At 40.2% G+C, this 144,179-nt stretch overlaps 2 protein-coding genes across 6 annotated transcripts; one reads left to right on the plus strand and one right to left on the minus strand.

The window, feature by feature from the left end:
* Window positions 1–426: 426 nt before the first annotated feature.
* Window positions 427–8,222, plus strand: chrna9a (cholinergic receptor, nicotinic, alpha 9a). The gene is made up of 7 exons (XM_033970263.2): window positions 427–521; window positions 797–942; window positions 3,350–3,504; window positions 3,620–3,803; window positions 4,582–4,933; window positions 5,894–6,435; window positions 7,705–8,222. Exons 1-7 carry the CDS (start codon window positions 476–478, stop codon window positions 7,873–7,875), a joined length of 1,596 nt encoding a protein of 531 aa, XP_033826154.1. The 5' UTR covers window positions 427–475; the 3' UTR covers window positions 7,876–8,222.
* Window positions 8,223–10,978: 2,756 nt separating this feature from the next.
* On the minus strand, window positions 10,979–109,497 carry slit2 (slit homolog 2 (Drosophila)). Of its 5 annotated transcripts, XM_055221427.1 has the most exons (39): window positions 108,690–109,497; window positions 108,000–108,071; window positions 104,924–104,995; window positions 98,906–98,977; window positions 47,403–47,474; window positions 46,532–46,603; window positions 45,651–45,722; window positions 45,331–45,494; window positions 44,442–44,580; window positions 41,835–41,906; window positions 41,654–41,725; window positions 37,726–37,797; window positions 37,433–37,576; window positions 36,056–36,219; window positions 35,433–35,456; window positions 31,109–31,259; window positions 30,894–30,968; window positions 30,611–30,754; window positions 29,452–29,595; window positions 29,201–29,367; window positions 28,958–29,090; window positions 27,397–27,465; window positions 26,343–26,414; window positions 25,285–25,356; window positions 25,111–25,182; window positions 24,361–24,524; window positions 22,839–22,963; window positions 22,027–22,124; window positions 20,123–20,262; window positions 18,468–18,491; window positions 16,597–16,690; window positions 16,315–16,452; window positions 15,061–15,301; window positions 14,845–14,975; window positions 14,026–14,180; window positions 13,432–13,789; window positions 13,143–13,357; window positions 12,959–13,002; window positions 12,378–12,597 (listed from the first exon to the last, which is right to left on the minus strand). In XM_055221427.1, exons 1-39 carry the CDS (start codon window positions 108,875–108,877, stop codon window positions 12,505–12,507), a joined length of 4,590 nt encoding a protein of 1,529 aa, XP_055077402.1. In that variant the 5' UTR covers window positions 108,878–109,497; the 3' UTR covers window positions 12,378–12,504. The 5 variants fall into 5 exon arrangements, with proteins under 5 accessions (XP_055077390.1, XP_033822906.1, XP_055077394.1 ...); XM_055221415.1 differs by lacking the exon at window positions 12,959–13,002 and having other exon boundaries at window positions 10,979–12,597; XM_033967015.2 differs by lacking the exons at window positions 12,959–13,002; window positions 35,433–35,456 and having other exon boundaries at window positions 10,979–12,597.
* Between the last annotated feature and the right edge of the window lie 34,682 nt (window positions 109,498–144,179).

Here is a 144,179-nt window from a genome sequence, read left to right on the forward strand (position 1 = left end):
ATCTCTCGCGCAGAGGTGTCTTGTGCAGAGGAGGTACACAGCCTCAGACACACACCCCTCACTCACTGCGTTATGACTACACACGTGTGATTGACACCTGTCATCGTGGGCCTTGTAACGCTCGGTGTGGATGTGCGTCCCGCTGATCCTACCCGTGTACACAAGCGGATCAGACCACGGGGATCACGTTACAGCCGCGCGCCACCTGACACCTGCAGACCCGTGTGTGCATGTGTCAGTGCGAGCGATAGCCCCAGCTCCTCTTCCACCGCGGCCTTCCACCCAGTGACGACGAACAAACAGCCCAGCAGACGCGCTTTCTGACAGGATGTGACTATTCTGGGCTTTCTGCAGTGATCATCCAGGCTCACAGGAGACACCATGGAGGGCAGGAGGAACTGATGCGCGCGTGCTGGCTCTGTGACCCCCGTGTGAGGCCTACATTACTGATCCAGCAGCTCGAGACTGGTTCAAAATGAGGAGAGCAGCAGTGGTAGTTTGGATAAGCCTTTTGATGCAAGGTCAGTGTCTCATGACTAACCAACAGTTTGTCTATGAAGTGCTTCCTTTTATATGAAATTCTGATGACTTTCACCATTCAAAATATATCCTGAGTTTTAAATTGTGCAAAAGTCAGTCGTCCCTCCTTTTCATGATTTTAAACCCATGGATGTTTAAATAACTGGCCTATAGTATTTCATTGACTCCATGTAATGCTATATTTGTATGTAGTAGTGTAGGAGATGAGTGGACAGGACAGGTCAGCTGACCTGTCCTGTCCACTCCTCTCCTTCAGTGTCCCATGGTGCTCAGGGTCACTACGCCCGAAAACTGCTCAACGACCTGATGGAGAATTACTCCAACGCCCTCAGACCAGTGGAGGACACAGACAGCGCCCTGAATGTGTCTCTGCAGATCACCCTGTCACAGATCAAAGACATGGTGAGTTCACAAGACATCAGTCAACTTTTAAACCAAATGAACTTGTGCCTTTTCATTCTCTCAAATGTGTGTGTGTGTGTGTATGTATGTATATCTATATCTATCTATCTATCTATCTATCTATCCTTCTGCTTGACCTAAGCTCGGCCTTTGACACCATTTCTCATTCCATCCTCCTGAACAGACTCTCTTCTATTGGCATCACTGGCACAGCCCTCACCTGGTTTCACTCCTATCTTTCTGACCGCACTCACACACACCCGCACAGTTTATTCAGCTCAAATCTTTCACTTGTCATCCAGTCTCTATCTCCACAGGTGTTCCCCAGGGTTCTGTCCTCGGTCCCCTCCTCTTCATCATCTATCTCCTCCCCCTTGGTCACATTTTCCAGAAACACCACATCCACTTCCACTGCTATGCAGATGACACCCAGCTCTACCTCTCTGGCAAACCAAACTCATCACTTCCACCATCAACCCTTCTTATCTATATCAATGAAGTCAAATCCTGGTTCACCTCTAATTTTCTCAAACTCAATAGCAATAAAACTGAACTTCTCCTTGTCGGCACCAAATCCACCTAAAACAAGATCAACAATTCCTCTATACCCATTGACTGCTCCTCCATCTCTCCTTCCCCTCAGGTTAAGAGTCTGGGTGTCATCCTCGATAGCACACTCTCCTTCACTTCTCACATTAATAACATCACCCGCTCCGCCTATTTTCACCTACGCAACATTAATCGTCTCCGGCCCTCCCTCACACCACAGTCCACAGACGTACTTGTACACAGCCTCGTCACTTCTTGCCTGGACTACTGCAATTCTCTTCTCTTTGGTCTCCCACAAAAAAACACTCCATAAACTTCAGCTGGTTCAGAATTCAGCAGCTCGCATCATCACATGCACCCCTTCCATCACCCACATCACACCCATCCTACAGCAACTTCATTGGCTCCCCATCTCACACCACATCCAATATAAAATCCTGCTCCACACATTCAAAGCCATCCATAACCTTGCACCTCCATACCTCTCAGACCTCCTCCATATTGCTACACCCGCTCGCTCTCTCCGCTCCTCTTCCTCTCTCCATCTCTCTGTTCCCTCAGCCCGGCTGGTCACCGTGAGGAGCGGGGCCTTCAGCCGCTCTGCTCCCCAGCTCTGGAACTCTCTCCTCCCTGACCTCCGCAATATTGACACACTCTCACACTTCAAATCCAAACACAAAACCCACTTGTTCAGACTGGCAAATTCTTTATAATCCACAACTGCACTGTCCTTTTCAATGTTTGTTTTTATCTGAATGCTTTTAACTGTATGTTCATAAATGTTGACTTTAACTGTCTGTAAATTGTATATTATATTGTATGTATGTATGTATGTATGTATATATATATATATATATATATATATATATATATATATATATATATATATATATACACACATACATATACATACACACACACGCACCACACACCTGTATGAGCCTGTTTGAATAAAAGATAATGATCAAACATTATTACTAAAGTCTTTTAAATGGGTTAGGCTGCAGTTACTAAGGCTAATTTTGCGATGTATTTATTATTATGTATTAAGTGTTCATTAAGTGCACTATACATTATTACTGATTACAACTGAAATACTAAAATGATGGTTATTAATTTGATGATTTTATTTTGAAAAGCATTTTCTTTCTGCATCTGCTTTACTGTTTCAAACAGTAATTGATGTACTAGACTATACAGTCACCTGACAAATATTTTCTGTAGGCGAGTTGTACCAGTTTTGGAGCAGGCGGAGCAGGCCTAAGGCTGTTGTTAAAGCAGTAAAAAGCCCATAGCAGTAGTTACTTTCTCCCCTGGTGCTATGTTATTAGCCTGCTGTCAATTGATGAGCCAACTGTAGATCTACTTTTATAAACACCAGTAGGCTACACTTACAAGATGAAAAAGCATAAAGTCACTGAAAAAAATAAAAAATAAATAACAACACTGATATTATTTCTATGTAGCCTAGATCTACACCATGGAAGTATAATAAAAGATTAAGTTAATACTCAATAATAATATTAATAATAACAATAAAAATCTTTAGTTAAACAAAAAAAACCAAACAACAAACAACATAAAAAGTCCTCAGTATAAATCCCTGGTGTACACACAGTGAAACACACAGTGAAACACACAGTGAAACACAGTGAAACACAGTGAAACACACAGGGGATGGTCCATTTCTTGGGCTTTGGGTCAAACACAGCTCGTGTCCAGTGCTGACGTAGCCTTTGAAATACGGCAGTATCCCACCCTCACCACTAGGGGTCGGCATTGTATAGTTTCGGATTTCTGAGAATTCTTCAGCGCAGCTTTTCCCTTTGATTAACCTGCCTGTGTTTGTGTGATGCAGGATGAGAGGAATCAGGTGTTAACCACATACTTGTGGATTCGCCAAGTCTGGCACGATGCCTACCTAAAGTGGAACAAGGAGGACTACGATGACCTAGAGATGATCAATATTCCCAGTGATCTGGTCTGGAAGCCTGACATCGTCCTCTACAACAAGTTAGTCGCCTTACTCTGACAATGGAGTCAATACAATCAGTACAGTCATTACAATAAAATGTACCATGGTATAACTGACTGACATTATACCTGATATTATTCTGTGTGTGTGCAGAGCTGATGAGGAGGAGGACTCTGGCACATCTAACACCAACGTAAAGCTTCGTTACAACGGAGAGATCATCTGGGACTCTCCTGCCATCACAAAAAGCACATGTGTGGTGAATGTCGCCTATTTCCCCTTTGACAAGCAAGAATGCAACCTCACCTTTGGGTCCTGGACCTACAACGGAAACCAGGTCTAAAAACATACACAACTTAAGATGTGTGTCATGTTTAAAGATGGCATTTATCATGTTTTTAAAAAGTAAAATGAACATAATTTGACCTACGACAAAACAACATGTGGTGTTGTTTAGTTTCACTCAGATGTCTAAGAGGTAATGAGGGGACACAGGTGGAGATGTGGATCCTTCCCACATCTCCACCTGTGTCCCTCATTCTGCAGGGAGTTGGGCTGTGTGATTGTTGAGACTGCATCAGGAAGAGGAGAGAGAGTGAGTTTATATGAACAGCAAGAGGGGTGAAACAAACGAAATATAGGGACACAACAAGAATGGAGCTACTGAAGCAAATATGCTTCAATTTCAGTTTTTTATATGTCAGAGAACCATCCAAGTTAGTTAAAGCTACAGTATGTCATTTTCTGGAGATGTCACGTCATCTGCTTCCACGAAACTAGAACGTTAAAATCATACTTCGGAACATTCTCCATGGAGATACATATGTTTTATGCTATACTGTGGAAAACTGTAGCTAAAGGAACATTTCCATGGAAACAAGAAGAAGCCCAAGTAAGAGACAGGTTTGTGGAGATACAAGCCTGCTCTGAGTGAGGGAGCATGTTTTTCAGGGGAATAAATACAACAAAATTGAAAAAACAAAAGCTCATTTCAATTTTAGTTTTAGTTAAACCATTTTTGGCTAAAAAGTTACATACAGTGGCTTTAAGTAGGCTTCTTGAATGTGGTAGGACAGTCTTCCTGAATGTGTTAATGTGTTTGTGTCTCTGCTCAGGTGGACATCAGCTTAGGCATGGACGGCGGTGATCTGTCTGACTTTGTGGAGAACGTGGAGTGGGAATGCCTCGGCATGCCAGCGTATAGAAATGTGATGATGTACGGCTGCTGCTCTGATCCCTACACAGAAATCACCTACATCCTACGGCTAAAGCGGCGCTCCTCCTTCTACATCTTCAACCTGCTCCTGCCTTGTTTTCTCATCTCATTCCTGGCACCGCTGGGCTTCTACCTACCGGCCGACTCAGGGGAGAAGGTGTCCCTGGGTGTCACTGTGCTGCTGGCCCTCACTGTGTTCCAGTTACTAGTGGCTGAGAGCATGCCTCCAGCAGAAAGCATGCCCTACATTGGTAAGATATCCCACTCAAATTAATTGCTATATTGGTGGTTTTCAGATTCTTGAATGCGATAATGTCAGACTGGGGGCAAGAGCCAAAATTACCTATTGACTATATTACACTTTGTCATGAAATATCCAAAAGGGTTGAACTTAATCATTTCTATTATTGATTAGAGCCAAGAACTCATTGTATCGCAACAAAAATCTGCATTTGAACAATATTCATTTTACCTGCCCCCATATGTATTAAATATTGTTATCATTATACTATGTTATGTTATTATATGTTGATTCTGTATTTAAGCACTAAAAAGCATCAAGAGCAAAAGCAGAAGTGGTTTAACTAATAATAAAATACAAAACAAGAAACCAAATAAGAAAACAGGATAAATATTTTCCAGGCATGTGATATAAGCAGTGTGGGAAGTAACTAGATGTACTGAGAATACGTTTTCAGAATACTCATTTTGAGTAACTGAATTATGGCACAGTTGCTTTTCTAAAACCAAAGAAATACATGGTGGTACTTGATCACACAATTTAGGCTTCAAACTGTGTAAAATTTGTGAGAAAAATATAAAACTCAGCTCTTGTGGTGAGAGAATGTGTGATTTTGCTTCTACATTTAGTGATAGGAAATGCAGAACAATTAAACAATTACAATTATATTGCAACTCAGACTAGAAGACAGTACACTGAGTGGAATATGCATCAGAATAGGTTACAAAATACATTTTAATGTAGGTATTCAGTATACGGTAGCTAAATACATTTTCAAAGTATTGTGAAGTGTGTAGTAGTAGTATGAAGTTATTTGATTGATAAATATTTAAGTAATAAATATAGTGTTAATGTGTTTGCTATGCTATACTTGGCTAATTGTTGACGTGTGTGTGTGTAATCTTTATTAAACTAGCACTCTTATTGCACGAGTTGTCTCATTAGTTCTCTCCTGTCTACGCTTCCTCAGGAAAATACTACATAGCCACCATGACAATGATCACAGCCTCAACGTCTCTCACCATTTTCATCATGAACATTCACTTTTGCGGAGCTGAAGCCAAACCAGTCCCTCACTGGGCCAAGGTCCTCATCATTGATTACATGTCCAAAATATTCTTTGTGTATGAGGTGGGCGAGAACTGCACCACACCAGAGAGCGAGAGAACTCCACTGTACTCTGAGGAGCCTATGAGTGAAAAAGGCCTTTATGTGGACGATTACTACGGTCAAGACGATACATACAAGTATTGCAAGAACCACAAGAGTCAGGTGAACGGTAACGCTAACCGCAACCACTACAACAACCGTGTGTCCCGGCTGGAGAAGGGAGAGGCCAAGCAGGAGCCTATTCAGAGGTACCACCACATCATGAGAGATGACCTCGACTATCAGGTCCCTTCAAACCTGCAGCATCTGAACGGAGGTCTGAAAGAGCAGCTTCTCTATAACCCAGAAAAACCACAACTCCAGGCCTGCCACTGCTGCTGCTCGTGCTACCAACATAAACAGGTTTGTTATTACCCAATGATTAGATACTATTTGTGTATAGAGGAACGCCGGTCTATGATTGGGATGTAAAGTATAAAGTGGTATACAGGGAAGCTGAATCCATTTTAAGATATTAAGATATTTGTTGGGCCCCCCTCTGATATAAATTAATAGGATGGTCCAATTTTGGGCATGTAAAACCCTGGGGCCCAGAACAATAGACCCCTTTGTCCTCCCTTATCTACTCCTCTGCAACTTGACTCCATCTACTGTCTCTTTACCATGGGCTTGTTTATAATATGCAGTGTCCAGCCTTTAGTTTAGTGTAAAGTGGGTAGTAACCTTCTTTCCTGTGTCTCTCAGTTCCTCTGAGTCAGCCAAGTAATTTTTTGTTTTTATTACGTAGTTTGGTTTGTTCTTATCTGCAATTCCCAAAACATACGTGGCAATGACAGTCCTGGTGCTCTGAACCTTGTGCCAGTCCCAGGTTGCAGTGGTCCAGCGAGGCAGCGGGATGTGATCCTCACTTGAAAGGGTCCCTCAAAAAAATCACCTGCATATTTACAAATTAAATTACTATCACAGTCCATATGCAGGGTTATATAATATCTAAAAAAAACCAAACATACGAGCTTGTATTTATCTCAAATCAACTGTTAGGATTCAAAATTACAATGGTCTCCAATTTGTGTTTATACAGTATTTAGCATGAGAGCTACCGTTATTTAGCGGATTAGCCCAACCAAAACACACAATTTAACTCTTGATCTTTGCAGAAAAATCTTGCTGCAGGGATTAATTGTATTACTTTACCACTGAGAATAGATTTTTTTTTAAATAAATAAATACTTAAAATATATTCTTTAATAATAATGTAGTTCACCTGCCACGTTTCCCTCTGTCCTTGACTTACTCGCATGTGCAACTTGTTCCCGTATGACGCGTCCTGCCATCTACTGGCGACTGACGGTAACTACACTTAATATATATGAGGGCAATTTATCAACATTTACTGTAGCAGTAACGATTAAATAAATGAAAACAAATAATGTATGTATAGATCCAAATTTAATAACAACAACAACAACAACAACAACAACAACAACAACAACAACAACAACAATAATAATAATAATAATAATAATAATAATAATAATAATAATAATAATAATAATAATAATAATAATAATAATGCAGTTTATTTGTGAAGTTTCATTGTCCCTAGGTTTTTACATGTCCTTTCAGGGGTTAAGCAGCTTGATCTCAAACGGATTTGTTTTATTTCTTCAGGTGGTCAAGAACATCCAGTACATTGCCAACTGTTTCAGGGAACAGAGATCGACTTGCATCAAAGTGGCAGAATGGAAGAAGGTCGCCAAGGTCATGGATAGGTTTTTCATGTGGATCTTCTTCATCATGGTCTTCCTCATGAGCATCCTTATCATTGCCAAGGCATCTTGACAGCTCTTTTTAATAATTGATGGACCTCAATAGGCAACTATCAGAAAGATTTGAGTACCAGACACCTTTACATGCCAGTATTGTGTCCTGTGTGCTTGTGTTGTTTAACGCATGGTTTGATATCACAAGAGCTGAGTCACTGTGTTCAAATCATCCATTTAACCTCACGCACACACACATTCACCCAGACTGTGTATGGTTAGTTACCCTCAGGTGTTCTCGCACGTGTCACAGAAGTAGAAAGGTAAGACAATCTAGAGCTTGTCCTGAACATGCATGGGCTTTGCATTATGGATGGGCAAAGAGCCAAACTGCTAGAGGCATTATCTTACATTACACGTCGGCAATGGAGCAATGTTTTTTGTGTTTAAAAGTAAAAATAAAAATAAAAAACAAAATGATTTGACATTATGTATCTAAGAAAGACATGTTACAACTTTAATCTGCTTTTAATGTATGGATCTAAGTCTACTTCTTGAACTAGAAGAAAGATACAGTATTTTATGACTGTTTACTGATTAAATAAATTGTTGAAATACGTTTAAGATTAATCCTTGTTTGAAAAAAATCAACTGGTGATTTACAGGTTTAATCTAATGGATCACATGTGCAACAATCTCCTTTTAAAATACAGACTGAAAGGTGCCAGTGATCACATACACAAACACTTCTTGTCTTGTTATCAGAATGTGACAAAATAGGTTGAGGAGTTTTTCAAATCACAAAACAACAAACCTTCTATTATTGATCTATGATAAGGCTTGCATATTGATTTCATCTGAGCAGATACAGAGAGCATTGGGTCCCTCTGAGGACATTTGCTCTAATGAAACTTTGCTTCCAGATAAGGTCAAAGTGTTTCAGAGACAGACTATCGGCTATAGTCTGGACCCTCCCCCTGAGCCCTGTTGCATATAGAGCGTCTCATTGGGCTCCAGTTTATGAAGATTTGTGTGAGCAGAAACATGTCAACCACCAGCAAGCCCACATCAACTACCAGCAGTACAGGTAAGATCAGGGTTTCAAACATATGGAAGTCTTTCTTAAGAGCTAAAACGAGCTGGATATTTCTCCCTTACAGTCTAAAAAACAGAGAGTTCCTGGTATTTTCTAGAAGTGCTCATTTCAATACTTGATGCCAGTACACTTTCATAGACCATTGAGCTTTATCTGGTCTTCTGATAGTTTAATTAGATTATTTTTCCTCCTTGTCCCGGTTTAAAGTCACGAGGTACTTTCATAAACATTTGCCTTTTGTACCTACATTCTTCTCAGTAAAATGTAATGTATAATAATAAGATTCATCTTCCAACAGGCCGGAAGATCTCTCCCTGTTCTGAAACCAGGATAGTGTTGCTGGGAAAGACTGGCAGTGGGAAAAGCTCCACGGCGAACACCATCTTGGGGCGAAGGGTGTTTGACTCGAGAGTCAGTGGCTCCTCCGTCACCCAGCGCAGTCGCAGGGCATGTGGGGAGTTCCGTGGACGTCACCTGACCATCCTGGACACCCCTGGCCTCATGGACACTCGCCAAAGCTCTGAAGAAGTCCACAAAGAGTTGAGGAAGAGCGTTAGTCTCCTCTACCCAGGACCTCATGTTTTTCTGCTGGTCATTCGGATTGGAAGGTTTACTGAGGAAGAAAAGGAAGCAGTGAGACACATGAAGCAAGCCATGGGTTCAAGCACACTAGCTTTCACTGTGATCATTTTTACCCATGGAGACCTGCTCGAGGAACAAGAGACAGTACAGCAGTGTTTGATAGACGGATGCCCAGATCTCCATGAGCTTGTGACCAGTTGTGGGGGCAGGTACTGTGTCTTTAACAATCACTTATTGAGAAGTAAAGAGCAGGTTTCAGAAATGTTAGCTCTAGTAGATGCAGTATTGCAAGCCAATGATTGGCAACATTACAGTGGTAGAATGCTTCTAAAAGCTGAGGATGAGTGTAGGCTGCAGTTTGAGGCACAGGAGATACTGAAGAGAAAGCAGGAGACTGAAATCAAAGAGTGGTATGAAAGAGAACTACAAGTGATGGAGGAGAGAAGTATGAAAGAGTTAGCTGAGATAAAGAGACATCTGGAAGAGGAAAAAGAAAAAGCAGAGAAATTAGTCATAGAGATGGAGGAGGCCTTTAGACAGGAGCTCAAAGAGGTCAAAGTGAAGAGTGAGGAGAGAAAAATCCATGACATGCTGCGACTGATGGAAGTGCAAAGAATGGAGGAGGCAAGGAGGGAAACACTTCAAGGAAAACTAGACCATGTGACCAAGATGTTGGAGAGTCAGGTCAAACGTGAAGAAAATCTCCAAAGAGGAATGGAGGAGATGGTCCGTAGGAACAGAGCAGAAAGTGAAAGGAAAGACAGAGACAAAGCAGCACTGCAGAAAGAGGTGGACAAACTCAGCATGAGCTTATTGGAGCAAAGCCGTCGGGACGAGCGCGAGAGACGGCAAATGGAGGCCATTGTGAGGAGACAGCAGGAGGAGAATGAGCTGGAGTGTCACCTGCTGGTGGAGAAACAGAGGGTAGAAAGAAAGAGAGCAGAATATCTGCAACAAGAGCTCAGAACAATCAAAACACAGGTTGGCCAGTTGAAAACAAAAAACATGCCAATAGAAAAAACCATATGTCCCATGAGGAGAGCGGAGACTCTAAAGACCTACAGCACAATGTCAACTTTGACAGGCTATATCCATGAGATGGGACTTATGGGCATCAACACAACACTTGAAGGGATTGGAGCCCCATGCTGTATACAGTGACAACTTACCTGTGTCTAAGAGAGTTCATACAGTTAATTCTGAATGTTTACAATGTTTAAGTGCAAATAAACACTGGAGGCAAGTGTTTTGCCCAAGGACACACAAACAGTACGCCCATGTTAGAGTTGGACTTGCTAAGCAATACCTGTGCACCAGGTTTGGTATATCAACTATAAGGCAACTGAACAATTGTTCAACATTGTGAACATTTCCACTTCTATTGTTATTAAAGCATTGCAAATGGTTGCAAAAGAAAAAAGAAGTGCCCTCAAAGCTGACTTCATTGTTTGATTTGAGTGTTTTAAAAGTTTCAGTATACTACTTGAAAAAGTCAAAAGTGGGATTTGTGAGATAAATATGGTGTTTAATAAAACAATATTCATGTACTGACATTAGTCTGAACCAAGGGGGAGATAAAGCACGATGCACATGTGTAGAGGTGGGGGACATATTTATCTGTTACACAAGTCGCCCCTGTACAGTAGGAGCAGGAAGTTATATAACATACAGATCAAGATCCAAGTCTATGGTACAAAAACTTAGCAGCAACATGTTAACATTGGAGATCAAGGGGCTAACAAAGTAGTTCATTTAGAAAATGTCACAGTATTCTTTAGCATAAATTTGTTAAAAAGGTAAAAACAGTTCTAAGCATCCTCTAGGGTCAATGCTACTCACAAGATCCGTGTGTAAAGTACATAGTACATAGGGAAATACATTAAACTCTAATATAAAAACCTTCTGGTAATGACACAGTACAAACTCTCAGGAATTGCGACAAAAATATACATGTCTTCACGTCACATTTGCAGAATAAAATGTAACTAAGATCTCTGGCAAGCACAAGAATAGATTCAGTGATCAAAATACATTGTGTTCAAAATAAAAGGACAAAATTTTGTTAGTTCAGCTATTTTGACATGAAATATGTCTTTTTAATACAAAAATAAGGACAAATATAAATTAATATATATTAAAAGAATCAGATTGATACATGGGAGGTCTACTGAAAAAGTACTATGTATTTATGATACAATAAATACTTGTCATCCAGGACGCTGAGTGGATAAACAAACCATAGGGTGAGTGCTCATGAGTTTTTCAGTAGCTGTATAAAATGTGCCCACAGTCTCTGTAGTTGTGTAGAGGAACACTGCTCACTACTGCGACCTCTCTACTGTGCCTCAGTGCAGCGCCTCTACAGGTGAGTCCATGCTACTACCGGTCTAGGTTACTCCTAAAACAGACAACACACAGATAGGAAGCAGGAAGTCTACAAGAGGCAGTCAGTGCGTCACTGACCGCTGAGTCTTCCAGGGAAAAGACAGTGGCACATCACTGTGGTCATCAGGACCAACCAAAAGGAAGTCTGTCACAGAGTCAACTCTTTGTCCTTTTTCTCCACTTCATAATAAAAAATAAGTCAGTTCTTGTACTTTACAATACGCTTTGACATCCCCACCGAGGAAGCTTTATACATCAGTCTGGCACAAAACAAACTTTTTTATTTTTCTTTTCTTTTTTTTTTCTTTTTAAGTATTTTACAAAACAGTTTTAGGAGAGTGTCCAGAGCAGGGGCTTTCCCAAGACAATTTAGGGCTTTGAGCGCAAAGGTGTGGGTCCGGTAAGGCGGGCAGGAACACCATAAACATCTAAGGAGAAGGGAATCTGCCAACGGTGCTGTGTCTTTTGTTGTTTTCTATTTCTATGAGGAACATTTTGTACAGCCACATTTCACCACCTTTTCCACTTCCTGAACAAAAGAGGATCCATCAGTGCACTGGAAGGTGTATTTCCTGCGCTTGCTCCGTAGGGGGGTGCAGCAGGTGCCCGGTCCATCTGTCCCCCCTGGGCAGCTGCCCCTGCACTCTAGGCGGGAGACCTTCTCCTGGGTTTGGCACGCCGCGTAGCCTTGCTGTCTCTGATAGACGTCTCGGACCCGTTCTCCTCGACAGGCCACCTCTGTGTGAATGAGAGATGTTAGGTCATGTTTGTAAATGAGTATAAACATGTCACCTGGTTAAACAGAAGTTATGAATAAATAAAATAATGGACAAAAATAATGGACAACTCATGTTACAACTCATTAGGGTGCACTGTACATTGTCCCTTCAAATAAAGACAAAACTGAAATAATGAGAATAACCAATGTCCAACTACTACGGCTGTAACGACTGTGATCAACAAAATGGCATCAAAAATCAAAAAAGAGGGTCAGGTGACAAAACAATACACAAATATAACAGAATGAAGACTGATGAATTAATGAAAAGCAAAACAAAGCAAAAATGTAGAGAGGTGAGATTTGAGCCCACAGTCTCACCTGAGTAACACCCCATGAGGGGATGTGAGGTGGCTCAGGAGATGCTGAGTTTTGGGTTAAAAGAATAGAAATGTTAAACACATACCCAGCAGCAAGAAAAAGAGTTTAGTAATCACACAAGAAGCTGAGAAATGTGCAGTTCATTCATACAAATGCACACACTCTTTACTTCACATGAGCTCACCTTTATCACAGGCCTCTCCTGTGTATCCACTGTTGCACTCACAGTATGCTTTGCCCAGGCCTGACACTCTACACTTGCCATGTTTGCATCGAGAAATACTGCAGGGGCTGTTTGCTTCTTGGTCTTGTTCGTCGCATAAGACCCCAGCATACCCAGGCTGACAGCGGCACGAGTATGAGTAAGAGTTAATAGGAACGCAGGCCCCGTGCACACACCTGGACAGAGAGGGTTGTATTGTTACTTTAGAACGTCACCTTCCGGCCTTGTTGCCTGTTGCTCCCACACTTACTTGTGTCCTTCACAAGGGTTGTTGACCTGCTGGTCACACAGAGTTCCCGTCCATCCTGGGTGACAGGTGCAGCTGAAGCCGCGGTGTCCTGTAGGGTGACAGTCTCCCTGCACACACGCCCCAGTCTGGCAGGGCTGACATCCGGGCTCTACTCCCTGTCCCGACCCCTTGTTGGTCCTCTGTGCACTCTCATAGTCCACTCCTACACTGCCTGGTCCCAGCCCAACTCCAAGGTCCTGCAACTTCCCATTGATGTAAAGGTTTCGCAAGCAGCCATGGAAACTGGAGCCATTTCTGCCCCCAGAGCTGTGCTGCAGCGCTGAGAGGCCACTGGAGAGAGAGGCGTGTTTTGGCATACCTGAAATAGAGTAATGGGATGCATTCACTGTTACACTGCTTTTTATTTTCTATACATGGTAAGGATTTATGTCACTGTCTGTGGGTATAGTACAATAAACATACACATTCTACATATGTTGAATTGTCAATTGTCAATTGTTCTTGCATCAGGTGTCAAAAACATTTCTATTTCTGTTCTCCCATCATGCACCTCTCTAAAATGTCAGCAGACCCTTCTTGTGTAAGCAGCCTTACCTCCTAAGTAAAGAGGAGAGTCCATGTTCAGTGTGGACTGTTTGCTGATCGAGCTGATGGTTTTGGGTGGACCACCATCAATGGACAGAGAAAGAGTGTCATCGGCGGTAACCAACTCCACAGCGTGGAAAGTTCCATCATTTACTGTTTCAACACTGTGAAGGACGCACACAATTTGATTATATACTCCATATGTAATGTTATTGCTAGTGCTTGGTACTGCCTGTACCTAGTTTAGTTTAGTTTATTGGTCTATTTTAACAGGGACCATCTGCAAACACATAAATCTCATAAAAGAAGAGATGCTTTACACCAGATTTAGCTAAAGCGAGTTTCTATCTGCAGTCCTGAGCAGGTTACACACAATTAAAATACATCTAAGTATCCATCCATTTACAATCAAACCACGTATTCTCACATTCTTTCATTTAAAAACATCACACTCCACATCTCCACATTTAAAATTACTCAAATATTATGTCAAAAATGACCATAATAGCTACAGAATGCCAATCAGTGTTGACAATGCTGACTCTCTAAAAGGACTTTCCATAAATTATAAGAGAAATCCCGCAGGTCAGAGGAGAGTTTTAGTCTGTCTGGAGCTTGTTTCTTCTTTAATCCCCCTGTACGAGAACGCTGTCTGTGCAAAGGCTGAGCTACATGTGGGGAGTCTACAGTCACTGTGACTTTGGACCTGGCTGGTCTCCTTAGAGCAAAGCTGGACTAATCTCTTAAGTGGTGGAGGTGCAGCATTGTTTAAAATTCTATGTATTAATCGCACATCTGAATACACAATCAAGTTCAGTCTAGTTGTACCTGTATATTGCAGAGGGGGCGTAGGACCCTGTATCATAGCTGACCCGTAGTCTCCCCCTGTACAGCTCCATGGCGATATGATCATTGTCACCTTTATACAGCAAAACGCCGCTATCTTCATCTGTCGCAATCTAAATCATCACATATTGTCTCTTTACAGTTTGTTGACACATACAATTGTTCAGATTATCTTGTTTTTTATGACAGAGGACAAACCTGCAGGCTGATGTTGGTGTGCGGCGTGAGCAGGTTCGATGGAAGCTGCAGATAGGACTCCCGGTTCACAAAGTTGACGCTCACTAATGTCTCACAGTGCTCGCCCTCGTATCCGTGGAGACACTGACAGCGAGGGTCCATCCCCATGACAACGCACTGCGCCCCGTTGAGACACTCGTAATTGTCGCATGGACTTGTGCGGGGCAGGACCATGGGTGGGGAAAACTCACAGAACAAACCACTGTAAAAGATACACAATAAGTCAAAGAATGCACGAAATCAGATATTAATCAATACTAAAACTAATATCAAAACTGGATACTCATTTGAGAAGGCATCAATGCTAAAAAAGTCACATTTACAGGACAGAAATGAATCTTTCCTGAACATCTTAAGCATGATCTTGAGCTGTATCAGAACAATATAAGACCACATAGACTAGTATACGCCCACGGACCTTCAGATCAGTAGACAATCAGATGTATGAATGGGTGAGTTGTTTGCGATATATAAAAATGTGACTTTTTATCATTTATCAACTGGATGACGTAGAGATTACACAGATACACTGCCTGGCAAATAAAAAAAGTCGCCACCTGAATTTACCTAAGCAAATATGTTGTGTTTGCCGCAGTTGGTGTGGTCTAGGTTCAGCAGAATGAGGTCAGCTGACACCTGAATATACTGAATGACCAGGTTATTCCATCAATGTATTTTCTCTTCCCTGATGTCACGGGCATATTCCAAGATGACAATGCAAGGATTCATCAGGCTTTTTTAAATTATCATCGTGCTATCGTTGTCAGTGTGGAGTATCAAATATATTGTTTACTACTGACATTGAGTTTGAAATGTTTGTATCGTGACACTAAAACACTAAAACATACTGTAATATCTTGTAGTATTTATAGGCCTCATCACTTGTACAGTAGGAATGGTAAATGGTAAATAGTCACATTTTTATATAGCTTTAACTAACTTTTCCATCTTCAAGGCACTCAAAGCACTTTACATTAAGGAAGCACTCACCCATTTACGCACAAATTCATACACCAGTGTACGCAGACATTGAGACGGAGGTGGGTTAAGCCTTTCCCAAGGACACGACAATAACATTCATCGAGGTCACTGGATCTGACTGCTCAACCATTGATGTTTTTAGGTCAAGAGTTGGATTTAAACCACTAACGTTCGGCTCATTGGACAAACAATCCACCAACTGAGCCACTGTCGTCTCAGTTTCACAAGTCTCACCTGTATCCCTCTGGACACACACAGGTATATCCATTGACAGCATCAATGCACTGCCCTCCATTTTGGCACTTGTTTTCTTCACAGTCGTTAAAATCCACGTCACAATGATCGCCCACGTATCCAGGAGTGCACTCGCATCTAAACACAGCCCAGCAAACACAGAGACGCATGTAGTAAAACCTTAAACTGCGGCACATTTTCATAGCAGGACGGAACAACGGGGGGGAAATTATCCACTGTCTAAAAACCCCAAGATGCAAAGTTTGTGTAAGATGTACTCACTTGTATCCCTGCGGGGTCAAAATACATTTAGAATCGTGCTGACAGGGGTTCAACTCTGGAGCGCAGAAGTCCAGTTTCTCTTCACAAAGCTCTCCTAGGAAAAACAAACACACAAACGCACACATCAGTTACATACAGCACCATTTTGTGTGTTTTGTATTGATCCAAACTAGAGGTAAGGAATGGTGCGATAGTGTGTATGTGTGTGTGTGTGTGCTGAGGGAGTGTGTGATGATGGATGACTCTTGGGGAGGGCACCAGCAGAGTGGCCTGATAAATGATCTCATCTGTGAATGTCATTTTCCTTGATATTCCCTGGAGTATCTGGAAGTTCCTCAAATTCCATAGTCTAAATGAATAACCGATGAGGCGTCACATTGCTCGCTCACTCGGGGGTAGTGAGCACAAAAAAAAACAAAAAAACGTGGAAGTGTTGTGCATAGTATAGTGTAATACAGTGTTACTTATTAAAGAGGAGTGTGTCGTGTGTGTAACGTGTGTTTTAGTACAAATATCGTTGTAAATTCAGCCCCAAAATCCCGCTACAACTGAACGCCATTATAAAAATATTTGTAAGAATTAAAAGGCCTGTATTACGCTTTTTCTGATCTATGTTATAATGTTGTTTCCTCATCACAAACCCACCTGGAGATGTTTAACACACAAACTGCAAACAGAAAACACTCTGTTCCACCTTGTGATGTCATGCGGTGATACAGGAAGTGCTCCACTGTGTTTTTAAACTCCATACACCTTCACTAGAATCATTTACAGTGGTCCCTCGTTTATCACGGGGGTTATGTTCTAAAAATAACCCACAACAGGCGAAATCTGCGAAGTATCAGCTTTATTTTTTACAATTATTCTATATATTTTGCAGCTATAAAACCCCTCACCACACACTTTATACACTTTTCTCACACAGGCGTTAACATTTTCTCACATTTCTCTCTTGTTTAAACACAAAGTTCAAACCTTCGTAGGCGTCTTTGTCGGTGCAGAACGTTTCATCGACATTGTGGGTTTTGTCGGGGAGAAATTTTGCAAACATACAGCACTTCAGAGTGACACTGCGAGCCAACATTTATGTAAATTTGTCTGAACACATTCTGTACTGTACAGGAGACACGGCACGGAGGAGACTGATGGACAATGGTCTACAGTCCCTCAGCCAATCAGGACGCACAACACAATGCACGTTCAGACGATGTAAAAAAAAAAGCATGCAAAATTTCACAAAAAATAAAATCCGCAAAACAGCGAGAACGCAAAAGGTGAACTGCGATATAGCGACGGACAACTGTAGATCATTTCAGCTCTGGAATTGCCAAATGATAGCTGTTAACTTCAAAACTACCACTTTATGACATCACACGGTGGAACAGAGCATTTTGAGCTTTCAAGATATAGACAAACTAATAATAAAGTGCTACTCAAACATGTGTGAATGAAACAAAACACAACTCCAGGTCTGTTTTTGAGGAGATAACAGCATTATAACATGGTTTACAGCTCCTGAGAGTCAATTTTGCGTAATATAGGACCTTTAAAGGGAAATGCAATGAGGAGGAGCAGGCTGTTGGAATATTAGTAAAAATATCATGCCTGGTTCCCTGGGGTTTGCATAATTAAAGCAGCAGTGGGTTCACACATGGGTCTGGGGATATGTATGTACGTCTAAGGCAATAACGACACATCTGACCAGGCAAATGCACCCAGCAGTCTCTTTGAACACTACATGCACTGCTTACATAAAACACACAGATCTTTGGGAGTACATTCCGATTGTGCCAGGAGCATGGAAAAAGAGTGGAAATGAAAAGAGGAAGAAGGGAGAGAGGGACCGGAAGGAGACAGAAAAGCAGACTAACCTCTCTCCACCTCATTGGTAGCAGCTGCGACACATGCACACACAATAAGAACAAAACAACATGACACAAAGCAGAGCCGCACTCAGAAGAAAGCAAATTAAACAGTAGAAATACAGAGATAAGGGAAGCAGTTAGCAGTCACAGCTCATCAGCACAGTGCAAAGCAGACGTACGGTACAGTTAGCGACACCAATCCGGCGCTGTTTGGTTAAAGGACTCATATTTCGCTATTTTCAGATGTTTTAATGTTGTTTCCTCGTCAAAAACAGACCTGGAGTTGTGTTTTGTTTCATTTACACATGTTTAACACACAGACCTTGTATATTTAGGCTGAGTTCATCTTTCATTTGGATGATTTCAGCCCTGGAATTGCCAATCTCTACTCAACAAAAGATAAAAAGTGGATGCTAACTTGAAAATGTCCACTTCATGACATCACAAGGTGGAACAGAGCATTTTGAGCTTTGGAGATGTAAACAGACTAATAATAAAGTGTTACTCAAACACGTGTGAATGAAACAAATCACAATTGCAGGTCTGTTTTTGATGAAGTAACAACATTATAACATGTCTAAAAGCTCGCAAGAGTCCAATCCAGATGGTTTTAAAAAATCCCATTAGCGGTTTCTTGTTTATGTTTCTACAATAATGTTGCCATGATATTAAAATTTCAGACTCGATTTTGATACAAAGGAATTCACTCAATACTCGATAACAATTACCAGTGCAATACCACAGTGAAGATAACAAAAATGCTCCTGTTTTAGTAATAGAATGTAATTTTCATACACAAAATACAGTAGTAGTATTTTCTTTACGTTAGTATGAGATATTGTTCCGATAAAGCTCAAAATCATTCTACAACTGATCAGGAAAGTTCGAATTTTGTGCCGTTAATGTGATTTTTTTGCAGCATTTATACTTGTTCCAATGAGTATCTAGTTTTGATATTGGTTTTAGTATCAGCTAATATCTAATTTTCAATACTTTCAAAAACCATAGCGGACAACACGTACAAATTAAATATACTTTTGCACTTATTAATAATAATTGTTTCAGTAACACTAAATTATCATTTCTTGTTGATCTGTTCATGGGTTTGACCTTCTATTTATACGCCACATTTTGAGAACTTTTCATTATTCAAAAAATTAGATATTTTGTTTTACATTTTTAATTGCTATGGCAACGGTGCTAATTTTTCCTCTCTGACTAAAATAGAGACTCTGGGAAACTTATCCAGATCATGAGCCTACGTTTGAGTTGTTTTTGTTAAGGGTTTTCTTGTAAAAATAGAGCCAAGAAGATGGGGTTTATTCTATCATAGTTTTTAATATTATTATTCTTCGTTTTATGATGCACAATAACCCCGACGCAAGTTCCTAGATTGTGATTTTTGACAATAAAACGCGTTCTGATTCTGAAATGCCTCCTTCACTCATATGCTGTGCACACATTATCCCATTGGATTGACAAATTAGTAAAAACAAAAACCAGCTCTGGACACAAATCAGACAAGAAACACATAATTACATCATTTGTTTGTATTTAAGATCTTCGTACCCCGTGAATGGAGGATTTGTTTTGTCTAAAAGGGAAATCCGTCTTGCTGAACCTCAAAACTCAAATATAAGTCACCATCTTTTCATTTTTACCTGTGTATTCGGGAGAGCACATGCAGGTGTAGTTGTTGATCCCGTCCACGCACGTTGAGTTGTTCTCGCAGTCGTTGTCTTCACAGTCGTCGATGTTGATCTCACACGCGTCGCCTTCGAAACCCTCCGGACACACACACCTGGGGTCAGATAGTACACATCAGTATTTAAAGGTCCTGTACTACGCAAAATTGACTTTAAGCTTTAAGTCATGTTATAAAAAACACACTCAAAAAACACACCTGGAGTACCTGGAGCTTTGTTTGATTCACACATGTTTGAGGAATCCTATTTTTGTTCAGTTAAAACTAGTAAAAATTGTTTGATCTTGTTGATTTGAGCACAGCCGTAATGATGTATAAGGCAAACTGTATAATCATAAGCTCTACTTGTTTACAGATGTTATTCGAACAAAGAGAGAGATCTTAGACGAACAGGTATGTTAAAAAAAATTAAGACTAAAACCAGTAAAAAACCATCATTGTACTGTACATCATTTCTGTAAGGGAACAACCTCGAGGATAAATAAAAAAAACTCCAACACAATAGCAACATTTAAAAAGAGGTACGAAACATTACTTTTTGATCATTACAGGACTCAGGAATGATTTATATGAACTGTCGTGGTCTGTAGTTTTTCTTTTGCTACATATTGAGTCATTTGTTGTAGAACTGATGCTGCTTTTCTTAGATTTCTTGTGCGTTATTAAATAGTATTAGGCATTATAAGTCTTTTTTTTACTTCAGCCTAAACCCTTTCGGTCATGATAGAAATGTTATGTACAATCTCAAAATGCTCTGTTCCACCTTGTGATGTCATGAAGTGCTAGTTTTCAAGCTACTTTTTACATTTTTTCAGTAATAATCAGCAATTCCAGGTCTGAAATCATCCAAATGATTCAGTTTGAGAGAAAAACTCAGCTTAAAGATACAGGTTTGTGCGTTAAACATGTGTGAATGAAACAAAACACAACTCCAGGTCTGTTTGTGATGAGAAAACAACATTAAAACATAGATATAGATCAGAAAATTGCGTTAACAGATCTAAGGAAAGTTCTAAGGAATGTCTAAGAATGATTATCCATAACTAGAGCTTAGAATAGTACACGCACACACAGTTGTTTGTATTGCGGATCTAATATAAAGCTCTCACGCGGCACGCACTCTGTAAAATTAATATCTCATTATACAGACAATGGCTTTAACCAATATTCCTATCCCCATGTAAACAAAACCAGTGACAGTTCAAATACGCTCACAGCAAACAAGTTAACCCAGTCTTTGTAAATACTCTCAATAAATAGGAAGCTGTGTTTGCAGAAGGTCTGTCCAACTCAGATTCATGGGAAGACAGAGCAGCTCCCCCATTGCCTTGTGTTAATTAAAAACCACTTATCATTACTGGTGCAGCACTACTGAAGGATTTGTCCCATCAAAATAATGAGCTAGGCCCCTTGTTTTAATTGTGTTGGGAGTGAACGGCTAAATGCACCAGATCCTTGCAGAAACAGTAAATATGCCATTATGGGACGTTTAGGGTCTTTTTCATCAATTAATTGGTCAATTGAAGCGGTAGTGAAAGAGATTTTCTGTGGTATTAGTGGGTTGATATCGTTTGGGAATTGAACAGTACGGGTAAAAGCGTTTGTGTTTTTTTTCTGCTCTGCGATAAGATTTGAACTGTAGGAGTTTGAATAAATTACTTCTATGACTTATTATAGATCCAAACTCATACTAAAGTGCACCGTTTTAATATTATTGTAGATTTAGAATAGTTTTTTTGAGGGATAATCACTTATGACTATATTTTCTTCTGCAATATTAACTTCAGGTCTAGTATTTCTTATAAATATTGAGCCCAAAATTAGTTCGTAACTTCCAAAATGCCTACTAAGACTGCTCACCAAAAGTTGCTTCCCTCTCCTTCCTTCAGATGGCATGTTCCTCCATTTTGGCACGGGTTACTGATGCAGGCGTGAATTGGCTCCTCGCAATTCTGGCCCTGGACATAAACAGTAAATGGTTTAGTAAGGATTTAAAAAACTAACTGGTGGCTAATTGTTGTGTTAAGTGCAGCTTGTAGTGATAATACTGCATGGTCTAATACCTGCAGCGGTGGAAAGTAAAGATGTAAAAGGAGTAAATGTCTGTGTAATCCCTCAGTCGTTCATGTCTGATTCATAATAAAAGCTGAAGTAAAATCTGGATGAGAAGCGAAACGTCTTCACTCGTACAACGTTTCGTACAGTTGACAGATTTAACTTCAGCTTTTACTATAAAAGTAGTAAAGTACTGTACTTAGTGCATTTTAATGTGTGTACTTTTTAATTTTACTTCACTATATTTGAGAGGAGGTATTTGTACTTTCTACTTCACTACATTTCCGAACAGAACTGAAAAGTAAAAGTTTGAGACCTGCAGAAAAGGCTGAAGGTTTATTTTTAACACGTTCACAAACAAAAATATATAAAAAACGAACAACTGATTCAGCTGTTTCTGTTGAACAAAATTCAGTACAAATCACTACATTTTGAAACTTTATTACATCTCAAAATATTTTTTACTCTTTAAGTACATTTTTAAACAGGTACTTTAATACTTTTACTTACGTAGCTTTTTTATGTGACACTTTTGCTTTTTACTATTATTTTTCTTGCTCTGGTATCTATACTTTTACTTAAATAACAAATTCAGTACTTCTTCCACCACTGAGTACCTTAAATCCGTACGGACAGTTGCAGCGGTAGTAGTTTACAGGGTCGTTGGTGCAGGTGCCATCGTTTTTACATGGATTGGACAGACAAGGGTCACACTTTGCCTGTATACTTATGTCCACAGGTCCTACAACAAGACACACAATTTAACAAAGGCCATAATAAACAATGTTACAAACTGTAAAATGCAGCACATATTTAAAGATGTACTATGCAGCTTTTCTGGAGGAGGGTCTGCCAGTCACTTGTGTTCATGGAGATATTATTGCTTTGAAATTAATGTTTTTAAATGGTAAAAGATCACATTTTATATAGCGCACTCAAAGCCAAAGAAACCACTCACCAATTCACACACACATTCACAGACACTGGGGGCGAAGTGGGTTAAGTTTCCCCGCATTCATCTGTAAGAGCTAGAATCGCACCGCCAACTTGTAAATCAGTAGATCTGATCTCTCTACCAATGATGTTTTATGTCCAGAGCGGGATTCGAACTCCCAACCTTCAGATCAGTGGACAAACACTGAGCTCACGTTACTTGAATACATCCAAAACAGACCAGTTTAATGTCCTACTGCGAAACATTCCAGGCGAAGCAATAACTTTAGTAGATGTTATGGTAGACCCTCACCCTAATAAAAAAGCTACAAAGTCCACCTTTAAATATACAATGCTGTGAGAGTTTTGTAGGAGCATGGCATGTACAAAAGGACTCTGGGTAAAAAACATGAGGAGTGAAAAGGGAAAGGCTCAGTTGGTTTTAGGCTCATTGGATTCAAAGCACTGGGACTGGTCTTCAGGAGGAACCACGACTCAACAGGTAGATTTGATAAACTACTTTACCTGGCACCAGAAAACCACAAGGCCCCGGGACTTCTACAGTGCATCACGTTAGGTTAAAAATAGGTTTCAGTCAAATGTCCATAATCATGTGTTAAAGGAGACCTATTATGCAAAATCGACTTTTCTATTTACTCACCTAAAGTTGTTTTTGGAGTGATTTGTGCATGTTTTTTAATCTTTAATCGCTAATTTTCAAGACGCCATATTGCTGATCAATCCCCATTTTCACACGCCCACTGCTCTCTACTTACTTTGTTACTCAAGCTTTATTTTCTTAATCAGTGATACACGCAGGATTTGGCAGGGTTGGGTAGTAATTTTGGTACAAATAACAAAAAAAAATCTGCTACTCGCTAGTGTGATGTGCAGCTATCCATCGGAGGTGCTGACTCTTTGTTGTGATGAAGTTCCCATTGGGCACCGCAGTTTTCTAAGTTAAGTTCTAAGTTATTTTAAATGAATATTGCAATTTTTTGAGATGTCAGATTATAACATGATTCACAGATGTCAGAGATTATATTATAGAGCGCGTACAAGCACAATAGGTCTTCTTTAACCTTATTTAGGTGCAATAGTCAAATGCAGAAAGCCAAAATAACACTACACATATTTAAAAATAATATATGGCAACTTGTGGTCTCCTCTAGGAGTCCTCAGCAGGTTGCTTCTGTGACTATGTACCTGTGCAGGTGAACTTCTTGGAGGGAGTGGTCAGGAGCAGTTTGTCGGTCATGTCTCCAGGTCCTGCACAGCGCGCGATGCCTGGCTCTTTGTAGCCGCTCTTCACCCAGTCAGACAACCACTGCAGGTGACAGTCACAGTGCAGAGGGTTGGCCCCCAGAGCCCTGACAACAACAAAGCAAACACACACTTAACATAAACACAAGCCACTTTTGTGTAACTGTATTTGTTGCACCGTTAATCTTAAGCTCCACAACAATGAACAATCTGTCAGAGAATGAATACAAGCGGACTGCATAGTAGATCACTGCCAAATTAAATATGAAGATGAGGGGAATTTTATTATGATTCATAGCAGGCAGTGTTCTCACTTTAAAAGCTGAAAAAGCAAAAGATAAGTGACGCATTGTGGCCCTATCCATGGTGCTGATCTGACTTCAAACACTGTCACAATCTTTGAAGCTTTTATTTAGCACAGTACAAATGGGGTTCAGTTTTGTTGCAAATTGTCATCTGTTTATAGAAATTACACTGCTGTACACTTCTGTGCATCCTCATGTGTAAGTCGTATGCATTTGTTGCTAAGCGACTATGGCACTTACACACTTATAGCACATACTTATTTCTGGAATTTCTCAGTAAATAGACCTTTATGATGGTAATGTGCTTTTTCGATCTAGCGCGTGACCTACAGGTTAAAAAGCAGGCACTTGAGTGACAGTGATAATATATACACATGTGTGCACTCACAGGTGAGAGAGTGATGAGAGGTCTTTGAAGGCTCCCTCTGGTATCAGTGATATGTCGTTGCCATGGAGAGACCTATGAAATCGCACCGGGAGCAGAGTAAAGAGCAGGAAATGTAGAAACAGTCGAATGTTGGAATCAGTGGCACAGCTCCCTCACTTATCGGCAGATACTCACAGCAGACGCAGAGACTTGAGTCCATCAAACGCTCTCACCGGGATGCACCGCAGCCGATTGTAGCTCAGGATGCTTCACACATACAAAATAAACATGTTAACATAAAGCACACCCCCAGCACATATCTTAAAATACAGGCATTGAAAGGATGTTTTAGTGTGTCACGGTGATTATTTTGCAAATTAGACAAACCAGCCACAGTATGTTGCACCAAACATAGAATGTATTTACGATAAGCCGTTTTTAGGTTCAACATAGAGGCTCCTTTCATTTTCAGATTTTCTCCAAACTTGAGCCTTCTAACTTCCACACACCCGCAGAAGCAATTAGCAGAGGGGAATAGCACTGGCTAATTCTGGTGCCTGTTTATTTGTACAGTAAAAAACCATAGACTGCAGAAAAGAAGTGGACTAAGTGAGCGTGACGTCACCCACAGCGTTCAGCTCCAGTTAAATGAAGCTCATCGAGGCTAGAGCAGTTATACGGACAAATTTGGAGCCATGACTATTAGAGAAACTAAAGAGCCAATCCGGAGCGAGGCTAAAGAGAGCGACGATGGGGAAATTTGTCTGATATATCTGTTATTAATGTTCATATCTCGATTTACTGACAAAATAACTCAATAATAACACCAGGATCATGTAGAGCGGGTTAATACGAACAGTTTAAGATCAAAATAATGAGTCTGACAGCAGCAGTTACAGAGAGAGGGGCAACGTTTTTTCAATAGAAAGTGAATTGGAGCCAGAGCCGATGGAGCCGGAAGTGCGCCTATGCTCTCTTCCTTTCTGGAACGCAGCGCCAAGCAGGTTAACTATGTCCATTTATATAAACAGTCTATGGTGACAACCCTTAATTATTTTTAGAGCAACTTTATGAGACCATTTAACTGCTGTTGAACCCAAATGTTGAACCCATTTAACTGCTGTTGAACCCAAAACACACCACTATTTATGCCAGCGACACGTACATACTGTATATTTAGCCGATCCATTAGTTGTATTTTGATAAACGTTAAAAACAAAAGGCAAAGTGGTCATTTCAGAGGCGTCACTCACAGCGTAAGCAGCTCGGACATGTTACTGAGGCTGTGGTTGGACAACGTGCTGATCTGGTTGTTACTCAAATCGCTGGAAAGAAAAACAAATATATCAAACACATGCATTAGCAAACACCACAGACAGTACAGTGCAGGTCTTCTAGCGCCGTATGTTCAAGTCACATTCTCCACGCGTTGCATACAAACCCAGCTCAGCCAGTCGAGACATGAAGTACAAGGTGCAGACGGGTTAGAACAGTGTTTCTCCACAGTCAAGCAAAACGATTCATTTGAACTGATTTAAAATTGATGTTCATATCGTTTAGCTCAGTATTCATTGACAGTAACAGTGAACCCGACACGACGAATACTTTGTGAATCAGAAAAGGCTACACAAAGGCTTGTTGACCTTCACACTGCGTTACCGCGTGTTGCATCAGACCACCTGTGTAATTTAGCGTGTAAATTTGTAAACATGAAGCTCTGTTGTTATTAGCAAACTGTATTTTCGTCAGATATTCCTCTTGATCAGTGATGGAGGAAGTATTCATTTTTGATACTTAGATACAGAGGTAGAAGTAAAAGTATCACATGCAAAAATCTACATAAGTAAAAGTATTTAAGTACCTGTTTAAAAATGCAGTTTAAGAGTAAAAAGTAAAAGTATTTCACACAAGTTGTTCATTTGTTAAAGTGTTAAATGTAGGGATATTGATTAAAATGATACATATTTTGGTCAACAGTAACAATACGAATCAATGTCTTAATTTTTCTTATGAATTCTGTGTATTTTTTTTTTGTTTCCTCGAAGCTGAAGCTTGAACTCGAAAACTTTAGTCAAGATGTTACCGCAAACATAACAAAAATAACCTCTCAAATCATATGAAAAGTGCTTTTTACTTTTCAATCCTGTTAAAAAATGTAGTAGAGTAGAAAGTACAGATCCTGCTCTCAAATGTAGTGAAGTAAAAGTAACAAGTATCCACTGTAAAATGTAGTTAAGTGAAGTATTTAATTGATAAAATACATGTGTGTCTCGTTTGTCATCACAGTTCTCTATCAGATATACTTACATTAGCGTTAGATGCTTGTAATTTGAGAGCTCTGCGGGCACCTGAGTGAAGTGGTTACCGTCCAGATATCTGAAAAAGATAAATAAAACAACAGGAAGCAAATGAGAGATGAGGAAAGAGGCAGAAAATTAAGTTACTGAGCCACAAGGGAGCAGCTCATCACTAACACATGAGCAATCAGTACTGCAAGAGCTATAATAAACTGTTGAGTTTAATATTTAATACCCTCACAGGAAAAACAACACAGTAACACGTGACTGGGACGGTTGCAGTGAATCTACTAAATAAATGAAGTCTCTGTTAATATTTGAGAAACGCATCATCTGGTGAATTAATAGGATTCCTCGTGGCTATATCTCATGTTCCATTCAAAGCGATCATTCGGCTCTGAAGTAATTGTTCCTGTGATGGGCTTCTCCAATAAAGGCACTCAATGAGTCACTCGAGTGTCTACCTGTCTGTGCAAATGTACGACGACTGAGTGAGCGCTCTTGTAAACTAATTAAGATCAAAGATTTATTTTCTCAGCTACAGACAAAACATAATACGGTGATGACTGCTACATGTCTCTGAAAGTGAGAGATTTTTAGAGGTCCTATATTACGCAAAATTGACTATTGTGAGTTTTTAGACATGTTTTAATGCTTTTACCTTCTCAAAAACATACCCGGAGTTGTGTTTTGTTTCATTCACACATTGAGTAATCCTTTATTACTAGTCTGTCTACATCTCCAAAGCTCAGAATGCTCCAATCCACCTAGTGATGTCATGAAGCGGTAGTTTTCAAGTTAACAGCGTAAAGATTGGCAATTCCAAGATGTATGCACTTCCTGTATTACTCCATAACATCGTGTTTTCTGTTTGAGAGAAGAACTCAGCCTAAATATGCAGGGTTTGAATGAAATAAAACACAGCTCCAGGTCTGTTTGTGATGAGGAAACAGCATTAGAACATAGATCAGAAAATAGCGTAATATGGCCACTTTAAGAATGGTACACTGCCTGGCCAAAAAAAAAAAAAACAACAAGTTGCCACCAGGATTTAACTAAACAAATATGTTGTAGTTGCTGCAGTTGGTCCGGTCTAGATTCAGCAGAATGAGGTCAGCTGACACCTGAATATACTGAATGACCAGGTTATTCCATCATTGGATTTGTTCTTCCCTGACGACACGGGCGTATTCCAAGATGACAATGCCAGGATTCATCGGGCTCAAATTGTGACAGAGTGGATCAGGAGCATGAGACGTCATTTTCACACATGGATTGTCCACCACAGAGTCCAGACCTTAACCCCATTGAGAATCTTTGGGATGAGCTGGAGAAGCTTTGTGCAGCGTCAGACTCGACCATCATCAGTGCAACAACTTGGTGAGAAATTAATGCAACACTGGATGGAAATAAATCTTGTGACGTTGCAAAAGCGAAATCGAAACAATGCCACATCAAAAAGGCCGTCCAACCAAATATTAAAGTGTGTGACCTTTTTTTTTTTTTTTTGGTGGCGACTATTTTTTTGGCCAGGCTGTGTATGTTGAGTATTATATTATCAAGGTCCTCACAGCTCCGTGGTCTCCTTGGGCAGTCCTTTTGGCAGCGTAGTGAGGCCTTTGTTGCTACAGCGCACCACAGTGTCCAAGCAGGAACACTCAGCGGGACACCTCAGCACAGGAGAGCAGCTGTTCTCATCATTACCTAAAGACGACAAGGAAAAAGCGATTCTTGATACGAACTTGGGACTAGCTTCGTGTAAATAAAATGAATGTTATATCTGATTATGATTAGACTTTAAGTGAGGGTCATACCATCTTCACATGCAAAGTCCTGGACTGCAACATCCTGAATTGGGATCTCCTTCAGGAAGTAGGGGTTCTGACAGCGTGGGTTCCCGGTGACGATGCGTTTCCGTCTCAGCCAATCACCAAGCCAGGCCAAGTGGCAGTTACAATTGAACGGATTGGCCAGAAGATTCCTGTAAAAAAAACGTTTATTAAAGCATTTTGCATTAGTTTAGCTAGCATATGTCCAGGTAACGAGCTTGAGCGCATTTACTCACAGGGTTGACAGTGAGTGGAGTGTGTCGAAGGCTCCCGGGTTCATAGAGGTGATCTGGTTGTCATATAAAGACAGCAGGCGCACCGAGCTTAACCCCACAAAACTGCTGTTACTGACACAGCTGATGCGGTTGCTCCTCAGCATCCTTGAAACAGAAACGCAAACTCAAAATGTACGGCACATTCACAGGTGTTGATTATGATAATGGTCAGAGTATGAATTATGCATGCTCGTATGTTTGAATGGGCGCTGGACGGACGGTCTCACAGTGTTTTATTCTGAATGCTGCACACGTATTTGATGAGCTATTTTTTTAATTTATTTATTTAATTATTTATTTATTTATTTGATTCATTATTTATTTAATTCATTATTTATTCATTTATGTATTTATTTGATTATATATTTGTGTATTTTTCTGTTTTCTTGAGGCTTTATTTTATTATTTATGTATTTAATTATTTATTTATTCATTTATTTAATTATATAATTATTTATTTGATTATATATTTATTCATTCATTTAATCATTTATGTATTTATTTATTTATTAAATTATGTATTCATTTATTTAATGATTTATCTTAATAGTAAAAGAAAATTCAAGTCTGTCAACTAGATAAAAAGTTGTAGGAGTGAAGATGTTGGACACTGCCTTTTAGCTATCTGAAGGGAGGAGCTAACTGCACTGAAACTTTTTTTTCTTTTATTATGGGTCAAACCTGGATGACTAAGGGATTACGTGTATTAAATTAAGTATATAAGTCAGTTTAAAACATTAAAAACAGGCGCAGGTGTGAGTATAAAAGTTGGTTGCCAGATTATTAAATTGTTTTTGTGGCACCAAAGCATCCAATTTTGCTTGTCCTTGAAATATATAAAATTTTAGTGAAGCAAAACAACCAAAAGCCCTTTTTCCCATCTCAGTTTTGGTCCTTAGACTTGTGATCTTGTGTTAAATGTTAAATTTTCCAGTATCAATGATTAACAAACAAGTCAGAAATGAAGTAGTCCCTAATTTCATACAGTGTTTTTCTCTCCTAACAGATGGCAATGGGCAACCTCCTTTTTCATAGACTGCACAGTGATGTGTTTTAAAGTCATCACCTGTTACCAAACAAAGCTCTCGTCTAAGTATATGCATGTGCGCGTGGTGCTTACAGCGTCCGCAGTCCGCCCAGTCCCTTCAGCATACGGTGGTGTATATTCTCCAGCCTGTTGGAGGTCAGGATGAGCTCATTGACCCCGGCGGCCCCTTCAAACGTCCCCTCCTCGATGTCTGTGATGCGGTTATTGCTCAGGTTACTGCAACAATGAAAAAAACAAACAAAAAAAAAACCCATGTACAAATATGCTATCAGTAAAAAACACACTATCTACAAAGCGCGACCGCAGAGTGACTTTGTAAGCGCCCTGCTATTTTCACAATACCAGTCTGACTCACATCTTTCGCAGGTGAGGCAACTTTTTGAAGATCCCCGTCGCCTCCAGCACAGAGAATTCATTGTTGTTCAGCCGCCTATAAGAATAGAAGAAGCCGGTTGGAGACAAAGAGAGAGGGTAACATAGAAGGCATAAGATAAAAGCCATCTGCTGTTTGTTCTATGTACCACACGCGGATTGGCTTTGTACTGCTAGACGGGCCGGTGCGTGACTCACAGTTCAGCGGTGTATTGAGGGATGTGGTCGGGTATTTTCGTGAGTTTTTGGTTGGAGCAGTCGACCGTCGTGCCCTCGCAGCGGCACTTTTCAGGGCAGGCCAAGTCGGCGAAGCAGTCTCCCCCGAGTTTACTGCGATAATCCTCTGTACCTAGAGTCAACGCACAGTCAGCAAAACATTCACAAAAGAATCTATACGTTCCTTTGTTTTGGAAATGTCGCTCTGAATCAGCGGAGAGAAAAATATGATACGATACAATACTTTGGAGATCTTGCACAAGTGTTGATTTGTTTGACTTAGGACTGACAACTGGAACATTTTATTCAAACCAGTTTTTATTGCTGAATTCCTCGTTTATGAACCTCACTTATGAAGCAGAGGTGGAAAAAGTACTCCCAGAGGTTTTAAAATTATAACCGCTAAATGTATAATTCAAGTACTGCTTTTTCAAGTACTCCCATAAACCAGATAATGTGCATTTTATTGGCATGAAAAAGTATTGTAAAAGTACTTGCTCTTTAAGTTTTACTACTATGATGTTCTACTCATCATATTAAGGCCATTATAACACCACCAACACAATTTTTACTGATGTTTTTCTCTCTAAAAGCTTGTATTTGTTGAAAAGGGTACAAAAGTGCACTGTATTTAAGCAGGCCACTAATTCAATTTCAACCTTAATTAAAACATTCACAGGGAAAAGTTTTCTAATTGTTAGCGAACACCACAAAACAAACTGCTTAGGAGACAGGCAAAAAAGACAAGACCAAAGCAAAGATCCACTACACACATAAGAGAAAGCTGGAGGGTTAGAGAAGAGGAGGAGGAGGAAGAGGAGGAGGAAGAAGAGGAGGAGGAGGCTGCTGTCTCTTGTGTCTTGGCCATGCTGCAGGCTTGGCAGGGCCGTTCCATGGTGCTTGACAGAACCATGTTCCACTATAGGACCCTGCAGCCACATGGTTAGATCAAGCACAAAGGAACAACCTGCTGACCGGCTGCTCCTCCGCTGGGACACAGGGGTGGGGCAGGGCGGAGGACAGGAGAAGAGCACACACTGAGAGGACAGAGGGGGGAGATTAGTGATGGAAGTCAGGAAAAAAACAGGAGACCAATGACCAAAGCTACTTCCAGTGTAAACTCAGGTCTTTAATGTTTGTAATGCCTCTTATATAGGTCGAGTTTCAATTAGGGATGCACCGATCCGATACTGAAATAATCCAAATATCGGTTCAGGTTAGAAAGGTTTGACTTTTTATTTACACAAAGCTGTTCTGTAGTTACTCAACAGATAATTAACAGCTACATAAGACCTTTATATCAGTTTGAGCTTATGTTATTTTAGTTTGAATGAAATAAATGCTGTTTTCTGCACTGGTATTGGTTAATATTGGGAATCGATAAAGCCATAGTGTCAGTATCGGTTTCGAAACTGAAAAAGCAGGATCGGTGCATCCCTAGTCTTAATACATATCCCATAAACACTATGTAATTTACTTTAGGATGCAGAACTGAGCTGTTTTTGTTGTGCTATAAGAATATATACTGTGTGCTATATGTGCGTAGTTATTCTTCCAACTAGTATGCACCTAAAGTGGAGTACACCTTCGAAGCTAGGTGTATTGGCTTAAAAAACAAGATTAAATTGGAGCTCAACTGTGGAATGAATCTTTCCCACAAATTAATTCAATATAAAAAGGATGACGGAGGTACATTTTTGCATTCAGTGTAATAATATCAGTCATGCTTTTAAACTTAAAGTGCTCATATTCGGCTATTTTCTGTTGTTTCCTCATCAAAAACAGACCTGGAGTTGCGTTTTGTTTCATGCACACATGTTTAACACACAAATCTTGCATATTTAGGCTTTTGAGTTCTACTTTTAAACTGAAAACACTCCGTTCCACCTTGTGATGTCATCATGTGGTAATACAGGAAGTGCTCAACTGTGTTTTAAAACTCCATACACTTTCATCAGAACAATTTGGATCATTTCAGTCCTGGAGCTGCCAATTTCTACGGAACTTAAGGTAAAAGGGAGCTGTTAACGTGAAAACTACCTCTTTGTGACATCACAAGGTGGAACGGAGCATTTTGAGCTTTGAAGAAATAGAGAGACTAATAATAAAGGATTAGTCAAACATGTGTGAATGAAACAAAACACAACTCCAGGTGTGTTTTTGATGAGGTAACAACATTATACCATGTCTTAAAGCTCACAAGAGTCAGTTTTGTGTAATATAGGACCTTTAAACAACATTTGAATTAGCCACGAATGGAGAATTCCTTATCCGCCGTTGAGCTCTACTGGGATGAAATGTATTGGGAAGATCAAAATAGCACTGGGAAAGGTTAAACAGATATGGATCCGGTATAGAGCAGAGGGAGCAAACCAGGTTGGAGCCGTAGGGAAAAACAGGTTATATGGAGCGATTGGGCTTGGAGTCTGGAGCAGAAACAGCAGTTAGTATAAAACGAGGGAGGAGAGCTACAGCGGCACTCAAGAGAAGCCAGGAATTATGGGAAACCGGTAAACAACTGAACACACACACCCATAGCGAAAACAGTACACAGAAAAAACTGAACTGTTGTGTAAGGCACTTTATCTGATCGTAAACAAGAGGAATGGTCAGACGAAGGGATCAACGTCGTAAAGGTCAAAGGGCAGGATCCAGGAAGTGAAGGATATGTCAGATTTCAGTGTGTGTGTGTTACTTACAGCCCACGTGTTGGTGTACTCCTGAGTGTGTGAGGCAGTAGGCAGTCAGAAAGAGAAGAAGGGAATTGCTGTGTTTATTATAAAAGCTGTTTTTTTTTTTTTTTTTTTTAAATAGCTGCTTTATCGGTGATTACTTCAGGAAGTAATGGTTTGTGAACAGTGAGATTTGACGTGACATAACATTTGTCAGATGGCTTCAATCAACGAGCACATAGCGGTGGATAGCGGGTTGATTTAGATTTGTGTTTGCGCTGACAGCCGAGCAGATAAAGGAATCATAAATAAAAGTGGTGTGTTTAGTGCAAAAATGTGATTTCGTTTGTTGCTCCCTTTGGCATCAATCAAAGAAGCGCTTGTCGAGATAAAACCAGAAATGAATCTCCCGCGAGTTGAGTTGTTCAAACTGAAATTGGATCTGGAATAAAACAGCGTGAAATAAGACTACACAATGCATATTAAACTGCTGGATTTGAGACGCATTGATCTTTAGGGGCAATACCAAGGTTGTACCGGGGAATGGATCGTGTTTATTCAACTTTTCAACCACAACTGTTCCTAAATTATTCAGCTTTGCCCTGTATGTGGTATGTGCGCTTTGAACGGCTGGTGCCCGGGGAGCGCTTCACAGTTAATGACTACACTGGTGCTACCGTGTGATGCTGTGGTAATGACTGCCGTTAGCCCTCCGCTCATCTCATATGCGTTTGTGATTTACATATTTCCCAGCACCCCCCTGGGCCACCAAACTGTGTGACCTTTTGATGTGGTGTGCACACAGATGCTCACGGACACACGCTCAAACATTAGCCATCATTACGTGAGCTAAAAGTGAAAATGACTGCAGGTTAAATGCAGCGGTGGAAAGTAATGAAGTACAAGTAGTAAAGTACAGTGCTTTTTAGGTATCTGTACTACATTTTACAGTGGATACTTTTTACTTTTACTTCACTACATTTGAGAGCTGTATCTGTACTTTATATTCCACTACTTCTTTGAACTGGATTGAAAAGTAAACAGTACTTTTCATATGATTTAACAGGTTATTTTTACTATATTCGTGGTAACATCCCGACTAAAGTTTTTGAGTTCGAGCTAACAAAATAAATACACAAAATTCAAGAGAAAAATTGAGAAATTGATTCGTACTGGCTGTTATTTTTGAATCAATATCACTAAATTTGAACAACAAATGAACAACACTTTCACTTTTTACTCTTAAAGTACATTTTTAAGTATTTTTTTTCATGTGATACGTTTACTCGAGTAACTTTTTACCTCTGTATCTGCACTTTTACTTAAGTAACAATTATCCACCACTGCTTAACGCACTTTGTCGCTGTAATATTTTCCCTGTTAGTGTCAGTGAGGTGTTGACAGTGACTGTGGTGATATAAGGTTCATAACAAACGCACAAAAGCTGTCAAAGTGTGTCCAGTACAGGTCCCACGAACAAGTTTATTTCAATTTACCCTGACAGCGTTTGTGCAAAAGTAAATATAGTTTCTGTGGTTGTGTTTGTAATCGCACCGTGTCTCTCTGTGTCAAGCGTGTGCAGCCAAGACCCATACACACACACGCACACACACATGCTGCTTTATGTACGGTACCTGGGATGAAATACTGTTCTCTCGCTAACAGAGACGGAGACAGACACAGAGACAGAGCACATCAATAAAAAGGGACTAAAGGTCTGAGCTTAAAGGGCCCGTATTAAACTGTTTTCTGATCTTTGTTGTAATGTTGTGGAGTTGTGTTTTGTTTTTGTCACACATATTGAACACACAACCTCTGCAGTGCTATTCTCAAACAGAAAACACTCTGTTGCACTTTGTGATGTCACGTGGTGATACAGGAAGTATATAATTTCAGCCATACAATTGCCAATCTCCACTGAACTAAAGGTAAAAGGAGCTGTTAACTTGAAACTTCATGACATCACAAGGTGGAACGGAGCATTTTGAGCTTTGGAAATAGACAGACCAACAATAAAGGGTTACCCAAACGTGTGCAAAAGCAACAAAACACAACTCTGGGTATGTTTTTGACGAGGTAACAACATTGTAATACAGCTAAAAGTTCACAAAACTCGATTTTGTGTAATACAGGACCTTTAAGAACAGTTTGAGTTCAGGTTACTGGATATTTAAGGGAAAATCCCACCAGGAACACACAGAAAGTGAAAGAGAATAGGACACTCTGTCATTTAAATATGGTACTTTTTTTTTCTTACCTGAGCAGCGGAATTTCTTGCTTTTGATCTGCCCAATGCGTTTGTTGGCGAGTCGGCGTGGGCTGGTGCAGCGCGCTCCACTGGTCTCTATGGGGTTGTCTTGGAGGTAGTCGGCCAGCCACTTCAGATGGCAGTCACAGATGAAGGGGTTCTGGGCTAAGTGGCTACGCGTTTTCAAAGGACAAACACACAGAGATAAGTGCTCGGACAAATGTGGTGAGAATAACAATAGCTTGGATACAAACTGTTAGGGCTGGAGCAATACAAAATGGCTGAATTGATTATTTTTTTGATAAAATGTTTCTTTGAAGGCCCTAAAACTCTATTTTGGGCTTGAAATTGATATAAAACAGACAATAGTGCATTTAAGGAAGACGTATTGTGCTTGTGTCTGCTATAGTTATAATTTATTATCTCTGTGTTATAATTTGACATTTTAAATTGCAATAATGATCTAAAACGACTTAATAAAAGAAACAAATTGAAGAATGAAGTTAGTACAGAGCAGTGGGCGTGTGCCGGTGATGGTGAAAATGGGTATTGATCATCAAAATGGCGTCTCAAAAACAAGCAATTAAACACTGAACAAACATGCACGAATCACTCCAAAAACAACTTTGAGAGGATAAACGAGAAATGGAAACTACTAAAAACAAGCTCTGAAAAGTCGATTTTGCAGAATAGGTCTGCTTTTACTAGTTTATTTGGATAAAATAATATGTTAGGAAAAAAAGTAAAGTCAATATTATGCCTCTTGTGCCGTCAAAACACTTACACGTGTGATAACGTGTCGTAATGAAAGGGCTCATTTTACACTATTTTCTTATCTGATAACGTCACCTGGAGTTTTGTTTTATGCTCCACTGTGTTTTTAAACTCCACACACCTTCACTAGAATCATTTGGATCATTTCAGCCCCGCAACTGCCAATCTCTACTGAACTAAAGGTAAAAAGAGCTGTTAAAAACTACCACTAGATGACATCACAAGGTGGAACTGAGCATTTTGAGCTTTGGTGATGCAGACTAATAATGCAGGATTATTCAAACATGTGTGAATGATACAAAACACAACTTTGGATATGTTTTTGATGAGGTAACAACATTATACCATGACTTAAAGCTCACAAGAGTCTATTTTGTGTAATATGGGACCGTTAATGTATTGATAATTTGATCATTTTAACTTTTACTATGATAAAATGCTGTGTATATTGTGTATCCAGAGTCTTGGATGCACAGCACATCTAAATTATTATCTGTCACGGGGGATAAACATCTCTATAGCGTAACCTGTTTAGTGAAATCGTCAGAACCCTCCTGTTCCCCCCTCAGCCTGGCAGTGGTGTGAGCTCAGTGTGAGTGTATGTGTGCGTACAGAGTTTGTATCGCCCGCAGTGATGAGAACGTTCCCTTGGCGATGGTCTGCAGCTTGTTGTCGTACAGTGAGAGCAGATTGAGGTTGTGGAGGTCCTGAAATGCATCTACTCTCAGACAAGCGATCTTATTAGCATTCAGTAACCTGCAAGACACGGAGAAATGAAGACACGCCTTATCCTCTTATCGTGATTAGACCAGCATTTCCAGTGTTACAGGTCAGCGGCGACGGCTCAGTCACAATCTCCCCACGCCAACATGAGTTTTAAGTGAATAATGATGAAATGGACTTACAACAGCTGCAGAGAGAACAGACCCTCAAACAGGCCTTTGGAGATCTCCGTGATCTTGTTCCCATACAGCACGCTACAAAACAGTTAAAGTTGGAATGTTACTTATGCGGAAAATCACATTTAATAAAAGCAGTTCCTGTTATTGTGTTTGAAACTGCCAAGACGTTTAATGGAACAGTTTTCGTGAAGATATGAGACAGGCCTCTGCTCTGACAATGTTTAAATCCAGGCTCAAAACGGATCTGTTTAGCTGTGCATATGACTGAAAGGGGTTTATTCTGCACTTTTCTCTTTTAATGTTAATTTTATGATGATTTATTTATGTTTTGATTTGTTTGTACAGTTGTCCCTCGCTATATCGCAGTTCACCTTTCGCGGTCTCGCTGTTTTGCGGATTTTTTTAGTGCAATTTTACATGCTTTTTTACAGAGTATGAACGTCTATTGCGTTCTGCATCCTGATTGGCTAAGGGACTTTACATAAATGTTCAATCGACACTACAGCGGAGAAGCACCAGGACGAAGAGGCACGGTCAGAGGAACTGTGAAATACACGAAAGTCACTATTAATTAATTAAACAAGAGAGAAATGTGAGAAAATGTGAATGCCTGTGTGAGAAAAGTGTATAAAGTGTGTGGTGAGGGGTTTTACAGCAAAAAACATGTATAATAATTGTAAAAAAATAAAGCTGATACTTTGCGTTTTTCGCCTACTTTTAGAACGTAACCCCCGCGATAAATGACGGACCACTGTACTGTGATTTAAATGTCTTTCTTATACTGTAAAGCACTTTGAATTACTTTGTGCACGACTTGTGTTATACAAATAAACCCTGCATAAAGATTTCAGTGAGTACTATGCCTAAAGAGCGTATGAAATACCATCATCTCAGTCATGACACACTTAAATCATATTCTGAGGAGCAAAGAAAGGATAACGGAATAACAGTTCAAAATGTTCTTATCAAAACACTTAATTAAAGTAATTAACATTTTCTTCACTTTAGGTTCCGGCCATAAAAAAATAAAACAGCTAAATTAATCGTTTGTTTTAACAGGATGTGGGTTTGAAAATGATAACTCCAAATGGTCAGAGCCGTTTTATCCCACTGCCCTTGAACGTAACATAAACTTAAGTCAAGTCCGAAAATATACAAAAAGCAAACATAAAACTGATATGTCTTTGATGCAGAACAACACTAGCCTCTTTTCCTTTTGGCTGTACTTTAAAGGCCCCAATAAAACATTACCAGAGAAAACATTGCCTCTGACTCGCTGCCAACATGCAGCACATAAAGCATAAATAGTTATGAACAAGTTTCATTTAAATGTCAAAGCCAAATAAAAACTTCATAAATCCGCCGTCAGAGGAATGCGCACTGTTTTTCTAGGGAACTACAAATACGTGGGTGACAGTAGCTCAGTTGGAAGTGTTTGTCTAATCTGAAGGTTGGCGGTTCGAATCTCGCTCTCTCGACATAAGCGTCATCGGTAGAGCGGTCAGATCCACTAATGTATAGGTTGGCGGTGCGATTCCAGCTCCCACAGATGAATACCGTCCTTGAGCAAGACACTTAACCCCCCTCACCCTTTGTCTGTGTGAAAAAGTGAATGATTCCTTGATGTGAAGCGCTTCGGGTGACTTAATCGTGGAAAAAAAAAACATAAAAACATGACCATTTACATCAGAATCCATGCACAAACAGGTTAGGGGCTGCGTTCGTGTCTGCTGCGGCGCTATCAGCCATCTTTACGCTTCACGCTGAGTCAACCGCTGTACTTAACACATATGTTTCCGATTGGCTTTCGATTCGATTATGCTGAGTCCCTCGGAGACATGGGGGTTAGCAAACACACAGCCCAAGCAGCGGACGCATCATTTAACCGTAACATTCACACACACACACACGTACGATCGATGGCCCATTTGCATCGCCCTAACACAGTGGGTCTTAATGTAAAAGCCATACGCGGAGGTGGTGTGTCAGCGCGAATGTGTGTGTCCTATTCTCTCCGTGCTGCATGTGTAATGAGGTGGCAGAAGACTCCATTCAGCAAGTCAGCGTTTATGAATTATTGACTTTGGACGGGACCGGAGCCTTAATATAACTCCGTTGTGAAATAACTTGACGATGCCCTATCCCTCCGAGACTTCTGCAGCCAACCACCTTCATACGCCGTTACACGCAGAGCAGCTTGACCTCAGTCCAAACAGTGACCTTTTAAAACTTCTTTCCCTCTTTACAGTGCTATAAATAATTGTTTATGTAAGTTGTTAGGGATTTTATATGATTTTATATGAAAGCTGTAAATATCTAGTTACGTATAAACCAAAAATAAAACGTTTAATGTTGCCAAAGGTTTGAAATGTGACATGGTTTTAAGGTTAAGATTTTAGCAGAGGTGGAAGGTAACAAAGTACAGTACAAGTAGTAAAGTATCGTATCTATTTATCTGTATCTGTACTTTACATAAGTACATTTTACAGTGGATACTTTTTACTTTTACTTCACTACATTTGACAGCAGATATCTGTACTTTCTACTCCACTACGTTTTTGAACAGGACTGAAAAGTAATAAATATTTTTCATATGTTTTTGTGGTAACATCCTGACTAAAGTTTTCAAGCTTCAGCTTCGAGCAAACAAAAATACACAAAATTCATCAGAAAAATTAAGAAACTGATTTGTATTGCTACTGTTGACCAAAATATCTGTCATTTTAATCAATATCACTGCATTTAACACTTTAATAAATTAACAACGCATGTGAAATACTTTTACTTTTCACTCTTTAAGCACATTTTAAAACAGATACTTAAATACTTTTACTTTAGTTGATTTTTTCGTGTGATACTTTTACTTTTAAATTGATTCATATTGTTACTGTTGACCTATAGGCTATAATTGTTTTAATCAATATCTCTACATTTGTGCGAAATACTTTCACTTTTTACGCTTAAAGTACATTTTTAAGTATTTTTTCATGTGATACGTTTACTCGACTAGCCTTTTACCTCTGTATCTGTACAAAACTGAGTACTTCATCCACCGCTGGGTTTTCCTAAGCAGATAAAAAGGTTAATTTAAACTTTAATTCACAGAAAATGGAGCTAATTCAAAACTTCAAACCGAGCCTACGTTTACAAATGAAACGGGATCAGACTATTATCCACTTAATTTGGCAAATTCTGTAAAAGCTTCAATCACTATAATATATTTGTACAGACGCAGAGCCATCTAGTTTATTTTCATCAGTTGTTAAATCGTTTTTTATCACTATAGCAATAAAAATATCAGTCGGCTCTACTTAGATGATTTGTAACGTATCTGTTTTCATGGGCAGTTTATTCATGGCACTAAAACAAGATGCAGAAGTGTTGACCATGTTGGGATGTGAGACCAGAGATGGAAGAAGTACTCTGTTATGTCACTAAAAGTACAGATACCGGAGCAAAAAATACTTAAGTAAACATAAAAGTAGAAAAAAATCTATCTAAATATCAAAGTACCCGTTTAAAAATGCACGGAAAGAGTAAAAAGTAAAGATAAAGCTTCAAATATAGTGATTTTCATAATGATTTGTGCTGAATTTTGTTTAACAGAAAGAATTCCTGCTGTTTTTATTTGTGTATTTTGTTGCTCAAGCTACGCATATGTTAAAAATAAACCCTCAGCCTTTTCTGCAGGTCTCCAACAATAATAACAAATACTTTTACTTTTTACTTTTGATTCCAGTTCAAAAACTTAATGGAGTAGAAAGTACAGATGCATATACTTAAGATGCATAATGAAGCACAGTACTTTACTTACTTTACTTCGTTACATTCCTCCACTGCATGGGACTGTGTATGTTTGTGTATTATTAGACCTTGACTCTCTCTTGTGACAGTGATGCAAATGCACAGCTCAAACAAAGCCAATACTCACAGAGAGTTGAGGGAGCGCAGTCCCTGGAAAGCATCTGAGGCCAACTCGGAAATCTGGTTGTTGCTCAAATCGCTACAAAAGACCAAAAAAAAAAAAAAAAAAAAGTTTCAGCGTGAAATTTGGGTGACAGTGTTGTAGGCGGGACACAAAGCATGCGCGTGTGCTGCTGTGCTGTACTCACATCCGACGCAGCTTCTTATAGGGAGAAAAGGCCCCGGCTGGGATCACCTTGATGGCGTTCTGCTCCAATCGTCTGGAACCAAACACACACACACACAGCGGGCATTGAGAGGCCAGCCACATTACCATTCCCCATATCACGGAGCTGTATCGCTGACTGCCGCATGCTCCCGGGGGTCTAGCTTTTCCCCGATAAGGCCCTTTGATGACCCACGCCAAGGTCTGCTACATTCCTCTGATCTTTCCGGCTTTTTAGCTCCGAGACGTGCCCCCCCCCCCCCTTCCCAACCCTCCAACCGCCCCCCAAACCCTCCATCCCACGGTCATAACTATCTACGCACTGTTCCGTTCAGTGCCAGTCTGGCTCGGGCAAACTGAGGCGGGCGATAGAACAGAGAGTGTGAAAACTCAAGAGAAAACAGACCCAAAACTAGTGTTGTTTAAACGGTTGAAATGAGCAGTGACGAGGAAAAGTGCAGGAACGTGATCCGCAAACCAAATACTCGCAACAAAACGTACTTAATATGATTTTTATGGCGCCTCCGCTGGTGTCGTACAGAGAGGCATTGTTGAACACGCTTTGTACATTGTAATTAAAGTAATCCGAGCCAATTCTTCGACGCCAGGCCTCAGTTTTCATTGCACAATTTTACAGGGCTTTCTATTCGGATGAGGCTATGGCGGTAAATGTACTACTGTTTTAGATTTGTGGACTTCTTTCATTTCCTTGGGAGCACTGTAGCGTACTACTGGGAAGTATTTCCTGACATTTGAAGTTGATTCACAAAACAACCTGGTCTCTTTCCTGTTATAGCGTAGTTGTAGCTTATATCATTATATCTGACTGCACATTTTGTATTTAAAGTGCAGTTTTATTGTGTCTGGGTAAGTTTAGGACCATTATGGCTAAAATTAGGTCATGATTGTAGACTATTGTGTCGAGGGGAAACACTTCTAATAAATGTAATAGCAGTGGTGGAACGTCACGAAGTAAAAGTACCGGTAGTAAAGTACTGTACTTAAGTAAAAAAAAGAGGTATCTGCATTTTACTGAAGTACATTTTAAACTAGACACTTTTTACTTTAAATTCACTACCTCTGACAGTAGGTATCTGTACTTTCTGCTCCACTACATCTTTGAACAGAACTAAAAAGTAAAAGTATTTTCTATTATAGTTTGAGACCTGCTGAAAAGGCTGAGAGGTTCATTTTTAACACGTTCATAATTTGAGCAAACAAAAATATACAAATTTACAACAGCTAGAAAAAACATTACATTTGAAGCTTTATAAGATCTCAAAATATGTTCGAAATACTTTTACTTTTTACCCTTAATGCGCATTTTAAACAGGTACTTTAATTCTTTTTTTCATTTTTTCATGTGATACTTCTATTTTTATTTGAGTGTTTGGTTTTTTTTTGCTCCAGTATTTGTACTTTTACTTCAGTAACAGTAACCGAGTACTCCTTCCACCACTGTACACGACTGACAGCTTATCAAAAGAATTCCCTGAAACACTCGTTCGTTGTTGTTCAAGCCCTGCATTCAAACACCAGTGTCTCATTCAAATGCCTCTTATCCTCATCTTTCCTTATCTTTATCTAGATGTCACTCACAGACAAAAGATACGATCTGTCATGTCCTTCAGGATCATCTCTCCGTGGCCCTCCCTTTCCTTATTTTCTTAAGCGGTGAACGGCGGCATAGCGGGACTTTCTGCTTTTGCTCAGGCGTTGACTCCTCTGCACCAAAAGAAATCTAACCCAAGTAGTGTCGTCATAAGGCAAAAATTTCAAACTGGATTTCGGTACTCAGGAAAAGACTTGATGCTCTGTACCAGTTTATAATAAAAAACGCACTTTTTTTAGACAAGAGAATGTGATTTTCAGCATTAAATCATAGGAATTTCTTTTATATTCCCATGGGCGTATACTAGTCTATGTGCGTATACTTGTTCTGATGCAGCTCAAGCTCATTCTACTCAGGAAAAGTTCATTTCTGTCCGGTGAATGTGACTTTTTTAGTTCTGTGTTGCTCAAATGAGTATCTAGTTTTGATACCAGTTTTAGCATCAATTAGTATCTGGTTTTCGATACTTTTGTCAACCCTAATCCTAGGTCAAAAGATGGATACTGTCAAGATTCGAGTCTGTCTTTCCCAGTTGCTTCTGTCTCTGTGCCGGGAGTTGGGCGGAGACTCTGGCACCACCCACCACACACCTGCAGGATCCGACACACGCCGCCAGATCCTCGGTGTATCCTCCGTGATACAGTTCCGCTTGGCTCAGTCTAGTTTTTGTGATTATGATCATAGTACTCAGCTGTTTTTTTTCTCATTTTTTGACAGATCCCGTTTCCTGGATCCATCCTGCACCTCCGCCTCCGACCCAGCTCTCCACGACTGGTACGAACACCTCAGCCTCCGACCCAGCTTCCTACGACCGGTTCTACAATGTCAGCCTTCGACCCCGCTCTCTACTACCTGCTCCGTCAACCAACATTCACATTTCATTGTTTGTAATAAACTCGAGTCTGTATCTTTGATCCCCCAGACGTTACGACAGATACAGAAACAGTACAGCGGAGACTGAGACTGTGCGCGTCTTACATCTCGGTGATGGTCTCCGGTAAGTTAGTGGGGATTTCCGTCAGGCCCTTTCCCCGACAGTCCACGATGTTGTTGCTGCAGGTGCACGACTCCGGGCACTGGATCACGCTGCAGGAGGCCGCTGACGACGACTGGTGACCTACACACAGATTACACATTAGACGCACAACGCGAGGGGCCGTAAGACAGAATGATGTCAAAAAGGAAACAAAACAAAATAATGAAATGGTGTGATGTCAAAGGGCCCATGTTACGCTGTTTTCTGATCTGTTATAATGTTGTTTCCTCATCACAAACTGACCGGGAGTTGAGTTTTGTTTCATTCACACAAGTTTAACACGTAAACCCTGCATATTTAGGCTGAGTTTCTCTCTCAAACTGAAAATCATTTGGATAATTTCAGCTCTGGAAATGCAAATCTCTGCTGAACAACATGTAAAAAGTAGGTGTGAACTTGAAAACTACCAGTTCATGTCATCGCATGGTGGAACGGAGCATTTAGAGCTTTGGAGATGTAGACAAACACAACTGCGGGTATGTTTTTGAAGAGGTAACAGCATTATAACATGGTTTAAAGTGTACAAGAGTCAGTTGTGTAATACAGGACCTTTAAACTGTGCTACTGTCAATTTGTAAGTGTATATGTGTAAAAATACTAACATAAATCACGTTTTTGTCGATCATAATTGTTGTATTGGACTGTTATATGTAAAATGCACTTGTGTCCGATACTAAAAATGGATTTCTAAAGTATAAAAGGTAGTTATGAAATCATGAATACTTGCCTTCATCCCATTCTTGGAGGACAGTACAATAACGAGATAAAGCACATATGTTTTATTGTCCAGAACACATACACACCACACGCACACTCTTACGACAGTCTTACCTGAGCACACAAACTCCTTCTTCTGCACCTCAGCCACATTGTGTCCTCTGAGATGCGGCGGAGACATGCACTGCGTATAAAGGCCCAAACGGGGGCGCTGTCGTAGCCACTCAGACAGCCAGGCCACATGACAGTCACACTGCAGGTTGTTGGAGTGCAGACGACTGCGGGGACAGGGTGACACGGGACAGCAGATAAGTGGCGGAGATGGCAGATACGAGGACAATGGGAGCGTGGGTGGGGGGGGACACACAAGGACATATTGATCAGACAGATGAGAGATGTCCTCTTTTTTTACTGCGATGACGGGAGACACTTACAAGGTGCGCAGTTTGGGCATGTGGTTGAAGCTGGCCACGGACAGGCGGCTGATGTTGTTATTGTTGAGCGTGCTGCGGCGAGATAAAGCACAAAATTTTACGAAACACACATAAAAAATTTGCTTAATTGCTACGAGATCAACTAGATTTTCGATACAACCCCTGGTAACAGCACATGGCTTTGAACTGGAAACTGGCAGTGAACTGGTTTGAACAGACACTGAAATAAAATCATTTTGAGTCAGCAGCCAATTAAGAAATCTGCCAGCCTTAACTAATGAAAAATGAAAATGAACAGTAACCCTGCGACAGAGGATGGTTCTGAAACATGGACTAACATCTTAAATGTCTCTGTATTAATGTGAATTTGTCATTTTTGTCTGTTGTTTTTAATCTGTGTGTTGTGCGTGCTTTTAGTTTGATCTAATTTGACTGAAATTTGGTGTCAGGATCATCTTTTATCAGTTTAAAAATGTTATGAGTATGAATAATTATGATTTAAATGCTATGAATAGGCTCCATATTTAAACAACTTTTATCTAATTGCATTCAGTAGGTGTTTTTCTGCACATTCTGGTGATATTATCTTATTATTTTCCCATTATAAGTACCAGTATGTCCTGTTTTCTGTCGCGTCATCATCCTGCCAATGGGATTATGGATGAAAACTGGCCTGTAGAGCTATTTCTGCAGATTTAGATGCTGTACTAACACATGTTGATTAATGCGCGTTTAATAAATAAACATCAGAGGATTTTCTTTAACAAAGATCTACAAAGTGGTGTTTCTTTGGTTCTGGATACACTGATGTAAACTATCAAACTTGCTTGTCTGTGGGTGTCTTTTATTATAAGGTAAACTAAACAAAAACAGTTACTCACAGAACTTCCAGGTCACGCAACGCTCGAAAAGCTCCATCTTCAATGCAGCTGATGTGGTTGTAGTCCAGCTGGCTGCAGTCACAAGTGAAAGGGGAAAAAAAGAGACTGAAATTTATCTGCAGATATAGTTCAAATCAAGCCAGAATCACAACTAGGCTGCATTAAACCCTTGTCACGCTCTGATCCTTTCTTTCTAGATTCTTGTAGATGTAGATATATTTCTGAGCATTTTAATATCTTGAACCATTTGCCTTCCTCTTCTCTTCTACAGTATCTGACGTCTAATTTGTATGCACTGCTTTTTACCTCTTTCTCCAGCTCTCCCTCTCTCTCTCTCTTCCTCTCTTCTCAATCGCTTTAGTGAAACAATTTAATTAAGACATAAGGACAGTAAATCATACGCTGTCACCCGAATGCTAATGTGCACACTCACACACACACGCACACACATACGCACACAAACGCACACACTGGCCTTGTCCTTTTACAATAATTGCAGACATTTCAAAAAAATATCTATAGGGGAAAAACAGGATGCAGCAGTTTGGAAATCCATATTTATAGAATTACCGTTGGGCAATTACTTTAGCTGCAAAATGACCAACGATTATCTTCAATCATTCAAGCTGCAACAGAAGCCAAACAAACAGAGAACAGAAATGCCAGAGGAGTGACATCTATGGACGCTAACACGCACACGCTAGGCTAACGAGCGGAGGTGCCAGTCAATATGGCAAGCAGGGAGGCACATGACATTTAGCACAATGAAATATTGATGCCCCGCTCACACAAGGGGGCAGTGCGCATTTGCAAACACGGTGGGGAAAAAGTGCACGCATGTAGAAGAAGATTTGTGCGAAGTGCTACTCACAGGTTCTTGATCTCCACGGCTCCTCTGAAGGCCTTCCTGGGAACTCCCTGGATTTGGTTCTCGCTCAGATCACTAGAAACAGGAAAAAAAAAGGTAAAAGCTGGTTAGAGCTGGGTCATTTTAGTTCAATAACGTGATGTAACAGCACAAATGAAGCAATAGGTCTGACATGTCCAAGTATAAAACTCAAGTTTCCTCTTCAGTTAGATCAATAGCCCGCTTCACTCCAAGTTTTTGTGCTTTGAACTTTATTTCATGGCAGGTGTCAAAGGTTTAGCTACTCGCACTGCCTGTAGGGGGCAGTAGTGTCCTCCTCTTTTCTCCTGTTCATCCTTTTCCCATAAGCCAGCATGTATTAAACAGGCACGAGTTGCACAGAAATACCACAACACAGTAACACAAAGTAATCAATGCAATCAAAATAGAAGTGGTGTTATTCGTTCATTCCAGTTTGATTAAGATTTCAGAAAGCAATGCACAGAGGTGGAGTGTACTGAAGTAAAAATAGCAAAGTACTGCACTTAAGTAAAAAAAATGTAGGTATCTGTGCTTTACTTAAGTCAGTTTTAAAGTGGAGATGTTTTACTTTCTACTTCACTACATTTTTGTACAGGACTGAAGAGTAAATGCATTTTTTATTACAGTTTGAGACCGGATGAAAAGTCTGAGGAGTTTAATTTTAACACCTTCAAACAAAAATATACAAATAAAAACAGCTGCAGTTCAATTGTTTCTGTTGAACAAAAATTCAGCACAAATCTTCATCAAAATCGACACATTTGAAGTTTTATTACATCTGAAAATCTGTGCAAAATACTTTTACTTTTTACTCTTTAAGTATATTTTCAAACAGGTACTTTAATACTTTTGCTTATTTTTTCATGTGATACATTTACTTTTACTTGATTTTTTTTTTTGCTCCAGTATTTGTACTTTTACTGAAGTAACAAAATGGAGTATTTCTTCCACCACTTGCAGTACATGTGTTGAATATTAAGTTAGTAACAAATAACCTGATCATTTTAGTGAGCTTATCAACATTCATTATTGACATTTTGATTTGATAATGTCACGGTCTGTGGAGTCCAGATAACGATTATAAAAATAAGTTTACGGTTATTTTAATAGCTGGGTAACTACTCGCAGTTTCTCCGATTTATTACCGCAGCCGTATTGTTTTTAGCGTGAAAGATAATGAAGCGTAACCCTGGTCTACGTCTGGAAGCGTCTCTGTGCGTCCACCTGTCTGACCGACCCACGGATCCAGACGGACAGCTTCGACCTTTCACTCTTGACCTTCCAGCTCTTGACCCCGACTTTAGCTCCATGACCCAGAGCATGCTAATCGGCTAGAAGCTAATACATTCCTGAAATTCCTCTGAAGACATAATTTCATGCTGTTTTACTGTTGGCTTCCACAAATCCCTTTTCACAATAATTAATACAGCCTAACGGGATTAACTTTCCAGATTAACATTTACGAGCGTGATGCAGCTAATTAAACAACATTATTATGGGAAGTGGACATGCTTTGCTACACTCGAGGGAAAATCTATTTGGTTTTGATTGATGATGACGTGGGAGGGACACCAGAATAAGAACGAGAATTCATCAGAAAATATGGCTTTTTAGAATAGAGCTTCAAGAATGTAGTTTTGTTCCTGATCTGAAAGTTGGCGGCTTGAATCCTGCTCTCGACGTAAACATTATTGGTTCAGCGGTTAGATCCATTCCAGTTCTCAAAGGCGGATGCTGCCGCTGTGTCCTTGGGCAACGCACTTAACCCACCTCGCCCCCAGTCTCTGCGCACACCAGTGTTCGACTGCGACTGCGTATGAGCGAGCGATTCGACTGCCTTAAAGGTGGAAACGCGCGATATAAAAACGTGACTATTTACCATTTTACGCAAAGTAACCATCAGAAAAACCAATTTGTCAACAGCCCCTAAAAGCAGGTTCACGCACACAAAATAAACATTGTAATCCGGCCTGTAAATGTTCCCCGTCTGTCCACTCACTCTTCACCTAACCCACAAAATCTCTACAATTCTGGGATCAATGCTTATGATCCGTCTAAAGCCTGTACAAACATGAGTCAGATGAAATGGACTTTACCTTTCACTGTTTTACGCTCATATACACAACCACGCTCACCCACACACCTCCCAGCGCCTGCTCCGAATCAAACAGACTGTATCCTGATACTGTTTTCATAAGGACGGAGGGGGTCTGGAAAACAGCCATGCTCCTTTAACCGCTGGAACTCCAAATCCAAATAAATATGATGAAAGTGCTCCCTACACACTCGCTTCCACCTAACATCTGCTTGTGTCGTGTAGGATCTGCCAATGGTTCATAAGAGAGGAGTTGACAGGTTGACAGTGCTATGTGCTTTGCTAACCTCGCGACGGCTAGTTACACGGCTAACTCGTTCCGTGCCAAGTTTGCGGACAGACGGTTTATTCAGTAGGGACCGTCCCGTGTGACATGCAGTAGGTCGAGTTAACGCAAGTCGCTTCAAATGTACGTGTATAACTAACATGCACTTTACTTACAATAAAACAGATATAAAGTCAGGAACTGATGATGGAATTTTTTTAACATTTTTATTAGGTGAAGAGTAGACTTGACCTCAAAGATACACTGTGTAATTTCCGCTTGTGATATGAAGATGTTATTGCTCTGCCTGAAATGTCCCACCTATTTTTAAAGGTCCCATATTAAGCAAAAATGACTCTTGTGAGTTTTAAGCCATGTTAAACATTGCTACTTCATCAAAAACATGCCTGGAGTTGTGTTTTGTTTCATTCACACCCTTTATTATTAGTCTGTCTCTCTCCAAAGTTCATCTCCAAAGTTCAAAATGCTCTGTTCCACCTTGTGATGTCATGAAGTGGTAGTTTTCAAGTTAACAGCTGCGTTCAGTGGAGATTGGTAATTCCAGGGCTGAAATGATCCAAATGATTCTAGTGAAGGTGTGTGGGCTTTAAAAACACAGTGGAGCACTTCCTGTATTATCACATGATGACATCACAAGGTGGAACAGAGTGTTTGAGAGAAGAAAACAGCCTAAATGTGCAGGTTTTGTGCTTTAAACATGTGTGAATGAAACAAAACACAACTCCAGGTCTGTTTGTGATGAGGAAACAACATTATAACAGATCAGAAAACAGAGTAATATGGGCCCTTTAATTTATCATTTAGAGACTTTTCTTTTTGTACTGTGAGCGAAATAGCCTCTCCACAGATATGACCTGTAACTTGACCTGATGGTGCCAGTTTAATGTCTCCATGAAGATAGATAGATTTTATGCCATAATGTGGAACATTCAAGGCAAAGCAATAATTTCTTCATGGACACAAGTTAACAAGTAAAAACCACAACCACAGAGTCTGCTGAAAACTGGAAAAATTATATATAGTTTTATGAGGAATGTTAATGCCATTAAAGTTGTGCTCTCTCCTACTGATGCTGCTTAAACTGGACCACGGCACCGATTAAAGACCCAGTAAACATACATTTGCACCTGATTAAAAGGCCTTCCTTTTGGGGGTAGAGTTCAACATCAATGGACCATCTCTTTCACGTAGAGGAAAAGAAAACATGCCACTTTGCCCTGTGTGTGATGGTGGACATGATAAGAGCACACATGTATGTACACAGAGCAGCGTGGTTCACACACTGGTGATTGGCAGGTTGGCTTAGTCGAGAGCTCTTGAGGAAGTTCAGGAGGCCTCTGTAAACCTTTCTCATCACCGCGACCACCTGAGACACACAGCCAGAGAGGGAAAATAAATCCAACTTTTAGCCCAACTAGGAAATTGACTTCTTAGGGACTTAGGAGTGGATTTAGTTCCTCGCTTTGCCGCCAAGACAGCTGATTCGATTTCATCTTTAGTTAAATCGTTTGTTGGAAGTTCCACAAAGCGTTTCCCTTTTTTTCTTTCTCTATTTTTACTCAGCCGTGTCCTCCTCTTCACCCAAATGGTCTTTGTTGGTGGACTTCCCTAAGATTTAACCCTTGACCTCTGAACCAGGAAGTGGCATTCATTAAAACAGACTCCAACTGAGCAATGTGCATTTGTGTATTGCTGTGTGTGTTTTCGTTTGAAGAGGCCGGAGGTACTGAAGCCACACATACAGGAACTGTGGGACTATATCACGCTGTTAGGTTGAGAGCCATCAGAGCTCAGTCTGACAGAGTTCAACACGAAACTGACAGCTGTCAGAGGTGACCAGCGAAAGTGGGAAAACAGACACACAACTAACTACTCACACGTGCTCCTGGCCGGGTGAGTCCTGCTGGTGCTACGGGAAAAAGTGTCCAGTCAATCGTTTAATACCAGATCAACCACATCAACAGTCATTCAGTTAAACTCCAAAACCACAGTTTAAAAACACTGGCAGCGAGAAGTGAAACAGCTTCAACTCAAAGCCTAGTCCAGGATTACTTTCTGAAACCTACTGGCAGAAGTTACTGTATTAAAGTGGAGAGCCACTCTAGAGAAAACATTCTCATCAATGTGATTGTGTCATCGTAACATTCTGAACAGTGACTGAACAAACTGCAGCTGACCCACAAATGGCTCATGAGGCTGTGATCCGCTCTCTGGACCTCGCCATAGTGTGTGTCAGGTCCTAATATAGTGTTTTGAATATAATGGTGCATATAGATGAAGTGAAAAGAACACTCCCTCTACATTTTGTTCCTTTTCCTCTCGCTGATGAGGGCATAGTTTTGGCTCTGAGTGCCCCATTGTGCGGGCGCCTCACCTCTGGTGGCCCGGGATGTGTGCATGACAAAGTCAGGTCTGCAGTGTGAAGAGCTTAGAGCTGCTTTTCTATGGAGCCTTTTCACAGTGAGAGGAGCTTTTGACGCCCTGCGTGTCTAAGACCTGGCCCTGAAAGAGCAGCTCTCCATTCTCCACATGCCCCCTGCCCCTCCCTCCTGTTCTCACACTGGACACACACGCTCTCACCTACTGTCCAGCCCAAAGCACAGAGACCATTGTGGCACAACCTCTGCAACAACATTCCTCTAAATCCTCCAAGTGGGGCTCCCCTCACTGTTTAGCCCGAGAAAAAGGGCTACGGGTCAGTGTTGGCAGAGCACTAAACTAATCATCTTGTTCAAATCCTTAATCCTATTAAGAATAAGCTGCGGAGACTGAAACAACAGGCACAAATATTAAATTAATTTACGTGAATGGAGACAAAGACGAGGTAGTTCCATGATAAAAACAGGTCCTTCATATAATTTAGGGAGCCAAGGGATCAAGTGGGCCCAAAAGATCACAGTTGTGAGATAATTAGGAGAAAAAACCCAAAGAAAAGGAGTAAAAGTGGAGGAATGAGCGGGGAGCAGAATGGCTTTTCAAGACAATGGATTACAGAGCCCCTAAGCAGTCCTCCACGTGGGAATATGTGTTTTACATCTTAAACGGAACATAGAAAAGCTGTCTGCTGCTCTGTGAGTATTTTATTGTAAAGACTAAACAGACTCGGAGAGCGTCCCACACAGCAGCCTCCTCTACGCTAATACTGACTGTGCTTGTGAATGACACCTCTGCAATGTCTCATTGTCTCTTTCATCTATTCATGGTCACGCCTCGCACACATACTTTAAATGCCAGGTGAGGCTGTTGCCATGGATACGGACCCTGGGTGGACACCTCTGTGGACATGATGGAGAGGAGGTCCCAGGGGTGTGTGACAGTGTAGCAATCATTCAGAGAGGTGGCTCGTAAACACCCACCCGTGTGCCCAGTTTACCCAACGATTTCCAACTTTAGCGGCTTGTCCAAAAGTGAAACTATAAATCAGGGGGAAAATTTCTCGTGTTTGCAAAGTTACTTCTTAGCGGAGTTGCCAAAAATATCGAAAATCAGATACGAACTGATACAAAAACTAGTGACGAAACTAGACATTGAGCAGGTATATAAGGCCACATCGTAATATAAAAGAAAGAACGATTTTTATTACTGTTTTTAATATCATCAGAATCAGTATCGAGTATTGAGTGTGTTCCTTCGAGCTTGAAATTCGACATCGCTACTTCTTCGTATGTGGTTTCTTTATATTCTCCACAAATTGTATTATACTGAGAGAGTCAAGAACATGTTTGGTGGTGGTACAACTTTCTGCCTACTGCCTCTCTAATATAAATAGCTCTATTCAGCTCTCATTGTCTTGTTGCGAGCGCAGAAACAAAACCTCTGTACGCCGCTCGCCAAACACGCAACACTAGCAAGCCGTCGCCGCGGAGACAACATATTCTAATCACGTCTATCCGAAGCGATCCAACGTAAAAACACATCGAAAAACACAGCTGCACGTTAAGGGCCAGGCTGATTGCAGTGGTCTCTAGCCTATAGCAACAGATTGGTCAGCGAACTGGGACCATGACTTCATCACAAAATGTTTACACGGGTAATTATAGACGAGTGATGAATGGGCTGCACACACACACACACACACACACACACACATACATGGATGGGAGCAGACAGTAATGCAGTAATTACATATGAGCAGAGCAGAGGAGCACTTAACAGCAGGACATGGCTTTACTCAAAACATGTGAAAGTGATACTTAGATTTACAGACACATTCGGCATTGACAAAGCCGTGCACCTGTGCCTCTCTGAGTTATGTTTGGACTCCTCCAGGTTACACGCTGTACAAAGTTGTTATTTTGAGAAGGAACACTTAGCCTGACTGTTTTGGCACAATTAATCATAGTGTAATCTTATACCGTTCAAGTGCTTAAAACGTTGCCTTTTTGGGCTGTGTAAATCTCCTCTGGACAGAAGTGCTTTAAGTGTTATAATTGTTTTGCTGTTTTCTTTTTCTTCTTCTGGGGAACAACAGCCATTCGAGCAACATTTAGCTTTAGGCGTTAGACTGTATAAAGAAACGGACTAAGTGTGTGTCAATGATTTGTCTGTTATTAATGCTCATATCTTGATTTATGGACAAAATAGTGAAATAAAAGTTAAAAAAAGCAGATTAATGCGAACATTTAAAAACCAAAATAACGAGCCTGACAGCAGCAGCTACGGAGAGTTTTCAATAGAAAGTGAATTGGAGCCAGAATCCATGGAGCCAGAAGCACGCCCATGCTCATTTCCTTTTATATTGTATTGGAAAGCGGTGGCTAGCAGGTTAGCTATGTCCATTTATATAAACAGTCTATGCTTTAGGCCAGGGGCGTCAAACACATTTTCACCGAGGGCCACATCAGCAAAATGGTCTCTCTCAAAGGGCCACATGTAAAATAAATGCAACTACTTTTTTTTAACTTGTTCATTAACTGTTTCTGTATTGATTTCTTATTCAAGTTACAAATATTACATATACATTTCCATAGATGTAAAAAAAATATCACTGTATAACTGTATCTCCTGATAAAATGACATTTGAAGACAGTTAAACCTTTTAATTTATCTTGTTGTGGACCACATAAAATGACATGGGGGGCCACATTTAGCTCGGGGACCTTGCGTTTGACACATGTGCTTTAGGTCGTGTTCTCAGCAAATAGTAGTAGGACTGATGGAGACACGAGCCACTGCAGAGTCACCTAATATAGCCACGCCTGCTGACAAAGATGTTATACTCAAAGAACTAACTGCAGAAAAGTGGTTAGCGCTTTTCCCTCACGTCAAGACACACTCGGATTTGCATAGGAATCTTGTATTGTTTTTGTGTAGCGTTTGCATGTTTTTTGATATTGCAGTTTCAACCAAAAAGACTAAAATAAAGGCTTATCCTGCAGGTAGATACACAGAAGAAAAGAAACACACTGAGAAAGGGCTAACTACTAACTACTACTGTACAAACCACACCTGCTCCAGCTAAGCACTCTTTTCATTTTCAACCACAACCACAGCTTCTTAACTTCCTCCTGCGTCATTCACAAAAAATTTGAGATGCTTTATTCATTTTCAATTGCCCAGAGTTGCCTGGTTGAGTTTTGGCACAGGGCCCATGCGGCAAACTCACCCACTACATCTGCATCCTATATTTAGCACGCTGTAATCAAACTTTAGGATGTACCTTCTTCCACTTCTCCCTCTCTCTCCGTCTCCTTCTCTCTCTCCTCTTTTTATTTCCTGCCCCGTTACACTGCGGCCCTGTGCCCTCCTCTGTGTAATGAGTCTAATCCATCAGGCAGACAGTATTAATCGTATTCCGTTCTCCGACTGCTCTCTGCTGTCTTTGTCTCTATACGAGTCAATAACCCCCAGCTACACCTGCATACAGGGTCTATGACAGATATAGGCCCGTGCGTATGTGTGCGAGCGCGTGTAGTCGTTTGAGTGTGTTCCTCCCGCTCAGCATTACAAGAGAAACCTCGTCGGCCTGGGAGGACCGTCCAAAACACACAGCTCGGGTAGACACCACAGCTAAAATGACCACTGAGCTGGACAAAATGCCAGACCACTCGCGAGCCACAAGTGACATCATTTCCACTTCCTGTTAGCCTAGCGTTACACTACAATAATAAATAGAACACAAAGATGGGAATTTGCATGTGTCTAGTCAGTGGCAGCTCGAACACTCCCACCTCTTTGACCTGCTGTAAACTCCATGACCCAGTAACGCAATTCATGACATGTCTTTTTTACTTCAGGCAAAAAACTTGAGACCTAAACGTAGAGTAGGGTATTCGATCATCAACAGACGTGCAACAGAGTACAACAACGATGAATATCATGTTTTGGTTTTTTTTTGCATTATCTCAACAACAATGTGCTAAAATGTGTCTGTAAATGTGTTGATTTAAGTTCATGTATCAGATAAAACGTGTATGGACCAAAACGTTATCACTTGTTCAGATGACTTTGCAAAAACTGATTAAAATCTAATTACTACTCGGATTACTTTATTTCAAAAGTAATTAGGTCGCTGATTACTAAAAGTGACCTTGATAAAGTTGTATGTTTCCTGTGTGTTGAAACCAACTTGAATTCTTCACACACTCCTCCATAAACCAATATTTTTTTATGTTTTTGTTCCGATCTGATCTGCGTCTGACACCAGAACATGACATACTGTGGTCTTGTTAATCTTTTTTATTGTTTTACGGCACATTTCTATGGATTACGCACATTTCTGGCTGGGAAAATGTTTTTAAAAGTTACTATGGCCAGTAACTGTAATCTAATCTACACAGTTTTCAATTGTAAGTACCGTTAGTTACTGTGTTACTAAAAAGTTATCTGATTACTTTGTGACTAGGCCCAACACTGACATTACATTTATTATACCCATGTCTAATCGAATCCACTAAACCAGGCACGTCCAAGGGCTAAATGCGGCCCTCAGACGAATCTTTCTTGGCCCTCAATCCTCCAGGTGAATTAGCCCATATTACCTTAAACAGTACTTTTTACTGTACATTTCTAAAAATCTACTTTAACAAGGCCATATCAAATATTTAATCTATACCATTGAGGATGTGAGCATGAATAAAAGTCTAGTGGTTCAGTCTAACTTGTAATAATAACACAGATTTGAAGTAGTCGCTGTATTTGTGACCAATCTATGGCCCTCAATCGGCCCTCAACTTTGTGTTTTTATATGTGGCCCTTAATGAGAAAAGTCTGGACACCCCTGCAATAAACGTTTCTTTTTCATTTTGAACAGTCTTAAGTATAGACGATATATTGTAATTTCGTTTATCTCCAAAACAACGATTGCTTTATATATTTGGAAATACCGTATCTCCAGCCTCGACGGCAAACACAAGCACGCCATATGTTTATTACGCATCCACTCAGAAAGTTCCATCTTTTCAACGCAAACACCCAAATAACAAACAAAACCGACAGCATTAGCGAATATGTAAATGTAACTGACATTAGCTCCGAGCAAACACACACAGCAGCCTCACTTAGAAAACAAACAGTGTCATTTATAACCCAACAAAGCAATTTGATCTGACTTTTTCTTCAATTTTCCCCCGTCCACATGTTTTACCCATCAGCCCTCAGCCGCTCTCTTATAGCTCAATCATTGCGTCACCCATCAATCACCTCTCGTCAGATTCACGCTCGTGACCGGAGACAATGAGAAAAAGATGTAAGTGCGGCAAAAATATGAAAGAAACTCATCCAGGAGGTGCCTCTATTAGACGCCGATAAATTCCTCCCATTAAACTCTAATAGGCCATCTGCTGCTCGGGCTTTCTTGATGCACAGACTAAACAAGCAGCCATGACACAGACATCAACAACAAGATGTGGTCATTAATAATTCAGCTTTTGAAAAACGGAGGTCGTTCATTTCTTTTGACAATGTTGTTTGTTGTGAGTGACGGCTGGAGCTTCAGATCTGTGCGGTTGGGAGGAATCGGGGTTATGTTGTATGTCAGTGGATGATGGCTTCCTCACCCTGGTGTCATTACTCACAGTTTACAAACCGTGACAACACTGACAAAGATCGTCGCGCACTTTCCACCCTCTCTCACATACACACACGCACAAAACTTTCTTCTGTGTTAAAAAAAAATGTCTGCGGGCGGTTTTGGTTTTCCCTGCCCATGTTTACCCAGCAGTTCGGAGTGACAAGCGGGAGTGGCTATCTCCGAGATGCTCAAAAAGACGTTAAAACAACTGTAATCTAATCGTGTGGAACCAATCGGGTTTGTTAACGTCAAATGCATTGTAAAAACTTTCTTACGGCGTAGACGGTGAAATCTGATGGGATTTAATTTATGCACAACTCAAGTCTGGACGTATCCGAGAAGGAACTTATATGAACTGCGCTGTAGCATCATCTCAATGCATCACGTGGTTCTTTACAGCATAGTTTTTGTCATAAAATAGTCGAAAAAAGGTTTGTACAGACGGTCAATATATTTGCATAGGACAAAAGTGTTTCTAAATATAAGACTTTTCAAATTCAACCCATATTATGCAGTTGTACGACGCTTTAAGTCATTTAGCCGCTTAAATGGGCTGTGGTATCTTAGCAACTGACTAATTATCTTAAAGGTTTAAACTGATTCTTCTTGACAGCAGTAGAAAGCAGAATGCATGGGGTGTTAGCTGGACTTTTGACTTATAAAGTTGCTGTACTACTGTTTTTGCACCAGCCTACTGACATTTTAGTTGTATACGCGTTCCAAACTTCACACTTTTGCGTTTTTTTTTGTATTGCAGCGGATTAAATGCACGTCTTTACGCTGTTGTAACTAGCGTGCAGTTTACTATAACCCCAACAGGAAAAACTGTGGTGTAAATTGGTACAGCTGAATAAGGCAGCATTGGATCTGATTTCTCCCTCCAGGCCACATTTGAGAGAGTGTGTGTGCGTTATGTGTGTGCGTTATGTGCGTGCGTCTGTGTGTGCGTGTGTGTGTGTGTGAGGGCTGCGCGGTACACTGCAGTGACAGTCTGTTTCCTCCCCTGAGGCCTCTCACTTGAACTCGTGGAGAATGAAGCTCTTGTCAATCGTCTCCTCGGGCTTGTTTAAGGAAGTATCCCTCTGTAACCACGGGGAACGGAGGAGCCGGGACAGAGGTTACGCTACAGCAGATGATCCCTAAAGGGGTGTGATTTATATTTTGATTTGGTCAGATGTCCTGGTCAGATGTTCGTAATGCAACGCTTAGGTTTGGGACTAAGACAAAGATAAGGAATCGCCCGGAGATGAAAAAAGTGATGGGATTATACACCCTCTTAGCCTTAAACATTGTTCCATATGCAAACGCTTTTCATATATTTAAAAGCAAGTCAGCGTTAATGCTAATCTCGGGTTTCAGCTCCATTTTGCATGTGATATTTTGAAGACTTTCCGTATTAAAAATATATAATGATATTGTTTTAAATTGTTACTATTGGAGCAGTGCCTACTGTTATCACAAAAATAAACTTCAAACTTTATTATTTTACTACGGAAAATACTCGATTCTCAATAACAAAACCACAAAATAGTTTAATATTTCTATGTGGTCTTGATGTAAGCCTTGATATTGACCTGTGATAACTTCAAAATTTAATGTGCAATGTGAAAAAAAAATAAATAAATAAAAAATAAAACTACGAACCCTCGATTTCTGTGACTCCAAATCTATTCAAAATGGCCGCCCCCTCGCCCTCCACCCGTCTGTTTGCCAGCTCTCCGGGCAATTGCGAGTAAGACGAAATATTCCTCTTCAAATAGTGTCTTTTCTGTCAGTGTTGTCTTTCTTTGCTTTCACCGCTGCAGAGACCGGGGTCACACACACTTGTCACTGTGAACCAGCTGTCCCACACCATCTGTCCCCCGTCCACTCCACTCTCTCACACCTAGACTCCAAGCCCGGGCGTATGGCGTTCCACTCACGGCCAACCACCCGCAGATTGAAAACCATTTATATTTATCGGACTGTGTCAAAATAAACATTTGAAAGTGAACAGGAACACAGCAAACTTTCACAAAACTAAAGATCTATTGCTTTAGTGAATACGAGAGGTCCGGCCTGATCCGCTCCACTTGTACCATGTTATGCCGAGTTGTTTGGGGACTTTTGTGTGTTTGCATTATCTAAATACCATATGTGTTGAAGTGAGTGAAAAGTGCTGTGTGCCAGGGTAATGTTCTGCATTCCTGTGAGCAGCGAGCTGGAAACACTGGCCATGAAAGCAAACAGTCGGCCACTGTGTGTCCTGGAGCGTGGCCAAAGACTCATACATGCAATAATATATATGTATACAAGAGCAGAATATCCTTTACATCACAGGGGCTGGCGGGATGTGAAGCCATTCATCAGCACGCTTTATTATGACAAATGGAACGGGCAGATTGAATTGTGCCGTGTTCGTATTTGCAAGTTGTGAATGAGTTTTGCCAGCGAAAAACTTGGCTTTAACTTTGAACAGCTCAAGGTAAATCGTGAGTCGGTCAATAGTCACATTTTTATATAGCGTCTTTCCACCTTTAAGAGCTTTACGACAACGAAACACTCAACCATTCACACACACATTCAGACACCGGTGTACGCACACACTGGGGGTGGGTTGAGTGTCTTGCCCAAGGACACAACGGGAGCATTCGTCTGTGAAAGCTGGAATCGCACCTCAACCAATGATGTTTATGTCGAGATAAAGATTTGAATCACAAAAACTCTACTAACTGTTGGAAGTGTTCGTCCATTTGTCGTTTTTCATTTTTACGTCTGAAGTTAAAAAAAAAACAAAGGAAAAAAAAAATAAAAAATTACGTTTCCCAAGATTAAAAATTTATTTAAACCACATCACCAAATAAATAAAAAGTATAATAAAAGGTAAACTATAAGTAATAACATTAAAACTAATCAAATATGTCTCAAAATATAGGCCTGTACAGGGATTTGCATATGTCCGCAACAACTTACAGTCTATTTAAAGCAGCACTGTGTAACTTTCTGGAGTGAGCACATTACCTGCATGATGGCATGGAAATAAAAAGTTAAAACCATACTTCGGGACATTCTGAATTTAGATATATTTTATGTCGTTTTGTGGAATATTATAGCCAAAAGAACAACCACTCCAGCCCAAATAAGAGTCAGGTTTGTGGAGCCGCTCATAGTTTTTCAAAATACTCCAAAAAAAAAAAAAAAAAGCTTTTGTTTTAGTCTATTTTTTGTCTAAAAAGTTATGCAGAGGGACTTTTTAATACAGACAGATGAATTTAGATGCGCTAATTAAGACTTCCAGTAGACGATCTAAGACGAAATCCTTTCAAATTATCCTTTCAAATTGAACTGTGAGTTGTTTACAAAATCCCACATAAATGACCCGGCAGACAAAACCACAAATTGTTGTTTTAGTGTGAGGAAGAGCAGCAGTGCATTGTGGGATTACAGTGAGTACAGTGTGGTGTGGGTGCTTCATGTCTATCGTCACCGGGATTAAGCTCCGGATTTATTACAGCCTCATTACATCAGGCCCGGCTTCTTCCATTACACCCTTTCTCAACATATAGACAGTGGCGGAAAAAGTACTTTATCTCAGTACTTAAGTAAAAGTACAGATACTGGAGCAAAGAAATACTCAAGTAAAAGTAAAAGTATAGTAAAAATGCACTTTAAGAGTAAAAAGTCAAAGTATTTCTCGCTTATTTTGAGGTCTTATAAGGCTTTAAATGTATTGATTTTGACACAGATTGTTTTTTTTTTACCTGTTTTTATTTGTACATTATGAACTTGATAAAAAAATAAACCTCCTAGCCTTTTCAGCGGGTCTCAAACAATAATAAAAAAACACTTTTAATAGCTCAAAGATGTCGCAGAGAAGCAAGAACAGATACCTGCTCTCAAATGTACTCAAGTAAAAGTAAAAAGTATCCATTTAAGTAAAGTACAGATACCTAAAACACGCACTTAAATACATTACTTTACTACTTGTACTTTGTTATGTTCCACCATAGTGTACAGAAGTGATGCATTTGATCACAACCGCCACGCCGATCTCCTTTGGGCGAAAACAGGAACATGCGAGAGTCTGCTAATGTTAAATGCTAGTTTGCTAAAGCTAATCAGTTTATATGTATGCTTTGGAATGCTTGTCTTTCCATGTCTCTACGCCACAGCTGTTAGGTGCATTACCAACTAATATGACACTCCTAGCATAGCCGCGAACACCCTCCCCGATAATCTAATTCAGCAGCAGTAGCGCCTCTATTGGGGATCGGCCGCTCACGTCACGGCACGCTACTTTTCTATGCGGAACTGTCAGAACTGGCCCCGAACTGGTTGTGTATTCGGGACATAAATGGACATAAGTGTGGATATTTCAGGTCTGTATTTCTGTCCGACAGCTCATGTTGTGCTGTGGTTGGCAAATGGAACAGTGGCATCATCGCAGCGGCTGAACTCGGAGCCCGGTCGTGTCCAGTGGAAATCTAATGTGCCGGAATTTGGGGATCAAGAAGGATAGACATTCTTGGATTATTGCTACTGTACTTTGGAAATAGAATCAACTCGGCGTAATAAAATCAACTTGAATGTGTGAAGTAGCGGCTAATAGTGTTTTCATTTGATTAGTGAAATTTCCATGCACGGCAGAGAGGTGCTTGTGGCTCTAAGTGAGGTTTGGAGAGACATATTTGAAACGCTTTCTATGTGAAACGGAGAAGTGTATGCATGCTCGGTTGGCTTTTATCGTCTCGTAGCTGTACCGTTCTTAACTTAAGTTCCTCAGCTCTCCGTCTGTTGATGCTGCTTTATATAAAACGTGTTAAACGCATTCACTCTCACTTCTCTCTTGCATGCCTCCTCCTATAGTGCTACCAGCCCTCCTCTACCTCTTCATCTCTCAGTGGTTTCCTTCCTGATCTTTGTATTATTCCAACTCTCTCCCACCCTTCCTCTTCCCTCAGTTCCTCCCCTTTCACTGTCTTGGGGGATAGAGTCATATATTTTACATGGAGCAGAGCAGTAAAATGCCAGCCAGTACAGCCCACAGCAAACAGTTCAGCCCGTCTGTTATTACGCTTATGAATCAATTATTAAATACATTTCATTGTCCGTTTTTTTTTTTCCGCTTATCCGGGGCCGGGTCGCGGGGACAGCGGTCGCAGGGACTCCCAGACTTCCCTCGCCCCAGACAGTTGCTCCAGCTCCTCCGGTGGGACCCCAAGGCGTTCCCAGGCCAGCCGAGAGACACAGACCCTCCAGCTTCTACATTTCATTGTAAAAACTTTGAAAAATGTTGTGCATCGTGATATCTGAAACATGTTTACATCTGTGCTAAGGCAGAACACATGCTTGGTAAATGGTTGTGTTTTTATGTAGCGCTTTTTGAAACGTTCTGCACCGACAAAGACGCCGACGAAGGTTTGAACTTTGTGTTTAAACGAGAGAGAAATGTGAGAAAATGTTAATGCCTGTGTGAGAAAAGTGTATAAAGTGTGTGGTGAGGGGTTTTACAGCAAAAAAACATATAGAATAATTGCAAAAAATAAAGCAAAGGGACCACTATACTTAAAATTTTCTAATAAAATAACAAAATACATATCTCTTCTGTAAACCGTATTGCAGTGTATATAAGATCTGTTTGTGTTGGGCCAAAGCCTGGATAAACGTAAAGATATCTGGAGTAAAAGCATCATTAAAACGAATCATTGGACTCTTATAGAAAGAAAATGGCGGAGGCAGAGGCCAAATGTGAACACGCTAAGTATAAGAAGTGTTGCTGTGTGCACTTTTCTATATCAACAAACCATTTTCTGTTCTGGTTAAAGTAACACAAGAAAAGTCTACTGTTGCCTGAAAGAGCTCCATTTCCCAAAATTCAGCACATTGACTTGGAAACAAACACCAAAACTATGCTAAACAAGAGACGGCCGTGTGGGGCTGGGAGGGTGAGCAGGTTCAGCTGTGGTTTTAGACTGGGCACAAGTCTGAGGTAAAAAGTTGAAGAGGATTATTTAACAGAAATCTTGGCGAAAATATGAAGTTTAGCTCGTACTTTGAATCGGAGTGACCATAGCTTCAGCTTATGAACGGTTGACCTTTGACTGACAGGTGATCTAAAAAACGTGTAGAGCCAAAACCGACGCTGGAGTAACCTAGCATTTAAAACCTCACTTGAACACAACACAGACCACTTTACAGTTACATTGTGCAATTCCTCCGTTCGGTTATTCTTACTCATTGTGTTGTTGCTGGCCGTCGTGGAGCATTTTGAATAGCGACAGGCAGTACTTGAGACAGAGTTCAGGGATCCTACTGCGCTATTGTATTAACAAAACAGGTGAACAAATGCCCTTTGACCTCACACAATGCACTTTTTCTATTTATAAATCTACCCTGGAATAAAAATCTTTAATGACATTTGATTCCTCTTGAACATTACTTTTCAGTTTCTCTTTATTCGCGCTATTCTACCTCCCATTTGAAGCTTACGGCTGGCCTACATTGTTCATACTCTCCAGCCCGTCTTTTATGTCCCCCGCCCTCTCTTACCGTCCCTCTCCCGAGCGTGTACAGCGATTCGTAAAGTCTAGGGTTATCGTTTCAAAGGGCTTTCAATTGGAGCCATCGCAGAGGAGCGGGTTTGAAGAAGGAGCAGCCCCCAAGGCACATTATGAACACGTGCCGATGTAGACTCACCTACAGCAGCGCAAATACAGCACATAAAACGGTTGTAAAGATGTAAAGAATCTAATGTCATCAGTTCAGTTCAAGTTTATTTACATAGCACGTTTAAAACAACTTCAGCTGCCCAAAGTGCTGCACATAAAACAAACACAAACAGAAGAACTCCAAATATATAGATAACAAGATATGTACAAAAAGTGCAATAAAACACCAAGATATTCTGTCTGTTTTAAATCAAATGTAATGCGGATGAACTCAATACATATTTTTGATGTATTGAAATTGTGACATCAGCCTGTTCAGGGACTGCAGCTGGAAACGAGCATTTTTCCTAAAATCTGACACATGACAAATGTTTTTTTTCTTTTTTATTTCTCTCTTTTTTTTTTGGGGGGGGGGGGGGGGGGTACATTGTCCCTGGTCAAATAATAAATAAACAAATAAATAAATAAATAAATAAAATGCTTGAATGACGATTTTAAAACCATTATACACTATTCTAAATTATTATTATTATTATTATTATTATTATTATTATTATTATTATTATTATTATTATTATTTATGTATTTATGTATTTTTTTTATTTTTTTAATGTAACCATGGACTCTTATACTCCTTCTAATCTAGACTAAGAAAATTACAAAACTATTCAGTAAAGGTCCAGTTCTGTCTTGTTCAAATCTCCCTATTTCATATCGGGTGCAATTCAAAATGTTATTGGTTTAAATCTGTGCACTCTATGGGTCCTCTTTATTTGAGGTACTTCCTGCAGCTCTATACTCCACCCAGAGCCCTGAGGTCAGAGGTCACGTCCTACTGCTGTTCCCAAAGTCAGACTCAAGACCAGATGTGCAGAGCCTTTTCTGTGGCAGCGCCCAGACTATGCAAGACCATGGACTATTATGTTATCTATATATTTGTTTTTTTTTTGTTGACTTTTATGTGAAGCACTTTGGGCAGCTGAAGTTGCTTTTAAATGTGCTATAAAAAAAAAAAAAAAAAATCAATACTAGTTTTAACATCTGTTTTTCAATGTTTTTTTTTTTTTAACAGCCCTCGATGTGACAGATTTGTTCAGTCCATATGAAAGTAAACAAACAAACAAACAAAAGCTAAATAATCCAAAAATACATTAATCACAGAACAGCTGACATTTATTGCCACATTTTTTTAGCACCACCCAAAAACTTCTGCACAGTTCTGCACACAACAAGTCAACACAGACTTCCACAGGCCTGGCACACGGACCAAAACTCCACACACTCGAGGAACATTATGTAGTAAAAGATAAAGCCATTCTCGTGAGGTAAATACGCCGATGCTAAGTGCTATCGGGACGACGCCAGTAATTGCACACCGCGAGTCAACAAGGGGATTCCCGAGGTAGGCTTAAATAATTCTGCGCCAGAAAAATGTGCTTTACAGCCTCTTCTTCATGCCCTCTCAGGGAACACCTCGCCCGGCTGCAATCCTGTCATCACTCTCGGTTGCTCCCGCTCTAAAATCTCTACTCTGCCCCCGGGGTCCGACTTATAATATTACAATATAGACTCTGCCTTTTTTCACGCACACATTCAGAGACTATGTACGTCTAATGGAAGAGCGGGTAAGTACAATGGCGTCGCGGTGTAACCAAGGGGCGCAAATAGCAGCTGGGGGTCAGGGTAAAGCGTCGGGACAGTAAGCCTCATAATGCATGCGAGAAGCGGCGTGCGCGACGACAGTGAATGCATATGAGGTAATTAGGAAGCCGTGGGATAACAAGATGCAGATTTAGTGCTGGGGTTGATTTGAGAAATATCTCCAGAAGACAACAGATCCATGGTAAAAGCGATTTAAAAGTCTACAAAAGAGCTGATTGAAAACAGCAAAACAGAAACTTTCAAATGAGGTTATAAAACGATATTTCTGCGCTTGGCAAGTTCATTTTCCATTCAATTATATGTGAAGTTCCAGCACATTCTGATGGATTCTTCTAATACTGTTTGGATATTTTCATTGGGATTGTAAAATAAAAATTGATCTCAGTTGGTTGAGTGTTCATCCACTGATCCGAAGGTTGGGGGTTCGAATCCCGCTCTCGACGTAAAAATCGCTGGTTGAGCGTTCAGGTTCACTGACCCACAAGTTGGTGGTGCAATTCCAGCTCCCACAGATGAATGCTGTTGCTTTGTTCTTGGGCAAGATACTTAACCCACCTTGCCCTAAAAAATTCTTCTGGCTTTTAGCAAATAGACATAAGTTTGGTCATCATAATTGACCTAAAACAGGAAACTGGACACTTTATAAAACCAGTCGCCTTAATAAGTTGTTCTGATGCTGCTGTTGTACATATTTCTTACCTCTACATATTTTATTTTTAAGCATATCTTTTTTAACTTTGTGCATGCCCTTATTTGTATTTATTCAGTGTTTTTATGTTGCACTTTATCACCAAGGCTGTGTTCACTGACGATGGCAATAAAAGTCTTCTGATTCTGAAAAGTTTAGTCAGATTTCATGAAAAAAGTGTATGCATCTTTTGTGTATTTAAACTTAAAACCCCCCAAAAAATGAGTTGCATTTGACAGAATCGCCTACCCCAATTAACAAAGCAGACATTAGAGTTGTCGTTTGCGTTTGAGTGAAGTGCCATAGACCGAACAATAACCATCGGAAATACCTGGCGCTGTCGTCAATGCGCTCCATGTTGTTGTGTGTCCTGATAATGTGTATCTGATGCAGAAGTGTGGCGGGGCGTTGGGGACTGCTCCATTGATGAGAGAATGAAGTCATTTTTCAATGTGGGGTTAAGCGCTGTATTATTGCCGCCTCATTTGGCTCCTGTGGGCCACCATAGCACCTCCCGTCTGGTTTCCATGGCACAGGAGAAGAACAGAGAGGGGAATGTCCCTGCTTACCAGACTGCAAGTTCATCCATCACACTCACACACATATACATTTACACACACGTACGCACACACCGGGCCAAGCAATAAGAGCTTATCCCACTCGCACACAACGTTCCCACAAAGTTGCAACAAATCAAGAGGAGCGGCGCTAAGTCTCCTAAAGCCAGCCAATATCACATTATACGCTGTAGTTGTTTCTTGGGTATACAGAGTGGTGTGTGGCTGTAAAAAAACCCAATTCTACTCAAACAGATAGAGTTTCTGCTGCTGTCCTACTTCAGAAGAGCAAACAGGTTCCGTTGAAATCTGAAATCTGCTCTGGAAAACTTGTTTGGATATTTGCAGCTGCAGTTGCAGTGCCTATGGCTGCAAGTAATATTTTTTAATCTTTATTTAAACAGGGACCCAATTAGAGCAGTTGCACTATTTTTCATGGGTGACCTGTTGAAATAGAGAAAAAACAAAAACAAACAAAACAAATAAGACTATAAGTTATTTAAAATATTAAAACCAGAGTGTAAAAGTTCATTACCAGATTATTAAATTGCGTTTGTGGCATTAAAGTATCAAATTTTGCTTGTCTTTCTGTATTAAATGTTCTCATATCAAAGTATTCCAGCAGTCTATGAAGTCGTCCTTTATAAATACATTTCATACTGTACCTACGTTTCATAGAGACTACAGTGATAAGTTTTAAATTCATCACCTGTTATGAAACAAAAGGCTGAGTGAAAGAGTGTGTCTAACGGTCGAGGCTGAAGTCTGCACGTATATTAAATCTCATAATCCAGACAGTTTGGTGTACGGACCGTGAATGAGACCTGACCATGTGCCAAACGTGTCAGCGGGTATTGAAACTGCCCATAAAAAATGACACTCCTGCCGTCATATCATACAGAGCATATAGAGACTGAAGATGAATGAAGTGTCCAGAACTATTACTTCAAACTTTGCCAAATTTCTTATGCTCAGACTCTCCCAGATCGGAGGTCCTGGCCGCTGTTTACTGTAAACATCTCCATGTATCACTGTCATATCAGTTTATTCATCCTCTGTAGTAGGCCGCGGTGCCCACTGCGAGCCTTTCACCAGCACAATGTCCATAAAAGCACACATCAGAGAGAGAGGCACCAACTTCTGCAGTCTAATAAAGCGCCACATCTACTTTTCTATTCACACAACCCATTCATCATCTTAACAGAATGTGTGCGTGAGCTTACACACCCAAGCTGTTTCATCAAGTCTATTACAGGCCCGTGCACTTAATCACCTCTGATATGTAATGTGGCTGATATCAAAGCAAACGAGCAAACTTAGACCTGTCACGATCACGCATTTTGAAGTACGATATGTTGCGGAAGTAAATATAGACGATAAACAATAATATTGAAATCATACACTGTGTAAAGAAGTGGGTTAAGTGAGTGCGACGTCGCCGACAGCGTTCAGCTCCAGTCAAATGAAGCTCATCGAGGCTAGCAGTCATAGCGGCGAATTTGGAGTCGACTTCCATGTTTGAAATTCTGACCGTGAGTATCATAGCAACCAAAGAGTCAATCCGGAGCGAGGCTGTTGCAAGTAACGCCCCTTCTCGTCCGCACCACTGGTTTAGCAGGAAGAAGACACTTAGTAACACTGTCAATCAAACCTGTTGCTAACGCTAGCGGGAGTGACCTCGGGGAAAGAAGGCGCCATTAATGTTCATATGTTGATTTACAGACAAAATAGCGAAGTAAAAATATCAGGATCATGTAGAGCGGGTTAATACGAACATTTTAAGACCAAAATGACGAGGATCAGTGCAGCAGTTACAGAGAGAGGTGTGACAATTACCATATTTTCTGGAGTATAAGTTGCACCAGCCAAAAAATGCATAATAATGAAGAAAAAAACATATACTTCACAGATAAATCGCATCTGAGTATAAACCCCACCCCTGAATCATGATCTTTTCCTATTTTTTTTTCCTATTCCATACTTTTTTTCTTTTCCTATTCCATTTATATATACAGTCTATGCAATCTATGAAAGCAAACCAACCATAAAGCAAAATTATCCCCCAAAAAATATTCAAAATTGCAACAAACACATGAGCAATAAATAAATAACAGAATGCAACACTTAAGTAGTTAGTTTGTCTATAATGAGTTATAAAAGTTCAGAATTTAAACTTCTACAGCTCAAATCTCTTTGTAGAACAGAAAAATAACCTCATATTTCCCATTAGCACAAAGAAAACATCCACAATATTAACTCCCCAAATGATTGTTCCATCTAATCCATATATTCAATGATAAGTCGATCCAACATTCATCACGACGGGCCTGGTCAAAATAAATCATTACTTTAACCACCATAAAATGAAGCTTCTGTTTATCCAGTGTGTACATTTCACAATAATCTAATAAATCCTATATGTTTTGTGTTTAAAGAAGACACAGCAACTCAAAGTATTTAGTATGAAATTATAAAACACATGGATAATTATCTCACATTTCCAACACTAAACCAGCTTCATAAACGACACAGGTCCATCGACTTCCTGTCTAAAACTCAGGGCCCCACCAAAGTGGCATTTCACAGAGCAGCAGATTTTCATTTACGTGTTTTCATAGTTGAAAATAGCTCAGTGACATTTTTTGAACCCTACATCTACGACCTGGAGTCTGCATTTGATGAATTCATAATAAGTAAATACAGAGCAGAGGGAAGGGCAGTGTTTGGGAAGAAATGTATTTAGTTACTGAATACCTAAATTAAAATGTATTTTTGTAACGCGTCAGAGTACTGGATTCTGAATACTTTTACACCGAGATGCATTACATTTTAGAGAAAAGTACTACCTAGAATCACAAACTTGCTTTATTTTTGTAGCCGTTTGTTATGTTCAAAGCCAAAATTACATCATGAAGTATCGTCATGTATTCATTTTAGTTTTGGAAAGTAACTGTATCCTGAATAACACTAAATGAAGAGTAACTGCACCGGAATAGTTACTCAACATGTATTTTTGCTGCATGTATTCAGTTACTACCCAACGCTGAGGCAAAACAGGACAAAACGCTCAAACCTCCAATGCAGAACAGAAGAGAATTGCTCAAATATTGCACGTGTTGTATTGTATTTTATGTAAAAATCCTCCTCTTCTCCCTGGCATTTAATTCTAGCTAGACAATTTCTGTATATCTGTTTTGTTGACTTTGTTGTGAAGCACTTAGGGGAGCTGAAGTTGCTTTTTAAAATGTACCATATAAATCAAATTGAATAGAAGTGAATTTTATCAGAGTCTACAGTGGTGGGAATAAGTGCATTGCAGCCTTAATATAAAGTTTTACATTAGAGACAGATTGAATGATGACAGTTGATACAATATTTGCGCGCCTTGACACGTTTACAGTGCGAACAGTGGGTTGAAAGAGGTTTTTTTTAGTTAAGATAAAAGAGTAAATCAGTAGCGGGCTCTGATATGAACCGATATAAATCCCTGCACAGACGGCGGTTGGTTTGAACTTTTAGGGAGATGTCTTTTGGCAGACGGTGAGGTAGTGTTGGTGGTGGTGGTAGGGGGGTTTGGAGGTGATCCCGTTGGCCTCCTCTCTACTTCCAGTGCTTCTATAAAAAGCCCGGTGTCACATAGTGCGGTGTACCTCTCCTGGGCAGACTCTATGATGAGGTGACAAGCCCTCTCAACTGCACCTGACACAAGAGCCACATAGCGAACGTCTTCACTGCTGTTTATCTGTATGCATGTTGTTTTTGTTAGCACCTCCTTATGTGGTTTTCAATGTTTGCTTTCGTGTTCGTGGCTAGCGTTGCCAAAAGTGTCGAAAACAGATGCTAAGCGATGGTAAAAATCTAAGCTGGATAGTCATTTGAGCAGGTATTGATACTAAAAACGCCACAGGACAGAAATGAACCCTTTCGTTTAGGATGATCTTGAAATGTAGGAGAACAAGTATAAGCGCATAGACGTGTATACGCACCTGGACGACTGAGGGATTACACAGATATAAGGCCACGTGGGGATAGAAAAGAGGTGAAAAGAGGGGGTTACGTTCTAAAAATAACCCGCAATAGACGAAATCCGCGAAGTATCAGCTTTATTTTTTACAATTATTATATGTTTTGCAGCACTTTATGCACTTTTCTCACACAGGCATTAACATTTTCTCACATTTCTCTCTTGTTTAAACACAAAGTTCAAACCTTCGTAGGCGCCTTTGTCGGTGCAGAACGTTTCATCGACATTGTGGGTTTTGTCGGTGAGAAAACAAATTGCAAACATACAGCACTTCAGAGTCACACTGCGATCCAACGTTTATGTAAATTTGTCTGAACACATTCTGTACTGTACAGGAAACACGGCACGGAGGAGACTGATGGACAATGGTTTACAGTCCCTCAGCCAATCAGGACGCACAACACAATGCACGTTCATACAATGTGAAAAAGCATAAAAAACTGCACTAAAAAGGTCAGTGAAACAGCAAAGTCACAACAACTGTACTGCCATTTAATGCTGAAAACCACATTCTGTTGCCTAAAGAAAGAGAGTTTTTATTTATTATTTTATCATTGTGGTATCGGAATCAGTATTAAGTATCGAGTCTATTCCTTAGCATCAAAATCGAGTTTAAAATTTCTGTATTGTGAGTATTCGAAGCGTTTGAACCAAAAAGGGACCGTATGTTTCTCAATCAGCGCTTTTTAATCCTACTGAGAAGCATTTGGTCCAAGTCTAAAGCAATGACAAAACCCCATGTTATGCCTCCACCACAACGCCAGCCCACCATCTGTACAGCCGCATTCAAAACACACAAAACTTTATTAACTCCCACTCAGCGTGACGTGTCTCTGGGCGCAGCAGGTCAGCTGTCATACTGATAACATAACTGTATTAGTCTGCTATTGACACAGACGCACACAGGCCCGAGCTCTACAGGTTCATTAAAGCCAAACAAAGGCCCGGCAAAATAATGTTATCACGAGCTCTGCCAGATATAGGCGTAGCAGACGTCCCACTTATGTCGGTAATTACAGTTAGCACATTATAGAAGGAGAGCGCTACAGTTATAACTTGGGTAAAACATTGCCTGATGCTGAAAAGATACAAACCCATCTCCAAATCCATTGAACTGAATCATATGTTGCTTTGAAGTGGGACCTTATTCCAGACGTTGCTGTGGGCACCGCCATCGCCATTTGGGCTGTATTATTTTGTGTGGGACTGGAGATTTTGACAGTAAATACATTTTATTTTGACTACAGAGCTGTTTTAAAGCCTCCAAGAGAATCGTGAGGTGTTGACTTGTTGGCGCACATGAACATGGAAAATCTTTATACAAATCAACACTACTTTATATCATATTTTTGAGGCGAAACTGTTCCTGAATTTGTCATTGAAAAGCAAAGAATTCCCTCTTAACCAGAAGAGCCACCACAAAGAAAGCGCGGTCTGGAGCGTTTAGAGGTAAAACTGGACAGGGCTGAGTCAATACTTCATAAAGGTTTATTTTGGGTTCAATTTTAAACTCAGAATTGATGATAATTTTTCTCAGACAGCAGCGTTACATGTTTTGTTTTTATCCCCGTAGCCTTCATCAGAAGCTTCACGTAATGCTGTAGTGACGTCTTGTCGGCTGATTTACTTTTTGCCGGATAGCAGGGGAAGCTTACGCCCCCTACTGTCTGACACCTTCTCCAGGACTGCATCTTATGTGTGTGAAAAAGTGTATGCTCCCTCATCACGATTTATGCTCCTTGGATCTCATTTGTGGATCTCGATGTCGACGCGACGTTCAGCACGTTTGACCCTGGCACTGTTCTAGTCCATGATGTGTTTTTTTTTTTTTTTTGTGGTCATTTGGCTGATTTCAGATTTTCCTGCTCTGCTTGTTCTTTTATTTCTCTTGTTTGTCTGTTGGCTGAAACATGTAAGGCAGGTAAACAAACGCTCATGTCTGACAAAAACAAACGACTAAAAAGCTTCTTGGTCGACTGTTGATGCCCCAAACTGCACTTAAGACTACAACTGCATGGGAGTTTGTATAGAAACGTGTACTAGGAAACAAATACCAACAAAACATCGAATTATCAGCCATCTTACTCACTAATGTCTCCTCTCTGCTGCAGCCTCATATAAACACACATTTTAACACACCATTGACAGATTAATGGACTAAAAGACTACAGGTCTGCAGCTTTAGTTGGAACATTGTTGAAATGTCGAGGGAGACAGTTTTTACCCGATACTGCGATGGTGCTGAGGCTACAAATAGTGCTTAATACCAAAACAATTTCAAAAAGTAAAAGACTTTCCTCATAACAGATCGAAGCACAAAACCAGACTTAATCCTTTGGTGTTTATTGTCCAACAGTTGAGGAAGGTAACAAAGTATAAGTAGTAAAGTACTGTACTTAAGTAGGTTTTTTAGTTATCTGTACTTTACTTAAGTACATTTTACAGTGGATACTTGTTACTTTTACTTCACTACATTTTGAGAGCAGGTATGTGTACTTTCTACTCTACAATTTTTAACTGAATTGATAAGTAAAAAGTACTTTTCATATGATTTGAGGTGTTATTTTTACCATGTTTGTAGCAACATCATGACTAAAGTTTTCGAGTTCAAGCTTCGACTTTGAGCAAACAACAATAAATACACAAAATTCACAAAAAAAATTAAGAAATTGATTTGCATTGTTACTGTTGTTCCCAAAATATGTATCATTTTTAATCAATATCACTACATTAAACACTTTACGTTTTACTTTTAAAGTACATGTTTAAACAAGCACTTCAATACTTTTACTTAAGTCATTGTTTTCATGTGATACTTTTACTTGAGTAACTTTTTCCCTCTGTATCCGTACTTTTACTTAAGAAACAAAACTGAGTACTTCATCCCCCACTGTTGATATTCATGATATTCCTTTCAGACTTGGCAAAAGGTCGTATACAGTAGTTATGGACGTCTGAAGCACTTTTTGCTGATTAGTGGCCCATTGGAGCCATTTATGCTCCTCATATTTCCACTCATCCAAAAGATAATGCAGAGATGACTTCAGACAGCTAATCATTCAAATGAACTCCGTCTGAGAGCGCTCTACATGTGGGCACGCTCAGCTGGATTCCTGGGCTCGGTACCATGTGACATTTGCTTATTGAACGGAACACATTCATAATTTATGTGGAGAGCGTCTGCGCTGCCAACCCGGCCCCCTTTTCTCACCCCTCTCCCTCTTTTTTTTACACCCTCTCAATCCAGACTCTAGCTTCAGTCACACTTTTAATTAACCAAAATCATCATGTGAAAAAGTTACCTTGAAACACTCAACGAAACAATTTGGTCACAGACACCAAATATTATCACGTTTCATTCCCGTCTGTTTTTCTGTCGCCTTTCTCCGGGGATTTCAGTGGAAGTGATGTTACTAATTGACCAATCAGGTTGCACTAACAAGCCTGTCAGACCTCGTTAGCGTCACGGGCCAATCACGGCCTGCTGAATCGTCTCCCAGGGCAACTGTTAGCCAATGACCTGCAAGAAATGGACTTCACCACCAGGAGCTGTTGTGGAGAGGTAAAAGGAAGCTCTAAAAACATATACAAAGTAGAATCCCGGAGTCATATAGTGTGTAATAATACGTAAGTGCGTGTGCTGCATTGCTCAAAACCCATGCTGATCGGGAACAAAGCTTCGCCTGCCCATTAGTGACCAAAAGCTTGAGGCTAGAAACACACAAAATGAACAGTGTCTGTCTATGGCTCATGCCTTTTCATGCCGCTGTAGTAGTGGACCAGTGTACGAGCCGATGTTTCCACTCCAACATGACTTTTTTCTTGTTCTTTACGTTCTTTCACATTTTTGCATTCCTCAAATATTCCACAAAACAAAAGGAAAAAAGAAAAAAGTTTCATTTTGTAGCGTTCTTGTTGGGCCTTGTCGGTCGAGCGCATAAGTGGGAGTGGGTCACATCCTCGCACCCCAGTCGTGGTCAGTGGAGCTTGCGATCGTAGACACACAGAACAGGCTTCTTTGGCTCCAGAGCTCACACACATATGCAGAGGCAGCTTGTTAGTATGTTAATTTTCACTGTGCATATGAATGATCATCTGAGCGCAAACAAACACGGGGCCCATCTGTTCCGCCTGTGTGATTTCTGAATTGGGGTCCTGCAAAATGAAGCTGTATCAAGTGTTTTCGGTAAAATGTTGTTGTTAAAAGGTCCTATATTACGGTAAATGGACTCTCGTGAGCTTTAAGCCGTGTTATAGTGATGTTACCTCGTCAAAAACAGACCTGGAGTTGAGTTTTGTTTCATTTACACATTTGAGTAACACTTTATTATTAGTCTGTACATCTCCAAAGCTCAAGCTGCTCTGTTCCACTTTGTGATGTCATGAAGAGGAAATTCCAGCGCACATTGGAGCACTTCCTGTATTAACCCATGGCATCACAAAGTGGAAGAACTCAGCCTAAATATGCAGGGTTTGTGTGTTAAACTTGTGCGAATGAAACAAAACAGAACTCCGCGTCTGTTTTTGATGAGAAAACATTATAAAAGAATAAGAAAACAGCGTAATATGGGCTCTTTAAGGATTGCGATAAGGTTTTTTTGTTGTTATTCCAACACGTTTAAACCTTTAGTCCCGCAATGTAGCCTGGATGCCATTTACCGCAGCCAATAATAATACACACAAGGGTACTGAAAGACAAAGAGAGAATATTGTGTTGCCAGTGTGTCAATCAAACTTAATCCGCTTTCTACTACTAGTATTTTGTAGATTCACAATAAGAAACCCATTACTGAAAAAAACTGAAATGAAATTCCTTCCTTGGCCCGTGACTGACCTTTTCCCAAAATCTGATCATTCCTTTTACGTGAACTGTTGCAGAGTTATGACAAATTGTACAAGTTCCAGGAGAGCACTTTATTTCACAGTTCCCTTGGGTTAATGACTAAAAAGTTTACACAAAAACCTCCATTTTTTTTAAAGTAATCTCAGCATGAACATTAGAAAAATCCTCTGAAATACCCTGCACAGACCTCCCCAACTGTTCTATAAACATATACAGTACAGCAGGGTACTAATCCGGTATCACACTCGTACAAGCGCTAGACAAACCAGAGCCCTGGCATCAGCGGAAAAAAGCAGGGAGGGCATGGGGCTGGCCGACATTCCCGGGAACGTTGTAATAGCTCATGGCAGCGCGGAACGCCGGCACTGTAAGGGAAGAGCTGCTAACGGAGACAGACGGAAGGGTAATCCCAAATTCATCTTTTCAGGAGCAGAGTGGATTATAGGATCAGGACAGTATCATGACAAGATTAGGGAACACAGGAAGCTTTACTGTTCTAAGCCAATTACTGCCGGCTCTGTCATTTTGTGCCACTGACGGAAGGAGTATGTGGCAAAATGAAAGTGTGGAGTAAGTCAAATATCACTCAAGCAAAAATAGCATTAAAATGTCAAGGCTAATGAATTTATGAATTACCTTTGTGTAATGAGACTGACTGTGCAGAAATATTCAACGAAAACACCAAACTATTCAATTCAAAAATGTATTTATACAGCGCATTTAAAACAACTCCAGCTTCCCAAAGTGTTTCACATAAAAGTCAACACAAAACAGACATACAGATAACACGATACATAGGAAAAGAACAATAAAACAACACGATATCCTATTAAATGCCAGGGAGAAGAGGTGGGTTTTCAGTGTAGTCTTAAACTGCGATAAAGACGGAGAGGATCTGACAGGTAGAGGGCGCTGTTCCACACCCTTGAGCCTGGGTTTTGGGTCAGCTGACCTTAGGGTGGAGTATAGGACTGTAGTAACTCCCTCAAATAAAGTGGACCCATGGAGTGCAAACATGTAAACACAATTAATAACAGTTTGAATTGCACTTGATATGAAAAAATATGGAGTCAGTGCAGCGTTGGTTTGTAGGGAATTAAAAAAAGCAGCATTCAAGACATTAGAATGAAACAAAGTCACTTCATACAGTAAAATCTGACAAACTTAAATCATGGTCAAAAATATTAAACCTCAAAAAATAGAAACACCAACGTTATTATATTATACTGCGTGTTCAAAGTAAAAGTCTGGGTCGTATTTGTGTGAGTGCGTTAGAAGGTGCATGCCGGGACATGGGGTTCAGATGCGCCTCTGAATGCTTCATACCACATATGGGTCACTGCTGCTGTCCCTGCGGGCTGTGGGGGGGCTGTGCGGGGAGGTAGGGGGGGCCGTGGGGGGGCTGTGGGGAGAAGGGGGGGGGCCGCTGTGGCGCAGAAAAGAAAAGGGGGTTTCTTACCACGGGGCTACAGAGGCAAGAATCATCAGTCGTCTTACATCACCATTTGGAGTCAGTGAGGTCTGCAGTGATGAGACGTTTAAGGCCCGCTCCAGTCACTCATGAGTAAATTGCAATTACGACGGGCAAATGGAAGCCGGTAATGAGCCAGTCGGCAAATAGGAAACAGACTGTGCGCTGCCAGAGTAGAGCGGTATAGCAGAGGTTTGGGACAGGACTGGGTGCATACAGGATGAGTGCAGGTGGCCCCCGGAGCTGTGAAGTTTATGGGCCATGTGAGAAGGCCAAAACCACGGGCCGCCCTGTTGTTATTTTTGGTCTGGACTTCTTAGGTAACTGATTGCCAGACAGACAGACAGCAGGAGATATAGAGGGCAAAGGCAATGGAATTAAGATGGGAGAAGAGCGATTGGAACAGTTTGGTTTACACGGCAACTTCTTGATTTAATATAATGCATCTTGTGTCTTTGTGCTGCTGCTGGCATAAAAAAAAAATCCCAGAGTTTATATTGTAATGCATAAAATGATTAAACAATATGGACAAAATAATAAAAGCATGAACGCCAGGAAGGTAATCAAAATTTTAAATCCCAAGCACGTAACTTTCCAGCCAAAAGATAAACAAAAAAAGACCTGTTTATATTTTTTACTGCATCTCCACAAACCTGACTCAAGCCTAGAGCAGAGCCTCAACTACCTGTCACCATGGAAACGTGATTGCTTTGGATAAAATGTTCCACCATATGGCATAAAACACAATCTATTTCACGGAGAACGTTCCGAAATATGGTTTGAACTCTCCGTTTCTCTGTTTCTGTATCGTGAAGGTGACATGCCGCCATCGCAACGTCACGCGCTGTTACTTTAAGCAATCTCCCCACACGAAAGGAAAACCAAATTACATTTCCAAAGAAACATCCAGCCATCTGCTAACAAAACGTCCGCCTTGACAACTTCTGGAGTCTTGTTATGACATCACCCGTCGTTAACCAGTTAGCTGCGGTGCTCCCGGACGCCTCTAAAAGCTTCGGTGTCAGCGACCTCAGGAAGACACAATCTAATAACAAACAGCACCGCTTCCTCTCGTTCACATCTTCCCTTTGGCCATTACCCCTGTGCTGTGGGTGTGTTTCCGAGGGTCTTGTTTAGGCACGGTTTCAGGAGAGCGCTGAGGCCCAGACACTTGGCCTCATAGTGTCAGCAGCAGCAGTAGCACAGGAGAGGTTTGCTGATGGCTACTGCTTTTCCACATGACCAGATTAGCAATTAGGTGTAATGATCCACGGTCAGAAGGTGAGAGTGCACAGGCATCTGGTTTAAAATGGCAATAGAAGGAAGGTTAAGCAACACTTGAGCCTCATTAAAGGGACAGGCCTGGAGAAGGGCTCAGTCTGAGGTGCAAACTCATCCACTGCAGCAAATACAGCCACAAGAGTTCACTGCACTGGAGGAAACATATACCTAATCTGAAAAAAAACTATTAAAGAGGAACTATTGTGCTTGTGTTTGCTACATAGTTACAATCTGCGACACCTGTGGATCATTATGTTATAATTTGCACATTTTAAATCGCAATATTCATCAAAACAACTTAATAAAAGAAAAAAAATCTGCTGACTTCCACGTTACAAAAGTGCAGTGCTCAATGGGAACTGACGTTGCTGTAAACATCATCAAAACAAAGAGCTGTGTAGCTGTTGGCGCCCCCTATGGATCACTGCAGATCACACTAGCGAGTAACAGAATTTTTTTTCATTTTGTTTGTCGAATCCTACGCATAACATCAATTAAGAAAATAAAATTAAAGAACAAAGTAAGTACAGAGCATTGAAAATGGGGATTGATCGGCAATATGTCGTCTTGAAAATAAGTAATTGCTCAAACATGCACAAATCACTCCAAGAACAACTTTGAGAGGGTAAATGAGAAAGAAACAGCTATACCATGATTAAAAGCTCTGAAAAGTCCATTTTGCAGAATAGCTCGGCTTTAAAGAAGACATTATGCTTTTCTTCTAATAAATAGTGATGAACTATAACATAAACAGATCTGTGTTTTGCATTTTGCTCATTGTAAACTGCACAATTGTTCTAAAACAGTCACGTACTTCCTGCAGAACTAACATTTCTACATGCATGACCCAAAGTACATTTTTTGAGTAAACACAAGATTACTCAAATTAACAAGAAATCTTAACACAATTAAACAAAGGAACTGCGTTATCAGAGTCAAAAGGTCATAAAGTTTGTGTAATTATAATTAGTAATAATATAATAAGTATTTGTTTGTAAGTCTGTCCTCATCTGTGACAAATTACTAAGACGCTACCACCACTGCTCACTACTGTTACTAATTGTGTTGTGCTGCTTCTGCGACCGCACACAGTAATTACTCTGCAGCATTTTTGAACATCTTTTCACTCGTTTCCTGTAAAATAAATCATTTTACAAAATAGAAAATGTTTACAGCTTCTCAAGAAATGTTAGGACCTTCGGTAAAGTCACCTCCACCTTTATCTCAATGTTATTTACACAGCTCAGAGGAAAGTTGAGCTCCAGATCGTCCCAGAAACGCTCTGTTTGGGCCAAAAGGATGAAATGAAGTTACCACCTGCTACTGTTAGCGCTCACATCTGCCACCAGCTCCACTCATGTTTGGCCAATAACACAGGAAATGTACAGGCTAATCGTCGCAGCTCAAGGAAGCACTCGGTTTCCCAGCCTCTAATGGTAGTTCACTTTACATCATTATAACTCATCAATCAGCGTAGACACTTTCAGCCAGTTTGGAAGTGTGAAAAACTGAGTCTGTGTAAAAGGAGAAGGAAGTAGAATCAAGTTCACCTTTTTCACTAAACAAACTTGAACTAGACTTGTTATGATAAATACTATTTCACCCATAGACTGTATAAATAAGAGGAATAAGTGAGTGCGACGTCATCCGTAGAGTTTGGCTCCAGTCAAATGAAGCTCCTCGAGGCAGTTATAGGGGCGACTGTGAGTATCCTAGCAACCAAAGAGCCAATCCAGAGCGAGGCTGTTGAAGGTAACGCCCCCGTCCCGCCTGCACTGCTTAGCAACGCTGTCAATCAAACCCCTTGCTAACGCTATTGGGAGTGACGTTGGGGAAAGAAGCCGCTTGATTCGTCTGTTGTTAATGTTCATGTCGTGTTTTAAGGACACAATAGTGAAATAAAAACACCAGGATCATGTAGAAGCTGATTAAATATGAACATTTTAAGACCAAAACCTACAGAGAGAGGGGTTTTTCAATGTAAAGTGAATTGGACAGTCGAGCTACGTCCATTTATGTACATGTTATGTCTGTGACCTCGACTGATCGTTCTATATATGAAAGCTACAATAATTAAAATGTTTCAGATCTATGAAGCATCTACATCTGTTTGCATCTGTTGCTAGTTAAATCCACACTTTGATTCTTTTAATAACAAACAGCCCATTTTTAGACCGACTAACACAAGCTGTTACTATAGAAACATCAATGTAGGAATGTATGTGCGTTTTTTTTTGTTTTTTTTTTAGTTTATTTATTTATTGATTCAGGGACAGTGCACAATATATCCATAGACTGTATAAAAAAGTGGATTAAGGGACAGCGTTCAGCTCCAGTCAAATGAAGCTCATCAAGGCTAGCGGTTATAGCGGACAATATTTGGAATATCGCAAGTATCATAGCAACCAAAGAGCCAATCTAGAGTGACGCTGTTGAATGATTAGTTGTTATTTGGAAAATGGCAGTTAGCAGGTTAACTATGTCCATTTATAAATGCAGTCTATGGTTGTGTCCATTCAAAGTACTGTTCGACCTCCCAGCTGGTGAAGGGTGCTCCTCCGTGTAGCCTCCGTTGGTCACAAAGGCCATGCCGAAATGGGACAGGCCTATGCCACAGAGCGTACTTCAACCACTGTCTGTCCGCTTACGTACGCAACCGTATTTTTGTTTAGATTGAATGAAGTAAGGAATTAATCTTTCCCTTTGAATATCAATAGGCAAATATGACGTTCGGGGTGATTTTTTCCCAATTGTCGCTAGTATTACATAACTTTAAGAAAATATACCTTGTTTCTCCTGTAGAATAAGTAACATCACGGGATATAGCAGCGCGTGAAGTCTGCTCGGATGCACGCTTCGTTCATGGCCGATCTCTATGGAAACGCTGGAAACACAGGGCACATTTGTCGGCCACATTCGTCAGGTGCATGAAATGGGACAGGCCTTATTGCACTGGAAGTGACGTGAGTGTCCTTCAAATGCAGCCGATGAAGTGTGCAGCTTTGGGACACGGCCTACGATTGTACTAGTGCGAAATTCCACCTGTCGTCCCTGGGCAGGCTGATGTTATAGCTCATAAAATCAAACATACAAAGAAAATGTCTTTACAATGCCGATCATAAAACAAAAGAACAAACATGATGATTTAATAGTTGAGGAGTTTCCTTTCGGCTTGTTTATAAAAGCACTTGACAGATGTCATTGTGACTATCTTGGCTTATCTGGGACTGGAAAGTTAAAGCTGGAGTTTTTGTTATACATGAGTCAACTGTGTTTCCCCCAAAGGGTGTATTGTAAAAACAGGAGTTTTCAGAAAATGAAACCGCTGTGCTCTGTCTGCAGCAAATACTAAAGTTTTTTTTTAAATTTCTTGTCTGAAAAAAAGCAGTTCTAAAGCCGTGCACGCTCCGGAAAATTAATACATGTGGATATTAACAATGTGCTAATGGGTTTGTGAGAGCTACAGACGAGTTGGATTTAAATATCATTCTTCCGCGGTGAACCCCGTCTTTCATAAATTGTATTGTTATATTTTTTTCAATCTGTAGATCCAATAATTAAAACTTTACTATGAAACTACGCACAAGTTTCTTACAAACAACACATCTCCTCCATGCTGCCTTTCAACTTTGCATGCTAATTAACCTTGACCTGAAACCGCCTAGCGTTTAAATGTTACCATGGAGATGACCTACAACCTTTCTTTGTGCGCTTATACACACACACACACACAAACATAGAGACCCACATACACACACATGTATAAAGTGTTCAATTAAAGCAATCCATTCTGCTTGAGTAGCTTCAGTCACTGCCATAAGCCCGACCCATATCACCTGTGTGTGTGTTTGTTTAGACCACACACACACACACACACACAAACGAACACACACACGTGCACACCCCAACACACACGCATGAAAGAACACTGAAAAACTGCTCCTAATGCTGCTACAATACATGTTCTATAGGTATTAGTCTTCAATCAGTGCAATTTTATTTAAAAAACAACTTCAGATGACCAAAGTTAACACAAAAAAAAAAACAAAAAAAAAATTTAAAATCTAAAAAAATAACACAATACATAGTAAAAGAATAATATCACTCATGCAAAAACAGCATTAAAATGTCAAGGCTGATGAATTTATGAATTACCTTCGTGTAATGAGACTGACTGTGCAAAAATATTCAACAAAAACGCCAAACTATTCCATTCAAAAGTGTATTTATGCAGCACATTTAAAACAACTCCAGCTGCACAAAGTGTTTCACATAAAAGTCAACACAAAACTAATATACAGATAACACGATACATAGGAAAAGAACAATAAAACAACAAGATATCCGATTAAATGCCAGGGAGAAGAGGTGGGTTTTCAGTGTAGTCTTGAACTGTGTTAAAGACGGAAAGGATCTGACAGGTAGAGGGCGCTGTTCCATAGTCAGGGCACTGCCACAGAAAAGGCTCTGGCTCCTCTGGGTGGAGTATAGAGCTGCAGTAACTCCCTCAAATAAAAAGGACCCATAGAGTGCAGACAAATGAAAAAATATGTTAGGCATTTTGCTCTTTTGGTTGTAACTTTTAAACTTTTTGCATACTCTTCCACAAGTGCTGACTCTTGTATATTTGAGAACACAATAGTGGTGATTTTTATAGTCTCAATAAACAATAATCCAATAAAAGCAAGACCAGACAGCACAGAAGACTGCCACCTGCATATTGCATCATCTGGAGTAAATGAAGCAACAGAGGATTTTATAAAGAGCTGAATCCATGTTTTCCTGGAGCATGTCTCCTTAACCACCAACCACTATATGACACAGCGTGAAGCTATAGCATTCTCCCACATACAGCGAGTTTAAATGGAGCCTGTAATTCCCCTGAACTCTCGAACCCCGCGTAACCTCCACGAGACCACCGCGGCTCCGTCTGAACACGCACGCTGTCAGTGTGTTGCGGTTAATAACGCTTTCCTCTCCTCCCGAATGTAAACGCTCATTCCAAACACTTACTGGAGGTGATGAAAACCGTATTTTAATAGCCCGATTTCCTGTCATTCAAATAAATCTCCCCAAAGACATGTTTCGTTAAGCTAAAAGTCCTGGAATCCGCGGGGTCAAACTGTATCAGAAGAACTTTAAAGGCGTTGTAAGCTGTGTGCCCAGAAGCGTTGTTGTAATGATGGCTGCTGTAAAACAGGCTGACATCACGGCCTGAGGTGGCTCATTTCCTCACCTTTTCCCTCGTCAACTTTATTACACGCAGATATGTGTCTGTGTCCAGGTGTTGTTCGGGCCGTAACTTTCGCTGCAGCGTCTGACTTTTGAAGACATTTTGAAGGGCAGAGTGTTGAGGTGAATCGGTAAAAAGTTCGTACTGTCGCTACTGGTGGTTTACAACGTGATGATGTCATAGCGTCTGAGCCAGTTTTCCCTTTTAATGACTTTGTACCACCAGGTAAATTCACAAACGTTGAATCTGATCATTTCTATTAGTGACTAGAGCGCGCTGTACAGTTCCCCCTCACTATATCGTGGTTCACCTTTCGCGGTCTCGCTGTTTCGTGGATTTTTTTGGTGCAGTTTTCATACTTTTTTACAGCGTATGGTCGTGCATTGTGTTTTGTGTCCTGATTGGCTAAGGGACTGTAGACCATTGTCCATCAGTCTCCTCCATTTCTATTTTTATTTCTCAAATGTTTGGGCTTGAAAACAGGTCTTGATCTTTGTTTCATTCTATAATACTGTACTTTTTTTTTTTTTGAGAGTGTTTAAACAAGAGAGAAATGTGAGAAAATGTTAATGCCTGTGTGAGAAAAGTGTATAAAGTGTGTGGTGAGGGGGTTTTACAGCTGCAAAACATATAGAATAATTGTAAAAAATAGCTGACTACTTCGTGGATTTCGCCTATTGGGGGTTATTTTTAGGACAAACGCTGTGACGTCATGTGAAACAACATATTTAACATATTTAAACTGTCTCAAATAGTGTGTCCAAAGCCAGATTCAACACCAAAGAGCCTTTTCTCAGTCTTAAGTGTAGTTAAACATTAGACTAAAACCCCTCCTCTTCTCCCTGGCATTTAATACTAGCTACATATGATGTCTCTGTGTTTTGTGTTATCTGTGTATTTGTTTTGTGTTGACTTTTATGTGAGGCGCTTTGGTCAGCTGAAGTTATTTTAAATGTGCTGCATAAACACATTTGAATTGAACAAACCTCATGACGCTTTAGTGCGTTCATAAAATGATCCAATGCCAATGTTTTGTCTGCACCTCGTTCCAAAACATAATTCTATTTACAGAATATTCACACTTCAAAATACAGAACAATCTCACTCTTTTTTATTTATTTACACATTTTCTGTGGTTCACCTTGTTATGAAACATTATGGCCAAGTGTAAAACAAAGACAGGACTCCACCGTTCACAGGAATGAGACAAACTGAAGGACAAGAAGAGACAAGACCAGACGTGTGTATGTGTGTGTGTGTGTATATGTGTATGTAGGGGTGTATGTGTATGTGTATGTGTATGTGTATGTGTGTATACGCAAATGTGTGTGTGTGTGTTGGGGTGTGGGGGTGTGTGTGTCTGTGTGTAGGGGTGTGTGTGTGTGTACGTAAATGTGTGTATGCATGTGTATTTTGGTGTGTGTGTATGTGTGTATGGAGGGGTGTTTTGGTGTGTGTGTATGTGTGTTTATGTGTGTGTGTGTGTGTACGTAAATGTGTGTGTGTCTGTGTGCTTTATGTGTATGTGGGTGTGTGTGTGTACGTAAATGTGTGTGTATGCATGTGTGTTTTGGTGTGTTTTGGTGTGTGTGTGTGTGTGTGTGGCAGAAGTGTAGATGTCAGTGCAGTTAAGGTTTAAAAAAAGTGTGATAAAATAATTTACTGGCTTCTTCTTAATTTTCTATATTTTCTTATTAAGTCAAACTTAAAACAACTTCACAGCTGAAAAAAGCAGCGCACAACTGTTGTAGCCAGACAAAGGTGGAACATAACAAAGTAAAAGTTTTAGGTATCTGTACTTTGACTTAATTACATTTTGTGGATGGATACTTTTTACTTTTACTTCATTACATCTGAAAGAGGATATCTGTACTTTCTACTTCACAAAATTTTTTGCACTGGACTAAAGTAAAGTAATTTTTTTTATTATTGTTTGAGAGTTTGAGGTTTATTTTTAGCATGTTCATAGTTTGAGCAGAAATATACAAATAAAAACAGCTGGAAAAAAACTACTAATTGTTTCTGTTGAACAAAATTCAGCACGAAACTTTATCAAAATCACTACATTTGAAGCTTTAGACATAAAAATTTGTGCAAAATATTACTCTTTAAATACATTTTTAAACAGATTTTTTTTTTTTTCATGGGCCACATTTACTGTTACTTGAGTATTTCTTTTTTTTTTTTTTTTGCTCCAGTATCTGTACTTTTACTCAAGTATCAAAACTGCTTATACCGCCGAGCCAAAGCCGAGAAGAATGCAGCGCAGGGAGGAGTGATCTGATCAGAGTCCTGACACGCCGTCGCATAGCTGATCCCGACGGCCTCGATAGCGTCTGTTTAGTCCTGCATTAGCCCCGCCTCCCCTGGCATCCTCTTTTCCTGCGTGCGTATTCTTCCCGTCACTTTTGCAGAGGTCAGAGTTCCCGAGAGCGGCAGCCGTTTAGAGGGGGGGCACGCCGTTACCGTAGAGATGAGAGAAAACTGTAATTGGATAATGACACATGAGCGTTTCAACCTGTTATTAAGCCAGTGCAGTTTGATCGGTCTGTTGACTCTGAGCAAACGTGTGATTATAGTCGTGCTGATCCGCCATAGACCTGCAGCCATCACCTGCAGCTGTGTTTCTGCGCTGATTATATGACGTATTTAGAATATTACAAAACACAACTATTCATCATTAAAACTATTGGCCTATGGTGTTATAATTAAAAGTGGGAACATTGGGGTTTATACTTAAATGTGACAGCTAAAAAAATAAATACATTAATAATAATAATAATAATAATAATAATAATAATAATAATAATAATAATAATAATAATAATTTAATTTAGATTTTTTAATGGTCCTATATTACACAAAAATTACTCTTGTGAGCTTTAATCCGTCTTCTAGCCTCATCAAATACACACCTGGAGTTAGTTTTTTTAGTTTTATTCACACATGTTTGAGTAACTCTTTATTATTAGAGCTCAAAATGCTCCGTTCCACCTTGTGATGTCATGAAGTGAAGCGATAGTTTTCATGTTAACAGCTACTTTTACCTTTAGTTCAGTAGAGATTTGCAATTCCAGGGCTGAAATGATTTAAATGATTCTAGCGAAGTTGTATAGAGTTTAAAAACACAGTGGAGCACTTCCTGTATCACCGCATGACATCACGAGGTGGAAGAGAGTGTTTTTACATTTAAGAAAATAAATAAATATGCAGGATTTGTGTGTTAAACATGTGTGAGTGAAAAAAAAACACAACTCCAGGTCTGTTTGTGATAAGGAAACATAGGAATACAGATTAAAAAAATAGCGTAATATATTCTCTTTAAATTGTGTTAAATATTGTGTTACGCTTCACTCAGATCTACTGTGTCTCTAGTCTGAGGCGTAAACATTTTTATTTTACGTTTTTGAAAAATAACACAGGTTTGTATTACTTGGTCGAAATAAATGATCGAAATAAAGGTGCAGTGGTTCGTTCTTGGCCTGCGTCCTCACATTACATAAACATAGTGCGTTTTAATGAGGCCAGGTCGCCGTGGTCACCTCAAACACACTCGGCTTTCGGGGCAACAATGCGACAGCCTCTAAACTTGTAAGCAACATCTCTGGGAGGAATCAGCGGTCACGATCCTTGGTTTCCTGGTTTCTTCTACACCATTAGCATAGTTAAGGGCCTTGCATAAGCCTCTCTAAACCAATGAACGGTGGAGGGGCGAGGTGGGAAGGCAGAAAAGACTCAAGAGCAATGTCCTGTAGAAAAGGAAGCAGCCATAAAAGAGGTGGTGGGACAGGGAGAGCCCAGGATGGGATGGTAAATGGGGGCACGAAAAGACCAAGTGAGCAGAAAAGGAGGGGAGGGGGGTTTCTTTGTAGAGCAGGCACAGTGACATGGGTGCCAATGGAGGAGCGGGCGATGACGGGCCTACTGGAGAATGCCAGCTATGCTACTGGAGTGGCACTAATGGAGCCAGCGAGGGGATGCAGTTGCCTGCCCTGGAGGGGGATATTGTGCAACTGGACAAGGTGGCTTGACACAGAGCCAAAATACAGGATTAGAGGGGAGGGGTGAATGTATTAAGAAAAGAGAAAGACAGCCATGTTAGGTCTGCTGACTGACGGACTCAAAGTCAACCTTCCTGCTTTGTTTTGGGCCGTCAAACGTTTTTCTTGTTCACCCACTACAATCTGATCACAGGACGTTTATCTACTGTTTGTGTCCCGTTCAAGCTCTGCTAAAGAGAAAAGCATCCAGTGTGTCTAAACATGAAAAATGGAGGTATAAGGTTTGTCATGGCTCGAGATAAGGCAGAAGAACTGTCGGCACACTGACCCTCTGTGGGTTTAGCTGAGCTGTTGACGCTTTAGGAGGAAAAAGAAGATAAATCTGGATCAAATGTTTAAACTGATTGATTTGTGGGACACACGATCCACATTCTTCACCGTTTTTGCTTTGCTGTAGCTCTTAATGTTCCAAAAGAATTCCTCTGAGGGGTTAATTCTTCATAATGTAATGCCTATTCACTTCCTCACCCCACACACAGGCGCAAACAGTTCCCATAATGCACCAGTTCTTATACATAGGTGTGCATACATAGCGTGAGGGGTCAATATTGCTGAGTAGCTGTGATTGGGGTGAGCAGAGGAGCATTGTATGATGAATTGTCCTGATTACGCCATAATCCCCCCATAATTCACACAGGAGCCTGACTCATCCATCAATACTCAGGCCTGAATCTATACCTGCAAACACAGCCCGAAGAGACCGGCGCTCCACCGGGGGAGAGGAGCAGAGCTGAAGGGAAGAGGAGGCACATCCTGGTGTCGCTAATGTAGTTATTATAGAAAGTAAAAACAAAAGGGGACAAGATAGGAGAGGAAGCAGAGGTGATCCAAGCTTTGGGTGGTTTGAACATCAGAAGGATGTTCAAACCACAGATTTGGAGACAAGATGGGTCACGCTGAAGCGCCAAAGTAAAGCGTTTCACCGTTCAAATCGATGTCTCCCGCTGTACTTCGATTTTCATTATACATTCACGGCTATCGATCTGAAAATGTGACTTGCAAATAGTTGTAGTAACCAATAACTGCACATGTAAACGAAAAAAATCACTGCTAACAAGTGTCATTAAGATAAGTGTAGGCCTTAGGTAGCAACAGTAGCGGAAGTGGTTCTACAAGAGTGATGATTTAGGAGCTTTGTTGAGGAACTTAATCAAACAGAGGATACAAGACCTCACACATTTACCCACAGTGAGACGCCCGTGTGAGCTCGCAGTGGGACAGGTATGCAGCCCTCCCTTTTGTGTTCTACTCTTTGGTTAATCCACACTCACGTTACACACCTGGCCACTTGTTCCTGACAGACACGCTGGCTCCAGGCTTGAGGCGACCTTCCATTTACTGTAAGCTTTGGCGTAGCACTCTCCCCTGTTTACCCAGAGCCCCCGTCACCTCTGATAGCTACTTTTTTCATACAAGAGCGTCTGTCAACACCTCGGTCACACGCTATTTAAGACGGCAAACACCGGTCTATTTTGTGTTTTAAATACTGCTCATTCCTTGACACTGTTTGGGCCCATTTCCAGGTATGTAATCTGGCATGTGCATTATCCTGGTTAACTCATTGGGTGACATTGATGCTACCTGACCCATGACCTTTTGGCTATGACCTTTGACCCTCGCTCACCCAGGGCGATAGGTGATTAACTGGACCGTGATCGCTCAACCAGATTTGACCTGAAAGTGAACATTTGTAGGGAAATGAAAGTTTGGAATGACATGGGAAATGGTGATAGTGACAATAGCAAAATTGGCCAAGTAATAAATAAAAAAAAAATAATAATAATAATAAAATAAATAATAATAAAATAAATAAATAAACTAATTAAAACAGTAAAAAACTAAAAAAAAAAAAAAAAGTAAATAAATAAATTAAATTAAATAAAAATTATAGTTATATTTGGTGGCTACTTCAAAATTGGCAGTAATAAATAAATAAATAAACAAACAAATAAATAAATAAATAAAATAAAAATAATTATAGTCATATTTGGTGGCTACTTCAAAAAAAAAAAAATCTTTGTAAAATTGACAACAAAAGCTATTGTTACTCAAAGGGATTTTTAATTATTATTTTTATATATCTACCCTTGCAAATTACACGTGTCAACAAATACAAGGCTCCCCAAAGTCTTGGCTGCACAACAGTTTCATCCATCGCCCATTACGCATAAAAGCTCTTTCAAAAGTTTCAACAACAAAACACAACTATTCCTCTTCACATTTTCACTTTTCATTATGAACCAAATCTCTTAATAATCCACAAGCCCCTCCAGATTGAATTACAGCACCGTGTTGGCATGCGAGTGTCCAAATCACCGCTTAGGAATGACTGGCCTTGAGCGTTTGGAGACAGTCAGCCATGCGATTCTTGCGACGGCAGTGGCGTGAGTCATCGACGCTCAACACCTCCGTACGAGCGCAACTGTTGCTTTTGCACTTTCCTAGCGTGTAATGATGACTTAATATCAGTGCTAACATAAGCGACAAGAGGAGTGTAAATAAAACCGTTTCCCCTTTTGGCGAGATACAATGCGGGCTTTTGTGCGCGCTCAAAAATGCTTGTGTTTTGATATGAGAAAAACCGCAGGGGGCAGGAAATATTGCTGAATGGTAAACCAGTGTGTTTGTTAGAGCAGAAAAGTGTGATTTGGATAAAAAGACGGGAGCAGAAAGCGAGAGGCCAGACCCACACTGCCCGCGGGTTAGCACGGGTTTAACTTCATTTCCTCGCACACACACACATAATAAGGCTCCATTTGCATTTCTTATGTACACACAGCCAGCGGCCAAATCATTCCTGGATCCAAAACAGCATTTATCAGTGGTTCTTACAGGCCAACCATGCTGCTCACTGCTGCTGGTTACATGGACTGAAAAAATGGGTTTAATTAATTTTTAATCTTCACCAAAGCTATTTATGTAGTGTTTTGTACTTTCTATATTTGATCCAACCACAATGATCAGATAATGTTTGTGCTGATCCAGGTTTAAACTTTGGTAATTGCTACAAATGACTGCGGTTTACATAACATCTCATTTAAGTATAGGTTAGTGAAGAGTTTTGATTAGGTTGGTTGAATGTGGATATAATTCCGTTTGATACAAATGAGAATAAACTAAAGGAACACAGACCTACTTAAAGGGACAGTATGTAAGATTTTAAATTTCATAAACTTCACCTGCGTCTCCAGATACGACTTAGACCTGTTCAAATCAAATACAGCGTTTACTGATATTCTCATACTCATTTAGTCTTAATTATAAAAAGTTTTTACATGTTGCTAAGTTGTTTATGTTATAATTAGGTTCTCGAGCCGATAATCATAAAGCAGAATGAGCCTTACATGAGTCTCATTTCAGTTGCCATAGTTTCACTGCTGAAATCCAGTTGTTTTAACCCTAAAAGTACTCCTCTCTCTGATCTGAATTATCTGCTTGTCAAAAGTCTGATGTCGTCAGATCTCAGAAGCTGCGCAAGGCCGGGGCTGGTTAGTACTTGCTGGTACTTCACCCACATTGCCTTGTATGAATGTGCTGTATGCGTGAGTGATGGTGGTATAGTTGTAGGGGCAGATGGCACAGATTGGCAGTGTCGCTTCAGTCAGTCGATCCCAGGGCAGCTGTGGCTACAGTAAGAGCAGAATGAACGAATAATGCAGTGTAAAGCGTCTCTGAGTGTCCAAAAAAAACAAAACAAACACTATGAAAATCTGATGCAATATTATGTTTTATGTTTTGGTTTTGGTGATTTTATTGTCTTTCTTATTCTGTAAAGCACTTTGAATTACTTTGTGTATGAATTGTGCGCTACATAAACATGCCTCGCCTATTATTAATATTATTTGAACGGTTACTACCTAAACGCCAGCACCTACAGCCAATTCTGAATTCTGAATGTCCATATGCTGAGAATGAGATAAACTTTATGTGTCCTCCATACGCTCTGGAGTCTCAGCTGTGATCTTTACTGTAACTGTACGAGCGCCGGCTGCAGTTCTCTTAAGTTGCAGGACATCCAGAGGAAAACGCTAACGTCTCACTCATTTCTCCGTGATTAGTCGGCGTCTGGATCTCAGCTTAAATAAATCACCTCCTGCTCAGATCTCATGACTGGGACATTCTTCAACTCTGACCCCGGTGAACCTAAAGGTCGTCATCACTGCGGCAACTACAACAGCTCCTGACCTCAGTCTTAATTAAAACACATTATTTACTCAGACTAAATTTCACCTTCTTTGCGTGTGACCTCTAAAGCCTGTGTGCTGGTTGACCGTGGGGACAGTGGTTACACCGGCGTGACTCTGGCGTCCATTGTGCGGAGGTAGTGGTCTCGCTGAGGGCTCAAGGCAAAAGCCCCTCCCTCTCGGCTGCTAAGCAACAACGCCGCCTGGTAAAGCCTCATCAGGGCACCATTTAGCACCGGATTAGGGACCATTACACACCCACAAACACACAGCGGTCATTCAGTCAAGTCTCACATTTTCACTCAAAAGCGAAAGTCACAAGTTTTCTCCGTCTATCCCAAAATGAGCTGTCTGCCGTAGTTTATAATGGCAAAGGTACACTGCCCAATCATGAACCAGACATATTTTTGATTCAGGGTGTGACTTCCTGCATTTGAAAACTGGGCAACATGAAAACAAATAGATTTCTATAAAAACTAAAACCCGCATTTGACTTAGGCGCATTTAACACCGCGACTTCCAGTACGTCAACAACTTTTACCAGTACTACTTTTTGTCTCTGGGCTGGCCTGGGAACCACTTGGGGTCTTATTGGAGGAGCTGGAGGAAGTGTCTGGGGTGAGGTGAGTCTGGGAGTCGCTGCTTAGACTACAGCCCCATGACCCAGCCCGGGATAAGATGAAGAAAATGGATGGATGAGTAGATGGACTACTTCTTTTATCCCACATTAGCAGTCAGACGTGTACTTTGTTTTAAGATTTGGCGTAAAAAATATTTATAATTTGTCTTATTAAAGGAGAAAACTAAACTTTAAAATGAACAGTGATGGGAAAAATACTTAGAAAATGTATTTAGTTACAGAAAACAGTACTGAATACCCAGATTTAAATGTACTTTTAAGTATTTTGTTTCATGGGCCAATCAGAGTACTGCATTCTGAATACTCGGAATACTTTTACACTGAGTTGCATTACAGTATAGTGAAAAAAACATGACAAACACATAGAATTACAACCAGTTTGAGTTTTGTTTTGTAATTAGAGACAAAAAGTAACATTTTTCTAAATACTGGCCAAAGAAAGAGTAACTGTACCAGAAAAAAGTTACTTCAAATATTCAGAATACGTATTTTTGGGCACGTGGATACACTGATAATGAACAAATTGTTTATTAAAAATGATAATTACTTAATAAATGGTTGGAATTATGAGTATAAAAAGTATAGCTATTGCGAAGTGATTAGAAAAAAAAATTGCATATTGTGTGAACTAATTTTATTTCTATCCATTTCTACAATTCCCAAACCAACCCGCAATCTATTGGAACTTCACGAAACACAAATTCTACTCCGGTGATGAGAATGTGCCAGAATGTGCCAGTGGAGTGGAGGGAAACCAGCTGTTGTCGGGGGAGACCAGCCAGAAAAGGCCAAGCATCAAAATAAGCTCACACTACATTTAGTCAAAGCCCAGTTCCCCGGCATCAGTGTCCCATAGTGGAGCGTGGAGGCACTGACCCATTCTGTGATTCTGCTCTCCCTTTATCAAACCGCCTTTCATCTGCTCGTCTTTCATCTGCAGCTGATGGGCCAGCGCGCCGCCAAAATACAGGACAGCAGGCAAACAGAACAGGCGACGTATTCATTTTTACACCCAGAAACAAACGGCGTGTTACGGAAAGAGTCCTGCAGGTGAATATTTCTGTTTTAACGTCATTTTACTGATACGAACGCATAAATAAAGTTGGGAGAAAATACAGCGGGATTAAATGTTTAAAAGTTAATACTGAACAAACTGCTGGGTCAGATATCGACTTTTAAATATCGATTGTGTCGATATCCTGGTTGGACAAATGCATTTTTGTAATAAAACTATTCACTGGTCGTAGTTGGCCCAGAAAGTCTCATAATGTTTGAAGTTTTATTCGTTTTGTGGTTACGTGAGGGATGAACAGCTGCATAACGCTCAGTTTTGTCATATTTCGTTGTAGTTTTAAGTAAATAAATGCTAAAAGTTTTCAGTCCCTTCACTGGTATGGGTTAATATCGGTTAATATCGGCTAAAACTATAGAAATAATCGTATAAAAACTCAAAAGCTGGATGGGTGCATGCGTAATTATTAGTCGTAGGCAAGTAGTTAAACTTTACGACTGAAATCTTTTAAATGTTTTCACCTTAGAGCGAAATTAAAACCATAACTGCTCTTCCGATGGCACAAATCCAAGTATTTAGCAGCGTAATTGTAAAGCGCGGTGCAGTATTATGTCCTCGCTAATACGAAAGATCCTCTTGAGCTTTAAAACTTTACCGAGTGAGTCGCATATCAGCAGCTTAACGTTCATGTATGTGTTTATCGCCTTTGTGCTAAACCGCCGTATTCTCGCTCGCGTTGACATTAAACCGGGTCTATTATTAATGTAAATATAGAGAACGTGATCAAACTGTTTACCCGTCGCCGTGGAAACACTTTCAAATACATTAGAGAGCACGTAATTTGATTCACAAAGCCTGATATTAAAACGCTCATAAAGATAAATGTGTGTGTTCAGGACGAAACTTGTTCGTTCGACGCTGGGGTAACAGAATCGAAAAGAATTTAATTTTTAAGAAGCTGTTTTGGTTTAAATAGGTTTGTTAAGCTAATTAAAAATAAATAAATTAATTAATATAAATAAATAAATAAATAAATACAATATAAATAAATAATAAAAAATAAATAAATACAATATAAATAAATAATAAAAAATAAATAAATAAATAAATAAATAAATAAATAAATAAATAAATAAATAAATAAATAAATAAATAAAATATAAATAAATAAATAAAGCTCAAGCTCTTAAACAGTATTTAGTAAAAAAAAAAAAAAAAAAAAAAAAAAAAAGATTCACATTCTAATTTATGTATCTCCTGTTTTTTTTTTTCCAAATATGACAATTATTGCACTATTAACTAACTCATTATTAATTATTACACTATTAATAACAGTATTTAAAGGGCCCATTTTACACTATTTCCTGATTTATGTTATAATCTTGTTGTGTTTTGTTTTATTCACACATATTTAACACACAAACCCTGCATATTTATTTATTTTCTAAAACGGAAAAAACTCTGTTCCACCTTGTGATGTCACGTGGTGATACAGGAAGTTCTCCACTGTGTTTTTAAACTCCACACACCTTCACTAGAATCATTTGGATCATTTCAGACCTGGAATTTCCAATCTCTACTGAACAAAAGTTAAAAAGGTAGATGCTAACTTGAACGCTACCACTTCATGACATCACAAAGTGGAACAGAGCATTTTGAGGTTTGGAGATGTAGACAGACCAGATCAAAAATGTGTGAATGAAGCAAAACACAACTCCAGGTATGTTTTTGAGGAGGTAATAACATTATAACATGGATTAAAGCTCACAAGAGTCAATTTTGTGTAACATAGGACGTTAAAATGAACAGATCCCATAAGGCGCTGAACAGGACGACTCTAGAGTGGCCTACACGGGTTCGAACTTTTACAGAGTGCTCCTAATGAATCCGCTTTGTTTGATTGGTTTGTTGGTCTCACGGAGCAAACACTGACAGCTGTTACTGCAGTGTGGAAAGGGCCATTGACAGACAAACAGTCAGCACATGGTCCCTCCAGATGTGTCTAACCCGATACAGTCTGGGCCCTTGGGTGCTCTGGGATGAGGTGAGGGCGCAGGTGTAACCAAAGATTATGGACCTTTTATATGAGCTAGATTCACTCTGGTGTCATGTGTTTACAGCTGTTAGGAGTGTGTCTCAGATGTGCGCCGGAAAAACTGTTGAATTTAAGACTGAAGGTTGTAAATAAGACGTTTATGAGAAACAGAATTGGTGCATTGATACTTGCACACACGCCGCATGAAAACTGGGACTGAACTGGGACTAAACCAGGATCAGAACAGGACTACACAAAGCCAACCTGAGGACTAAACCAGGATTAAACCAAGCCAACCTGAGGACTAAACAGGGACTAAATCAGGACTGAACCAGGACTAAACCAAGCCAATCTGAGGACTAAAGTGGGACTAAACCAGGACCAGAACAGGACTAAACCAAGCCAACCTGAGGACTAAACTGGGACTAAACCAGGACTAAACCAGGATCAGAACAGGACTAAACTAAGCCAACCTGAGGACTAAACTGGGACTAAACCAGGACTAAGCCAGGACCAGAACAGGACTAAACCAAGCCAACCTGAGGACTAAACTGGGACTAAACCAGGACTAAACCAGGACCAGAACAGGACTAAACCAAGCCAACCTGAGGACTAAACTGGGACTAAACCAGGACTAAACTAGGACCAGAACAGGACTAAACCAAGCCAACCTGAGGACTAAACTGGGACTAAACCAGGACTAAACCAGGACCAGAACAGGACTAAACCAAGCCAACCTGAGGACTAAACTGGTCTCAAACCAAGGCCAAATATGCAAAATTAGTTAAATTTAGATTAAAAAGTTTTATCCACTTATTTATAAATTATTAGTAAATTATTAGATATAATTTAATTTGGAGTTATTTTTGTAGCGGTTAAGACTTTTTTCTGTTTTGAGCACCTTTAGTGTTGCGTCTTAAGCTATTTCAGGTCACTTACATGTGGTGTGTTTTAAATTACATGAGCAGACACTGGATCTCAACCATCTTCAGGAAGTGTCACTTATCTCAACAATGAAGTTCATCTCCAAACACACAACCAGACAAAAACCTCACTTTGGTTAGAAACCTGTCACCTCAATCGCAAACCCACCCCTCAATTACAGGGCCTCAAAAATGCTGCTTTCACTTTCATGTACAAAACAAGGTTGCGCAAACGTCCACACCTGACCTAAGCCTGGACTGATTTAGCCCACGGAGACTTAAACCACCACCAGGAGCAAAGGTCAACACATAAATTCTCTCTCACATACACACAGTTTTTCCAAAGATTTGAAAAAGTGAAAACATTTTCATAATAGCAGGTTAAGCAAGTGTTCATTTATAGCAGCGTTGGTCCAATCCGCGCATACCTCTGAACCTCAATATGAAAACTCAACAAGAGCAACACTTGAGACATTCTCAGGCCCTTGTTGTGTTTGCTATAAATACCTCCACTCTGGGAGGTGTATAGTCGCTCACATAGGATTTAATATTGACCGCAGGGATGAAATGCTTTTGGCTCACACTTCAGCGTTGCCAGTCAATCTCGATGACTTCCATAAGTCGGATGATTTGTCTTGGAGATTGCGGTTGCCACGGCGCCATGTTGGGATGTTTCAATCTGTAACATGTTGCTTTGTAGATATGGCTAATTCTAAAAGGAGAGTTGGTTTGATTTACACAACTACACCACTTTTATTATTTTTAACATGTGTTTGGTGAACAGGCTGCTCAATGTACATACAGAGGGAATGTCATTGGAGCCTGAAAATATTCTTTTGCTGGATTCCAGGAAGAAATAGCACAGGCCTGACCCCAGAGCCTGGACCTTTGCCAGCTCGCTGTAGGCTGACCCAAAAACACAAATATTACAGTACAAATATCTTTGATGCTTGGATCCATCTGACACAAAGTGTCACATCCCCAGTACGATGCACCTGAACACAGTGCACACAGACTCCAGTCCGCAGACCCTCCATCCCCCGTGAGCGACAGCTGAGCTCCGGCTCTACAGGCCTGTGTATTTTTACCTCGGCCCACATGCGGAGCGACATGCCAGCCCTTGGCCTTGAGCACCTCTCCATACACTCACACAGACGCACTCAGACACCCAGAGACACATAGGTCAAGTCCAGCCGGCCGCCACAGCCACCGCACAACATAAACAACTTTCACACACGCAGTGAATCATCCCGGCTTTTCAATATTGTTCTAGATAAATATATTCGGCCGCACACATAAATACACGTCACCATAATGAGTGTGAGGGACCACAAATGACCGTGACTGGAAGTTAGTTCCCACAGTTGAGCAGTGGCAGCGGCAGCGTCGGAGCGGCCCTGCCCAGGAGCAGACATCCACATCTCGCCTTACACCAAATAGAGAGGTGCTCCGCTACAACAAACAGTGGTTAAATGCAAGCTCCCAACATTTATGTCGTGGAACTAAAGCTGTTTTCTGCTTCTGTGTAACTTTATACGAGAGGCCGGGCCTCACCTCGCACTCACAACCACTTTTATACCTCTGTACACATCCACACATGAGTCCCAGTGGGCAGCAGCTGTTTGAGTGCTAATCTCCATCATAGCTACTGAACTGGCTGGGATTGGGGCGCCATGTAAAATCCCCTTTCTCTCTGATCTCCAAAAACAATGCAAAAAAATCACACCTCAGACCAAATAACTTACTTGAAATAAATCGTGAGGGTCTTAAATATAACTTGCGTATATCATTACAACACAACAGCAAAATAAGATGTTGAAAGGTAAACTTACAGTCTGTAGAGTTTAGTTGTTCCCAGGAAAAGCAGCTCAGGGAATACCGCCAGGTTATTCCTATTGAGACGTCTGGAAAAACAGGGATACAAGAAACAAGTTTTACATAAATAATAGGCACATTAACAAAAGTCAGATGTTTTTTTGTTTATAAGTTTTATTTATTATTGTGCTTGGACTGCAACACTGTCACTTTAGTAGAGGATATAAGAAAGTAGGATGTAGGCTGTGTGCGAAGTGTGAGTGAACTACACTGTCTGCCCCATTGATTTAAGGGGTACAACATGGTTGCCGGACAAACACGGGGCTCAACGGAGACCAGAAAGAAGGCGGGCGGAGGAAGATGAGAGAGGGGAGGGAGGGACTTTTACTTTTACCACAATGGCAAAAAGAGAGGAGACGATGTGGGAAAAACAAACAGGCAGTCTGGCCGGGCTACCGAATGTGTGAAAAGGACCCCATTGAGTAAACAAGGGCTTCACAAGAGAAGATCTCACAACAAGCCACCACACACACACATTTAGACACACACACACACACACAAGTTGAGAAAACTGGGTTGAGTTTAATAATCTAGGTGCAATCATTTAACCCGGCTGAAGTGGACTGAAGAGGGTTTGGGGCTGCGTGAGGGGGGAGCGGAGGGGACAGTTTAACCCGGCATAAACTACTAAACCACACGAGAGGAGATAGACGCTTAGCAGCTAGTGGAGGGAGGAAAAGCGTCGGGAATAACAGGAAGCACAGTGCGGTTCTAATGGAGCGCTAATGTTCCAATACTGGACCTAATATTAGATCAAGGATTCATTAATTATTTGGATATTCGTCATACGTGAACCTGCATACAAAAAAAAGACATCCCAACATCTGTAGTGGATATGTCAGAGGTATCGATATATATAAATGGAACTAGGCTTATTATTTACTTATTTATTATAGTATTTTGTTTCAATAACCAAATCACAGTGTCTCAGTTGGTAGAGTTTGTGTCCACTGATCTGAAGGTTGGCAGTTCCACTCCCGCACTCGACATAAACATTAGTTGAGCGGTCAGATCCACTGCCCCACAGATGAATGCTGTCGTTGTGTCTTTGGATAAAACACTTAACCCACCTCGCCCCCAGTGGCTGCGTACACTGGTGTATGAATGTGTGTGTAAATGGGTGAGTAGTTCCTTGATGTAAAGTGCTTTGAGTGTCTTGAAAAGCAGTGGAAAAGCACGGTTTAAAAATATGACCATTTTACTCCTTAATGAATTAGTTACAAAGCCTGAATCTTAATTAACTATTTGTTCTGAATGAATTAAGTCTTTCTTCATGCTTTATTAAGGCTGTAAACTGTGTTAGTTTGGTAGCATTTCCAAAAATATTAACCCTTTTGCATTTCAGAACTATCCCCTAAATTCTAAAAACGTTTTGCAGAAATTGACCTGACCTAAGGACACAAGTTTGCCCCCTGGTGGGGACATTTCATGAGTTACGTAATTAGACTCTGCAGAAATACCTCCCATGACCTAAATGAGTCTCAGGTCACTCTTTATTGTAACAAATAAAGGCATAAATGTCACTTTTCTCTCTCTGTGACCTTGCAGCTCTTACTCGTCACTACTTTTCCCTCTGTTCCTCCCTAATCGAGTACTTTTGTATGACGTCACCTTAAGTTAGCGTTGTCTTGTGTGGGAGAACACAGTGGCCCCGCACGCCCACACTTCTACACCGCAGTTACATCAGAGCCACTTAAATATTTAACGTCCGGCAGAAATGATGGACGTGAATTATTTACGCGCTTTGGGCTCCGGGGGCCTGAGAGTGCCGAGGCCCTACCCAGCCGCTGCCACCCTCCGCTGGGCTACACCTCCCGGGGGGAAGAGGGGCAGTGGGGGGCGCAGGTGGAGCAGGGGCTATGAGATCATACACTTAAAATAGATGGGATGCTGTCAGACTGAGAGAGTGGGAGAGTGAGGGAGTGAGAGAGTGAAGCGGGCACATGAAGTGTCAAAGTGATTTATTTCTTCGTTGCTTCGGTGTCGTAGGGAAATCATTTTTATCATGTAAACATCATCTTCTGCTAGTTTTATGGACAGATTACAGGCTTCATCATTTTTGCTTAGAATAAACAGAATATTACAGTGCCGTATTTTGCCGTATTTTGATCAGGAGCGGTTTGGTTATTGATTATTGGTGGTTATTACATTGGTATCGGTCTGATATTGAATAGAAAAAAACATGGCTGAAAGGTTAATTTGAACTTTACTATAACTTAAAGCAGATCTATTCTACAAAATCAACTTTTCAGAGCTTTTATGCATGTTATAGTTGTTTCCGCTTCTGATTTACCCTCTCAAAGTTGTTTTTTGAGTGATTCGTGCATGTTTGAACAATCTTTAATCGCTTATTGTCAAGACGCCATATTGCCGCCCATTTTAACTTCAATTTAATTTTGTTTATCGATGATACGCACAGGATTCGGCAGCGTTGCACTGTCATTTTGGTACAAATACAAAAAAAATGAGCTGTTATTCGCTAATGTGATGTGCAGCTATGCAAAGAAGAGGCCAACAGCTACGTAGCTTATTGTTGTGATGAGGTTTACAGTGACATCAGCTCCCATTGGACATCTCTGCTTTCTAACGCAGAAATGAGCAGACTTGTTTATTTTATTAAGTCGTTTTAGATGAATATTGAGACTTGAAATGTTCAAATTATAACATAATGATCCATGGGTGTCATAGATTATAACTATATAGCAGAAACAAGCACAATAGGTCCTCTTTTACATAAATTTGTGGTCCTTGCTATTGATTTTAAACGCGTAATATCAGTATCTGCAAATATCAGCTGTCAGCAACAAGAGCAAAACAAATATTAGGGAAAAAATATTGGTATCGGCTTAAAAAAATAAAAATAAAATAAAAAATAATCTATGTGGAGCCATCCCAAAGTTCGATGTCACAACACAACACCAACAGATGGATTTATAAGTCTCCTTCTCTTGGAATGTGAAATATTAATGCTATGAGATTTTGGCAAAACTTTGTTACAATATTTAGCTGGAGGAGGGTTTTAAGAGCGTCTGAGCAGCTCCGTGGAGTGCGTGCCAGAACAAGTCAAATATTCATGGTATATAAATGCTGTCCAGATAACTTACCGAGAAAACGTCAAGGTTAAAGGGAAGAGGAACCGAACGATTAAGATGAAAAACTCCAAGTCACTTTCTCAAACTGAAAACACTCTGTTGCACCTTGTGATGTCATGCGGTGATACAGGAAGTGCTCCATTGTGTTTTTAAACTCCATACACCTCCGCTAGAGTGATTTCGGATAATTTCAGGCCTGGAATTGCCCATTTCTACTGAACTAAAAGTAAAAGGGTAGATGCTAACTTGAAAACTACCACTTCATGACATCACAAGGTGGAACGGAGCATTTTGAGCTTGTGTGATTGAAGCAAAACACAACTCCAGGTCTGTTTTTGATGACGTAACAACATTATAACATGTCTTAAAGCTCACGAGAGTCATTTCTGTGTAATATCGGACCTTTAAATATGCAGTGAGCCAATAAAACAATAGAAAAAATAAACACGGCTCAAACAGCTTTAGTGTAATTATTTGAATGGGACGTCCCCAATCTGGCAGTAAGCGTATGATAGTAGTGGAGTCTGCAGTGAGACGAGTAGTAACAGTCTCAAGCAAAGGCACACAGTCTGGTGGTGCTAATCCCCGCAGTCATAAACAGATGCTAAAATACCACACTGCACATAGTAAACGCTCACTAAAAAACACTAAATCATGCACACGTTTAAACATAAAAATAGTAGCAGGAAAAAAAACTTCTCGAGACCTCAGATGACACGCGCACTGACGTTTTTGACGTTGACGTTTTTGACTCCGTCCACTGATAAAAGGTCTCAAAGTAATCAACCCGCCCCCGAGCCACAAGATAGACTCCAGCACTATCACACAAATGTCTGAGTATTTACCAACAAACAGAGGAATTTTGAAAAGAGCAAAGCACAGCGAACCCAGGAGCGAAATCTGTCAGTGATGACTTTTTCGACACACGCGCTGCTGTGCGATTGGGGCTTTTATGTGTCTTCACAGAGCAGATAATTTCAAGCTCTAGTGCTCAATAAAAATGAAGAAAAGAGCATTTCAAAAGTTGCCTGGCAAGAACAATGCTATCAGTCAGGCTTTGTACATCATAAGTGATCACCAGTCTTGGGTTTAGCTTTGAAAACCACTTCAGTCTTTCTATTGAAATGCTACACGTAATTAAAGAATAACAAAACCTAATGATCTCATTTGTGAGTATCATTGGGTAGATACCTGTAATCAGTCTATGTTACTCATGGTTATTTAAATGGGCGGACACAAGTCAAACGCACCATTATAAGTTCATTATCTGGTGCTTTGTTTCAGCCCGGCTCTTCAGGTGATCCGGTTCTTCTAATTGTTGCGCATTTTTGAGGTGGTTATCTGTGTAGGATCTTAAGCTTTGAATTAGATGGGGCAATAAAGCAAATGTAAACGCGAGATAAGACCAACCAGGAACTCCAGTCTTTCCTCTGCTCCAGCCACTGGGACAAACATTCCTGCATCCTCCGGACAATAGGAGCGAGGGATGGGTGAGGAAAAGGGCAGAGCAAGAGACAACCTGAAGTGGCAGAGCAGTGTTGCGTAAATGAATGAATGAATGTGCATGTGGGGTATCCATGCACACGCCCCACAGTGTTTTTACATGCCCACACACTAGAAACCCCCACACTGTCCTTCAGCTACTGGCCCACACCTGACCCAGTCCCTCCCCGCCCTGCAGCCCCGTCGCAAAGAGGATGAGAGGGGACCGTTTTCAGCACCATGGGGGGCAGTCACAGTGAATCTGTCAGTTGAGCTTAGGGCCTTCTCCTCTGGGCAGTGGTGCCCAGCAGGCCCCCTTCACCCCCCACACAGTGTGGAGGTCTTTGAAATGAGCCCCCAGACTCCAGACACTGGAGACATGGCTTTGTCCGGAGGCGGTAGGGGGTCATTGATGACTGACTCTAGCTTTATGTTTGTGAACATACCACGCTGCGGACGTGGAATTACAGTTCAACTCTCACAAGGACAACACAAACACACAGGTTGTGTTGCAAAGTGAGATATGGTGCGGTGTGATTAACAGAGACACAACAGAAGAAACCAACCAATATACAGGTTCAATAGCTTTGTAGAAAGTCAGTGTAATGTTTTATAGCATATAGCATCCCATCCCAAGATGAAAAAGGCTCCAGATGGGAACACCAGTGTTGGCTTAGCTCAGCATAGAATTTGGTTGAATATAATTAGATTTTTAGCCATGTTATTTTATCATCATTTGGTTCGTAGTGTTTACAGGTTTAGGAACTCTGTCAAAACTATTATGAGCAACATTAAATTCCTAAGTTCTGCTTTGGATGCGTGGTTACAGGTGGTGAATCTGAATGTGCTGAGGTATGTCTGAACGCACTTCATAGGCCTTTAATTAAAAGTCTCTATCTCACCCATGTGCATTCCACTTTGTCACTGCACAACACACGTTTACTCACACATCAAGACGAGCTGCCAGTCCAGACAATGGTCATATCAGCAGCGAGGGGTCCGTGTCTCACAGGCCGACCCGGGCTTAATTATGCTATAAGAGCCTCGGGGCTGGATGCTGAATACCAGTGATTCCACACCAGCGCCGTAACAACCCACCACTGTTTCCCCCGTCACCGCCCTCTGACGATGTCTAATAACGCCAACCCAGACTGAAAACTGCACTAGCATTTTTAAAAGGCCCATATTACACTATTTCTGATATGTTATATGGTTGTTTCCTCATCACAAACAGACCTGGAGTTGTGTTTTGTTTCATTCGCACATGTTTAACGCACAAACCCTGTATTTTGAGCTTTGGAGATGTATTCCATTCAATTCACAAAGCTCACAAAAGTCCATATACAACCTTTAAGTGAAGTGGGGCAGTAAATAATACGTTTTTTCGAAACAGTTACTCACAGTCGCTCGAGCTCCTTCAGGTCCTGGAAAGCTCCTCTCTCGATTGTAGTGATTTTGTTCTCCATAAGTTGCCTGAAAAAGAGCACCGGATCACTCATATATTTCCTCTTAAGCGCTATACATTTACAACAAGAAAAAAGAGGTATAGAGAAACAGAAACCAAATAATTACATCATTACATAATCTGCAATTAGATAAGAAAGAACTACTTTGTGCAACTGGGAGCTAGTACTTGTTTACCAGAACCATGACAAAAATGCAGTGGCTCTCCATGTAAAATAAGAACAGTGATGGGAAAATACTTTTAAACGTATTTAGCTGAAGTAAATAACTAAATATCTTCATTATATTATAGGGTCAAACGCAGCACAAGATTAACCCAGCGTAATGTTCTTTTGCACTGAAAAAACTTTTGTATACAGAGACATTTCACACTGGAACAAGCTGCCTCAAGAAATAAATAATCTCAAGAAATCAGTGCTTGTAAATGCAAAAAATGCTACATGGCTAATCCTAACTGAGCTCTGTACTACCCAAGCTCTGTTAACTTATATATATGTGTTTTCTTCCTGTTTCCCTAATGATAGAACTTGCTTTTATGATGCACGAACAATGTGTAACGCTTTTATTTTGAAATGTGAGTCTTTGCACTTGCACAAACTGACGCAGATCCTTAAATAAACAAAATAAGTCCATTCTTATCATGCATCTATTTAGCACTTGCATTAGATAAGGGACAAAATGAACATGTACAACAATGTTTAAGCCAAAATAACATGATCAGTCACAGCGGTGTATAACTTTGCTTTTGCTGTATTCTTATTACCAACAAATGAAACTGTAACTGTAACTAAATAGCTTAAAATTGCGCTCTAACTGCATTATTTTGGTTTGTATTTAGTTACTTTCCAACACAGCGTTCCTCAGATTCCCGCATAGACTGCTTCCCACGTTTTATTAAGATATTTCCAGATAGTATTGAATATCGGTGCCAATATCCAATACTAGTGTGACCTTGATTGGATTCGCTATCGCTCAAAGTTGGTTCTATAATTTCGTTTTGTAGTTTTGCACAATATGTCTTCTTCCACCTGTCAATTTAAAAATTACAGCTCAGAATTGAATTTGGAGAAACTGCAGAACAGAAAAACAGAAAAACGGTCAGCTGTGGACACCGGTGACCTAGAGACGGACGAGCACAAAGATTGACAGCGCTCACACGAGGAAGACCGCGATGGCCAGATAGATGGTGGTTTGGCGATAAAAGAGTCGAGGAGCAGATGGGAGCTGATAGAATGTTGAAACAGCGAAAGAGAGGGAGGGAGAAGACAATCAGCCGCGGTCGATAGAAGCCCAGAATTGACTTTAAAACTGGCCCATCACTTGGACACAGACTCATCTATCATCCAATTTACTCCCGATCTAACCACACGCCTGTGACTACTCATTCACTTAGGACAACTCCTCTGCCCCGAGCTGCAGTCTGCTGACCAGGCTGACACACCAGCGTTACAGCCCGGCCTCACCGTAAACCGTTTGTGACCGCGCAGCAAAATAGATATTATATGAAGTAGACTGGCTGAAAGACAATACTCTGGACATTCTATTTAGCTCACTTCCATAAGCACAAACTCTTGCGGTTGTCACGATAACACATTTTGAAGTGCGATATAGTTCTGAAGTAAATATAGACCATAAACGATAATATTGAAACGAAACCGTAAAGCAGAATTATCCCACAAAAAGTATTGCAAATGTACAATATGAGCTGCAATAAATAACAAAACTGTATTAATAATGAGTGATAGAAGTCGATATAGTACTTATTAAGCACTTCATCCACATTGCATATACTATGGCAATATGTCTACTCAACAGTGGGAATGATTTTGTTATTTATTTTGTATGTTTTTAATGTTTCTTGGACTGACAACAACAGTCTTACAGACATTAATTACCAGGTTAGCCTCCGTTATGCCTTTGAACTCCTGATAAAATGAGCGGGATGTTTACTTCAAGAACCTGGGCGGGCCTCAGAGTGGGTGGAACTGTTGACCTTCATTAATGTGAATGTGTGCCACAGGAATGACACCAGCAGAAAAACTCATCGGGTTTGTTATGGAGATAAAAAAAAACAGAGAAATAGACACATAAAATGCATTTAAAAGTGTTGAAATGGTCGATGATGTGTGGCACTGATTCTAACTGTGAGTGACGGTGCATGTAAACATCTCACGAGAACATATTTTACAGGGTCAAAAGGATTTTCCACATTTAACACTGAAGTACACAGTCTGCATGCACATATAGATATTGACAGATGGCTGCCTCATGAGACCTGACTGGACTGTGGAGTGACTGACATGGACAAACTTGTCTTCCTGCAAATTTAAAGGTAAGATATTCACGATCTTGAATCTGAAAAGGAGACTTTTTAATGTTCAAGGTTGCATTCTGTGAGCAGACAGGTGAATGAAAAGCAGGAAACAGGAGACATGGAGAAAGCGCACACACCCAATTAAGGACATAATCTCTAGCGGAATTTCAGTTATGCGTATTCTCTGCCATTCACTTTCTTTGGCTCAATGCTGCAAGCACACTGAGCACACAATGACACACTAGAGCGCCTCCTTTCTCACAGCTACAAAACTTAACCTGACTCCATCGCAGGTGGAGGAACCTGTTCCTGCTCCACTCTCTCTCCTCTCCCTCCTACATTCCTTCCTTCGTGGTTGTTCCTCTAATGACCGCTATCTCCTTCCCTGGTTTGGCCTGGGACACTTCTGAGCAGCGCGTTAATCACTGCAGCACATGGGCCAGGGGCCGGGGGCTCCTTCAGTTTAAAATAAGAGCCCTGACACTTCCACCGGCAGATTAACACGACAGCATTAACAGGTGCCACAGACGCAGTGCTGCATGCGGCAGAGCCCACGCTAATGAGGCGCATCCCGCGCGCACTCTGATAAATGTGGTGGTTTGGTGGAGTTAGTGAGAGGAAATGTGCTTTTGGTGCATTGTCTAAAAGCATTTATGTGTTTGCGTCACAGTGGAAACGTGATGCGTAAAAGTCACTTACAACACGCGCAGATGTCTGAGTCCAGCAAAATCCGTCTTGATGATTTTAGTCAGGTTGTTGTTGTTCAAATCCCTGAGAAAAGAAATAATGAAACAAAGTAAACACGTGACACTTCGTGTGTAATTAAGGCGAGGACAAAGGAGTCTGAAGAGGCGTTTTGTTCAAACTTCTGGCTACACTGCCCTTAAAGTGGGGACCAGACCCCTCACTGTTTAACACACCACAGGTAGGATACGATGCAGTGCCGTTCCCTGGTTCCCATTACCCAATAAACGAGCAGAAGTTAAAGCCCACTTGTGCAAATCCGTTTTTTATTAAGTCGCTGGTCCGCAGACAAGACGATGTGGTCTGAAGGAACAACCGCGACACGACCACAGCCAAGCACAATTTCAGACTCTCAGATTAGAGTCCACAATTAGGAACCACAATTACTTTTACGCATAAAGATGGTTAGATAATGTCTGGTTGAGTGGACAGGCTTTTTGTTTCAGTTACATCCTGCCAAGCAGTGGATAAAGCACAAGGAACAGTAGGAACAGTCTAATTACAATAAAGTGCAGACTAGTTGAAATTCGAGCTGTAAAGTTTGGTACAGAGATAAGCAGAAATAACAGTTTTCAACTCTTTGAACCAAGCCTTCAAATACACAGTTCACGCAGAACAAAATGAGGGATGTTGAAGATAACTCACAGTCTCTCGGTGTTGCGGGGTATGTTCCGCGGCACGCTGCGCAGCCCTTGGCCATGACAGTCCACCGTGGTCCCAGTGCAGGAGCACGGAGCCGGGCAGGGCTGCGCGCTCACTCCGCTGTCAGCCACCACAAGCAGCAGGACACACGCCACCACCGCCGGGCCAACGGGGCTCACAGCTCCCACCATCACTGCGGCAAGAGGGGTCAATATGAGACCCTTACAACAAATGTGGATAAAGCCTTATTAAATCCGTACAGGGCCCTTTAAGTTGTCCTCTTGGTTGTATGTTCGAGTTTTTCTTAGTTTGGAATTCACATTTGTCTTCTCCTCATATGAAATTGTACAGTTTGGCCCCCCGTGTGCGTGTCTCTGTGGAAGCGCTGGACCGGCTCTGTGGCTGCGCTACAGCGGCGCAAACTTCCACATGTCTCCGACATGCGGTGCACAAAACCCGCTTCAGTCCGTGAGCTTCACCGCTGAAACAAACCTCGTCACAACAAACACACTTCAGACGCACCCGGGTTTCCACAGACACTCCGGGTCAGGGCGAAGAGGCGTCTCATTCACGTCTGATAAAAACAAAGCTGCAGAAATCACCGTTCTGGTCAGACAGCGTCCCGTTCATCAATGTGGCAGGTCACAGCGGATGCGAAACAAGCGAGGAAAAAGCCCCGTGAAAGAGCAGCGTGTAATAATCCAAGTGTGCGTGGTGCGTCAAAGCGCTGCTCCTCAGAGACTGATAGAGCGGAGAGGGAGAAGGACTGGAGCGGGCACGGCTCGGTGTCCACCCCCTCGCTGTGACTGTGCGCAGCCTGTGAGTGGAGTGAGCGTAGCCCGGAGGCAGCAGCAGGTTTCCCACTGGCCGTGAGTTAAACAGCAACAGTGACCTCGGAAGGGACTTTCTTTTCGCACTGCAGTGTCCTCCTGGTCACCTGACAGGCGCGCGCTATCCCCAAAGAAACGTCACAGGGTTTGAGAGGGGATCTCCTGCCCGTGTAATGTCATTACTAGGACATTTAAATCCAACATCTTCCCCACGATAATCCTCTAAATACTAATATGTGTTTGCTCCAGGGAATATTCTAAACATGGTTCCTTTGGGCACATTGGGCTTTGGAGCAGAGCTGTGCAAAACTTGCTTGATCTCAAAAGAAAATTGACAGAAACAGAATAGCTCTCAGTGTAAACCATTCTGCAGAGTTTGGAACAGTTAGACAAACAAAACAAAAGAAAATATTACGCTTATTAGTGGAAATGAAAGTTGATAAGACAATTTTCCCCTAGACTATAAAAAGGTGAACAAAAAGCAGATCAATGGGAACCAAATATGTGCCCTTAACTAGCAAGCTGTTAAAACAAGTTGTTCATGATGAAATGCTTCAAATCAGCACATCTGCACATACCTAATACAGATGGACACACTATTCTTTTCTTCACTTTTGTTCAATAAAGTCTGTCTGAAGGTTTATAGGCGTCTATGTGATGACATCTTAAATTAGGCCAAGGTGCATTTTACTGTCCAGCTTTGGGCCTGGGAGTCGAATCCAGAGCCAGACGTGCAAGTCAGTCCATCACCATATCATGTTTACTTATTAGAAGCTTTTTTTAATGAAACTGGTGATGTTCCCAGTAAATTAAATGAAACAAATGCTTCAGTATGTGCCTTACAGGTGATGAAATTTAGAACATTTGAGCATGAACTACTGCATTTCTTTTGTATTAACGGTCAAAGTAAAATGTGTTGGAAATAAGCAGACAGCGAGACAGAAGAGTTAAATATTTTAGTATCTGAGAGTATTTGAGAATTACAATTACAAGTAGAAAGACACGGGGGACAGATGTTGCGGGACCCGTACATTTCCAGTTTTTCAGGAGAGCTTCAGGGCCTAAGACTTGTTAAGACACAGTAAAACCTGACCTGCCCCCTCCACGTCCACATCCACACGCATCCTCCTAAATGCTTCAGATTACTCCAAAAGCTCAGACTTAAACCACAGGATAGTTTAAATCTTCCGGTGGAGAGGTGTCTGCTCTGCCTCTGGGCTTGTGTGGACACAAGCATCACAAATAAACTGGAGTCATGTGATTCCCCACTGAAAATATACATTACATTTTAATGAATGTAGAAGAAGAAAATAAGAGGAAGATAATGAGGACTGACACTTGAGATCCAGGACACACTGCAGTTTCAAATTGTTATTCCGACGGCAAAATCTGGAAATGTTCTTGTACTGTAGGCGGTTTGCAAACAAGACACAGTCAGCATTCAATTGTGTAAAGGTGGAAACTGGAAATCTAAACTCTAGATATCAGGTTTAAAATGTGTCATATTTATTTATACACATTATTATTATTATTATTATTATTATTATTATTATTATTATTATTATTATTATTTTTATTTATTTATTTATTTATTTATTTATTTATTTATTTATTTATTTATTTATTTATTTATTTATTTATTTATTTATTTATTTATTTATTTATTTATTTATTTATTTATTTATTTATTTATTTATTTCAATGCAAAAATTGTTTTTGGAGGGTCTGGTCTGCCATCTGATTGTCATTCCTTTGCTCATAATTTCCCATTGTATGACATTAAACATATTTATCTCGAAGCAGGTGCTGCCTTCAAGCCTTGTTATGGGTCACATCTGCGGAGAGGCGATCCCGTTTAAGATAAAATGCATGATTTCTAATGTATTCTTGAGCATAGTCGCAGTTTAAAGGTCTTATATTCCAAAAAAATGACTTTAAACCATGTTAGAATTTTGATGTCTCATCAAAAACAGACCTGGAGTTGTGCTTTGTTTCACTCACACATGTTTGTATTTGTATTTATTATTAGTCTGTCTGCATCTCCAAAGCTCAAAATGCTCTGTTCCACCTTGTGATGTCATGAAGTGGTAGTTTTCAAATTAACAGCTACTTTTTAACCTTTTGTTCAGTAGATATTGGCAATTCCAGGGCTGAATTGATCTAAATGATTCTGGTGAAGGTGTATGGAGTTTAAAAACACAGTGGAGCACTTCCTGTGTTACTAGTTGACATCACAAAGTGGAACAGAGTGTTTTCCGTTTGAGAAAATAACTAAAAATGCAGGATTTGTGCATTAAACATGTGCGAATGAAACAAAACACAACTCCAGGTCTGTTTTTAATGAGGAAACAACATTAGAACAGATGAGAAAATAGTGTAATATCAGCTCTTTAAAGTTACTTCCATTACGTGGGATATTCCAGGCAAAGCGTTTACATCTCCAACAGAAAAGTTATACAGTGGAACTTTAACAGCCTTGAAGTTAATGTGTAATACATCGAGTAGGAAAGTGATTGGTCTGATCAGCGGACAGGCCTGAGGCGGTGAGGTCAAGTGATAGTGTCGAGCTCGGCCTTTGTGTTTCCCGTGCTGCTGTCATGGGGGTGATGGAGAGGCTGGGCGTGGCCTAACACGACTTGCCATAAATAACTTTGCTTCCTCATTAAATGCCATTGTTGCTATTCTGATGAGAATATGAGAGGAACAAAGATCTTTTCATTAGTGAGCGTGCAGAACAGGCTCTAGATGATGCCTGTCAATGCCGATGGGCGGGACCTGGAAAACTTGATCAACTTTGCACAGAAGAAAGTGTCAAACTCACTTCTAAGAGAGGCAGTTTAAGGAAAAGATTTAGTACTTCAGTAATACGTAGGTCTATTCCTGAAGGTGCAATCATTTCAAAGTATGAGTTCATGTTTTAGTGTCCAGCTCAGGATGTGATATAATGTTTGAATTTGCAGTGTTTTAACTTGAAAAAAGCTGTAGTTAATGTTCTTAAAAGTTTGGTAGTGCGCTAAAGTTGTGCCATGACGCTAAAGCTAACAATAACTAACAGTAAACCAGTAATAAAATGTAATAAAGTAAAAATAATGAAGTTCTGGTACTTTTCAATTAGGTATCTGTACTTTTAATTTACTACATTTGAAAGCACGTATCTGTACTTCCTACTCCACTCAGCAGGACTGAAAAGTATTTCTTATTATTGTCTGAGACCTGCTGAAACATATTTGTAGATTGAGCAAACAAGAAAATACAAAGAAAAAAAAAAACAGCTAGGAAAAAAAATCAATTCAATTTTTTCCGTTGAACAAAATCCAGCAAAAATCTATACCAAAATCACTACTTTTCAAGCTTTATAAGAGCTCAAAATCTGCGTGAAAAATGTTTTACTCTTTTTAAACAGGTACTTTAAAACTTTTACTTGAGTATTTCTTTGTTCTGGTATTTGTACTTTTACTTAAGTAGCAACACTGAGTACTTCTTCCTCCCACCACTGCAGTAAACTTGCATAAAATGTTTAATAATTTGGTCTCATTTCGACTCTAACAGCTGCTTTTACAATATATCTGTAATGAGGCTAAACCGACTTACCTCAACTACACGGACAACTGCTGATAAATACAGGTTTACATTAACGGACAATCCCAAAACCCTTGGATAATTATAGGTAAGTTAAGTGGTCAATCCTTGAGGCCAGCTCTCCCAGTCCGTGTGATGTGGTCCCTGCTCATTACTGTGTTGATTTAAGAGTTGTTTGTGTTATCTTTGGTTTATAGCGTGCACTAAAGCTGGAGATGCGGGGGTCAGGGAGCCACCTGGTTTGGAGACAGCTGCGACTGACACATGTGCAGCTCTGAGGGCGTGGTCTGCAGTGTACGTACCAACACGGACAGAAAATTCAAATTAATTAGCATAAAGACTAAAGAATTATGTTTTTATATGTAGAATACTTCAGTTTGTAGTGTTGTTTTAATATTCAGCGTTCGCATTGAGACACAAACTTCCCTCTCTCTAAATACAAAAGCGTCCTTTGGTATTAGTATTCATTTACCATGTTGTCAGTGACGTCCACCTGCAGCTCCCCGTCCACTGCCTTATCTTTAAATATTTATTCATTTTAGTGTGACTCTGCTAAAACCTCATAGAGATAAAATTGGACAGGAAGTAGTGAGGTTGTCAGGCTCTACTGTGCACAAAGCGTATTAACCTGGAGAATAAAATCGTAGATATTAATGCAGGCTACAATGGCGTTTCAGTTTTGGCGGGACAGTGACACATTTTATTGAGTGTCCCTTGGCGACGGCAGGGTAACCGCTTCATACGGCCAAATTATGTAGAGTAAATCGAAGTAAACGGAGAGGAAAAAGAGGAATGAGGCTGGAGATCTAATGCAGAAGAAGTTTATTTATCTAGACATTATGAGAGTGTTGTCCATTCCAGTCTGTCTAATCTGCCTATACCTCTGTTGTAGGGAGTATTATACCTCTGACAATATAGGCCAAGATAACAAGGGTTGATCTGGCACTGAACAGAAATGCATTTTAGCTCAACTACGTGGACAACTACTAATAAATACATTGATGGGGGACAAAACACACTTTGATAATTTAAAACAAGTTAAATGGCCAATCATGGAGCTCTCCTGGTCCCTGCGATGTGGTCCCTGCTCATTACTGCGTTGATTTAAGAGTTGTTTGTGTTATCTTTGGTTTATAGTGTGCACTAAAGCTGGATATTTACCCCGAGCTCATAGACATGAACACTCAAGACATTATGAAAGTGTTGTTCATTTCAGTCAAGTCTAATCTAGCTATGATTCTGTTGTAGGGAGTATTATACCTCTGATGACGTAGGCCAAGATAAGAAGGGTTGAGTTGGGAGATTTATGTCTCACTGCAGCAGGTGAATATGGACCAGTGGATTCACTCTGACACTGCATCCAACAGATCAGTGTGTGGATGTAAAACAACTTTCTCCAGTTAAACTCAGACGAGGCTGAAGTCATCGCCTTTAACCTACAGAAACAAAGAGAAAGTGTCAGCAGTCACCTCCAGTCTCTTTCTCTAAAGCCTTCAATTCAGGCTAGAAATCTAGAGGTAATAATGGACTCAGACTTTAACGGCCTCATCAAATCAATAACATCTGCTGCAAAAAGGTAAACTGTCAAAGCCAGAGTTGGAGAGACTTATCCATGCATTTGTCTCCAGGAGGTTAGATTACTGTAATGTCCTGCTCACTTGCCTCTCCAAACGAGCCTTAAGACAGAACAGTACATCCAGAACACTGCTGCTCGGGTCAGGACTAGAACCAGGAAGTACAAGCTCATAAGTCTTGTGCTCAGGTCTCTGCACTGGCTCCTGTGGCTCAGAGAATAGACTTTAAAGCAGCTCTTCTTATGTAGAAGTCTCTCCGTGGACCAGCACCAAAGAACATCTCCCACATATTAGAGCCACATGAACCATCTCACACTCTGAGGACTTCAGGGACCGGCCTCCTGCTGGTGCCCAGAGTCAGAACTAAACATGAAGAATCAGCGTTTCAGTTTTATGCAGCTAAAACCTGGGATAGATGTGAGACAGACCTCTACTTTGACAATGTTTAAATCCAGTCTCCAAACGGTTCTGTTTATCTGTGCATACGACTGAAAGGTTTTTATTCTGCACTCTTCTCTTTTAATGTTATTTTTATGAAGATTATTTATGTTTTGATTTCTTTTATTGTGATTTTGATGTCTTTCTTATTCCGTAAAGCACTTTGAATCACTTTGTGTACGAACTGTATGCAAATAAGCTTACCTTACCTTGCCAGAATTTCTATATCAAATTTACTTACTTACTTAGTAGTAGTTGTCAGAAGTTCTCACCAAGAGGAAGAGAATAAACGATTCACAGTTCATTTAAAAATACCCGAACTGAAATCCTCTGTGAAGTTAAAGGGACGTCATTGTTGCAAGTACTAATACAATATATATTCTAGTGCTACTGTATCTATTAGCTGTGTATATGATAAACATAATTAAACCCGTCTTGTTATATCCCCATCAAATCATCTCTAAACCACATTGGAACAAAAGAACACACCATCAGAATACCCACAACTTGTTCACTATAATGATTTATTAATTACCGAACCACAAAAATCCTATCCACTTTGAGCATGTGCTTGTGTGCCTCCAATAATCACATCATTAAAAACCAATGATGTTTCTGTTTAGACTGGCAGTGTCAGCACACACACTCTGGTTACACAGCTGCACGCACGGGCCGACACGCACACACAATGCTACACAAGTGCACACAACTTCATTCAACACTCACATCTCCTCCTCTAAGGGCCCACTGACTCACAGATGGCAGATTCGCATTGAATTAGCTGGTCCCTACGCAGTTCTGGTGTAGTATTTACACTGGATTGTGGCCCTAAGGTGTGTGCGGTAGCAGTGTGTTATAGTTGGACTGAAACACACCCAGGTAGTGGCACAGGCCTGAGGAGGATCTGACTGTGGAAAGAACAGTGTCGTAGAGGTAAGGTGTGTCCACTTTCACATGAGGAGGTGGAATAGAAACTGTGTCTGTGTCTGTTAATACAATGCATATAAACATAGTGCAATAGTACAGGAAAAGTAATGTGAGTATATCGTTATAACTCATCATTTGTAGTTTTACTGACCCCTAGTGACTGGAATCAGTAACATCCACACTGTTTTGTAGCATTTTCCTCTATATTGAGTCACATTACGTTTGATTTTTTATATTAAAGAGATATAAAATTGAACCTTTTGGAGCTTGAGTCAAGTGTTATGTAACAATGACAATAATAATAATAATAATAATAATACATTTTATTCATAAGTGCCTTTCAAAACACCCAAGGACACTGTACACAGCAAGTTTAAAACATAAAAACACACACAATACAATCCAAAACTGGATGACAGTGTGATTGGTTATGTGGTGCAGGATTGTCTGAACCATAGACTGTATACACACATGAACATAGCTAACACGCTAGCCGGCACCCTCCAAACAGGAAGTGATCATGGGCGTGCCTCCATCCACTATGGCTCAAATTCACTTTACGCTGAAAAATTATCACGTCTCTCTCTGTAACTGCTGCAGTGAGACTCATCATTTTGGTGTTAAAATGTTCGTATTAATCCGCTCTACATGCTCCTGTTTTGTTTTATTTCGCCCTTTTGTCTGTAAATCAAGATATGAACGTTAATAACAGACAAATCAGGTGCCTTCTTTCCCCTAGATCGCTGTTGATAACAGGTTTGATTGACAGCATTGCTCTAGATTGGCTGTTTGGTTGCTATGATACTCACACTCCCTTAGTCCATTGTTTTATACAGTCTGTGGTCTGAACAGGTACGTTCTGCGTTATGATTTGAACAGAGGAAAGAAGTTGAAATAAAAATACCAAGACTTTTTTTTTCGCCATTTCTCCAGAGCTCACAGTGCCTGCCCTATGGTTTATGAGAGAACACTGTAATCTGTGAAGCTCCTCTGTCTTTTTAAAACCCAGTCACCTTCACCAGACTTGTTTTAATCATTTTAAGCATTTTAGACCTGGGAGTAGACACACATTTATCTAAATTATACTTCAGGAAATACCAAGACTGAAGTGTTCAAGAAGTTTAAAAATATATAAATGTGTATGACCTTTGACAATAGTAACAGACATCACCATGTTTCCCTGGTCTTTGTACAGCTCTTTACAGTTGAACACAAAAGTCAGTTACGCACTTGGAGCACATGTTCCGCCTTGATAAAAAGGTGTCTGGTGAGACATGGAACTTACGCATTCTTCCCCTCTTGGCACAACAATGGCGTCTCAGCCGCTCTAATCCTCCAACACAATTATCTGCCAGTGTTTGTGTATTTAAGCACCAACCACTCTGACTGTGGCTTTTCTATGAGCGTGAACCAAAAACAACCTAACCTCCGCTGCCGCTGCCTCGCTCCTAAAATAGCCCGTAAGTACAAGATAAACATGTGTATGAGTAATAGTAAACGGAGCAAAACTGGTGTGTTAAGGAGGGCCTTGTTGCGACAACAGGTTAAAACATCTGCCGGAGATCATCACTCGAACTGAATGGAGATTAGCAAAGGAAATACAATATATCCCTTAGATCCTTTATCTGGACCAACCCAGGGAGACGTCGCCAAGGTGACAGTGAGGAGATTACAGATAAACAACAATCACGGATAAGCTTTTCCTTTCACTTCTCTTTAATCTTAATTAGAAAGAAAAATAAACAATGCCACGCTCAATCCCTCCACTTGCATGTCTGTGTTGCATTCTGGGAAAAAATGGTGTGTTTATGTAGAACATAATAATCATATGAATAAAAACTCAAGCATTCGTTTTACACTGTCTCACAAATGTCAGTATCAATTTTTGTTTTCTTATTTTTTGCATTTTACTCGTCTCAAACAATACGCTCCCAAAAAGATGAGGGCACCTCCTGATACCACAGGATTGGTTGAGAATTTACCCCAGAACAAGAGGATGTTTAGGTTTTCTTTACACTCAGACAGTATAGGCTGCAGTGTGAGGCAGACAGGTCTTGGATGAGAAAGCTGGGAGCTGATGTGTGGAGAGATGGCTCCTAAATACTGACACAATATATGATTACCTGACTGCTCCTGGAGCAGAGGGGCTGCAGCATACAGCACTGTGTCAGGTGTGAAGGATGGGGAGTCCTGCATCCTCTGGGTGAAACACATACGATAGAAGTAAATCAGTGTAGTGTACACTCTCATGCAGCTTATAGGAACGCTTTGGTCCTATAGATGCCCTTTGGTGATACTTTGTCTCGAGCCCATCAGCACCTTTTCTGTCAAAAACCTGTGCCACACAGTATAAGCAGCAAACCTCAAAGGTGGATAATCCTTCTTTTATTGCACCCACAATGTCTTTCTGCAGCTGTGCTTGCAGTTCCAATACTTTTGCAGTTCTAAAACTTTACAGAACAGGTAGGAAGACGGCACAATGATTTTAAGATGTGTAATACTTTAAAATGTTCATAGCATTAAATATTAATAAATATAAAAGAAAAATATAAATACAACATTTATCTTGTCATTACTAAGCTTCCAAATTATGTGTTATAAAGTAATGGGGGAAAATGGTGGTTTCCAATGTCCTAGTTTGGTTGGTGTTAAACGAACTCATATAACTGGAGATGGCATGTCCGGGAGCAGCTGAGAAACGTCTTGTGGCCATGAGCTGAGTAAATGATGCCAATGAACACTTGAGATCATGCAAAAACAATGCAGATGCGTCAGGTCCTAAAAGCATCGTTTCTGCATCATTTGCATCGTCATCATATCACCTCTGGTCTATATTTTTTAATCATTTAGTAATTTAGTTCTTGGATGAGTAGGGAGAGAAGGCTGAAGGTATGACAGAAGTATTGTTTTGGTTTGAGGACAACACAGAGTTAGAAATATGAAGGGAGCTTTGGAGCGCGCTCCAGTGAGGAGGAGGAGACAGATGAGAGAGAAGGGGCTGTGTGAGAGAGGAGTGTGGGAAAAATCAATATGTCCTCCTCCACAGAGACTGGAACAGACAATCAGTCGTGTCTGACCCTCGGCTCCCCCTGTTGTGTGGCTGCGTCAGCGCATCAGCATTTGTGCATGGATAACATTCATCCAGACACACATGTACAGGGAGGCAGAATCTTTTGTGTGGGCTCAACATGCCGTAGAAGAGTTTTTATAGTTAGTTCAACCTTGAACCAGATCTTTCAGTTATGCCAAGATCCTTGAAGGGTGCTTCAGTTTTTGTTTTTTTAAATCGTTTAACATTGACATACCATTCTTTGATAAGAACAATCCATATTTAGAATAGTTTTGCGCATAACCATATACATGTCAGTTAAATTTATGTAGAACTGCAGAGAGAGAGAGCTGTGTCACTGTTGTCCTTCCCTTATCAGTTATATTGGTTTTCCTGCTGAGGGCACAGAAATGATGCCAGAGAGCCTATAATACCATTAGAGTTGATTAGTTTTATTGAAAAGGACAGATCAAACTGGTTACTCAAGCCGCTTTACAATGCACACTGGAATGTCATTCTGTAGGAGACTGTATTGTGATTTTAATGCCTTTCTTATTCTGTAAAGCACTTTGAATTACTCTGAGTACGAATTGTGCTCTACAAATAAACTTGCCTAGGAGATTATTCTTGCTGACAATTTATTATCATGCTTAGTTAGGGAGTAAATGCTGTGTCCACTGACTCATTAAGCTGCTGTAGAAACCACTAAACATTGTATGAAACTTTTTCAAAGATCATCTCATTTCAACTAATGTTTAAGTCTGGTCAAAAACTGCCAGAAGAGTCCTATTAAAGTGAATAGGTAGATCAAATAAAATACATATTATGCATTATTTGTATTGTTGTTAGTCTTTAAATATGATTTTAACCTTTGCTTTAGAATATCATGTTTTAGAACTCAATGATCATATGTTGAACCAGACATTATATTCCAACCTTGGCACTCCCCATAGTAGAATCTGCTGTAGTGCTCTACCTATAGGCAGCAAAGGGAATTAGCATGAGGAAAAACTTATCTTCACTAATATCAAACATGCCTCGATGTGTAAGCACACGGGTGTAGAAAACACAATTTGACAGCACAATTGCTTTGAACAAGTCTGGGGATGATTTCTGGACTTAAAACTGCACAGGGTTTTTACCTGTGACGCAACAATCTTGGGAAATTCTGGCCGCATATTCTCTGAGTTTTAGAGGTAGGACTTTTCAGAACATTCCTGAATCCAAAGTGAACAAAGATAAATTGTGGTCTGTTTTTGATGAGGGAGCAAAGTTATAACATGGTTGAAAGTGAATTCATAATGCACAAATAGTGTTCAGTATGAATTAAGTGTTTGTTTGTTAAGCTATTAAAAGTGTAACCTGAAATTGGAATAGGATGAACCTGTCAGAGGAGGAGTAGCATCTCAAACGTCTTCCACATGGTTTGATTTTAGCTTACAAATTCTGTCTCGAATAACTACAACCGTTTCCAGTGCCAAAGGCTGGGTGCCTTTCTGAATGTTTTCTGCTCTTTGTTCTGGAGTGACCTTGCTTTGATAGCTTTTGTTGTTATCAATAAAAAGAAAAAAGCATGGCTTCTTTCTCTGCATCTCCGCTCATGAGTAAGTGGTTTGGATTTTTAGCAAGCCTCTGGGGCTAATAGCTTTCACTCGAAGTCTACTGGATGTTCAGGTTTGTAAAGCTGGCTGGACCCGCCATTGACCAGGTCCCACTATTGAATTGAGTTTCTCCAACTGCCCCGGGGCTGCTCTCGGGCTGACAGGGGGGCAGAGGGGGCAGAGGGGGGCGGAGATGGGCAAGATGAAAGAGCAGACAGGAGGAAAACGACCGCTCACAGAAAGAAATTTACTGATCACAAAATCCACTTTCTGCAGTCTCCCCATCACTTCACTGTGTCCAATCACGGCTTTGTGCCTGTCCGCTGGGCAGTTGCAGGGGGTTAATTGAGGTCCGAACAGCAGGGGGCTATTATGACACGTCCACCAAGAAAACACACGCACACAGACACACACTGTGCTTTGTAGGGACATTAAATTAACTTGTGTTCTTTTCATGATGACTAATGCGAACTGATAATTCAAACCCTAATTTTAACTGCATCCTTATACTAAATAATATTGTTAATCTAATATTTATGCATTTACCTTATGGGGACCTAAGTATGTACAGATTTCAGTCCATACAATGTAATGAGATCCTGCCAATGAGAAAGACAAACATGTATGAAGTTGTGGGGGAAAGATATTAGTAAAGAAAAAAAGGAAACTATGCATAACTTACCATTGCATTAATTCACAAACAAGCATAATGTCCATCCATACTTCTTATTCAGGGCCGAGTCGCGAGGGCATCAGTCTAAGCAGGGACTTCCCTCACTCCAGACACTTCCTCCAGCTCCTCCAGGGGGACCCCAAGATGTTCCAGGCCAGCTGAGACACACAGTCCCTCCAACGGGGGTCTCTGGGAGGAGGAACATGCCCGGAACACCTCCCCGGGGAGGAATTCAGGAGGCATCTGCAACAGATGCTGATGCTCAGTGACTAGATGGATTATCTCTAGGGGAGCACCCGGCCACCCCACGGAGGAAACTCATTTCGACCACATGTATCTACGACCTTGTTCTATCGTCATTATCTAAAGCTCGTGACATATGCGAGGGTAGGAACACAGATTTACCGGTAAATCATGGTAAAAGGCTATCCGTTATAAAACAAATCTAGATGCTGGAAAAGGATTAACAATGGAGAACTAACTAAGACTAGTGGAAAGAAACTCAAACACATTCAAAAGGTGAATAATACAAATTACTTGATTATGAAACATCTTACTATAACAATATTTTTGGTAGTACATCATGTGAATTCTTCCAGCACCATTTTTTATCTTTGTACACTTACCACAGCAGACAAGTTAAAATTGATTTATGCTTCATTTCTCTTACCAAATCCAAACCGTTGTCCAGCAGTTCTTCCCTCTTGATAGTATCCAGACTGGTGTATGAATTATGAATAACACAATGTCAAAGCTCGGGGAAAAGGATAAATTAAGGTCATATTTCTTAACACATGCAAATACAACATTTGTGTGTCTTTGTAATGAGGTGATGTCAGCTTCAACGATTCCTCTCCCTGACGAAGACTCAAAATCACAAATCATCTGCATAAATCACACATTTAATGCAACAAGTCACCATGGCACGCTGTAGATCAGAAAGAGGTGTGTGTCCGTGTCTGTGTGCATGTGTGTGGGTGAGCGTGCATGTGTGTATTTGTGTGTGCGTGCGTGGGATGAGGGGGGTGGGGGGTGTTGCTCTACAGGCTTTGTTAGCAGCAGATGGCAGGCCCCTGATCCAGAGCCAACTTCACTGTGTGATCATGTAAATGATGCACGGCCACATTTAAGAAACACAACTGCCCAATAACAGTGAGAAGTAAATAAATCAGTGTTTATGCAGATGTGTAGCCACCTGGGATGATGTAAACCAGATGAAGAAGGCGGCTGCAGCATCGATCTCTACATAAGGATTCATTTCAGCTCAAAGTGTTGTGTGGATCTGTAATGTAATGTAAACTTGTCTCTTTGGCATTCGGGTCCAGTTAAAGAGACAGAGAGCCACCTTTATAAAACAAAAGCAAAAAAAAGTCAAAAATGTCAAAGAATGATTTGGATTTTACACTGTGATGAGGAGGATACTGCTATCTATCCGAGCAGTGAATGCGTTCTTGTCTCCAGGCTCTACCCATAGTTGTTTATCTTAGAAGGCGATGCTCCCAAAACAGTCATCTTGTCACCAGTTATTTGTCTTACTATAAACAACTATTCGGCAGCAAAACACAACCTCATGTGTCCCATTACTCTCCTCCATCACTACGCCCAAATCCAAACCACAAAATTCCCAGTATTAAAACCCAGCCGCACACACGCTCTCTCGCTCTCTCAGAAATCTGAACAAACCGCACGCACAAACACACAAACCTGCATAAATACAAACAACTAAGTGATCTGCTTCATCTGTCCAAATGCGTTTCCGTCAAAGTTTGTTTCTGCCTTGCTCCGAGCCCTGTTTAAATACTCATTGTGAAGTCTTTAATGTGAGGCGCTAACTGTGTGCGTGATGTTGCCTTCCCCGTGTTGATTGAAGCCAAAGATGAACAGTGGGAAGCTTTACATCAAAGTCTGACATTCACCTTTCACAGCCTCTGCTTTTGATGCACACACAGCGCACACAACACAAAAGTAACACACACACACATATACAAATACTCAGGGGGAATGCAAAGTTCTGACATCAAACCCAAAAGTGACATGCCTCCTGGAATTTCAGAATTGCAGCAGGTGTCAATATACGAGAAAGATGGCAGGATTTCAAAATGGCTGGATGTTTGCGCTCCGAGGTGGATCAATGAGCAATACGTCACCACCAAGTATTTTTGCTCCAGTCTACTACAAGGGCACGCTCGTCAATATATTTTGTCGATCCTGAGATGAATGGAACGACTTCAGGAGGTGGAACTAAACAAAGATCTCAAACCAGACAAACGATAGGTCGGTTGCCTAAAATGAGTTTATTTCTCGTTTTCCAGCAAGAAAACGAAATCCAGGAACTAGTTTGAAGTGTGAAATATTGGAGAGTAGGGTCACAGTATTAATGAAATAATGAGGAAATGAGGAATGAAATGAGATTATGGTTCACGATATTTAAATTTGGGACAAATGAACAACAAATTCGTTTGCTTATCATCAATGAATCTCAAAGAAGAAGAAAAAAAATGGAGCTTCACTGAATTATTTCTTTTTTATCTTCTTTTGAAATATTCTGCCCTTTCCCTTTTATTGCTTTAGGATTTTTTTCTGTTTTATTCCTTACCTACCGATGCACACAGACGCACACACATACACACACACACAGCACACACACTTACACTACCATAAAAAGATAATTAAGAACAAGTCAAAATGTGTAAGGCTTTTTATTGTTTTTTTATTGTCTCTAATATCACAAAAAATAAAAGTAAAACATAAAAAATCTCCAAGGACAAGGAAAAAATATTACACGAATAACATAACATTTAAAATATGAACAAACATCTTGGCTTGGGAAACGCTACTCATCCTTGGAGATTGGTTTTAAATGTCTGAGGTGGTGAGTATCTTAGCAACAAATGTACTTTTCCTTATAGTTCACATCCATTTGAATATTGTTTATTGAAAAACCATCCATGCGGCGCTTGGGAGAGTTCTGTTTAACGTGTTAGCTCTGCGCTACATATGCACACGTTCACACTGGACATAAGGCTCTCTTACAGCATGAATGGGCCCTTCTGGTCACAATAGAAACAATATATAGAAGAACAAACATACACACACATTTGGCAGGAGGCGCATCAGGCAGCAGATGCTTGTGAATGAGTTCTTTTAGCGGCCGTGATTCATAATGTGGCCATTGAAAATCACTTTGAGCACATTCATACACACTTATAGCCACCCATGAATATTCACAGCTCGGGGCGTTTGGCAAATACGTGCGTCTAACGGGATTTACACACAGACATATACAAACACACATTAGCAGACAAAGCGCTTTTTCTATTGGATGCACCGCGGTTGGAAAATTTGAAATGAGCTATTGTTTAAAATGATGGATTACAAGCGATTTAGGGTACGGATGTCAAATTAGAGCTAAATTTCCCTGTTTAATGTGCATGGTCTGAGGAGGAAATTGCTATTTGACGTGGCACAAGCCTTTAAAACACAACAGGTACGAATATGTCCTCAGAAGAACTTTGATCTTTAGAGACACATCCTTCTTTTCATTCTGTCTCCTCACTTTTAGGTCCGGTGAGTCATTTGTTAAGGCCTGAAGTTGAGGCAGTTTCCGAACATCACCTACAGCATTACTGGATGTTCTTGAGACTTCCCTCTCCTGAGAGCTACAGCCAGATTTTTCTTACAAAGAGCTAAAAGTTGTAAAAGTTGTTCATGACCTGAACTCATTATGCCAGCCCTCAAGAAATCTACATTAGAATATCTGTAAAAGGCTTCGAACAGCCTAATTAAAATGATATTTAAATGTGCACTATGTAACGTTTCTGGTAGATGGTCTATAACTTGTCTCTATAAAGAAGTTGGAGCTTATGTTCCACAGTATGACTTTAAACATGTATCTCCATGAAGACAAGCAGGTGATGCCACAAGGCCAAGTTAGCCTGATTGATAAAGATGTGAACCCGATTGTGGTGCTGTTAAGATAAAAAAATAAATAAAAAATGGAAGCTCCAAAGAACTGCAGTGCGAATCTCTTCATTCTTTTCTACAATTTTTGTCTTTGGACCCAACTTTTATCGAATGTGCACGTCTTTTTCTACCTGCAAAGATGTGAACCCACTCACAGTAAGAATGAAAACATCTAACTAGCATAAAACACTAAACTTTAACTGAATAAATGCAAGATAGATACTTTAAATTCCACACTATGGACCATTCCTGTAAAGCAGAGGTGGTGGATAGCAGTGAATTTACATAGTAGACCTTTAAATCAAGCCTACTTTTGAAAGAATTTAAGGAAAGGTATTAGTGGCAAGAAATAATTTAGCAGACCTACCTTTACCTTAATCCACCCTGCCCACTTTTGCCGTTAATGCAACTAAACTGTACTTACAGTTAAGCGAGAATCCCGTTCATTTCAACTGAGAATTTGGAGAATTTGGAGAAGTTTTGCCGCTAAAGTCTGACATAAAGTAGGTTGATTTGTGTATAAAGTCCAATGTTCAAACAAGTCAACACTGCATCGATTCTCTGGGAGGCTTTAAAACGGCTTTGTAATCCCTGTAGAACTTATTTACTGTCAAGATCGGCAGCTCCATGCAAAATAATACAACCTGAAAGACGAGGGCGGCGCCACTTCTGGAATAAGGTGAATACAATACAAAATGCTGCCAGTCTTTTGTCTCTTCATTATAGACAACCAAACTGTCCAAGATGTCTGAGATTCCAGCCACAAAGGTTTAAAGGTTTTATTGCACCTTAGCCTTAATGCAAGGAAACTCGTGATGGGCTTTCAATGCTTCTTTATAGCTGACATGTTAGCTTTGGAGAACAGCATTATTGACTTGTGATGTTGAGTGTTTTTATGTGAGAAAGAAGCTCCAAAAATGAATACAGAGAAGCGAAGTACCACAAGAAAACACAGTTAGGTCATGACTTACCCATCCATCATGATACGAGACGGGCTTAGCTACTCCTCGTGAGGCATTACATTATGAAAAGTGACGACGCGGTTGGACCTTTCTGACAGATCATGTGAACATTTGCTTTAGGGCGTCGGTGGATTAACAATTATAATTACGCCAAAACATCTGGGTTTCCCCTCTTTTTTTTTTAACAAATTGAAAACAGAGATATGTTTTTAAAGAGTGAAGAACAAAACCGAGTTAAGTTAACAGCTGAGTGGAACCAGATGAATGAGTTTAGGTGATGAAAAGCTGACAAAAGCTCCATTCGCCGATCAGTTTTAGTCAACAGCTATAAGCCTCTTACCTTCCAATGTGATGACAGTCAAACAAGGTGGGCAAACAGTCAGTAGTTGCACCGCACACTTGCCTGGCTCTGCTGTTCATCCAACTTTCTGCTCAAATGTAATCTTTTTCTTTCTTTTCACACTTAAACTGTTGCGATTGTTTTGACATGAACCCACCAAGCGCTTCTCTGATTGGTCAATCCACCAGCCAGTCAAAAGCATCGAAAATTACGGACACGGGATAAAGTAAAAAAAAGTAAAGTGGTTTTGGTCGTCCGTAATCTCAGTTATGACACCGATAAACTTTCCCATTATTTATCATATATTTTCTTTAATTCTTGTTCAGTGGATTATCTTTTATTTGTGTATTTTGGATGTAACCCCCCCCACTCCAAAATAGCTCACATACCTGACAAAATCTCCTGTATTTCCTCAATCTTAGAGTATTTTCCTCTTGATCGATTTCAAAGACAACAGTCACTTCAAGTTATGTCTGAAACGGAGGTGATCCGGCTGACAGGAAACCCATTTGTTTCTGAACACACTGAAAAACGTGAAATCTGAAATCGAAAATCTGTTTTGGCAACTGCGTATCAGTACATGAAAGTGTGTTTGCAATCAGCGAAGCTCTCTCAAACCTTAATAGTTTGGAAACCATCTAAAAACAAAGTTCTCCTTGACTGTCTGTAATGCCTGTGTGCTAGACTTCAAATGGATCGCATGTATTGCCTCCCTTTGCACTACTGTGTGTGTGATCTTGTCCATCTTCCTCTCGAAAAACAAATGCAGACCACATGTTTTTGGAAGAAACGTTGCCGACCAGGATTGGGAAAGCACCTCACAGTCCATATAACTCCATCGATCCTCGCTAACGTAACTTCTTCTCCACATCTCACCACTTTGATACGCTGTCCCCGCAAAAGCCCTTGTTTTTTTTCCCAAATCTGTCAGATCTCATCACTCGCTCGGCAGCTTTTACCCCCGCACAGCATGTGGACGGGTTCGGCTCAGCGTGATGGTGCATGATGGGAAATTGAGTTCCCGGGGAGAGCGTTTGGATGTGACCTGTTGACCTCTCTACAGCGCAGTCAGGAAAAGGAACTGCAGTTGGCAAAAAGTGAAAACTGAGAAATCCCAATATTTTCTTTGAGGTTTAAGTGGGATGACTTGTACATTTTGATGCCAAGAATACATGAAACCAAAACACGATAATAAAGTGGAAAAATACGGAGAGGAAAAGGATGGGTGGTGGTGCGTTCACCTTTTTTTTTTGCCAAGACAAAAAGTGGCATCATCGTGACAACGCAAACGCAAACACAGAGCAATGTGGGGAGTCTGGAGAACAATCCCGAGTAATTACACATTTTATCCCGAATTCGAAATACCTCTCCGGAATCTTTGATAAAGTTTGTTGTTGCAGAGGGGTTGAATCTCGAGCGCTTATGAAAAGTGACTGGTGGGGAATGCCTTGGCTGACACTGCTGCTCGCGTGTGATGGAAAACTCAACAAATTTCCAAACAAACAATCTGGAAGCAATTAGCATAGTGAGACAAAATAGCAATCATATTCTCGCCCTACCCCAAATTTACCCCTCCTTAGATGCAGCAATTTCAATAGACAAAACCATTAAAAGAGAAGAGGTGGGGGAGGTGAACCAGATCTAGTTTGTCCCCGTCTCACAACTGAAAATACAAAATACAAAACAAATGCTACGGCTAAAGTGGTGTTCATGTTTCAATTAAATACCACCCACCTAGAGTGTTGTTTTGTTTCATTCACACATGTTTAACACACAAACACTGCATATTTAGGCTTCTCTCAAACTGAAAACACTCCGTTCCACCTTGTGATGTCATCATGTGGTGATACAGGAAGTGCTCCACTGTGTTTTAAACTCCACACACCTTCACTAGAATCATTTGGATGATTTCAGCCCTGGAAATGCTGATCTCTACTGAACTAAAAGTAAAAATTAGCCTTGAAAACTGACACTTCATGACATCACAAGGTGGAACAGAGCATTTTGAGCTTTGGAGATGTAACAGACTAATAATAAAGTGTTACTCAAATATGTGTGAATGACAAAACAAAACACCAGGTCTGTTTTTGAGAATTTAGCATCGTTATAACATGACTTAAAGCTCACTAGAGTCCGTGTTGTGTAATATAGGACCTTTAATATAAAAATATATAGTTGACAGTGAAGTGAGGACCAAGCCAAAGGAGAAAAAACATGACAAAACAACTCTATATTAAGCGCACACTACAGCTGCAGCGAAATCCACAAGAAAAGACACACCACAATTTAAGAACCGCTGCTTTAGACCTTAACCAAGTTGTGTTAAATAAACACAGTGACATGGAGCTGTAAAGTAGAGACTGAGGAAAAGAAAGTAGCTCACATGACAAATGAACAGAGACAGAGTGCGATGTTTATGAGGCCGAATTCCCAGATCCAAGACATGATGATTCCCAGATCTCGGAATATGACTGGAGCCATCAGTCTGAGCCTCTGGAGATGATGCAGACGCAGCAGTTGTCACCTGATGCTGCTGAATCCACAACTACTGTAAGCAGACATAAATGGGGGAGGAGGAGAGGCTTTTCATCAAAGTCAAACACTCAAGACATGTTTAGAGCAAAGCACTACGGCGTCTATGAAACTCAAATAAAACTGTTGGAGCTGTTCGAGTTTGGGTCATTTTAGTTCAACGTAGATCATCAGTGAAAGTGCATTAATAAATTACACATGGGCAACAATAAACCTACACCAATCAAACAATGAGAGCTCTCCAGTCCCTCCTATTTTCTGTTCAAATGTGTGTTTGTTTTTTTTTCACTTTACACATAAACTGGCATGTTTGTTTTGACATGAACTGCTCTGATTCGTCAATCCACCTGTCAATCACAACCATCAAAAACTGTGAACAGAATGTGGTCTTGAGTGTCCGTAACCAGAATTATCACGCACATACATATGGCATCATTTATCATATATTTTAAAAATTCTTGTTCGATCGATTATGTTTTATTCGTGTATTTTGGATGTCACACTGAATGACACATAAACCCCATAAAATATCTCACATATCAAACAAATTCTCCTGTATTTCCTCAGCCTAAATGAGCTTTTCTTCTTGATCTAATTCAAAGGTTTAGTTCTAAAACAGCCTCTTTTCAAGCTGCCGTGGGCCCAGGGAGCACTTAGGTGTGTGTTTTAGACTGTGGTCCAGTGAGCATTATGTCCTGAAGACGATTAGGCTCCTCATGCAGTGTGCTTGAGTTCACTGTGCACATCACTAGAAGATTAACTATTCCTTCTATTCAGAAAACTGCACCTGCACCTCTATCTCTGCTGCTTTGTCTTGGTCTTTGTCTTATTTTTGCTTTGCATTTTGTTTCGTTCAGTGATTTATTAACTTTTTATTTGAAAAACTATCAGCTCTGTCCTTGTTCAGAGTTTGGATTTGTGCGTTTTTGTGCGCTCTTTGTTGGTGTGGTAACCTTTAGATGAACTGAACAAGTGTGTGTATGAGGATTTCAGAGATTTTACCCATTGCAGATGATGTTAATGAAATGTAAACGTGTCTAAAATGTAAAACAAAGACTCGTGGAACCTGGATCTCTCTTATTTGGCGTCCTCCACTCCTATCCTACCTGTGTCCTTATTGGCACTGTTCCCTAAACTATATTCGAGGTGGTTTTGTTGTAATACTTTCCAAATTCCAAATGGTTAACCCCACCACAAAGAAAAGGGGCTCAAAAATTAATCTCTTTTATTAGTAAGAGGATTTCTTGGTGAACAACGATGACTAATTCTGTAATTAGAAAAACGATTGCTTCATGGGAACTCCGCACCACCCTAGTTTATGCCTTAATCTAGCTCACCCACATAAAACTTAATCTCCGAAGAATAGACTTGGGCTGGATCTGATTTGTCCGTGCCAGAAATAAACAGCCCATTATACTGCAGACAGTTTGCTCCCCTGTGCACCTGTACTCCGCAGTGACCCCTCCACGTCTGTCGTCACAATCGTTGGTCTTGTCTAAACACAAAGTGATAGATGCAGCGGCTAATCAAGACATCGGTAGAAACAGCTTGATTCCTGCTGAGGGCCAAACAGATCATCACTGTTATTCCCATGGTTTGCTTATTTATGGGGGGTAATGTAAAAAATCTAAAAGTTATTACCAGATCGCCCCCGGGATCAGAGTGTAAAGTGAATAAGGTCAGGGTCTACTTTCTCAGTTAGCGAGCTGACTCTTTTTGATCTAAACTGACTCTATGCTGCACAATGAGGGAGTGAGGAATTACATTTGGAGAGTGTGATTTCAAGCAGATTTGATTATTTAATTGATTATTAGACACACTATTAAAAATAACTGTAATTAAGGTTATTATATCACCATAGCTATTACAGACAGATTATGTTTTTATGAATATTAATACTTTTCATAGAATAAGTGCAAGTAAATAAATCAAAAGTTTGGACGTACCTGCTCATTCAGTGTTTTTTTTTTTTCTTTATTTTTATTATTTTCTACATTTTATATATGTACAGAAGACATCAGATATATGAAGCAAGATATATGGAATTATGTAGCAAAGAAAAAAAAGGTAAATAATAATAATAATAATAATAATAATAATAACAATAAAAAGTAGCCACCTTTTTTCTTTGCCGAAACATACTTTGTAGAAATGTTTACCTACTTTTTCTTTACTACATAATTCCATATATCTTACTTCATATATTTGATGTCTTCCATATGTATCTAAAATGTAGAAAGTAGTAAAATTGAAGGGAAAAAAAGACATTGAATGAGATGGTGTGTCCAAACGTTTGACTGTTGTAGTTTAAACATACACTACAGTCAAAAGTTTGGACACACTCTCATATGAAGCAAGATATATGGAATTATATAGTAAAGAAAAAAAGTTGTGAGTGGCAAGTTGACTTTTCTTCTTTATTTGGAGCGTGTCGTATGAATCCCGTTTCTTCGCTTAGGGTTTGTTGAGCTTGATCAGGACTTATCGTATAAGTCGCACTTTTTTTCATAATTTGGCCAGGGGTGCGACTTATACTCAAACTTATATGTGGAATACAAGTCGCATCTGAGTATATAACTTCACTTCTTCATTATTGTCACGCTGAAAACCGCATGAGGACACTCTTGGCTTGTGTCCCAGTGCACCAATGTCAACATTACGGTAATTTAAAAGACATTTGAGAAAGACTAAACTTTTATTCATGCCCCTAAAAGAAAATCATATTCTCCCGAGTCTGATGAAAGCCACACGGAAGAGGAAGTGGAAACCGGAACTTCCTCTGGACTTGATGGAGTTGTTCAGAAGTGACACCGAAGATGAAGGATTCAATGGATTTATGATTTGGAGTGAGATCCAGAGTAAACTTGTTGCTTGTTTTTTCTGCTTTATTTATCTGATTAACTGTTAATATCTTCCGTTAACAAACCAGACACGTGTTCAGTTCTGTCTGTGCTTCATGCAGCTGAATAAATATAAATGTGTTACGTTAGCGTGATGTACTGATATTCAGCCTGTTGTTCTCTATTTTATTATTATTATAACTTGCCTTTAAAGATAAAATGTCCGCGCTTGATCTCAGATTTTGTAAAGTAAATTTCCCCCAAAAATGCGACTCATAGTCCAGTGCAACTTATAGTCTAGAAAATATAGTATTCTCCCTGTATCTCTTGCAGACTCCCCTGTAGTCCTGAACCTGTGATAACTAGATCTATTGGTGACGACTATGGACAAGAACTTTTCCTCTTGTGGCTCCTCAGACAGTTTGAACCGGATACAAACTCCAGTTCTTGTTGCTTGTTGTTCACCTTTGGCGTCACAGCTGTTGTCTTTGCAATCGATCTAGAGTTTGTTAACTAAGATTTAAACAGTTTTATCATCTTGAATCCACTTCGCCTGTTTGCGTGCGCTCATGAGTGCCTCGAATATCAACATGACTAATAAACTCACATGACATCAGAACATCTTGACACCGTGACCAGTGACTTTTATGATCGTCATGACAACATTTGAAAAGTTGTTGTTTTTTTATTGCAAAAATCAACAATTAACATGTCAAAATTTAAATCAGGATTAAGCTTTAAAAATGCCGTAACGTTTCAAATATTTTGCATTTCTCCTCCAATAGACCACCAGACAAACTCCCCATTCATTCCAGCTCTCTGACATCCTCTGACATCCTCTCGTTCCTCCCCCATTCCCCAAACAATAGGCTCATATTGTTGTGTTTACTGGTGTGAACTTGTGGGTATTTCTCTCCGCTCTAAATGCGCTGTAGATTCAGGAAGCCTGCTTACTCTAATAAAGTTTAACGTGCCAGTCCAGGTCCCACCAGACCCTAAACACAACACACAGCTTAGCACAAAAACTGATTCCCATTATCTCCAAACTTACATGACCTCATTATATCAAATTGAATCAAAACGGCTCCTCACTCGGTGCTTTTTATTACAACAATCTGGAAGATGATTGACAGAGATTATTTAAACATCTGAAGCCTGGCTCCAAACCACTGCTTAATTATTCACTGATTGCTGGATTTTTCAAACTGGCAGATTTGGAGTAACTTTGTAAGTCCTATTCTTCACTAAAAGAATAGTCGCAATCAAACAATTGGTTCCATTACTATGAAGAGAAAAATCTTCATTAACCCCCCTTTATGTGAGGTGCTGACTGGAGTTTGTATCTTCTGTTGTAAGCAGCAATTAACCTCTTTCGTTGTCTTGGTTACAGCACAAGAAACAAACCAGGCGACGACTCGAGACAGATTTAAAAAAGCGAGCGTATTACACCTCAATGTCAATGGGTTATTAACTGCTAACACATAATGTATTTAGATGACCTAGTTACCTTTTATTGTTTTGAAAATGCACCAAAAGCAAGATATTAACATGTTTAATAAGCTTGAGTTTCGTTTTTGATGCTCCGAGTCCCACCTCCCTTTTGCTCCTCACGTTAAGCCGCTAATTAAACTACTGCACATCGCATCAGGTTTGTGAAGTTGTAGTGTACAGTTGTCCCTCGCTATATCGCGGTTTAGCTGTTTCGTTGATTTTTTTGCGCAATTTTTCATGCTTTTTTACATCGTCTGAATGTGCATTGTGTTCTTTGTCCTGATTGGCTGTTGGACTGTAGACCATTGTCCATCCGTCTCCTCCGTGCCGTGTCTCCTGTACAGTACTCAAGACAATTTGTTCAGACAAATTTACATAAACGTTGGATCGCAGTGTGACTCTGAAGTGCTGTACGTTTGCAATTTGTTTTCTCCCAACAAAACCCACAATGTCGATGAAACGTTCTGCACCAACAAAGGCGCCTACGAAGGTTTGAACTTTGTGTTTAAACAAGAGAGAAATGTGAGAAAATGTTAATGCCTGTGTGAGAAAAGTGTATAAAGTGTGTGGTGAGGGGTTTTACAGCTGCAAAACATAGAGAATAATTGTAAAAAATAAAGCTCACGGATTTTGCCTATTGCAGGTTATTTTTAGAACGTAAACCCCGCGATAAATGATATTTATGGAGAATTGTCGTGTGGGAGCATGGATGACGTAGGCTTGTAGGCGGAGCATTGCACGGAATCTTACCGCTAACCCTTAAGAAGCATTCAATTGGACATGAGAAAGTTAGCTAAATTACTCAAACCTGTTTTTGACGTTATAAGAGAACATTATAACATGGTAGAAAGCTCCACAGGTCCATTTTGCATATCTTTAAACATTCATTAGGCAAGATAAAATAGGAGAAGCTTCTTTTTCTTCTACAATGGGGAAATTTCAAGGTTGCAACACAGTTCTAAAACACCACGGGAATATAAATTTGCACTAAAAAATTTAAAAAAGGTCCTGTATTACACTGAATTGACTCTTGTGAGCTTTAAGTCATGTTAGAGTGTTATTGCCTTATCCAAAACATACCTGGAGTGTTTGTCTAATCCTCGTTTATTAGTTTATCTACATCTCCAATGCTCAAAATGCTTTGTTCCACCTTGTGATGTCATGAAGTGCTAGTTACACCAGCTATATTTTTACTTTTTGTTCAGTACAGATTGGCAATTCCACAACTGAAATCATCCAAATGACTCTAGTGAAGGCGCATGGAGCAGGGTTTGTGCGTGAAACATGTGTGAACGAAACACAAAAACACAACTCCAGCTCTGTTTGTTTGTGATGAGGAAACAACATTAAAACATAGATCAGAAAACAGAGTAACGTGGGCCATTTAAAACAGAATGACATCTAACCGAGCATGTAGAAGCATTTGTTCTATTTGAGAACTGGATGCTGCCACTTCACGGAGTCGAGTGGCTCCAAATGAACTCATGGGTTTGTAGTTGAACGCTAGGCTCTTAACGCTGCAGGACAGTGAAGCGTGATTCATTTACTCTTCGCTCAGAGGAGATGGAGGCTATCTCTAAAAGCACAGATGCCCAAACAAAGCAAGTGGAGGAGTCAAATACGTCCTTTTCTACGATTATGCCACATTAGGTAAGCTACCAGAACAGATGCAAAATTTCAAAATGTTATCTTAGTTTTGGTGACATCAGTTTTCACGTTTTTCTTTACCGTTTGATGCATCACCTTCTTCGGTTTATATACAGCGCCCTCTGGGATCAAACCCAACAGCTCCTTCATATGATTGACAGGGAAGAGGGCAATATTTCAATAGAAGTGTCCAAACTGGGGTGAATGAAGAGATTTAGGGATTTGGGGTGATTGAATGAGCCCGTACCAAGCTGTCTCAGGAAACAGAAGAAGAGATCGTTCAGTCTAATCTAAAACAGCAAATGTACAGCATGTACACGCCCCCAGAACAAAAGATTTTCAAACTTTCACATATAGGATGGCAGACTGGTGCGTTACAGAGCCACAGAAAGACGGAGCGTGATCAGGACCAGACTGACGCAGATCAAACAGTAGAAGTATTGGAGAAGAGAGGACAGAGATGGAGGCTGGAGCGACATTACTTCACTAGCGAGGACCTCAAATATGACTTTATATGAATGAATACGATGGTCACGGTAAACAGAGTGATATTCAAAGGTTTGGGGCGGCTTCTGAGGAGGCAGTGGGCTCCCGGGCTTTGTGTCCCCCCCAAAAGCAGCCTAAGAGAGACGGAGCATGATCAGGACCAGACTGGAGCAGATCAAACAGTAGTGCAGAAGCAGAAAAGAGCAGAGGCAAGGATGGAGACATCAAACACGACTAATGTGAACCATATCAGCCAGATAAACAAGTCAATAAGGGATTTGAACTAGATATCTAAACACTACAACAGGGATTCTGGACATTTTACAACAATTTAAAAGTGCACTGTTGTTTTTCTGAGGGTTACTTTTATTTATTTATTTATTTTACTTTTACGTTTCTCTTGCTTCTCTCCATGGAGGTGTTATTGCTTTGCCTGGAAAGTTCCATAATACGGCATTTAAACTTATACATTGAAAAACATGCATCCACAGAAAGATGTGCTTGCGTCCCTGAAGATACGTTTATGCCACACTAGGGAATATTTCAGGCAAGGAAGTAACATCTTCATCGATACAAGATTTCAGACTCAAAAAATGACCTACATTCGTGCATCTTTAGTTTTCGTTTTTAGTTTTTTTTTCTGTACAAATTGTGCTCTACAAATAAACTTGCCTCACCTTGATGTGTCTTTGTGATTCGCTTGATTTGTCTTTCAATATATTCTCCGATTACTTGTGGATCTACCGTTTCCTGATGTCCAGTTTAATCTTTTATTCCTTTTATTTAGGATATAACCTTTCTTTCCATTTAATAACAGATTTTGTGATTTCTTACATAACGCAGTGCTTTTCTAAGTGCCCCTCATCAAGTCCTGAGTCAAAGTCATTGGTGCTACATTTCTTTTATAGATCTTTTTCCACCTGATTCTGTTTCGCCCCCTTTGATCGTGTCACGCTTTGGTCTCCTCCCTAAATCGAAACTGCAAATGATCATTACAAGACACAAACTCTTAGATTCGCAGGTGATAAAAGACACGTTACAGGTGAGTGGACGTGTTGGAGTTTACATCATATTTACGTCGCTACAAGTCAAAAGTTTGGACGCACTTTTACATTTATGTTACTTCTTTATATTCATGGCGACGGTTTTTACGTTATAGATGGTCACTGAAGGCGTCTAAACTCTGAATGAACACGTATGGATGTAGCAAACATAAAATAAACTAAAAAAATCAATGCATATATAAATAAAAATGACCACTTTTGGCATTTTTTGAAGTAAAAAACATAAAGCTCACTGACAGAAACTGAGGGTTTGCAGCGCTGTCGCCAAAGCAAACGGTTTAAACTTCTGAATTTAATTTGAATATTAAAAAATGTTGAGTTATTTTACGTGTTTTGCTATGCCGCATGATCCCGTATATCTCTGTCTTCTGTAAATAAATTGTAGAAAGTTTTAGACACAACTGAATGAGAGGGTGAGTTCAAACTTTTGACTGGTGGTGGTGCGTCTGGAGCACTCTGATCAATATTCACTGAAGTGGAAATGAGGGGGGTCACCAACAGGCCAGTGGCATTGCACATCTCAGCCTTCACTTTACCCGCTGAAAACCACATCTCTCACCTGTCCAAACATTTACTATATCCTACGATGAGCGTGACCCAGCTTTGCCCTCATCATTTCACCTACGCCATAAGATATTTATAAAGAAAAATGTGTTGACCGCTCATGTGCACGTTTACGAAGCGCTCCTTTTGTTATTTTGTCCGTACACAACTGGGTCTCATAGTAAATGCTCAGTTCGCCGCTTTAATGGGCGAAAGCATAAAACAGATGTGGCGCTATATGTTACAGATTAACAGATCAAAAGTGAAACGTCAAGTTTGACAAACAACAGGTTTCGTTTAAGGCTACGGAGAAAAGCGTGGCATGGAAAGAACGTTCTGATAATATTTTGAATAAGTTAAGGTTTTATTACAGACATTATAACTCATTTCAGTCAATAACCTGATAGTTTTCTTTTATCCTAGTCCCGACGATTGCTCTATTAGATTTTTATAATATATTTTTCATTTTGACAGTATTATTGCCATAGTCAGCCTTCATTTACATGGACGCGGGGTGGTCCCAGGCTGCTCGTCCTCTTCACACTCCTCTTCTGTCGCTCTGTCTTTTCTATAGCACCATTCATTAAACCGGAGAGCCTATTGAACACTGGCCTAATTAATTTGCTAAACATCCAGGAGGCGTGTCCCAGTGCCATGTGCCCAAAGCCCACTCATTTATTTCGGCTTTCTATAATATATTTGTCCTGGATCATGTATTGTGACTGAATTACTTGACTCATACAAAGTTAAAGTAGACTTATTGTGCTAGTGTCTGCTCTGTAGCTCTGTTCTTTAACACCCGTGGATCATTATGTTATAAAATGCACATTTTAAATCGCAATATTCAGCTAAAATGACTTAATAAAAGAAGTTTAACCCCATAGTGACAGATGTTATTGCCACAGATAGACTCGCGGTTGCAGACTTTCTATTACCGTAACTCCGCAACCAGTTGTGCTTCATGTAAATTCAAACGGCGTCTCAAAGCAGAGGCACGGGGCTCTTTAAATATGTTACTGTCATTACGGTAATGTGCTTACGTTGTCAAAAGTGGTCATTTTTATATATATATATATATATATATATTTACTTATTTATTTAATATTATATATTTTAAAAACTCGCCTTCAGAGAAAGACTTGGTAGCTTTAGCTAATTTGAATCCTAGCAAAAAACTTGCCTTGGTACTTTGATCGGACTTCGGTGAAAAATATTGGTTTGTCCACTCCGTATTAAACACTCATCGCTCGCCACTTTTCCACTTTTCTTTTCTTTGATAAGCTCATTTTTGCAGAAGGGCTGATAAGAGAATAAGAGAGTAATGCAAGGTTGATGCAGCTGAAGTATATAATAATTTGGTCACATTCGGCGGGCTGGATGAATAAGCCCAACAGGGTCGTAGTTTGCCCACCCCTGGTCTATAATGTGCTCAGTCCTTAAAGCGTTAAAACCCACGGTGTGTCCAATAGGAGCCGACGTCGCCGTAAACATCATCACCACAAAGAGCAGGCACCTCCGATGGATACCTGCAGATCACGCTAGCGAGGTGTGGATTTAAAAAAAAAAAAAAAGTGACTACGCAACCCTGCCGAAACCTGTCACTGATTAAGAAAATACAATTGGAGAACGAAGCAAGAATAGAGCAGTGGTGGTGAAAACGGGGATTGATCTGCAATATGGCATCTTGAAAATAAGCGATTAAAGATTGAAACATGCACGGGAAACAACTACAACATGGTTAAAAGCTCTGAAAAGTCAATTTTGCAGAATAGAACTGCTTTAAAAATAAGTTGACTGTTCTGAATATGATGTTAAAACTGTCCTTTAGAGGCGCGCTGCAATCCACACAGGTTCATGGAGATTAGGATATTATTAATGTTTTTCTCCCTTCAGTGTCCTCTGATAAAAACACAGCTACTACTGCAGAAATGATCCGCTTTGGCAACAAAAATGCTTCACTGAGATTCATTGGAGACTGGAGAGAGGTGAATGTAGAGGTTTGGCAAAGACAGCTTGAAAATGATGAATGGCTATCATGACCAGCGCTGGGAGAAGTCAAAATACAGTATGTCCTCAGGCAACTTCAAAATTATATAACACATGAATAATAAAACTCATAATTATTCAAATTAATTCCAACAAAGAAACGAAATATATTTACTGTTAGCTCTTTATACTGTAACCAGGGATTAATTTGCATATTAGAGGAACAATTTGGACGCGCAAAAACAGGAAAACATTACTCACCGTTGTAAAGTCTCAGGTGTTTGCGTAAAAGTCGTCTGGGTGCTCTGGTTTTCCTGGTTAAATAAAGAATAATATATCAATAAATAGTAATAGTACTGTCCATATCAGTGGTGAGTGTAGCAGATATGCCACACACCTTGTCTCCTTGTCTTTGAGGGTTGCCAGTTCAAGTCCTGACTCACAATGACACTATAGTTCAAATTACTGCCTTGGAGGGAATGGTTTCTAAAAATACAGTGTTATTAGTGTTCCTAGGTCTAGTAATACTAATACTCGCTGTCGTAATACTAATTTTGAGTAACAGTATTCCAGTATTCAGAATAACATTACTTTTCTGAAATCAAAACAATACATTACGGTATTTGATCGTGTAATTTAAGCGTCAAACTGCACAGAATCAGTGAGAAAAATATAAAACACTGCTTTTGTGGTGAGTCATGTGGGATTTTTCCATCTCCAGTTAGTGATAGGAAACTGTAAAACAAATATAAAGCTGGTTTTAATCCTATGTTGTACCTTTACACTATAATTTGAATGCAACCCAGTGTGAAAGTATTCTAAGTACTCGGAATATTGTACTTTGACTGGACCATGCACCTGAATACATTACAGAATACATTTTTAAGGCAGGTATTTCATATTCTGTGATCAAATATATTTTCAAAGTATTCTTCCCTTCTCTGTTAATACCAACACTATACTTTTAATAGAAGTACTTGTTTATGTGTGTATTACTACTACCACTACAATTTAACTTGACCAGCAACAACCGAAATACTTAAAACGTCGACAAATTACATATATTATTACGTATTAACATGTATGACATTTTATATAGGATGAATATTATTGTACAAAGTGTAAAATGACAACAGTTTCACTTCATCAGACTTTAATTAGAGGCCCACACTCACTCACACACAAACACGAGCCTGCCCCTGTCTCCAGGTTATTTTACAAGGATTACTCTGCCAATTACATGGGGCGCTTTACTGGCAGTTCCCACATTCCACCCTCTCTGTGTTACTTTTTTAATGCTTGGGCCAGGCCTTCTCATTCTTCCTTTCCATTAACAATCCCTGTGTCTCCCTCTTCTCACTCCCCTCTGAAATGTATCTGAACCGAGGATATATGAGACTGCGGCGCTCTCGATATTAACATTTCAATCACGCTTTTACCTCTTTGAAAGAAAATAAACTGGAGTGGGTGTGTGGAGTTTGCTCCCCTAAACTGTATGCCACTGCACCTCTCCTTTGCTCCGCGTGAAAAGGGGGTTCAAGAAGTGAATGATAATCCGCGTATAGGAGCGGGAGGCAGGCTGCTGCGGGGCCTTTGTAGTTTTGGAGGGCAGATTAGTGGCTGCAGACAGAACGGGAGCCTTTGTCTCTCAAAGGCCCAGGATTACATACAGATTCTGGCCTATGAACCTTCGGAGTCGCTGTGTATTAAATGGAGAGCTTTGAACTTTGAGATAAAATGTGGTGAATAAAATTGTTTGTACTGATTTTTTATTTTAAGTTTATATTTATATCTATTTATATTTGTTACATTATCTTTCACAATTTGATGTTTTTTGTCATCTTATTTTTAAGTCTAATTGTAAACGAGAGAACATATAATGGACTGGGATGGAGCAAACGTCATTGGGACAGAGGACAACAAACATCGTCCCTGGATCAAGGAAAGAACATGCGGACGGGACTTTAAACCGGGACGAGGGGGCTTTTTAACTCTCACACACCTGAGATACTGTCCTGAAGAAATCAGACTGCAGATGGCGCTGTCGTCCCGCCTCCACCAGTAGGAAAACAGCGGCAAAACCTTTTTAAATCAGATGAAGTGAGAAGTCCAAACTGTCAGGGATGAAAACAAACTAAACCTTGGTCTGGAAAATGAATCTATTATCTATCTAGAATCTATTAAAATAAAAACTATTTAAAAACGCTTATTTTTTTGTTTTTTTTTGGACTATTTTATTCAGATGGCCCATGTGTTTTCTCTAACTGGCTAATACTTCAGTCGTGCTTATAAAAAACTCAGCACCGAGTAAAACAAGTAAATAAAAAATCTGCTACATTTATTACTCTCAGTTCTGCAGTTTTGAGCAGAAAGTCAATGGCCCTGTTTCATTAAGCCATTTTAGATCAATACTGCTGTTTACAGTGAACAAAATGTTAAATAATGATCCGAGTACTGTGTTTTAAAAGTCAGTAATAAATAACACAAAAAGAGCAAAGTAGTTCTTTTTTAAAGGGCCCATATTACTCCAGTTTCTGATCTATGCTGTAATGTGTATTCTCATCAAAAACATACCCAGAGTTGTGTTTTGTTTCAGTCGCACATGTTTAACGCAAAAAAACCTGCATATTTAGAACAGAAAACACTCTGTTCCACCTTGTGATGTCATGTTGTAATACAGGAAGTGCTCCACTGCATTTTTAAACTCTGTACAACTTTACTAGAATCATTTGGATAATTTCAGCCCTGGAAATTTTAATCTCTGCTGAACTAAAGTAAAACGTAGCTGTTAACTTGAAAACTACCACTTCATGACATCACAAGGTGGAACAGAGCATTTTTGGGATGTAGACAGATGAATAAAACACGTGTGAATGAAAAAAAACACAACTCCAGGTGTGTTTTTGATGAGGTAACAGCTTTATAACAAGTCTTAAATCTCACAAGAGTCGGTTCTGCGTAATATAGGACCTTTAAATTTTTTAGAACATATATATATTCTCAGACGTTTTGGTTTTGTGATTTCCTGTTTAAAATAAATGGTAACAAAATGACCAGGGATGACCACAGCTGACTAAGATCCTCCTTGAACTCCCAAAATAGATTTAGGTTGAAGCCACAATAATGTTTTCTGGGAAAAAAAGAACCCACAATCGATGTGAGTGAGTAACGGAACTGCCTCCAACTCCTGAACGCGCAATAGAAACGTATGGAGCGTCTGAAGGAACGAACAGCCCCTGATAACTCATGCTAAGTCACTGTTTAAACTCAGAATGGAGAGCAATAATCCACCCACAAACAGCTCTGTGTGTGTACATTTCCTCAGCACTCATATTTACTGACCGCTGAAGCACTTGAACGCACCCGAGGGAATAGGTCTATGCCGTTAAAATGAAATGGCCGTGTTAGGTTCAAGTGCAAGTCTATTTTCTTTGCCTGCTTGTCTGGTTGAGATGTAATTTGAGGTGAACTAAGATTGTGGAAAAAGTCATTATCTTTACACTTAGTTTGGGTTTTGCCATCTTGTGAGAAAACAGCAACACACTTTTTGCATCCAATCTGCTGCTATTATTATTACGGTTGAATTTATGAATCCAAAATGTAATTTTCCTGTGGCTTTGTGGCTTCTGGCACTTTTCAACAGTTGGACAGAGAAACACAGCGAGGGAAGCGGTTGCATGCGTGCAAATGTTCACAAGGGTAGGTTGGATTTTGTTTGAGTTGATAAAGACAATTTCACACACACAATTATTAGATTAATGAGCTGTGTGAAAAGTCTGACTGAGAGCTCGCTTTTCCTTGTGTTGAAATGGGATCATGTAAAGACTGGCAAATATCTGTGTACCATGTAGACCACAGAATCGCTGTCAGTTCATATATTTGGTAATATTTTTGTTATTGGAATTCTGGTGGGTTCAGCCTCCTTTTCATGACAGTGCTGAATATATTTGAGATCATACACTGTAATACAAATGTGGACCATAAAGAAGTGGCCTAAGTGAGTCTGACTTCACTTATAGCTTTAGTCAACTGAAGATCATCGAGGTTAGAGCAGCTAAAGGAGCGAATTCGGAGCCAAGTTCCACATTTGCATTTACGATCATGAGTATCATAGCAACCAAAGAGCCAATCCAGAGCCAGGCTGTTGAAGGTAATGCCACTTCCCATCCCTTTAGCAACGCTGTCAATCAAACCTGTTGTTAACGCTAGTGGGAGCGACCTCGGGGAAAGAAGGCGCCTGTTTGTCTGTTTTTAATGGTCATATCTTGATTTATGGACACAATAGCAAAAAAAATGTATCAGAAAGATGTATAGGGGGTTTGTATGAACATTTTAAAACCAAAATGTCAGTATAAAGTGAATTGAAGTCGATGGAGCCAGACACGCACCCATGATCACGCGATGTGCAGGTTAGCTATGTCCATTTATATATACCATCTATAGTTTGGACAGTTGAATCAGGTTAGGCCAGCTCAGGAAAACCCGTGATGCCAGGAATCTCACTGCTGGTTATGGTTAAAAAAGTGAATGCATTATCATCATACAAGTGTGATGTAACAGCAGCATTATGTACATCAGTATTTTTTACACATTTAGTCTTCAAAGTCAAAGATATTAATTCAGTTGATAAGTTTGAGGACTGTTGAAATAACTTTGAGAGACAACCTTCTGCTGCCTTGTGCTTATTTGTCCCATAAATGTGCATTTGTTATTCCAGCTCCCTTGTTTACACAAATCCAACGGTCCATTTCCCAGAGAAGGTCATGTCCCGTCACAACAGGGTCAAATCTGTGGGAAAGGTGTCACTCAGGAATGCTGGGGTTTATGCCATAGTCTCACCGCGCACAAAAATAATCCCACAAAATCTGAAATCTCCAAAACATCAGAACTCATCACATCTCAGGTGCAGCAAGAAGATCCAGAGCAAACAGACAACGTTTAGAAGAAAAATGGAAAATAGACCACAAT

This window comes from Periophthalmus magnuspinnatus, chromosome 1, assembly GCF_009829125.3.
Source record: "Periophthalmus magnuspinnatus isolate fPerMag1 chromosome 1, fPerMag1.2.pri, whole genome shotgun sequence".
Taxonomy (NCBI): domain Eukaryota; kingdom Metazoa; phylum Chordata; class Actinopteri; order Gobiiformes; family Gobiidae; genus Periophthalmus; species Periophthalmus magnuspinnatus.

Excerpts from the sequence above, each read along its gene's own strand:
- chrna9a (XM_033970263.2), top strand. The coding sequence starts at position 476 with ATGAGGAGAGCAGCAGTGGTAGTTTGGATAAGCCTTTTGATGCAAG. Across the intron at positions 943-3,349 it reads TGTCACAGATCAAAGACATG|GATGAGAGGAATCAGGTGTT; the intron begins GTGAGTTCACAA and ends TGTGTGATGCAG. Across the intron at positions 6,436-7,704 it reads CGTGCTACCAACATAAACAG|GTGGTCAAGAACATCCAGTA; the intron begins GTTTGTTATTAC and ends TTATTTCTTCAG.
- slit2 (XM_055221415.1), bottom strand. The coding sequence starts at position 108,877 with ATGGTGGGAGCTGTGAGCCCCGTTGGCCCGGCGGTGGTGGCGTGTGTC. Across the intron at positions 36,220-37,432 it reads CTGCGGGCGATACAAACTCT|CCACTTAGCCCAGAACCCCT; the intron begins GTACGCACACAT and ends GAAAACGCGTAG. Across the intron at positions 25,183-25,284 it reads CTCAAGTCTCTGCGTCTGCT|GTCTCTCCATGGCAACGACA; the intron begins GTGAGTATCTGC and ends GCGATTTCATAG.